The sequence below is a fragment of the Pituophis catenifer genome, unplaced genomic scaffold (assembly GCF_029215685.1).
Source record: "Pituophis catenifer annectens isolate HBS135680 unplaced genomic scaffold, rPitCat1.0.hap2 SCAF_15, whole genome shotgun sequence".
NCBI classification, from domain to species: Eukaryota; Metazoa; Chordata; class Lepidosauria; order Squamata; family Colubridae; genus Pituophis; species Pituophis catenifer.
The window spans coordinates 15,150,379-15,281,939 of NW_027256895.1; the positions used below are offsets into that span (position 1 = coordinate 15,150,379).

The 131,561-nt window shown below is 40.2% G+C and overlaps 5 protein-coding genes across 5 annotated transcripts; 4 read left to right on the forward strand and 1 right to left on the reverse strand.

The window, feature by feature from the left end:
- The first annotated feature begins 3,933 nt into the window (after positions 1–3,933).
- LOC139324409 (vomeronasal type-2 receptor 26-like) lies at positions 3,934–14,951 on the forward strand. The gene is made up of 4 exons (XM_070954121.1): positions 3,934–4,077; positions 5,077–5,409; positions 10,218–10,344; positions 14,047–14,951. Exons 1-4 carry the CDS (start codon positions 3,934–3,936, stop codon positions 14,949–14,951), a joined length of 1,509 nt encoding a protein of 502 aa, XP_070810222.1.
- Positions 14,952–19,370: 4,419 nt separating this feature from the next.
- Positions 19,371–25,216, forward strand: LOC139324410 (vomeronasal type-2 receptor 26-like). The gene is made up of 5 exons (XM_070954124.1): positions 19,371–19,514; positions 20,664–21,347; positions 22,161–22,388; positions 22,926–23,052; positions 24,315–25,216. Exons 1-5 carry the CDS (start codon positions 19,371–19,373, stop codon positions 25,214–25,216), a joined length of 2,085 nt encoding a protein of 694 aa, XP_070810225.1.
- Positions 25,217–48,980: 23,764 nt separating this feature from the next.
- Positions 48,981–91,473, forward strand: LOC139324411 (vomeronasal type-2 receptor 26-like). The gene is made up of 12 exons (XM_070954125.1): positions 48,981–49,023; positions 50,595–50,745; positions 51,168–51,459; positions 56,050–56,176; positions 57,873–58,034; positions 61,675–61,825; positions 62,253–62,544; positions 67,294–67,420; positions 71,979–72,238; positions 85,110–85,337; positions 86,499–86,625; positions 90,572–91,473. The coding sequence occupies exons 1-12, from the start codon at positions 48,981–48,983 to the stop codon at positions 91,471–91,473; spliced, it is 2,862 nt and encodes a 953-aa protein (XP_070810226.1).
- Positions 91,474–96,176: 4,703 nt separating this feature from the next.
- Positions 96,177–112,508, forward strand: LOC139324412 (vomeronasal type-2 receptor 26-like). Its single transcript, XM_070954126.1, has 4 exons — positions 96,177–96,599; positions 102,967–103,126; positions 107,306–107,392; positions 111,607–112,508. The coding sequence occupies exons 1-4, from the start codon at positions 96,177–96,179 to the stop codon at positions 112,506–112,508; spliced, it is 1,572 nt and encodes a 523-aa protein (XP_070810227.1).
- A 7,272-nt stretch (positions 112,509–119,780) lies between these two features.
- LOC139324413 (vomeronasal type-2 receptor 26-like) lies at positions 119,781–120,560 on the reverse strand. The gene has a single exon (XM_070954127.1). It carries the CDS (start codon positions 120,558–120,560, stop codon positions 119,781–119,783), a length of 780 nt encoding a protein of 259 aa, XP_070810228.1.
- Between the last annotated feature and the right edge of the window lie 11,001 nt (positions 120,561–131,561).

Genomic DNA, 131,561 nt, shown 5'->3' on the forward strand with positions numbered 1-131,561 from the left:
TTTACCTGGGAGGTGTGATTGTCATTAGTGACACTACAGTATTGGTATCCTTTATGACCACCTCCCCCTCTTCCACGGCCTCTTTTATTTTTACTGTGCTTAAGTCCAGCCGTGTTGGCCCTAGAGCGAGGGCACTCCCTTTTAAAGTGACCTTGTATGCCACAGTCAAAGCAGGTGGGAAGGGTATTAATCCTTTCACTTGTGTCCTGGCGCCTCCTCTGAGGCCTAGGCCTGTGATATGCCTCCTTCATTTCTTGTTGTTCCTCATCTCTGCGCCTTAAATCTTCCTCAATAAAGCGGCCAGAAAAGTATTCTATATTTCTTTGTTCCCTAGAAACCCCTTCTAGAGAAATAATAAAGGGACTCCAGGATTTGTCTAGGGAGTTCAACATCACACTAATTAAAGTGGATTCAGAAACAGGCTCCCCCCTCTGTATAAGCTCATCCCTCATGGCTTTAAGCGTTGCCAAATGTTCCCCCATTTTGACACCAGGTCTGAGTTTATAGTTGTGGAACATTCTTGACAATCTGCTGGTTGCAGCCATATTGTCACTATGGAACAAATTATATAGGGCAGTCCAAACTTCCTGAGCTGTGAGGCCATCTGAAAGACTGGCATACAGAGCTGTGTCTATAGAACTTAACAGGGTTGTGTAAGCTCTTTTATGCAGGAACTCAATTTCAGGGCTCCAAGGTAAAGGGGGTGGCCTTTTGATCATGTCCAGAGTATTTTCTCTTAAGAGAATTATCTGAATCTCTTTACACCATTTTTTAAAATTCTGACCACTTAAATGTAATTTTTCAAAATTATTTGGCAAAGTTACAAAATTATTGCCATTAAACTGCATGGGGAGTTGTTCAAATGGCTGAAAAGATCCTGATGTGAATGGCATTGGGATCCCTAATCCTGGGATCGATTGCTTAGGTCTGGCTCCTTTTTGTAGTCCTTCTGTAGTTTGAAGCAACTGGGCACGTGCAGGAAATGGAGCATGCTCCAAAGCCTTTTCTTGTTGGAGCTCCGATCTCCCTCTCTGAGCTCTGAAGTCAGGTCTGGCTGGAGCCTCAGAATAGGCCCGGACATCAGCGATGTGGTGGGGAAGCCTTGGAGGAGTGGGAAGAAGGCCTGGAGATCTTTCTGGAGACTGGAGGCCCATCAGATGAGGTCCATGGGCTGGGTAGGCCTGGAAATGTCTCTGGATCTCCTCTTCTCCATCAGAGGAGCAGGATTGCAGCTCCGGATCATCCCAGCAGGGCCGGAAAGGTGTGGGGGCCTCAGCCTGGGCCTCCCTGGAGCATTCAGTGAATGGTGAGCGCCTCTGCAGTGGGGAGTGGGAGGCTGCAGGTCCATCTGGGTTCCTCCGGGGGTGGGAGGTTGGGTTTGGGGCCCTCCTTGAGTGGGCAGCTGGGTCTGGGGCCTCGGGGGGGGCAGTGGGTGGTTGCTCCATAAGTTGCAGGGCAGCGACCAGGGCCTCTATGGCCTCTTTGATGTTTGCCATGGCAGGCGGGGCCTGGCAAGGGCCTTGTGGGCTCGGAGTGGTCCTCTGGGCCGCTGGAAGGCTGAACTGACTGGCTGGTGTTGTAGGCCTGGGCTGTGGAGCTGGGGAGGGCCTGGCTCGTGGTTCTGGCAAAGTGCCCAGGGGAGCAGCCATCTTGGAGGAAGTTGCCTCCGGAAGTGGCCTGGCGGCCATTTTGTTTGGCGGGAAACTGGGTGGGGGGGCAGTCTCTCTGGCGGCAGGCGCCATCTTGGAGAGATCAGGCAGGGGAGTCCTTACCGGGATGGCAGGCATCTCTGGTGCTGCCTCCTCAGGCCTCTTTCTGGCTGCTGCCCTTGTCTTCAGGAGGCAGGCGAGCGCTGCTCTGCACTCCTCTTCTGACATCTCAGCCACTTGCCTGTCCAGGCTTTCATCTGGTCCTTCTGCCCCCTCTTCGTCAGAGCTGAAGAAGCCTTCTCCAGCATCGCTTGGCTCGGCCCCTGGGATCTCTTGCTGCATCTGGGTGGCCTCTGGCTGCCAGGGTGTAGCAGGATGGAAACCCCCTTCAATGTTTTCCATCGTTGATTCAGTCTGGGGCTGCTGTGAAGTTCTCCTCCGTTGAAGGCCTCTGGTCACAACAGGGGAGCTTCTCTCACAGGTTATTTTGGAGGGCATCTCGCCTTTTCAACAGCTCCTGGAGTGGAGTTCTGCTACCATTCCCTCTGCTACCATTCTGTGGAAATTGGGATCGTAGAAAACACCCAGGAGCATAGAAGAGTCCAAAGGCAGATGCAAGAATAAAAGTGATAAATGTATTTATTCATATAACAAAACATATTAACTATATACAAAGGCTGTCTTAATATCCATTAGGGTAGGGGGCACACAGCGTGTGTGACCACCCCTATCAAAGATCATGTCTCATGGAGAACAAACGTAAAAGAGAGCAAGGTGGAAAGGTTAGAGGGGGTTTTATACTCAGTGTAAGCCCCTCCTCTCCACATAGGGGTGGGGGCACTTCCTGCCTCCACTGGTGTCTGTATGATATATGTGCCAATGGCTTGCAAATACTTGACAATTTCAATATCCCCTGTGATGGATACAAGGATGTTGTGTTCTATCAATTCAGGGGACAAATGTGTATTCTCTACTGCCTTGGTTTGCAACCAATACTTCCAAAATTCCAAGCTATTCTGTCATCTGTGGAAGAGATGGAAAATAGGTTTTGGAGAGGAAACAAATCAATTGTGATTGTAATATTTTGGATACTCATATTACATTTGCCTCTTAAGAATGTCTGCAACGTTTGTTTTGCAAAATGCAGTAAGAATGATGCAAGCATTATTTTTCACAAATATTACCAACCAGGAGAACTCATTATTGGTGCCATAGTTTCTCAGTTCATGGTTGTTTTTGAAGAGGCTGGATTCACAAGACATCCCTTTCACGATTTGATCTCTGATTTCATGTAAGGCACTGAAATTGCAAGCCATAGGATGATCCTAATTCTGATAAAAATTAGGAAGCATAGTTTTAGAAATTGGTAATGGAGTATGGGAACATCTACTTTCTACGGAATCTATATAGTTGTATCTATATCATCAATATCTATATTGCAAAAAAAGAGAGAGATGGATGAAAGGAAGGAAGGAAGGAAGGAAGGAAGGAAGGAAGGAAGGAAGGAAGGAAGGAAGGAAGGAAGGAAGGACCACAGTGGTTTATGGAGATTCTCAGTGATCCAGGTCATGGATATCCCAAAGGTGTTTCTTTTTCCAGAGGCAACTGGATTTTCTGGTTTTTCTTTGACGACACTGAAGAAGATTCTTGGATGAGAAGCAAAACGTCTTCAAGGAAAAACCAGAAAGTCTGATTACCTCTTGAAAAAAAAAGCATTTTTGAGACTACTGTGGTTTGTTTCCTATCCACATTATATATTTTCTGTATTCGAAAGGTGTCTAAACAGTGTTGGTAACCATGAGAATTATAACTGGTTTCTACTTTTTAACAATTTACAATGAAAGATAAATAGGAACTGTGCTTTTTCTGTCTCTGTTCCTTTCTGTTTTGTTTGTGTGTCTATCAGAAACAGATAGAGTGACACATAGAAGTGCGGGTAAATGTATTAGCTGCTAACATCCACACGACACTGTACAGTATATATTGTATTGGGTAAAGGCAAAAAAATCATTCTCCCTTGATGTCCTTCTTAATTCAGTATGAAGTTAGCAGACATATATTATATTGAAATGCAGCACCTATTTCTTCTGAAGCAACATGATAGTATCTTTTTCTGATTTTTGAATTTCACTTTAGTTCAGTGACTCAGGCTTACCAACATGTCATAGCCTTGGTGTTCGCTGTAAAGGAGATTAATGAAAATGCCCAGATCTTAACCAATGTCACTCTAGGCTTCAAGATCTATAACACTTATTATAATGCAAGATATACTTATGCAGCCACCATGGAACTGCTCTCTGCTCAAAGCAGGTTCATTCCTAACTATAAATGTAACCTCCAGAACAATTTGATGGCTGTTATTGGGGGACCAAACTATGATGAAATATTGTATGTGGCAAACATCCTAACCAGCTACAAAATTGCACAAGTAAGTGTTTAAAAATAAATAAAGTGTTTTAAAATAAAATGTAATAAATATTATATGATTTGTTAATTTATTATTTATCAAATCTTATTTTATTAATAACATTTAGTATCTTTCACCCTTAATGTTTAATAATTATATTTTTAACCAGAGAACATCAGCCAGAATAGTACAGTGAATTGGATATCGGTACTAGCAATAAAACTTAGATTTATATTTCACTTCATAGTGCTTTACAGACCTCCTTAAGTGGTTTACAATGTCAGCATATTGCTCAATTTCTCAATTTACTGACCTCAGAAGGATGGAAGGCTCAGTCAAACTTGAGCTGGTCAGGATCGAACTCCATGCTGTAAGCAGAGTTAGCCTGCAATATTACATTCTAACCTCTGTAAACCATATTGAATTGTACAAAGTTAACTTGACCTGGAAATGATTTTATGGGAGAGTGGGAATATTATTCCTCCTGGGTTTCCTTCAAATCTTTTAGCTTGGATATACCTCTGCTCCAGAGATGAATACCCAAGATACTGCCTTCCACTGGATGTTCCCAAATAAAATTCAACAGCACAGAGGGATTCTCCATCTTCTATTGCATTTTGGGTGGACATGGATTGGGGTGTTATACATTGATATTGGCAGTCTGACACAGATAGTACTGCAAAATGTGCTTCCCGTGTTTTCCAAAAGTGGTGTCTGTTTGATTTCATAAGAAAACTGTCTGATGGCCCTCTCACTGACATTGATAAACTAGCAAAAGGGATTCGTGCAACATTACATTTTCTCTTGACCCGTAGTTCTAATGTGGTGATTGTTCATGGTGAATTTCAAAGTATATTAACTTTAAGGAATTTCCTCAGAGTAGCTGAATTTGTGGAAATGCCAGTATATTCAAAAGTCTGGATTATGACATCAGATGTTGATTACGTATCTGTTCCCCAGCAAAGAGGTTGGGACTTAAATTTCCTTCATGGATCTTTATCCTTGGCAATTAATTTCAAGGATGTTTCTGGCTTCCATCAGTTTCTTCAAGCAAGGAACCCTGCTTTGGAGAAAGAAGATGGCTTCCTAAGAGAAACCTGGCAACAGGTATTTCATTGTGTCTTTCCTAGTTTTACTGATGACAATATGAGTGAGGACATTTGCACTGGAAAGGAGCAGCTAGGGACTCTCCCTATGTCGGTGCTTGAGATGAGGATGACTGCTCACAGTTACAGTGTCTACACGGCTGCATATTCCATTGCATATGCTTTGCATGCCATGTACTCTTCTATGGACAACCAAAAGGGAATTGCAAATGGATGGAGACAAAAAGTTCATCAACAGTCGTGGAAGGTAATCCTTTGCATGAACTACTAAAGGCATTTGCAGCATCCTTTACTTGCAGTCACAGAACCACAGAGTTGGAAATGACCTTAAAGGTCCTTCTTATCCAATTCCTGCTTCTTCCCTAATTTCTTTTCATAGAATAACTGTAATGTGGAATACTGAAACTATCTAGAAATGGTCAGATTCCAGCTTCTAAAAGTGGAGAGATACTTCTGATGGCAATATATTTCTAACTTTATCATAGTTTCTCGTTGTTTGTTTTGTGACCTCTGGTGGGTTTTTTTTCAAAAAATATATTTCACTTTATCATGATGGGATCATATTATCTATACTAGAGATCAGCAACCTTGGACACTCAAAGAGCCCTAACCGGAAGCCCCCGTTCAATTCTGGAGCCAACCAGAATTCCGGTTCCCCCCACCATAGTGTCTCCTCCTAGCGCAGTGTCCTTTTTCCTCTACCTATCCTAACTAAAAGCCCTATCAATTGTGGAGCTGACTGATGACAGGGAGCCACAGCAGAGGGATGAACGAGCCACAGGCAGCTCCAGAGCCACAGGTTGCCTACCCTTGATCTATACTATCTGGAAACTCCTTTGTGTTGGGGGTAAGAATTTATAAGGCTCTTGCTTTAAAAAAAATAATAATTTATGCTGCTTTGATTTTCATATGACCCTGTGTAGCTTGTTTGTGTGTTTGTTTCATTGCATACACAAAAAGCAATGTGGTATCAAACATCCAACCGAATTTTGTCATGAAATGGCTATGGAATTAATTAGTAACTAGTTAGCCATTAGGCTAACTGTTCTGTGAGTGTTTGCTGACCTTCTAAAATTCATTTTAAAGATTAAATCATGTGAAATAAATATGTTCAATTTGTTTTAGTTTTTAGAATGAAAGAGCAATTTTTTCAACATATATACTCCCTCTTTTCACTTGTATCATCAGGGAAATCATGGCATAGTCTGATGCTATTGCATCAATAAAGTTAAAAACTCTGCCTCCCCATCCTTAGGAGTCAATATGTATAGCATATGAATAGTATTAAAAATAAATTGCAATAAAAAGGAATATATTAAATGGTTCTTTTCTTACTCTCATTTAGATGCATCACTTTCTTAGGTATGTCTCATTTAATGACAGCAGTGGAAGAACTATTTCTTTTGACCAAAATGGAGAATTAGTAGCAGAGTTTGATATCATCAACTGGATCACATTCTCAAATCAGTCTTTTCTTAGAGTAAAAATTGGAAAGCTGGACCCACAAGCACCCTTAGACCAACTGTTGACTATTTCCGAAAAGGACATTGTCTGGCCAACCCAGTTTGGACAGGTAGAAATCATTTGAATATCACTTTTCTAAAGTTCAAAGCACTTTAATACTCAGCTTACAAAACTGAATAATTATTAGCAAACAAAACTGTCATATTTTCTATATCTTTCTATTAGAATTCTTTTCCACAAATATTATTCTTTTTTTTTTTGTATCTAAGTTTTAAGCAGCTTCAATGTTTAGATTAGAAGTTTCTATAGTTTCTATATCTGTCAATTAGACTTTATTTTCCAAATATTCTCCTGGTGTTCTTTTGTTAATTTCAATTCTGCAATATTTCATGAATGAACCTGTCATTACTGAATAGCTGAAGAATTCTTACTGCAACACTGATTGCTTTTTGAGGCTATTGACCAGTATTTCCATATCAATGAAGAACACAAATTGACTGATTCTTTCTTTACATAACTTATTGCTGTCTCTCATTCAGTAATACAAATTAGCAATTATGGAAAAAAATAGGGTTATGTTTTTCTCCAATAACTTTATTCTGATAGCAGAATTCTGACAACAACAGTGATTGTATTTCAGAGCTGTTGACCTTTATTTATTTATTTATTTATTTATTTATTTATTTATTAAATTTATATACCGCCCTATTCCTAAGGGACTCAGGGCGGTGAACAGCGAACGATAAAAATACATGTAATACAAACGTTAATAAAAAACCAATTAAAATATACTAAACACTCTGGTCCTAGATAATTCAAGACATCCCAGTTTAAAATAAAATCAAAAAGCAATATAAAGGGAAAGTTAGGCCAGGCCGGCCTGCTGAAACAGGAATGTTTTGAGGGCACGGCGGAAAGTGCGCAGATCCGGAATCTTCTGTATCTCTGGGGGGAGCTCGTTCCAGATGGTGGGTGCCCTCACAGAAAAGGCTCTCCCTCTGGTGGCCGCCAGTCGACACTGTTTGGCTGACGGCACCCTGAGAAGCCCCTCTCTATGGGAGCATACTGGGCGGTGAGAGGCTATTGGTGGCAGAAGGCGGTCTCGTAAGTACCCCGGTCCTAAGCCATGGAGCGCTCTAAAGGTGGTAACTAAGACCTTGAAGTGCACCCGGAAGACCACAGGGAGCCAGTGCAGCTCGCGCAGGAGGGGAGCCACAGGGGAGTGCCATGCTGCTCCCATAACTACCCGCGCGGCCGCATTCTGGACCAGCTGGAGCCTCTGGGTGCTCCTCAAGGGGAGCCCCATGTAGAGAGCATTACAGTAGTCCAGGCGTGAAGTGACGAGGGCATGAGTGACTGTATTTAATGAGTCCTGATCCAGAAAGGGACGCAACTGGTGAATCAGGCGAACCTGATAAAAAGACCTCCCGGCCACAGCCGTCAAGTGTTCTTCTAAAGACAGCCATGAGTCCAAGAGGATGCCTAAGTTGAGAACCCTCTCCGTGGGGGGGCAATGACTCATCCCCAATAGTCAGTGATGGCACCAACTGACTATATCGGGACGTCGGAAACCACAGCCACTCGGTCTTGGATGGGTTGAGCCTGAGTCTGTTCCCCCCCATCCAGTTCCGTACAGCCTCCAGGCACTGGGACATCACTTTAAGGGCATCATTGGGGTGGTCCGGGGTGGAGATATAAAGCTGAGTATCATCAGCATACTGATGATACTTCACCCCAAAACCACGGATGATCTCACCCAGCGGCTTCACATAAATGTTGAACAGAAGGGGTGAGAGAACCGACCCCTGTGGCACCCCACATACAAGGGGCCTTGGGGTTGACCTCTGCCCCCCTGTCAACACAGACTGCGACCGATCAGAGAGAAAGGAGGAGAACCACCGCAACACGGTGCCCCCCACCCCTAACTCTTCCAACCGGTGCAGCATGATACCATGGTCGATGGTATCAAAAGCTGCTGAGAGGTCTAATAGGACCAGGACAGAGGAACAACCCCTGTCCTGGGCCCTCCAGAGATCATTTACCAATGCGACCAATGCCTTTTCCGTGTTGTATCCAGGCCTGAAGCCCAACTGGAACGGATCTAGATAAGCCGATTCATCCAAGTACTGAGGAAGCTGTCACGCTACCACACTCTCAACAACCTTCGCAACGAAGCGAAGGTTGGAGAGACTGGACGGTAATTAGCCAACACTGCTGGGTCCAGGGAAGGCTTCTTGAGGAGAGGCCTCACCACCGCCTCCTTCAAGGCGGCAGGGAAGACACCTTCTCTCAAGGAAGCATTTATAATCCCCTGGAGCCAACCTCGTGTAACCTCCCGAGAGGCCAGCACCAGCCAGGAGGGACACGGGTCCAATAAACATGTGGCCGCGCTCAGTCTGCCCAGTATCTTGTCCACGTTTTCCGGAGTCACAGAATCAAACTCTTCCCAGGTAATATTCTCAAGACTTGCCTCCATCCTCCCTCCCGAATCTACCCAGTCAGAGTCCAAATTTTCCCGAATCTGAGCGATTTTGTCATACAGATATTGTACAAAGTCCTCGGCTCTACCCTCCAAGGGGTCCTCCCGCGCTTCCTGGTGGAGCAGGGAGCGGGTCACCCTAAACAGGGCGGCTGGGCGATTATCTGATGATGCAATAAGAGCGGAAAAATAGTTACACTTTGCCGCTTTTATTGCCACCAGGTAGGTCTTAATATGAGACCTTACCAGTGTTCGGTCAGATTCAGAACAGCTGGCCCTCCAACTGCTCTCCAGGCATCTTTTCCGGCGTTTCATAAAGAACAGAAATGGATTCTACCTGTCCAAATTGGGTTGGCCATAAATGTTTGTTTTGGAAATGGTCAACAGTTGGTCTAAGGCAGCTTGTGGGTCCAGCTTTCCAATTTTGACCCTAAGAAAAGACTGATTTGAGAATGTGATCCAGTTGATGATATCAAACCCTCCTACTAATTCTCCATTTTGGACAAAAGAAATAGTTCTTCCACTGCTGTCATTAAATGAGACATATCTGAGAAATTCACTGGGACATTTCTTCACTGGAACATTTCTATTTTTTCTCCACTCTTTACTTATAGTTGTATCTCATTCAATAATATAGCAAATGTACTAAAAGAATTTCAGCTGTATTCCTTTCCAATAGCAGTACATGTTACGGATGATTCATCCAAGATTATCTGTAAATTGTTTCAATATAACTGAGGTTTATAGAAGATAAATGGAAGTGTTCTTCTCCTGAAGTTCACCTTGTATTTTTCTATAGTCCTCACACTTGGTGAGATAGGAGCGAAGGTGGGGCTTCTTTCAATATCTTTCAATTGCAAGAATGTAAATTGCACACACAGATGCCAGTGAGAGGTATTAAATCTGCCTTATTCTAGTCTCCATTTTAGACCAAAAATAGACATATTTTCAGTTGTTAAAATGCAGGACTCAAATCCATTGATCTGTTCTCCTAGTAACTTATTGCTGCCTCTCATTCAGAAGTACAAATCTTTTTCAATTGTGATAATGCACAACTGAGCTTTTTCTTCATTTTTCACATTTAATCCAATGCTGCTTCCTTTCACGGACAGACACAGCCCATTTCATTGTGTAATGAGAAATGCCATTCAGATTATAGAAAAAGCACCAAAGATGGAGAACCCTTTTGCTGCTATGATTGTACTCCGTGTTCAGAAGGGAAGATCTCCAACCAGACAGGTAAAAGCCTCATCAGAATATGAGATATATTTCAACACTTGGACACCACATTCTATCTTTAGTATCATAAATAAAGTCCCCTTTCCATATACTTAAAAATTCAGACTATAGAAACATATATCCCATTTTACAACTATCAGAATTTGGATAGCTTTTAAAGACACCGGGATATTTATAATCATCCAAAATGCAAACTCAAGGAGAATTGTTAAAGATCTATGACCTTATATGCCTGATAATTACAAAATAAGTCAACACCAGACACATATTTCCTGTTGATATCAGGTTGTAAATAAATGTTCACTTGTATTTAAAACTGTCCCAGAAATTAGCATCAGCACTGGAAATGAAGGTTTCCATCTATGAAATCATGATTTCTATCCCTGAATCAAAGGGATGCAGTGTCTCCGTGCTAAGATGCTGAGCTTGTCGATCAAAAGATTGGCAGTTCAGCGCTTCAAATCCCTAGTGGCACGTAACGGGGTGAGCTCCTGTTACTTGTCCCACTTCTGCCAACCTAGCAGTTTGAAAGCACGTAAAAAATGCAACTAGAAAAATAGGGACCACCTTTGGTGGAAAGGTAATAGTATTCCATGTGCCTCTGGCATTTAGTCATGCCAGCCACATTACCATGAAGATGCCTTTGGACAGCACTGGCTCTTCAGCTTTGAAACGGAGATGAGCACCACCCCCTATAGTCGGGAACGACTAGCACATATATACAAGGGGAACCTTTACCTTTATCCCTGAATCTCTGAAATATTGAATTTATCAGATTTGGACATCCTAATTTTAGAAAGAAAGAAAAAAAACCCCAAAAATCAATCTCCTCTTCCCTACTTGGAACCAGCGGTGAAATCCCCCTTGTTCTATCCGGCTTGAAGAACCAGTAGTGCTGGTGGCGGGAGGCTCTGCCCAACCGCCAGGACAGCTGTCTATCTGGATCCGCTCCAGTCCGGCTTCCGGCCTGGGTACAGCACAGAAACGGCATTGGTCGCATTGGTGGATGATCTCTGGAGGGCTCAGGATAGGGGTTGCTCCTCTATCCTAGTCCTGTTAGATCTCTCAGCAGCTTTTGATACCATCGACCATGGTATCTTGCTGCACTGGTTGGAGGGGTTGGGAGTGGAGGGCACCATTTTGCGGTGGTTCTCCTCCTATCTCTCCGACCGGTCGTAGTCGGTGTTGACAGGGGGGCAGAGGTCAACCCCGAGGTGCCTCGTTGTGGGATGCTGCAAGGGTCGGTCCTCTCGCCCCTTCTGTTCAACATTTATGTGAAACCACTGGGTGAGATCATCCATGGCTTTGAGGTGGAGTTCCATCAGTACGCTAATGATACGCAGCTGTACATCTTCACCCCAGGCCATCCCAACGATGCCCTTGAAGTAATGTCCCGGTGCCTGGAGGCCATGGAGATCTGGATGGGGAATAACAGGCTTCGACTCAACCCTTCCAAGACCGAGTGGCTGTGGCTTCCGGTGTCCCGATATAGCCAGCTGGTGCCAATGCTGGCTATTGGGGATGAATCATTGGCCCCCACGGAGAGGGCTCGCAACTTGGGCATCCTCCTGGATACACGGCTGTCTTTGGAAGAGCATATGATGGCCGTGGCCAGGGGGGCTTTTCATCAGGTCTGCCTGATTCGCCAGTTGCGGCCCTTTCTGGATCAGGACTCCTTACGCACAGTTACTCAGGCACTCATCACTTCCCGCCTGGACTACTGCAATGCTCTCTACATGGGGCTCCCCTTGAGGAGCATCCGGAGGCTCCAACTGGTGCAGAATGCAGCCGCGCGGGGGATTATGGGAGCAAGAGGGCGCTCCCATGTGATGCCTCTCCTGTGCGAGCTGCATTGGCTTCCAGTGGTCTTCCAGGTGCGCTTCAAGGTGTTGGTCACCACCTTTAAAGCGCTCCATGGCATCGGACCTGGGTATTTGTGAGACCGGCTTCTGCCGCCGATAGCCTCCCACCGACCAGTATGCTCCCACAGAGAGGGACTCCTCAGGGTGCCGTCAGCCAGGCAATGTTGGCTGGCGACCCCCAGGGAGAAGGCCTTCTCCACCTGCCCTCTGGAACAATTTGCCCCCAGAGATACGAAGGATACCAGATCTCCAGGCCTTTCGCTGTGCCCTAAAAACTTTTCTTTTCCATCAAGCAGGGCTGGCGTGAACCCCCCCCCCCCTTTTAGCTCTTTTTTAACTCTTTTTAGCTTTTTAAGTGTAAATTGGGTTTTAATTGGATTGTTTTAAATTGTGGGCCAAAGCTGTATAATTCTTTTAATTGATTTTAAATTTTGTATTGGTATGCTTTTTATCCTTGGCCGTGCACCGCCTTGAGTCCAATAGGAGAAGGGCGGTATATAAATTGAATTAATAATAATAATAATAATAATAATAATAATAATAATAATAATAATAATAATAATAATGTCCTGTTTTTTACTCCCATTCCCAAACTGGTAGCGAAGGTAAGTGGATTTCACCACTGCTTGGAACTTCCTATATTTGGATCCTATCTTAATAATTTGTGGGTCCTTCTTTAAGACACAAGTTATTATGTTTCCATCAGTCTTAGACTGTGAATCTAAATGTAGATTGCCCATTTATCATCCTCCTCATCCTCATCATCCAGAACCAGGGAAATACTTTAATTATAGGAAAATCCAGTTGTTCAGGAAGGAAACACCACATTTTATCTTATCAACAGCCTCTATTGATCTCCCATAAAGAATTGGATTTTCACTACCAATATAATGCAAATAGAAGAGATGGAGACATTCATTTCATTTTTCCATTCTTGCGCGTATAGTATCCTAGCTGCAGTAGTGATGTGGAGGATCAAAAACCATTTTTCCTTAGTTATTTTGTCTGGTTTCATTCCTAATAAAAAAATCTCTGGTTTCAGCTCTATATTATATCCTGTAATTTCCACCATCCAGTTCCGAACCTTGGACCAATATTTGCCTGCTTTGGGGCACATCCACCATTGGTGGTAGTATGTCCCACAACCATTCCCACATTTCCAGCATGCCGGAGAAACTCCCGGGAAACTCCCAGGAATTAATACCCACAGAAAATAAATTGATTTGGAAAATTACAGAATGCGCAGAGGCAGACCGGTAAAGGAAACTACTTAGGAACAAAAAAGATTCTGATTATTAAAATGTTGGAATTTATGGTATAATTGGGTGAAAGAAAAGAGAGGGAAATGAAATGGATTGTATTAGTGGTATAGGTGCAGATTTGTGTACGTTAGTTGCAATAACCTTATATGTATATATGTAAAGTATTGTATTTTTAAAAATGAAAATAAACTTTATTTTTAAAAAAAGTGATGGAGACATTGATATATAAATTTGGGCTTGTTTTACCTTATGCCCTATAATCCTTATCAGATTCAGTTTTCATTGCAGATAGTAAGTTAATGATTGCATTTCACCAACTGCTTGATGATTAAAAAGAGTGAACGTCACCTGAATGTAATTCAATGCACTTTTCTCATTGGAAAAAAGTTTGATGCATTTTTCCTGCATGTGTTTATTTTACAAATATATCTGAGAATTATATGTTTTATTCTATTAAAATAGAGGGGGGGGGACTAATGGTAATACAGTTAACAGATTTTTTTTTATTATTCTTAAAGGGGGAAATATGCAGAAATATCAATAGTATCTAGATTAAACATACATTTTTGCTTTTTCAGACATGGATGATTGCTTTCAGTGCCCAGATGATCATTACCCAAAGAAAGACCATGATTCATGCATTCCCAAACCTATCAGTTACGTATCTTATGAAGATAATTTGGGGACCAGCTTGGCCGCAGTGGCTCTTCTGTTTTCTTTTACTACAATTTACATTCTAGGAATCTTTTTGAAGTATCACAACACTCCCATTGTCAAGGCCAACAACCGCAGCCTCTCCTACATCCTCCTCATCTCCCTTCTCCTCGCCTTCCTTTCTTCCCTGCTATTTATTGGTCGACCCACAAGTATGACTTGTCTCATTCGACAAACTGCTTTTGGCATCATCTTCTCAGTGGCGGTTTCTTGTATGTTGGCCAAAACAATCACAGTGATTCTTGCATTTATGGCCACCAAGCCAGGTGGCCATAAGATGAGGATGTGGATTGGAAATCGACTAGCCCTTTCGGTTGTTTTTTCCTGTTCTCTTGTACAAACACTTCTTTCTGTAGTCTGGCTTTCCACCTCTCCCCCTTTCCCAAATGTTGACATGAACTCTCTTAGCACTGAAATAATTCTGGAATGTAATGAAGGCTCTGTTGTGATGCTTTATTGTATATTGAGCTTCATGGGCCTTTTGGCTGTTGTCAGTTTTGTTGCAGCTTTCCTAGCCAGGAAATTACCAGACACTTTCCAAGAAACCAAATCCATCACTTTCAGCATGCTGATCTTTTGCAGTGTCTGGTTGTCCTTCATACCTGCCTACATGAGTACCAAAGGCAAATATATGGTGGCCGTGGAGATCTTTGCCATCTTGGCCTCCAGTGGGGGGCTCCTGGTTTGTATCTTTTCCCCAAAATGCTATATCATCATGTTGAGGCCGGACTGTAATAAAAAAGAGCATCTGATAAAAAGAATCCATTAAATGGCATTATTTATGGTTTCTTTTTTCATGAAATATGCTAATATTTTCCTTAACATCTTCAATGCAAATTTAAGGTGTATTTTTCTCTACATATATTCAATGTAGACATGTGCATTTCAAGTGTACAGGAGATAACTATTAGTAATAAAGAGGGTACTGGGCTCTCAAAAGAGATTTTAGAAACTCCCTGTGAGGTACTTTGATTGTGTATCCATGCTTGTATACAATAGAAAATTCAATAGGCTTTAAAGCAGGAAAGAGAGAGTTTTATTCATGGTTCAATATATCCCAACTAGATTGACCATAAAAAATTTTGGTAAAAGAATGTAAAAAGAAGCAAAAAATAAATACAAAGATGGCTTCTAAAGATATTCAAAATCTGTTCAATGGCATTCTTCATGTTTACTTTCTTTCATGAGACATGCTAATATTTTTCTTAACATGTTAAATAGATATTAAAGATACACCTTTCTCTACATATATTCAATGTTCATATGTGTTTCAAATCTGCAGGAAGTAAGTATAAATAACAAAGAGGCTACGGGGATCCTATAACAGATTTTAGAAAGTCCTTGGGATGCATTTTAATTATGTATCCATGGTCCTAAAAAAATAGAAAAATCAATAGGCTTCCTCATTTAGTAAAGTATTTGGTAATGTTGGCGAAGAGAGAACTTACTTACATTTGGAAATGGAGATGAGTGCAACCCCCTAGAGTCAGGAACGTGTGCGAGGGGAACCTTTACCTTTAATTTAAATAATTCTGTCTTATTATTGATTTGTATTTCATATTTCTTAAAAACCATCTCCCTCAGAGAGAGGCTCTGGACAGTGTACAATATAATGGACTGGGCTATGGCATGGACTGATGTGATGGGGCAAAGCAATTCCATAGGTAGCCTGGCCCTATGTCATGTCATGTAGGGCTTTATAGATTATTAGCAACACCTTAAATTGGACCTGGAAGCAAACAGGTACCCAGTGCAGCTTGTGGAGCAAGGGTGTTTATATATGCCCTTCTTTGTATAGCTTCTGGATACTTTTCAGTGCTAGTCCCATATAGAGTGCATTGCAATAGTTGAATTGGGAGGTGACCATGGATTGAGTGACCAAATTGAGATCCTCCTTGTCAGGAAAGGTCATAAGTGGCACATAAAACACCTAGTTAGGCAAAGGGTCTCCTGGCTACACCCCCAGCTGCTCTTTGACCAGGAGCTGTGAGTCCAAGAAAACAGCCAAGCTAATATATTGGGTCTGTCTTGTGGATTAGGAATCAAATAAGTTTGAATGATTGGTTTGAAAATTGGTAAAAAGGGACATGTTGAGGTGACAGAACCTCAGCAGGCCTTAGAGGCAATGGAAAGTTCCATAAGAAATCACAAGTCTGGGGGTTATTCCTGTGACTTTATCTGCTGTGTACCACAAAAGATGTATAGTTATAGTTATTAGTTATCTGTTGTTTCCCATCCACAGTCTCCATGTACAATGCAAAGGTGAGTACTGCACCACTCACTTCACCCAGGATGGAAATAGATAGACAGCTGGGTCTCATCAGCATTTTGACGATACCTCGTACAGTGGTGATGGATGAGAAAGGTTGGTTTTGCAAATTGCATTCAGCGAAATTGTATTTTTTTTTTTTATGGCCTAGGATTACAAGTAAAACAGGCAGTATGACTTGTTCAGCCGCACACAACACTCCTCCCAAGCAACAGGCAGGGTCAATTTAGATGACTGATGAATATAAAAATTAGGCTAAGGCAATGGTAGAGAAAACTTGAAACTGAGGGGGGATGTTTTTTCCAAGCACACAATTTCAGGTACAATTCTTAACATCTTATAGAAGGGTAGAAAGTATCCCATTCTTTAGGGTAAGAAATATTAGACCTTCCAATCTAATAGTAAATCATTATAGTCAATTATAAGGAATGTCTCTATGTTTCCTCAATACAAGCTGATATGATGATTACTGGAACATAATACACTGATAATTTTCCACAATAGCTTTAGTGTTCAAAAAAATAAAAAAAAAATCAAGACCTGGATATATTTCTTTATCATGGAACCATGAAGCTTGTTTTAATAAAGTACCTAACCAGCACTGACTAATTTTGAAGAGCTAAACAGGGATGAAACTTTTTAGAAGTAGAATCAGAGATCACTATAAAATCCTAGATCTATTGTCGAGTAGAATAGAGGGGTGGAAAATATCTCATATTTGACCTCTTGGCTGAATAGAACTTCTTTCTAATGAGAACAATTCTTTCCTAGCTACGAGCGTGCTGCTCCAAATAATCCAGTTGCCATTATTGCAGCCCATAGCTTCCCAATACAATCAGACAGAACTTTGAGCAGTCTGTAGTAATTTATTTTTCCCAAAACGTAAATTGTGCTTGCCTGGAAAAATCAATGTGTAGTATTTAAAAATTGTGATGCCCTATGCAAACTACCATGTGGCTTATGCTTATTTTCATTTACAGAGTTACTACAGGTAGTCCTTAACTTAAAAGGTAAAGTTAAAGGTTCCCCTTGTACATATGTGCTAGTCGTTCCTGACTCTAGGGGGTGAAGCTCATCTCCATTTGAAAGCCAAAGAGCTAGCACTATCCAAAAACATTTCTGTAGTCATGTGACCGGCACGAGTAAACGGCAAAGGCGCATGGAACTGTATTACATTCCCACCAAAGGTGATCCCTAGCTGGGACAAATAACAGGAGCTCACCCTGTTACATGGCACTAGGGATTAACATCAGTTAGTTAGTTAGTTAGTTAGTTAGTTAGTTAGTTAGTTAGTTAGTTAGTTAGTTAGGGATTACAACAGTTCAAAGTTATAATGGCACTGAAAAAAGTGAGTTATGACCATTTTTCACGCTTACGATCTTTGAAGCATCTCCATGATCATATGATCAAAATTTAGATCATATCTTGCTTGATCAATTGCTTGGAAACTGGTTCATAATTATGACCATTGCTGTGTCCCAAGGTCATGTGGTCATCTTTTGCAACCTTCTGATAAGCAAAGTCAATGGGGAAGCCAGATTCACTTAAAAACCGGGGAAGACAACAACCGGGTTTGCTAACTTATCAACTGCAGTGATTCACTTAACAACTCTGGCAAGAAAGGTCATAAAATGGGGCAAAACTCACTTAACAACTAACACACAACAACAGAAATGTTGGTCTCAATTGTAGTCGTAACTCAAGGATGACCTGTGTTGAGTTCAATAGAATATGACCTCATGGACCACATTACAACATTCTTCTTGGTCAGTGGGTATGAGACAAAAATAACAGCAGTGTAGTAAACACCACATGTTACAGGATTATTTGAATTAATTATTGTCTTAATAGAAAATTGTCATCCCTTCCCCAGGTCCCCAAAGGCTCTGTGGGTACTTGTGATTCTATGAAAATTAAAGTGTGGTTATTTAAATAACCCTGTTGATTGTCAAACCTGGAGTTACAATGCTAGGACTCAGTGGACCAATGTGCATTTTCCACTGTATTAGTTTGCAACTGATAATTAACTTTCAGACTTTGAGGCTATTCTGTGGAGGAGATGAAATATTATTTTTCAAAAGAATTTTCCAAGAAACAAAGAATCAAATCATTTGTGATGGTCACATTTTGGAGACTCATCTTATATTTGCTCCTTCAGAATATCTGCAGTGTTTGTTTTCCAAAGTGCAATAGCAATGATCCAAGCATCATTCTTCATAAATATTATCAACCAGGAGAACTCATTATTGGTGCTACAGTTTCTGAGTACATTGTTGCTTCTGTAGAGACCAAATTCACAAGACATCCCTTTCATGATATCATCCCCGAGTTCCTGTAAGTAGCTGAAATTTGCAAGCCATAGGGTGATAAAAATTGGGAGAAGTAGTATTAAGATTTAGTCATTGCTAATGTTTTGCTGCTATGAGGAAGGAGGGGAGGAGGGGAGGAGGGAAGGGTGGGAGGAAGCCAAGAAGGAAAGGAGAGGAGAGGAGAGGAGAGGAGAGGAAAGGAAAGGAAAGGAAAGGAAAGGAAAGGAAAGGAAAGGAAAGGAAAGGAAAGGAAAGGAAAGGAAAGGACATCACAATGGTTGGTTTGATATCCGCATTATATTTGTTCTGTTAATCTAAAGGAACCTGTACAGTTTGAGATTTCTACTTTTAAAGATTTGTTCAGCATGAAGTTAGCAGACATATATTGTATTGAAATGCAGCACATATTTCCTCAGAAACAACTTGACAGTGTATATTTCTAATTTTTGAATTTGACTCTAGTTCAGTGACTCAAGCCTACCAACATGTCGTAGCCTTGGTGTTTGCTGTAAAGGAGATTAATGAAAATGCCCAAATCTTAAACAATGTCACCATAGGCTTCAAGATCTATAACACATATTATAATGCAAAATATACTTATGCAGCCACAATGGAATTACTCTCTACACCAGGCAGGTTCATTCCTAACTATAAATGTGACGTCCAAAACAATCTGATAGCTGTTATTGGGGGTCCAAACTCTTATGAATTTCTGTACATGGCAAGCATCTTGACCAATTACAAAATTGCACAGGTAAGTGGCTGAAAGAATAATTGCTTTAAAATAATATTTAATAAATAGTATTTTATTAAATAATATTTAATATTGGTTAATAAAATAATATTCAGTTAGCTTTATTGATTAGCCTATAGGCCATATCAAAGCACAAGGTGGAAACACATATCACCATTAAAATCTTATACAAACAATTTAAAATAAAAGTAGGGTAAAATACAATAGTTATAGGATTAGATACAATATAATTTGATACATAAATATATAAAATAGAGTAAAATGACATAAAATTACATTTCGGTGTCACCCACACAATCTACCCCAATCTGTCCCACATATGCAGATCTCAACTGAAACATTTTGTTTAAGTACTGTGCTGTGTTAGATGTTATCTTCAGGTTCTGGCCACACATAAAGTAGGTTTTTTTGATATGGGGATCCGAATGGGTCATTCGCTTGGTATATGGACCATGGTACCTGTCTCTCACCCCCTTATACAAGTAACTAGGATGTGAGCCAGGTTTTCTACCTCTGCCGCTCCGCAAATGCAGAGACACTCATTGTAGGGTATAGAAAGGAATCTCCCATATCTGACCATTGTGTCAAGATGTTCGAATCTCGCTCACGTAATATACCCCTAAGATGTTTTGGCAGTTATAACGTCAAATAGCTGTCTACTTGAAAAGTATGTTTGTATTTGCTCAGCCATTTCAAGTTACCCACCTTACTAAGGATAGCTATATCATTTTGTGCTTCTATATCCTTAATTCTTTGGGCAGCTCTTTTTTTTGAATTGTTCTCCTGTTACGCAAGAGACTGGAAGGCCACAGCTTCTTACAAAATTTGTTAGATCATTTGTTACATAACAAAATCAGCTAGAGCAGTAATGTGAATTGGATTATACTGTACTGTACAAACATAACTTGACCTTGAAACGTTTTTAGGAGAGAGTGGGAATGAGTCACTTTTTTTCTTCTTGGTTTCCTTCAAAAAAAAAAAAAATAGCTTGGATATTGCTCTGCTCCAGAGATGAGTGCCCAAGATACTGCCTTCCACTGGATGTTCCCAAATAAAATTCAACAGCACAGGGGGATTCTCCATCTTCTATTGCATTTTGGATGGACATGGATTGGGGTGTTATATATTGATATTGGGAAACTGACACAGGTAGTACTACAAAATGTGCTTCCCGTATTTTTGAAAAATGGCATCTGCTTTGATTTCATAAGAAAACTGGGTGACGGCTACCTCAATGACTTTGACAAACTAGCAGAAGGGATTCATGAAACATCTCTTTTTCTCTTGACCCGTACTTCTAATACTGTGATTGTTGAAGGTGAATTTCAAAGTATAGTAACTTTAAGGCATTTCTTCAAAATAGCTGAATTTGTGGTAACGTCAGGATATTCAAAAGTCTTGATTATGACATCAGATGTTGATTATGTATCCATTCCCCTTCAAAGAGGTTGGGACTTAAATTTCCTTCATGGATCTTTATCCTTGGCAATTAATTTCAAGGATGTTTCTGGCTTCCATCAGTTTTTTCAAGCAAGAAACCCTGCTTTGGAGAAAGAAGATGGCTTCATAAGAGAAACCTGGCAACAGGTATTTAATTGTGTCTTCCCTAGTTTTACCGGAGACAATATGGGTGAGGACATTTGCACTGGCAAAGAGCAGCTAGGGACTCTCCCTATGTCGGTGCTTGAGATGAGGATGACTGCTCATAGTTACAGTGTCTACACAGCTGCATATTCCGTTGCTTATGCTTTGCATGCCATGTACTCTTCCAGGAACAACCAAAAGGGAATTGCAAATGGATGGAGACAGAAACTTCATCAACAGTCGTGGAAGGTAATCCTTTGCATGAACTACTAAAGGCATTTGCAGCACCCTTTCCTTGCAATCAAGAGTTGGAAATGACCTTAAAGGTCTTCTCATCCAGTTCCTTCTTCCCTAATTTCTTTTCATAGAAAAACTATAATATGGAATACTGAAAATATCTAGAGATGGTCAGATTCCTAAAGGTGGAGAGATACTTCTTCTGGTACAAAAATTGGTAATACATTTCTAACTTTATCATAGTTTCTAATTTGTTTTGTGATCTCTGATGGATTTTTTTTCCTAAAAATATCTTTAACCTTATGATGATGGTATGATATTATCTATCCTATCTTGAAAAACCCTTTGTGTTGGGGTATGGATTTATAAAGCTCTTGTTTCTTTTTATTATTTAACCCAAACCCTAACCTTCTGTGGCTAGTTTGTTTGTTTTGACGCATCACACAAAAGACAATGTGGTTTCCAACATGCAACCTAATTTTGACATGAATCAGCTGTGGAATTACTCAGTAACTAGTTAACAGGTTCATTGTTCTGTGAGTATTTGCTGGTCTTTGAAAATCTTTTTGAAAAATTAAACCATATGAAATAAATATGTTCCATTTCTTTTAGTCTTTCAGAATGAAAGACCTATTTTTCAATATATTTCCCTGTTTTTTTCACCAATATAATCAGGGAAATCATGTCATACTCTGATGTCATTGTACTCTGGAAATATCTACCTCTCCATACTTAGGAGTTAATATGTGTAGCATATGAATAGATTAAAAATAAATTTCAGTAAAAAGGAATATATTAAACATTTCTTTTCTTACTCTCATTTAGATGCATCACTTTCTTAGGTATGTCTCATTTAATGACAGCAATGGAAGAACTATTTCTTTTGACCAAAATGGAGAATTAGTAGGAGGGTTTGATATCATCAACTGGATCACATTCTCAAATCAGTCTTTTCTTAGAGTCAAAATTGGAAAGCTGGATCCAGGAGCACCCTTAGACCAACTTTTGACTATTTCCGAAAAGGACATTGTCTGGCCAACCCAGTTTGGACAGGTAAAATCCCTTTGAATATCACTTTTCTAAAGTTCAAAGAGCTTCATTACTTAGTTTACAAAACTGAATAATTATTTTTAACAAAAATTGTTGTAGTTTCTATATCTGTCAATTAGAATTCTCCCCCCCCCAAAAAAAAATATTATTCTTTTTTTTTTTCTTATCTAAGGTTTAAGGCTCAAAATGTTCAAGTTACAAGTCAACTATTTTTTATAAACAAAACGGTACATCTGCCAATTAGAATTTCTTTTCCAAATAGTCTCTTGATTTTTTTTTTTGTCAGTTCGACAATATTTCACGAATAAACCTGTCATCACTGAATAACTGAACAAATCTGACTGCAATACTGATTGCTTTTGGAATCCGTTGCCCTTTAATTAAAAAGAACACATATTTTTATTGATTGATCTGTTCTCCTAGTAACTTATTGGTATCTCTCATACAGTAGTACAAATCTTTTTCAGTTGTTATAATGCACGACTGAGCTTTTTCTTGGTTTTTCATATTTAATCCAATGCTTCTTCCTTTCATGGACAGACACAGCCCATTTCATTGTGTAATGAGAAATGCCATTCAGGTTATAGAAAGAGCACCAAAGAAGGAGAAGCCTTTTGCTGTTATGATTGTACTCCATGTTCAGAAGGGAAGATCTCCAACCAGACAGGTAAAAGCCTTATCAGAATATTAGATATATTTCAACATTTAGACACATACTATCTTTACTATCAAGGGACATGGTGGCTCAGTGGCTAAAATGCTAAGCTTGTCGATCGAAAGGTTGGCAGTTCAGCAGTTCAAATCCCTAGTATCGCTTAAGTCGTGGTCAGGACAGAAGGAGAAAGATCATCCGATACAGGAAATTCAGATGGTTCACTGAGGATCACATGTGGAGAGACCAATTCTGTTCGTTAGTTATCTGCCCCACCAGATACTTAATGCTGTTACCACTCCAATAGTTGCACCTTTCATACTGAGTGGAGTATGACCATGCATGAGTGGAGTAAAACCTACAATGTTCTTCTTTATTTTATGGACATTTAGAACCAGGTTACTTTTATTACACCAGTCCACCAGAGCCTTCACCTCTTCTCTATAAGCATCTTCATTGTCATCCCAGATAAGACCCACCACTGCCGTATCATCTCCATACTTCACAATATGATTTGTAGCAGATTTGGCACAGCAGTCATGGGTTATCAGTAGCGGACTCAAGACGTAGCCCCTTGGGGAACCTGTACTCAAGGAGATGGAGTTGGAAACCTTTCTTCCAACTCACACAAACTGGGGCCCATCAATAAGGATATCCAGTATCCAATTACATAAAGGAGTATTAAAAACTAACAGGACCAGTTTGTTCACCAAATGCTGAGGAACGATTGCATTGAATGCCAAACTAAAATAAAAAAATAGCATTCACACATGAGTATTCTTCTCCTCCATTTGTGCCAAGCTGGAGAGTGCATCATAACAATAGTAATAGCATTTAGACTTATATAGTGATTTACAGCCCTCTCTAAGCAGATTACAGAGTCAGTATACTATTTTAATGGGGGTATTGTGTTTTAGATGATTGGCCAAACTATCTAATAATTTTAAATTGTTTTTAACTTTTATATTGTTGCTTTTTATCTTGGTTGTACACCGCCCTGAGTTCCTTTGGGAGAAGGGCGGTATAAAAATTTGATAAATAAATAAATAAATAAATAAATAAATAAATAAATAAATAAATAAATAAATAAATAAATAAATATTGCCTCCAAAAATCTAAGTCCCCATTTTACTGGCTTTGGAAGGTTGGAAGGCAGAGTCAACTTGAGACGGTTAGGATTGAACTGCTAGCAGTTGGCCAAGTTAACTTTTTTAAGGGGGAAAATATAGAGAAATATTATAAATATCTTGATTTAATATACACTGTTGCTTTTTCAGACATGGATGATTGCATTCAGTGCCCAGATGATCATTACCCAAATAAAGACCATGATTCATGTGTTCCCAAACCTTTCAGTTACCTATCCTATGAAGACAATTTGGGAACCAGTTTGGCCACTGTGGCTCTTCTGTTTTCTTTTACTACAATTTACATTCTAGGAATCTTCTTGAAGTATCACAACACTCCCATTGTCAAGGCCAACAACCGCAGCCTCTCCTACATCCTCCTCATCTTCCTTCTTCTCGCCTTCCTTTCTTCCCTGTTATTTATTGGTCGACCCACAAGTATGACTTGTCTTCTTCGACAAACTGCTTTTGGCATCATCTTCTCAGTGGCAGTTTCTTGTATGTTGGCCAAAACAATCACAGTGGTTCTTGCATTTATGGCCACTAAACCAGGATCAAAGATGAGGATGTGGGTTGGGAATCGACTAGCCCTTTCAGTTGTTTTTTCCTGTTCTCTTGTACAAACACTTCTTTGTGTAGTCTGGCTTTTCACCTCTCCCCCTTTCCCAAATGTTGACATGAACTCTCTTAGCACTGAAATCGTTCTGGAATGTAATGAAGGCTCTGTTGTGATGCTTTATTGTATATTGAGCTTCATGGGTGTTTTAGCTATGGTCAGTTTTGTTGCAGCTTTCCTAGCCAGGAAATTACCAGACACTTTCCAAGAAACCAAATCCATCACTTTCAGCATGCTGATCTTTTGCAGTGTCTGGTTGTCCTTCATACCTGCCTACATGAGTACCAAAGGCAAATATATGGTGGCCGTGGAGATCTTTGCCATCTTGGCCTCCAGTGCGGGGCTACTGATTTGTATCTTTTCCCCCAAATGCTATATCATCGTGTTGAGACCTGACTTTAATAGAAAAGAGAATCTCATAAAAAGAATCCGTTAAATGACATTCTTCGTGGTTACTGTTTTTCATGAAACGTGCTAATATTTTCCCTAACATCTTCAATACATATTGAAGGTGTACTTTTCTATACATATATTCCAGATCACCCCAACGATGCCCTTGATGTGATGTCCCAGTGCCTGGAGGCTGTGCGGATCTGGATGGGGAGAAATAGGCTCAGGCTCAACCCATCCAAGACTGAGTGGCTGTGGTTTCCGACATCCCGATATAGTCAGTTGGCGCCATCACTGACTATTGGGGGCGAATCATTGGTCCCCACGGAGAGGGTTCGCAACTTGGGCATCCTCCTGGATTCATTGCTGTCTTTAGAAGAGCATTTGACGGCCGTGACCAGGAGGATTTTTCATCAGGTTTGCCTGATTCGCCAGTTGCATCCCTTTCTGGATCGGGACTCATTACGCATGGTCACTCATGCCCTCGTCACTTCCTGCCTGGACTATTGTAACGCTCTCTACATGGGGCTCCCCTTGAGGAGCACCCAGAGGCTCCAACTGGCACAGAGTGCGGCATTCACATGTAACACCTCTCCTGTGCGAGCTGCACTGGCTCCCAGTGGTCTTCCGGGTGCGCTTCTAGGTTTTGATTACCACCTTTAGAGCACTCCATGGCTTCGGACCCGGTTACCTATGGGACCGCCTACTACCAGCAATAGCCTCCCACTGGCCGGTACGCTCTCATAGAGAGGGGCTCCTCTGGATGCCGTCAGCCAAACAATGTCGACTGGCAGCCCCTAGGGGGAGGGCCTTCTCTGTGGGGGCACCTACTATCTGGAATGAGCTCCCCCCGGAGATATGGAGGATACAGGATCTGGGCACCTTCTGCCGCGCTTTGAAGACCTTTTTATTCCATCAGGCGGGCCTGGCCTAATCTTTTCCCTCTTTTCTTTTTAATATGCAAATTTTAATCTGTTTTTTAAATGATTGGGGTGTTTTAATTTGTCTGGGCCAAATTGTTTAATTTGATTTTATCCTGTTTTTAAATTTTGTATTTATGTATTTTACTGTTTGGCTGTTCACTGCCCTGAGTCCTTCGGGAGTAGGGCGGTATACAAATCAAATAAAGATAAAGAAGAAAGATATATTCAATATATACATGTGCATTTCAAGTGTAAATCTGGACTGAATTTTCAACTAATTTGGTGCATATAAAGGTGAAAAAGAAGAAGAAGAAGAAAAATTAAATAAGTAAAAATTGTTTAAAGCTGACAGCAAACAAAATGGATACTTTTCCAGCTTGTTGATTATAATAGTGGATTACAATTACAATTGCAGAAAGCCATCATCAGGAGAAAAAAAAATATTGCAACACTGAATCTTTGTTTTGGGAAAAAAAAACTTATTTCTTATTCAATTATTATTTATTTTTATTTCATCATTTGCGTACATTTTTATAATATCTCACTTTTTTCCCTTTTACCCCCCCTCCCCTTTTTCCTTTTACTTGGCATCATCTGGGTATCTATTTTTCTAATTGTTTTCTCCCATCTATTCTCTATTTTATCTCTATGTCCTTATTCATATTTCTTTTCTAACCAATCATAAAATTTATCCCATGTTTTGAAATACATCGACTCCTCTTTATCTTTTATTGTCAGTGTTAATCTATTCATTTCTGCACATTCTAAAATTTTCTTTATAATATCTCCTTCCAACAGAATTTTATCTGCTTTCCAGTTTTGTGCAAATATAATTCTAGCTGCTGGTATTATGTGAATAATCAAATATGTATCTTCTTTGCTATAATTCTCTGGTAAAATTTCCAATAAGAATATCTCTAGTTTTAACTCTATATGTTGCTGCAACATTCCCTCTAACCATATTTGTATTTTCACCCAATATTGTTTTGCTTTTTTACACAACCACCATATATGATAGTATGATCCCGGCAACTGATGACATTTCCAACACTTAGCTGATTTATTTATCTTTAAACATTTTAGCTAATCTTTCTGGTGGCATACGCAATCTATAAAACATCTTATACAGGTTTTCTTTATAGGCTGTTGCCATTGTTAATTTATAATTTCTTTCTCAAAGTTGTTGCCATTTGGGTTCTTTTTACCTTTACTACCGGTTCGCAACGGGAACTGCAGATCACCAAATAATGTGATGGGGTATTTGGTAACGTTAGCAAAGAGAGACACTTACTCACATTTGGGTAGATGCCGAGTAGATTGATCATTGGAATTTCTTATAGAGGAACAACACAGCAATATACTATTGCTGGATTGGTTTCTCATATTAACACCATTTCTAATGCTACCAAATACAATTCTGCCTCAAGGTAGTGCCATCAATGGCGGCCTCAGTGAAATGCTCTCTAGTAGTTTTGATTTTTCTACTTGTACGGCTGTTTCCTTTGGTACAACAATTAATCAGGACAGGCACAGAGTTCAACTGATAGTTAGGACTGCAGAGAAAACAATTGCAACCAGTCTGCATTGGGGACTTGCAAACTACATATAAATAAATGTAGGACATTTATTTATCCCAGTAGGACAGGGATGGTAGGCATGCTGGTGCGCTTATGCATGTCCCCTTAGGGACCTCTTAAAAAACATGAAAGGTCCACGGTAGACAGTTTAAGGTAAAAGGTATGGGGATTAGAGAGACTAACAACAGGATCAGGTAGAGTGTTCCAGACATTAACTACTCTATTGCAGAAGTCATATTTCCTACAATCAAGATTAGAGCGAATTACATTGAGTTTGAATCTTGTGTTATTGCGGCTGAAATTAAAGTACTCATTTACAGGTAGGACGTTTTGGTAAATAACCTTATCAACTAAGCTTAGGTCGGAACGTAGACAGTGTAGTTCGGGGCTATCGAGACCTAAAATTTCAAGCCTGGTGGTATCGGGAATTTTATTTCGAGCAGAGGATTTGAGTATTCTTCTAGTAAAATATCTCTGGACCCTCTCTAATGTAATGATGTCTGAAATACAGTGAGGGTTCCAGGCAGGTGAACAGTAATCAAGTATAGGTCAGGCAAAAGTTTTATATGCCCTAATTTGGAGTACAGCGTTACCAGAGACAAAACTTTGAAAAATAAGATTGACAGCTCTTAATGCCTTTTTTGCAATAATGTTACAGTGAGCTCTGGGGCTTAGATCTTTTGAAATGAATACTCCTAGGTCCTTAACAGAGTGTGGGTGAACATTTAGATCGTTTCCGGCCAGCAAATATTTAATGTTCTTACTTCTATTGCCACAAACTACATGAACCAGAAAGAGGGCTGAGAAAATATCTGCAGACCCCTCACATCCTGGACCTAAACTGCTTCACACTTGGCCAGTAAAGAATATTCTATTTTATTCTAACATCTTTTTAAATATCCTTACAATACTTGGTCAATGAATTAATGTAAGGGTTATTTAAAGAATTCTATCTTATTATTGATTTGTGTCATCTTCATTTCTTAACCATCCATCTCCCTCAGAAACAACTTTGGACAGTATAATGGACTGGGGCATAGCATGGGCTGATGTGATGGGGCAAAGCAATTCCATAGGTTGCCTGGCTCTATGTCATGACACGTAGGACTTTATAGCAGGGGTGAAATATATATATATTTTGCTACCGGGTCTGTGGGCGGGGCTTAACTAGTGGGCGGGGCTTTGTGGTAAGGTGACTGGGTGGGCGTGGCCAAGTCAATGTCACTTCTTTGTCCTTTTTTAGCCTACAAAACACAACAGAACACAACTGGCTCACCCACAATGTAAAAGCACCTGTGCTAGACCCAAAATGGCCCCTGCAACAAGCAGGAACCTCACACAGCCACAAAAAGCCCAAAAAAACAACTTTCACACTTTACACACACAAAATTCCACATACAGCTTTGTGAGATTTTGTGTGTTTGTGTAGTTAGAGTGAAACACTACAGAAACACACTAAATCTCAGAAAGCTGCACAAATATTATTTTAATTTATTTTTATTTTTATATAAAAACAGCTAAATTTAAAACTTCCTAAACTTTAAATGGCTAGGTCTAAAAAAAAAACAACTAAAAAAAAACCCCAATCAACTATTTTTTTTTAAAGCTCCCAAAGGGGAAAAAAATCTTACCCAATAGAACAGGAGTCTCCAACCTTGGCAACTTTAAGACTTGTGGACTTCAACTCCCAGAATTCCTCAGCCAGCTTTGCTGGGAGTTGAAGTCACAAGTCTTAAAGTTGCCAAGGCAGGAAGGCAGGCAGGCATATAGAGCTGCTCACTGATGAGCTTGATTGCAGGCAGGGAGATTCAGTTGCTTGTTGATGCAATGGATTGCAGGTATCACAGCAAGCGAAGCAAGGCAGGTGTTGCAACCAGCAGCTAAGGTAAGCAAGCTGGAGGCTGGGGAGGGGGAGAGCAATTTTTGCCGGTTAGCAGGCAACTCAGCTGGGATCGTCAGAGCTTGGCTCGTCAGAGCTTGGCTCGTCAGGGCCATTTAAAAGGAAAAAAAGGCTCTGAGGATCGTGCGGCTCAGCTGGGAATGGGGGGCGGTGGCAGGGATTTTTGCTACCGGTTCTCTGAACTGCCTGCCACCATCGCTACCTACTCGCCTGAGCCAGTCCGAACCGGGAACATTTCACCCTGCTTTATAGGTGATTACCAAAAGCAAACTGATACCCAGTGCAATTTGTGGAATAAGCATGTTTATATATGTCCTTCTTTGGGCACCCAGTATGGCACCTTCTATAGCTTCTGGGTGCTTTTCAAGGGTAGTCCCATGTAGAGCGCATTGCAATTGTCCAATTGGGAGATGACCATGGCATGAGTGACCAAATGCCAGTCCTCCATCAAGAAGAGTGGTAAGTGGCACATAACACCTAGTTCGGCAAAGTCTCTCCTGGTCATGCCTGCCAGCTGCTCTTTGACCAAGAGATGTGAGTCCAAGAAAACACCCAGTTAATGCATTGGGTCTGAATTGTTGGTCAGGAATCTAATATGTTTGAATGATTGGTTTGAAAATTGGTAAAAAAGGGACATGTTGAGATGACCGAATTAAAGCTCTTCGAGGCTGTGGAAAGTTCCATAAGAAACCTTAAGGATGGGGGTTATGCCTGGGACCTTATCTGCTGTCTACCAGCCTTATTCTGTGTTTGGGGATCTTCCAACTTGAGAAAGTACCTGCCTTTGTTCATCTGAATCAATGCATTTGGCTTATTAAAGGACACCAGGATTCCATCTCATTATTTTTACTGAGCAATATCCTGAACCTTGTTTAACAATCTGGGGTAGTGCAACCCTATCCAGGACCAAAAATGATCAACTCCTGGATGCAGAATGGCCTCTCCACAGCCAGTCTATCTTATTAGAAGTTTGTTGTTCCCTGTCCACAGTCTCTGGGTACAATGAAAAGATGACTACCTTTTCATTGACTACCTGTAGTCCTATGTTTTCCCAAAACATAAATTGTACTTGACCTGGAAAAACCAATCTGTAGTATTTAAAAATTGTGCTGCCCTTTGCAAACTAGCATGTGGCTTATGCTCATTTTTGTTTACAGAGTTACTACAGGTAGTCCTTGACTTACAACAATTCACTTAGTGACCGTTCAAAGTTACAATGGCACTAAAAACATAAGTTCTGACCATTTTTCACAGTTTCAGTTACTACTGAGCCATCTCCATGATCAAAATTTAGATTCTTGGCAACCGATTCATCCTTATGACCATTGCTCTGTCCCAAAGTCATGTGATCTTGGGGGATTGGGATTACCAGAATGGGAAATTTATCACCAAGCAGCGAGTCTAGCATGGTTAAAAGATTTGTTTATTATTTATTTCTTTATTAGTTCGATTTATATGCCGCCCTTCTCTGGAGACTCAGGGCAGCTTACAACGCATTAAGCAATAGCCTTCATACTTTTGTATATACCTGCTTAGTAGGGCTTCCCCCCCCCCCAGCAGTGTTCTTTTTTTTATATACAAAGTCAGCTTATTGCCCCCACAATCTGGGTCCTTGGATGGAGCTGAAAAATAAAAGTTGCACCCCTTTCTTGATCAGGATTCCATGTGCACAGTCACTCATGCCCTCGTCACCTCTCGCCTGGACTACTGCAACGCTCTCTACATGGGGCTCCCCTTGAGGAGCACCCGGAGACTCCAACTGGTCCAGAATGCAGCTGCGCGGGTAATTCCGGGAGCTGCATGACGCTCCCACATAACACCGCTCCTGCGTGAGCTGCACTGGCTCCCAGTGGTCTTCCGGGTGCGCTTCAAGGTGTTGGTTACCACCTTTAAAGTGCTCCATGGCATAGGACCTAGTTATCTCCGAGACCGCCTTCTGCCACCGACGACCTCCCATCGACCCGTGCAGTCCCACAGAGAGGGCCTCCTCGGGGTGCCATCAGCCAAGCAATGCAGGCTGGTGGCCCCCAGGCGGAGGGCCTTCTCTGTGGGGGCACCCACCCTCTGGAATCAGCTGCTCCAAGAGATAAGGAAAATCCAAGATCTCCGTGCCTTCCACCGTGCCCTTAAAACTTTCCTTTTCCAACAAGCCGGGATGGCCTAACAAATCCTTTTAAATGATTTTAAATTTGTATGTTTTTTAAATTCTTGGCCAAATTGAGATATTTCCTTTTAATCTGTTCTTAATGTTTATATTATGTGTTTTTATCTGGCTGTACACGGCCCTGAGTTCCCAGGAAGAAGGGCGGTATATAAATTTGAAGTAAAATAAATAAAAAAATAAAATAAAAGAGTGTTAACAATAGAAGGCCATGATTTGCAATATAAATCGCATAAATATTTTCAAACACACTTGATCAGGAATGCATTGCTACAGATTTGGAAAAGAACAAAACAAAAACACTACACTAGAATTCCAATGTGGTTATCACCAACAGAAGCATTGATATACCCAAACTTACTGGAAAAAAATAAGATAACTAGATATAAGGAATTGGTAAATGATCAGGATGATTTGAAAACATAAAAGGAACTGGAACAAGATATTGGTAGGATGATGGTTTGGTGGACATTCGCACAAGTTCAATCTAAATTTGTAAGAGATAAAAAGATGTATGAGATACTAAAGGAACTGCAAGAATTGGACAAAATTATTCATGGAATAGAAATAAAATTAATTAGTAATATGTACAAATATCTACTGAGGTATAAAATGGAAGAAGAGGTAGTTAAGGATACCATGATTTGATGGGCGAAAAATTTTGGCTACAATATAGAATTGGAGAAATGGGAAAAATTATGGGAAATAAACATTAAATTGAGTCCATCAATAACATTCAAGGAAAACCAGTTAAAAATGTTTTACAGATGGCATTTTACACCAGTACAGCTTGCTAAAATGTCTCCTAACAACTCTCCAAATTGTTGGAAATATAAAAATGTCCCCAAATATTTTACCATCTCTGGTGGACATGTCCATAGGCAAAAAAATATTGGGCTAAAATTAGAAATTGGATAGAAGAGATAATTAGTTATAATGTGGACTTGAAACCAAAGACATTTTTACTGGGGATATTGAACAGAACCTACAGTAAAGACATCAATGTGGACAGGTTTCAAGTCCATATTGATGTCGGGGTCAATGGGCAGAGCCTCTGCCGGTTTTACTACCAGTTCTATGGAACTGGTGCGAACCGGGGTTAACCCACCACTGGCACCGTCCTGGAAAAACAAAAAGGTACCAAGAGAGGAAGAAACAATTAAGAAAATCCTGGACTGTGTGGAGATGGATAAATTAACGAAAGAAATAAAAGAAAAGGAAGATACAAAATATTATCAAGTATGGACTAAGTGGTATGATTGGCTCGAGATTAGGGAAAGTAAAAGTGAATAAATGATGTGACAAATGTGTAAAATACTATAAATGAATAAAATTGGAAATAAAGGCACGATAAAGATAAAGATAAGGATGAGAAAAATGGGTAATGTAGAAAGTAGAAAGTAAGAGGAACGAAACTGATACGTAAAAAGAAACACATATTGTGTGTTTGTGTGTTGTATGTTGTGTTGTTGTTGTTGTAAAGTTAATAAAAATAAATAAATGGGGCGAAACTCACATAAAAACTAACTCACTTAACAACAGAAACTTTGGTCTCAATTGTAGTCATAAGTCGAGGACTACCTGTATTGAGTTCAATGGAATATGATCTCATGGACCACATTACAACATTCTTCCTGGCAAGTGAGTATGAGACAAAAATAACAGTAGTGTAGTAAACACCACATGTTACAGGATTGTTTGAATTAATTATTGTCTTAATAGAAAATTGTCAAGTCCCTTCCCCAGGTCCCGAAGGCTCTGTGGGTACTTGTGATTCTATGAAAATTAAAGTGTGGTTATTTAAATAACCCTGTTGATTGTCAAACCTGGAGTTACAATGCTATGACTCAGTGGAGCAATGTGCATTCTCCACTGTCTTAGTTTGCAACTGATACTTAACTTTCAGACTTTGAGGCCATACTGCGGAGGAGATGGAATATTGTTTTTCAAAAGAATTTTCCAAGAAACAAAGATTCCAATCATTTGTGATGGTCACATTTTGGGGACTCATCTTATATTTGCTCCTTAAGAATATCTGCAGTGTTTGTTTTCCAAAATGCAATAGCAATGATCCAAGTATCATTCTTCATAAATATTATCAACCAGGAGAACTCATTATTGGTGCTACAGTTTCTGAGTACATGGTTGCTTCTGAAGAGACCAAATTCACAAGACATCCCTTTCATGATATCATCCCGGAGTTCCTGTAAGCAGCTAAAATTTGCAAGCCATAGGGTGATCCTACCCTGATAAAAATTGGGAGAAGTAGTATTAAGATTTAGTAAGTGCTAATGTTTTGCTGCTATGAGGAAGGAAGGAAGGAAGGAAGGAAGGAAGGAAGGAAGGAAGGAAGGAAGGAAGGAAGGAAGGAAGGAGAGAAGGAGGGAAGGAGGGGAGGGTGGAAGGAAGCAAGGAAGGAAAGGAAATTAAAGGAAAGGAAAGGAAAGGAAAGGAAAGGAAAGGAAAGGAAAGGAAAGGAAAGGAAAGGAAAGGACATCAGAGTGGTTGGTTTGATATCCGCATTATATTTTGTCTGTTAATCTAAAGGAACCTGTACAGTTTGAGATTTCTACTTTTAAACATTTGTTCAGCATGAAGTTAGCAGACATATATTGTATTGAAATGCAGCACATATTTCCTCGGAAGCCACTTGACAGTGTATATTTCTAATTTTTGAATTTCACTCTAGTTCAGTGACTCAAGCCTACCAACATGTCGTAGCCTTGGTGTTTGCTGTAAAGGAGATTAATGAAAATGCCCAGTTCTTAAACAATGTCACCATAGGCTTCAAGATCTATAACACCTATTATAATGCAAGATATACTTATGCAGCCACCATGGAACTGCTCTCTACTCAAAGCAGGTTCATTCCTAACTATAAATGTGACCTCCAAAACAATCTGATTGCCGTTATTGGGGGTCCAAACTCTTATGAAGTTCTGTACATGGCAAGCATCTTGACCAATTACAAAATTCCACAGGTAACTGGTTTTCATGAAATAATAGTTGCTTTAAAATAATATTTAATAAATAGTATTTTATTAAATAATACTTAATATGGTTAATAAAATAATATTCAGTTAGCTTTATTGATTAGCCTATAGGCCATATCAAAGCACAAGGTGGAAACACATATCACCATTAAAATCTTATACAAACAATTTAAAATAAAAGCACGGTAAAATACAATAGTTATAGGATTAGATACAATATAATTTGATATATAAATATATAAAATAGAGTAAAATGACATAAAATTATATTTCAGTGTCACCCTTACAATCTACCCCAATCAGTCCCACATATGCAGATCTCAACGGAACCATTTTGTTTAAGTACTGTGCTGTGTTAAATGTTATCTTCAGGTTCTGGCCACACGTGAAGTAAGTTGTTTTCATATGGGGATCTCAATGGGTCATTCGTTTGGTATATGGACCAAGGTACCTGTCTCTCACCACCTTATACAAGCAACAATCAAATAGAATGTGAGCCATGTCTCCTACCTCTGCCGCTTCGCAAATGCAGAGACGCTCATTGTAGGGTATAGAAAGGAATCTCCCATATCTGACTATTGTGCCAAGATGTTCGAATCTCCATCGTGTAAATATTTTCCTAAGATGTTTTGGCAGTTGTAACTTCAAATAGCTGTCTACTTGAAAAGTTTGTTTGTATTTGCTCAGCCATTTCAAGTTACCCACCTTACTAATGATAGTTATATCATTTTGTGCTTCTATATCCTCAATTCTTTGGGCAGCTCTTTTTTTTGAATTGTTCTCCTGTTACGCAAGAGACAGGAAGGCCACAGCTTCTTACAAAATTTGTTAGTTTGGTGAATATTGTATAATGTTTAATTATCATTTGTTACATAACAACATCATCTAGAGCAGTAATGTGAATTGGATTATACTGTACTGTACAAACATAACTTGACCTTGAAATGTTTTTAGGAGAGGCTGGGACTGAGCCATTTTTTTTCTCCTTGGTTTCCTTAAAAATTTTTTTTAGCTTGGATATTGCTCTGCTCCAGAGTTGAGCACCCAAGATACTGCCTTCCACTGGATGTTTCCAAATAAAATTCAACAGCACAGGGGGATTCTCCATCTTCTATTGCATTTTGGATGGACATGGATTGGGGTGTTATATATTGATATTGGGAAACTGACACAGATATTACTACAAAATGTGCTTCCCGTGTTTTCGAAAAATGGCATCTGCTTTGATTTCATAAGAAAACTGGCTGATGGCTACCTCAATGACTTTGACGAAATCGTAGAAGGGATTCATGAAACATTACTTTTTCTCTTGACCCGTACTTGTAATGCGGTGATTGTTGAAGGTGAATTTCCAAGTATATTAACTTTAATGTATTACTTCAAAGTAGCTGAATTTGTTGTAACAACAGTATATTCAAAAGTCTTGATTATGACATCAGATGTTGATTACGTATCTGTTCCCCAGCAAAGAGGTTGGGATTTAAATTTCCTTCATGGATCTTTATCCTTGGCAATTAATTTCAAGGATGTTTCTGGCTTCCATCAGTTTCTTCAAGGAAGGAACCCTGCTTTGGAGAAAGAAGATAGCTTCCTAAGAGAAACCTGGCAACAGGTATTTCATTGTGTCTTCCCTAGTTTTACTGATGACAATATGAGTGAGGACATTTGCACTGGAAAGGAGCAGCTAGGGACTCTCCCTATGTCGGTGCTTGAGATGAGGATGACTGCTCACAGTTACAGTGTCTACACAGCTGCATATTCCATTGCATATGCTTTGCATGCCATGTACTCTTCTATGGACAACCAAAAAGGAATGACAAATGGATGGAGACAGAAAGTTCATCAACAGTCATGGAAGGTAATCCTTTACATGAACCACTAAAGGCATTTGCAGCATCCTTTCCTTGCAATTTACAGAACCACAGAGTTGGAAATAACCTTAAAGGTCTTCTCATCCAATTCTTGCCTCTTCCCTAATTTTTCTCTGTAGAATAACTGTAACTTGGAATATTTAAGAAATAATAATAATAATAATAATAATAATAATAATAATAATAATAATAATAATACAACTTTCTTCCATCCCATCGGTAGAGGGGACTGTCCATCATACCAGCCACCGTGAGAGGGTGGTTTTTGGTTTTTTGTGCCCCTCGAGCGGTGTCGGTATGGTATCATCTGCATTTCTCCAGCAGAGGGGATTGACCATCAGACCAACCACCGTGAGAGGGTGGTTGTGGACTATTAGACCAGCCACTGTGAGAGGGTGGCTATGGACTTTAACCCCTGCTGAACTGATATTGCAAAGGTTCACTACTTCCATCTCACTAGTAGAGGGGACTGACCATCAGACCAATCACCGTGAGAGGGTGGTTGGATTGTATCCCCCTTGAACTGTGTCGACTTGGCAAGAGATCCTTTCCACTGTGGTGAGGGGACAGTGGACTTTGGACCTCGGATTCTGGATGCCCCCACTTTATTTGCTCCCTTTTGGACCTCTTATTTTCCATCTGACCCTTGGGACATGGGCACTTATCCTCTGTATACGGCAAGATGTATACGGCAGCTGACCTTCTTGTTCTGCGAGACTCCCCCCTCTCGCAGGATTGGCCCTCCACTCTATCGAGGGCCTACCTCGATGACGGATTTTGGAATCCCGAGAGGTGGCATGCGGCGAAGAGGGGGTTGAGGGGTTTTTTAAAATTGTCATTTGCCAATCTTTTAAGGGGTTTTGGGAGGGGGGAGGGTTGTTTGGCAAAGGATAGGGAGGGTGATTTGTTGGGGAGGGGACCAGGCCCGGCACAGGGTCACGCTAGGGGAGGTGCGGAGCGGGGATCGGAGGGGGTTGGTGCTGGTAGGGAGGAGGGCGATGTCATCAGGACCGTAGGTGGGAGGGGCAGGTATGGTGGGAGCAGGGGGCCATATCATGTTGTGGGGGCACGTATCCGCTGTCTTCAAGCGGTGACATGCTCCGGCCCCCAGTGCTCTTCTCGTTCCCTGGGTTGTCCGGAGTCTCAGAGCCTGGGTCTTAGGCTGATGCTGTGCAATGCCAGGTCCGTGTCTAATAAAGCCCCCCTCATCTGTGAGCTGGTTCAGGAGGGGGGAGCGGACCTGGCGGGTATTACTGAGACCTGGTTGGGCCTGGAGGGGGGGGTCCCCCTCGTAGAATTGTGCCCACCGGGTTTCCGCGCATTCCATCAGCCAAGGGCCCAGGGTAGGGGTGGGGGGGTGGCGGTTATTGTAAAGGAAGGTCTTGATCCTAGGGAGGCCACTGTACCTCAGATAGCCGGTTGTGAGTCTCTCCTTGTGAAGTGGGGCCATGGGAGGCAGATGGGCCTGCTGGTTACGTACCTGGCTCCTTGCTGCGTGGCAGCGGCCCTGCCCGAGCTCCTCAATGTTATAGCCGGGGTGGTGGTTGATACCCCCAGGCTTTTAGTCATGGGGGATTTCAACCTGCCGTCCATCGGTGAAGCATCTGAGGCGGCTCGGGAGTTCATGGCTTCCATGACGGCCATGGACCTGACCCAGTTAATTCAGGGCCCCACTCACATAGGAGGAAACACGCTGGACTTGGTTTTCGTCTCTGGTCAGTGGTTGAATGGCTTAGATACAGGGGATATAGTTATTGAACCCTTGTCATGGTCAGACCATTCTCTCCTTAGACTTGACTTCCTGACCGCTATGCCCCACCGCAGGGAGGCGGAACCAATTAGGTGGTTCCGCCCCAGGCGCCTGATGGATCCTGATAGGTTCCGAATGGAGCTTGGGCCATTTCCTGAGACTCTGGCACGCGACTCGACTGAGGACCTGGTGACCGCCTGGGATAGGGCGGCCGCTGGTGCTTTAGATCGGGTCGTGCCTTTGCGGCCTCTGACCCGGCGCCGAATCTGCCCAGCTCCTTGGTTCTCCGAGGAGCTGAGGGGGATGAAACGCCGGAAAAGATGCCTAGAGAGTAGTTGGAGGGCCAGTCGCTCCGAATCTGACCGTACACTAGTGAGGTCTTATATCAAGACCTACTTAGTGGCGATAAAGGCGGCGAAGTGTAATTACTTTTCCGCTCTTATCGCGTCGGCAGAAAATCGCCCAGCTGCCTTGTTTAGGGTGACTCGCTCCCTTCTCCATCTGGGAGCGCGGGAAGACCCCTTGCAAGGTCGTGCTGAGGATTTTGCGCATTATCTGCACGATAAAGTCGCTCAGATTCGGGAAGGCTTGGACTCCGACTGGGTAGGTACGGGCGGGTTGTCCGAGGTCTGTCTTGAGACGGTTATCTGGGATGAGTTTGACCCTGTGACTCCCGAGGACGTGGACAGGATGCTGGGGAGGTTGAACGCAACCACATGTTTATTGGACCCGTGTCCCTCCTGGTTGGTGCTGGCTACCCGGGAGGTTACACGAGGCTGGCTCCAGAGGATTATAAACGCTTCCTTGAGTGAGGGGTTCTTGCCTCCCGCCTTGAAAGAGGCGGTGGTGAGGCCCCTCCTCAAGAAGCCCTCTCTGGACCCAGCTGTTTTAGCAAACTATCGTCCAGTTTCCAACCTTCGCTTTCTGGCGAAGGTTGTTGAGAGTGTGGTTGCGCGACAGCTCCCCCAGTACCTGGAGGAAACCGTCTATCTAGATCCGTTCCAGTCCGGCTTCAGGCCCGGGTACAGCACGGAAACGGCATTGGTCGCGTTGGTTGATGATCTCTGGAGGGCTCGGGACAGAGGTTGCTCCTCTGTTCTGGTCCTATTAGATCTCTCAGCGGCTTTTGATACCATCGACCATGGTATCATGCTGCGCCGGTTGGAGGGGTTGGGAGTGGGAGGCACTGTTTTACGGTGGTTCTCCTCCTATCTCTCCGACAGGTCGCAGTCTGTGTTGGCTGGAGGGCAGAGGTCGACCTCAAGGCACTTGGTTTGTGGGGTGCCACAAGGGTCGGTCCTCTCGCCTCTCCTGTTCAACATTTATGTGAAGCCGCTGGGCGAGATCATCTGTGGTTTTGGGGTGCAGTGCCATCTGTACGCTGATGACACCCAGCTGTACATCTCCACCCCAGACCACCCCAACGATGCCCTTGAAGTGATGTCCCGGTGCCTGGAGGCGGTGCGGGTCTGGATGGGGCGGAACAGGCTCCGACTCAATCCCTCCAAGACTGAGTGGCTGTGGCTGCCGGCGTCCCGATATAGTCAGCTGGTGCCATCGCTGACTATTGGGGGCGAGACATTGGCCCCCACGGAGAGGGTGCGTAACTTGGGTGTCCTCCTGGACGCACGGCTGTCCTTAGAAGAGCATTTGACGGCCGTGGCCAGGGGGGCTTTCTATCAGGTTCGCCTGATACGCCAGTTGCGCCCCTTTCTGGATCGGGACTCCCTATGCACGGTCACTCATGCCCTCGTTACTTCCCGCCTTGACTACTGTAATGCTCTCTACATGGGGCTCCCCTTGAGGAGCACTCGGAGGCTCCAACTGGTGCAGAATGCGGCCGCGCGGGTACTTATGGGGGCGGCATGGCGCTCCCACGTGACACCTCTCCTGCGCGAGCTGCATTGGCTTCCGGTGGTCTTCCGAGTGCGCTTCAAGGTGTTGGTTCTCATCTTCAAAGCGCTCCATGGCTTAGGACCCAGTTATTTACGAGACCACCTTCTGCCTCCGATAACCTCCCACCGGCCAACACGCTCCCACAGAGAGGGTCTCCTCAGGGTGCCGTCTGTCAGGCAATGTCGGCTGGCGACCCCCCGGGGAAGAGCCTTCTCTGTGGGGGCACCCGCCCTCTGGAATGAACTGCCCCCAGGGATACGACTAATCCCGGATCTCCGGACCTTCCGCCGGGCCCTGAAGACGTTTTTATTTCAGCAAGCCGGGCTGGGTTAAAAAAAAATTTTTTTAATTGGTGAATTTTATGGGTAATGGGGTTTTAAATTGGAGAAGCCTAAGATAATTTAATTCTGTTTTAATGTATTTTAATATTTGTATTGTGTGTTTTTAATTTTGGCTGTTCACCGCCCCGAGTCCTTCGGGAGAGGGGGCGGTATAAAAATTTAATAAATAAATAAATAAATAAATAAAACTTTATTGTCATTGTACATGTATACACAGTATACCCATACATCCAAATTGACTTAACACCCAAAGACCAAGTCCAACACACATCACAATCCCCAAAAACACTCATACCCACCACAATTCCACACCCCTAAACCACCCAAACATCCACACAATAGACCAAGTAATGCTGTCCAACAGCTCACTGATGGTGGCCCTTTAGTTCATTGGTAAGTGCAATTATAGCTCTGGGATAAAAACTATTCAGAAAACGTGTGGTCCAAGTTTTAATTGTTCTGTATCTTCTGCCAGAAGGCAACAGTCCAGAACGATTTTAAAAAGGATGGGAAGAGTTTCTGAGAACGTTATGCAACTTCCTCAAACAGTGAGATTTGTAGATGTCGATGTTCTGTTCCCCTTCCTCACACAGGCAAACGTAATACCAAGCATGCCTGCCAATATTTTATTAGGTAAACAGATTAGAATTCTTGGCAGACCGAGGTTTTGGCAGCAAACTGCCGAATGCCTGCCAAGACCGTTTTCACTCCCATAAAGCAGAAGAGGACTTATCTTCAGTCCATTCCAGGAGCAACATATTATCCATGAGACAAGAGTTTAGTCAATGTTTAGTCCAAAATATATCCAAGCTGAATTTCAGAGATCACGATGTGACTTTCAAGGTTTAACTTTGTCCGTCACAAAGCCTGAAGAGCAATCCCACCCTCTTTTATTCCTGGTGGGGCGTGGCTCTGTGACTCAGCTCAATCTCTGGCCGTCCCACACCTCTTCCGTTGCTGTGCACGCTTCTCCCTCCGACGCTGCCTGGGATCAAGCCAGGATTGATCATCCTCACTCTCTATCAATTGGTGCTCCGATATGCCTTCCTCCTGGCACATCCCAGGTGGTTCCACCTGGTCTTCAGATGGATTCTGAGGCATTGTCAGAAAGGAGGGTCCTGGAGAGGAAGGCCTTGTCAGTTCCTCCCCATCACCTTCCTGAGTCCTCTTCCTCTGTTAGGACAGGCTCGGGAGTCGGGGTCACAACATTCGTCCAGGGCTGGTAGCTGGAGTCCAATGATATTCTGGGCAGTTTTAATGATTCTCTGTAGAGTTTTTTTGTCTGCTACAGAGCTGCTCCCATACCATGCAAGAATGCAATGAATGCAAGAATGCAAGAATGGTCAGGATACTCTCAACGGTGCTGCGATAGTAGGACAGAAGTAGATGCTGAGATAGATTTATCTTCCTGAGCATTCTCAGGAAATACAGCCTCTTCTGTGCCTTCTAGACATGGTCAGATTCCCGTAGACTATCTAAAAATGGAGAGATACTTCTTCTGGTACAAAAATTGGCAATGTATTTCTCACTTTATCATAGTTTCTCATTGTTTTAAAAAACCTCTGTAGATCTTTTCTAAAAAGATCTTAAATCTTATGATAATGGTATGATATTATCTATACTACCTTGAAAAATCCTTTGTGTTGGGGTAAGAATTTAGAAAGCTCTTGTTTCTTTGTATTATTTATAATCCTCAGAATTTCAATTACCACTCTGTGGGCTAGTTTGTTTCCTTTGATGCATCACCCAAAAGGCAATGTAGGCAAACATCCAACCTAATTTTGCCAAGAATCAGATGTGGAATTAATTAGTAACTAGTTATTAGGTTAATTGTTCTGTGAATATTTGCTGGTCTTTGAAAATTCATTTTGAAAGATTAAACCATATGAAATAAATATGTTCAATTTCTTTTAGTCTTTCAGAATGAAAGACCTATTTTTTCAATATATTTTTCCTGGTTTTTTCTTTCACTTGTATCATCAGGGAAATCATGGCATATCCTGATGTCAACGTATTAGTAAAGTTAAGAATCCTGCCTCCTCATACTTAGGAGTTAATATGTATAGCATATGAATAGTATTAAAACAAATTGCAATAAAAGAAGGAATATATTAAATGGTTCTTTTCTGACTCTCATTTAGATGCATCACTTTCTTAGGTATGTCTCATTTAATGACAGCAATGGAAGAACTATTTCTTTTGACCAAAATGGAGAATTAGTAGGAGGGTTTGATATCATCAACTGGATCACATTCTCAAATCAGTCTTTTCTTAGAGTCAAAATTGGAAAGATGAATCCAAAAGGACCCTTAGACCAACTTTTGACTATTTCCGAAAAGGACATTGTCTGGCCAACCCAGTTTGGACAGGTAGAATCCCTTTGAATATCACTTTTCTAAAGTTCAAAGAGCTTCATTACTTAGTTTACAAAACTCAATAATTATTTTTTTAAAAAATTGTTGTAGTTTCTGTATTTGTCAATTACAATTATTTTCCCCAAATATTACTCTTTTTTTCTTATCCAAGGTTTCAGGCTCACAATGTTCAAGTTACAAAGTCAACTATTTTTAGTAAACAAAACTGCAGATTAGAATTTATTTCCCAAATATTCTCTTATTTATTTTATTTTTGTCAGTTGGACAATATTTCCCGAATAAACCTGTCATCACCGAATAAGTGAACAAATCTGACTGCAACACTGATTGCATTTTGAATCCATTGACCTTTATTTGCATATCAACAAAAAACACAAATTGATTGATCTGTTCTCTTAGAAACTTATTTGTGTCTCTCATTAAGTAGTACAAATCTTTTTCAGTTGTTATAATGCACAACTGAGCTTTTCCTTGGTTTTTCATATTTAATCCAACGCTTCTTCCTTTCATGGACAGACACAGCCCATTTCATTGTGTAATGAGAAATGCCATTCAGGTTATAGAAAGAGCACCAAAGAAGGAGAAGCCTTTTGCTGCTATGATTGTACTCCATGTTCAGAAGGGAAGATCTCCAACCAGACAGGTAAAAGCCTTATCAGAATATTAGATATATTTCAACATCTAGACACATACTATATTTAGTATCAAGGGACATGGTGGCTCAGTGGCTAAGATGCTAAGCTTGTCGATCGAAAGGTTGGCAGTTCAGCAGTTCAAATCCCTAGTATCGCTTAAGTCGTGGTCAGGACAGAAGGAGAAAGATGTGCTCTCCTCATCCGATACAGGAAATTCAGATGGTTCACTGAGGATCACATGTGGAGAGACCAATTCCCTTTGTTAGTTATCTGCCCCACCAGATACTTAATTCTGTTACCACTCCTATAGTTGCACCCTTGATACTTTTATTTTATTTATTTATTTATTTTATTGAATTTCTATACCGCCCTACTCCCGAAGGACTCAGGGCGGTGCACAGCCATGAAGTAAAACACATAAATATACAAAATTTAAAATCGAATAAAACGGATTAAATAAATTTGGCTGAATTAAGACCCATTTAAAAATACCCATATTTTAAAATCCATTAAAATTTAGAATTTACATTTAAAAGGGAGAAGATTTAGGCGAGGCCAGCTTGATGAAATAAAAGCGTCTTCAACTCGCGGCGGAAGGTGCGCAGATCCGGAATCCTCCGTATCTCTGGGGGGAGCTCATTCCAGATCGTCGGTGCCCCCACAGAGAAGGCTCTCCCCCTAGGGGCCGACAGCCGACATTGTTTGGCCGACGGCACCTGGAGGAGCCCCTCTCTGTGGGAGCGTACTGGTCGGTGGGAGGCTGATGATGGTAGTAGGCGGTCCCGTAAGTAACCAGGTCCCAAGCCATGGAGCGCTTTAAAGGTGGTAACCAGAACCTTGAAGCGCACCCGGAAGACCACCGGGAGCCAGTGCAGCTCGCGCAGGAGAGGTGTTACATGGGAGCTCCATGTTGCTCCCATAACCACCCGCGCGGCCGCACTCTGCGCCAGTTGGAGCCTCCGGGTGCACCTCAAGGGGAGCACCATGTAGAGAGCATTACAATAGTCCAGACGAGAGGTGACGAGGGCATGAGTGACTGTGCGTAACGAGTCCCGATCTAGAAAGGGACGCAACTGGCGAATCAGGCGAACCTGATGAAAAATCCTCCCGGTCACGGCCGTCAAGTGCTCTTCTAAAGACAGCCGTGAGTCCAGGAGGACGCCCAAGTTACGAGCCCTTTCCGTGGGGGCCAATGATTCGCCCCCAATAGCCAGCGATGGCACCAGCTGACTATATCGGGACGTCGGAAACCACAGCCACTCGGTCTTGGATGGGTTGAGCCTGAGCCCGTTTCTCCCCATCCAGATCCGTACGGCCTCCAGGCACTGGGACATCACTTCAAGGGCATCGTTGGGGTGGTCCGGGGTGGAGATGTACAGCTGGGTGTCAACAGCGTACAGATGGTACTTCACCCCGAAACCACGGATGATCTCGCCCAGCGGCTTTACATAAATGTTGAACAGAAGGGGCGAGAGAACCGATCCCTGCGGCCCCCACATATAAGGGGCCTCGGGGTCGATCTCTGCCCCCCTGTCAACACAGACTGCGACCGGTCAGAGAGAAAGGAGGAGAACCACCGTAAAACGGTGCCTCCCACCCCCAACCCTTCCAGCCGGTGCAGCATGATACCATGGTCGATGGTATCAAAAGCTGCTGAGAGGTCTAACAGGACCAGGACAGAGGAACAACCCCTGTCCCGAGCCCTCCAGAGATCATCAACCAACGCGACCAATGCCGTTTCCGTGCTGTACCCAGGCCTGAAGCCCGACTGGAACGGATCTAGATACTGAGTGGAGTAGGACCATGCCAGCTTTTTCTAAAACCTATGATGTTCTTCTTTATTTTATGGACATTTAGAACCAGGTTACTTTTATTGCACCAGTCCACCAGAGCCTTCAACTCTTCTCTATAAGCATCTTCATTGTCATCCCAGATAAGACCCACCACTGCTGTGTCATCTCCATATTTCACAATATGATTTGTAGCAGATGTGGCACAGCAGTCATGGGTTATCAGTAGCAGACTCAAGACATAGCCCCTTGGGGAACCTGTACTCAAGGAGATGGAGTTGGAAGCCTTTCTTCCAACTCACACAAACTAGGGCCCATCAATAAGGATATCCAGTATCCAATTACATAAAGGAGTATTAAAAACTAACAGGACCAGTTTGTTCACCAAATGCTGAGGAATGATTGCATTGAATGCCAAACTAAAATCAAAAAACAGCATTCATACATGAATATTCTCCTCCTCCATGTATACCAAGCTGGAGAGTGCATCATAGCAATAATAATAGCACTTAGATTTATATATCATTTCATAGTGCTTTACAGCCCTCTCTAAGCAGTTTACAGGGTCAGTATATTGCCTACAAAAATCTAAGTCCCCATTTTACTGACTTTGGAAGGGTGGAAGGGAGAGTCAACTTGAGACAGTTAGGATTGAACTGCTGGCAGTTGGCCAGGTTAACTTTTTAAAGGGGGAAATATAAAGAAGTGTTATAAATATCTTGACTTAATATACACTGTTGCTTTTTCAGACATGGATGATTGCATTCAGTGCCCAGATGATCATTACCCAAAGAAAGACCATGATTCATGCATTCCCAAACCTATCAGTTACCTATCTTATGAAGATAATTTGGGAACCAGTTTGGCCGCAGTGGCTCTTCTATTTTCTTTTACTACAATTTACATTCTAGGAATCTTCTTGAAGTATCACAACACTCCCATTGTCAAGGCCAACAACCGTAGCCTCTCCTACATCCTCCTCACCTCCCTTCTTCTCTCCTTCCTTTCTTCCTTGCTATTTATTGGTCGACCCACAAGTATGACTTGTCTTCTTCGACAAACTGCTTTTGGCATCATCTTCTCAGTGGCGGTTTCTTGTATGTTGGCCAAAACAATCACAGTGGTTCTTGCATTTATGGCCACTAAGCCAGGATCAAAGATGAGGATGTGGGTTGGGAATCGACTAGCCCTTTCAGTTGTTTTTTCCTGTTCTCTTGTACAAACACTTCTTTGTGTAATCTGGCTTTCCACCTCTCCCCCTTTCCCAAATGTTGACATGAACTCTCTTAGCACTGAAATCATTCTGGAATGTAATGAAGGCTCTGTTGTGATGCTTTATTGTATATTGAGCTTCATGGGTCTTTTGGCTGTTGTCAGTTTTGTTGCAGCTTTCCTAGCCAGGAAATTACCAGACACTTTCCAAGAAACCAAATCCATCACTTTCAGCATGCTGATCTTTTGCAGTGTCTGGTTGTCCTTCATACCTGCCTACATGAGTACCAAAGGCAAATATATGGTGGCCGTGGAGATCTTTGCCATCTTAGCCTCCAGTGCGGGGCTACTGATTTGTATCTTTTCCCCAAAATGCTATATCATCGTGTTGAGACCTGACTTTAATAGAAAAGAGAATCTGATAAAACGAATCCATTAAATGACATTCTTCGTGGTTACTGTTTTTCAGGAAACATGGTAATATTTTCCCTAACATCTTCAATACAAATTTAAGATGTACTTTTCTATACATATATTCAATATATACATGTGCATTTCAAGTGTACAGGAGATAACTATTAGTAATGAAGAGGATACAGGGCTCTCAAAAGAGATTCCTTAGAAATTCCTTGTGAGGTAATTTTATTGTACATCCATGCTTCTATACATAGAAAAATTAGGCTTCTTCATTGGCTAAAGCAGCAAAGAAAGAGTTTTTCTCATCGTTCAATAGATGCCAACTAGATTGACCAAAAACATTTCTGGTACAAAAATGTAAAAAAAGCAACAAATAAATACAAAGATAGTTTCTGAAGGTATTCAAAATCTGTTAAATGGCATTCTTCATGTTTACTTTCTTTCATGACACATGCTAATATTTTCCCCAAGATCTTAAATAGATACTGCATTAAAGATACACCTTTCTATACATATATTCAATTTTCATATGTGTTTCAAATCTGCTGGAACTAACTATAAATAACAAAGAGGTTATGGGGCTCCACAAACAGATGTTAGAAAGTGCTTGAGTGGCATTTTAATTGTGTATCCATGCTTCTAAAAAATAGAAAAATCAATAGGCTTCCTCATTTAGTAAAATATTTGTTAACGTTAGCAAAGAGAGACACTTGGTTACATTTTGGTAGATGCCAAGTAGATTGATTATTGGGATTTGCTATAGAAGAACAACACAGCAATATACGAATGCTGGATTGGTTTCTCATATTAACACCATTTCTAATGCAATCAAATGCAATTCTACCTCAAGATGATGCCACCAATGGCAACCTCGGTGAATTGCTCTCTAGCAGTTTTGATGTTTCTATCTGTATACCTGTCTGCTTTGGTACAGCAATTAAACAGGACAGGCACAGACTTCAACAGATAGTTAGGACTTCAGAGAAGACAACTGCAACCAGTCTTCCTTCCTTTGAGGGCCTGTGCACTGCATGAACGAGAAGAGGGCTGAGAAAATACCTATAGGCCACTCACATCCTGGACATAAACTGTTTCAGCTTCTCCTCTCAGGATGCCACTGCAGGGCATTGCATGCCAAAACAACATTTCCCTCCTGTGCTATTCAATCTGCAAAACACATAATTCTCAAAGTAATGCATGGATATGGATATCCTATGGATCCTATGGATATCTAATCATGTAGACTGCATTACCGTGTTTCCCTGAAAATAAGACCCCGACTTATATTTTTTTGAACCCACAAATAAGCGCTTAGCCTTATTGCCATGAGCTCTACAGCCTGCTTGGGCTTATTATAAGGGGATGTCTTATTTTGGGGAAAACAGGGTAGTATTATTCTTGTCATCTTTTCTATTATGTATTCCTATTGGTACCATATGCCTATCACTTTGTTGCTTGTATCTTATGATTTATGATTCATCACCTTGTTGCTTGTGTGTATACTAGGGCAGATTCCTTGTGTGTCCAATCACGCTTCACCAATAAAGAATATGCTATTCTATTGTCTTTTTGAAATATCCTTACCAAGACGTGGTTGGTGAATTAATGCAGGGGTAATTTAAATAATTCTGTCTTATTATTGATTTGTATTTCATATTTCTTAACAAACCATCTCCCTCAAAGAAAGACTCTGGGCAGTTTACAATATACCAGATTGGGATATGGAATGGTCTGATGTCATGGGGCAAAGCCAATTCCATAGGTATCCTGGCCCTACGTCATGTCATTTAGGGCTTTATAGATTATTACCAATCCTTGAATTAGAACCAAAAGCAAATTGATACCCAGTGAAGTTTGTGGAATAAGCATGTTTATATATGCCCTTCTTTGGGCACCAAGTATGGCACCTTCTATAGCTAACGGTAGTCCCATGTAGAGCACATTGCAATAGTCCAATTGGGAGATGACCATGGCACAAGTGACCAAATGCCAGTCCTGCATCAGGAAGAATGGTAAGTGGCACATAACACCGAGTTGGGCAAAGGCTCTCCTGGCAACACCTGCCAGCTGCTCTTTGACCAGGAACTGTGAGTCCAAGAAAACAATGCATTGGGTCTGAATTGTTGATCAGGAATCTAATAAGTTTGAATGATTGGTTTGAAAATTGGTATAAAAAAAAGTGGGGGACATATTGAGATGGCCGAATTAAAGCTCTTCAAGGCTGTGGAAAGTTCCATAAGAAACCACAAGGCTGAGGCTTATGCCTGTGACCTTATCTGCTATATATCAGCCTTACTCTGTGTTCAGTGACCTTCCAACTTGAGAAAGTACCCATCTTTGTTCAGCTGAATCAATGCATTTGGCTTATTAAAGGGCATCAGGATTCCATCTCATTATTTTTACTGAGCAATACCTGAACCTTGCTTAACAATCTGGATTAGAACAACCCTATCCAGGACCAAAGATGATCAACTCCTGGATGCAGAATGGCCTCTCCACAGCCAGTCTATTTTATTAGATGTTTGTTGTTGCCTGTCCACGGTCTTTGGGTACAATGAAAAGGTGACTACTACATCATTCACTTCACTCAGGATAGAGTGATAATAATTATTCAAGGTATTGCACCACATAGCTTCCCAATACAATCAGACAGAACTTTAAGCAGTCTGTAGTAATTTATTTTTCCCAAAACAGAAATCGTGTTTCTGTGGAAATATCAATGTATAGTATTTAAAACTTGTGATGCCCTTTGCAAACTAGCATGTGGCTTATGCTTATTTTCGTTTACAGAGTTACTACAGGTAGTCCCCGACTTACAACAGTTCACTTAGTGACAAAGTTACAACGGCCCTGAAAAAGTTACTTATGACCATTTTCACAGTTACAACCTTTGAAGCATCTCCATGATCATATGGCAAAGTCAATGGGGAAGCCCATTGATTCACTTAAGATTCACTTAACAACCGTGATTACTAACTTATCAACTGCAGTGATTCACTTAACAGTTGTGGCAAGAAAGGTTGTAAAAAGGGGCAAAACCCACTTAACAACTAACTCACTTAACAACAGAAATTTTAGGTTCAATTGTAGTCGTAAGTTGAGGACTACCTGTATTGAGTTCAATGGAATATGACCTCATGGACCACATTACAACATTCTTCCTGGCAAGTGAGTATGAGACAAAAATAACAGTAGTGTAGCAAACACCACATGTTACAGGAGTATTTGAGTTAATTATTATCTCAATAGAAAATTGTCAAGTCCCTTCCACAGATCCCCGAAGGCTCTGTGGGTACTTGTGATTCTATGAAAATTAAAGTGTGATTATTTAAATAACCCTGTTGATTGTCGAATCTGGAGTTACAATGCTATGACTCAGTGGAGCAATGTGCATTCTCCACTGTCTTAGTTTGCAACTGATACTTAACTTCCAGACGTTGAAGCTATTCTGTGGAGGAGATGGAATATTGTTTTTCAAAAGAATTTTCCAAGAAACAAAGAATCAAATCATTTGTGATGGTAACATTTCAGCTACTCATATTATATTTCCTCCTTCAGAATATCTGCAGTGTTTGTTTTGCAGAGTGCAGTAGCAATGATCCAAGCATCATTCTTCATAAATATTACCAACCAGGTGAACTCATTATTGGTGCTATAGTTTCTCAATACATGGTTGCTTCCGAAGAGGCCAAATTCACAAGACATCCCTTTCATGATATCATCCCTGAGTTCCTGTAAGTAGCTGAGCCTTGCAAGCCATAGGGTGATCCTACTCTGATAAAAATTGGGAAAAGTATTATTAAGATTTATTAATTGATAATGTTTTGCTGCTAAGAGGAAGGAAGGAAGGAGGGAATGAGGAAAGGAAAGGAAAGGAAAGGAAAGGAAAGGAAAGGAAAGGAAAGGAAAGGAAAGGAAAGGAAAGGAAAGGAAAGGAAAGGACATCAGAGTGGTTGGTTTGATATCCGCATTATATTTTGTCCATTAATCTAAAGGAACCTGTACAGTTTTGGTACTTCAGAATAAAAAGAGATTTCTACTTTTAAACATTTGTTCAGCATGAAGTTAGCAGACATATATTGTATTGAAATGCAGCACATATTTCCTCGGAAGCCACTTGACAGTGTATATTTCTAATTTTTGAATTTCACTCTAGTTCAGTGACTCAAGCCTACCAACATGTCGTAGCCTTGGTGTTTGCTGTAAAGGAGATTAATGAAAATGCCCAGATCTTAAACAATGTCACCATAGGCTTCAAGATCTATAACACCTATTATAATGCAAGATATACTTATGCAGCCACCATGGAACTGCTCTCTACTCAAAGCAGGTTCATTCCTAACTATAAATGTGACCTCCAAAACCATCTGATAGCCGTTATTGGAGGTCCAAATTCTTATGAAGTTCTGTACATGGCAAGCATCTTGACCAATTACAAAATTGCACAGGTAACTGGCTTTCATGAAAGAATAATTACTTTAAAACAATATTTAATAAAAAGGATTTTATTAAATAATATGTAATATTGGTTAATAAAATAATATTCAGTTAGCTTTATTGATTAGCCTATAGGCTGTATCAAAGCACAAGGTGCAAACACATATCACCATTAAAATCTTATACAAACAATTTAAAATAAAAGCAGGGTAAAATATAATAGTTAAAGGATTAGATACAATATAATTTGATGCATAAATGTATAAAATAGAGTAAAATGAGTACACAGTTCTTAACTGAACCATTTTGTTTAAGTACTGTGCTGTGTAAATGTTATTTTCAGGTTCTGGCCACACGTAAAGTAAGTTCTTTTGATATGGGGATCTCAATTGGTCATTCGTTTGGTGTATGGACCAAGGTACCTGTCTCTCACCCCGTTATACAAGCAATAGTCAAATAGGATGTGAGCCAGGTTTTCTACCTCTGCCGCTCCACAACTGCAGAGATGCTCATTGTAGGGTATAGAATGGAATCTCCTATATCTGACTATTGTGTCAAGATGTTCGAATCTCACTCACGTAAATATCTCCCTAAGATGTTTTGACAGTTGTAACTTCAAATAGCTGTCTACTTGAAAAGTATGTTTGTATTTGCTCAGCCATTTCAAATTACCCACCTTACTAAGGATAGCTATATCATTTAGTGCTTCTATATCCTTAGTTCTTTGGGCAGCTCCTTTTGTTGAATTGTTCTCCTGTTACGCAAGATACAGGAAGGCCACAGCTTGTTACAAAATTTGTTAGTTTGGTGAATACTGTATATTTATATGTTCCAATCTTAATGTTTAATGATCATTTGTTACATAACAACAACTAGAGCAGTAATGTGAATTGGATTATACTGTACTGTACAAACATAACTTGACCTTGAAACGTTTTTAGGCGAGGGTGGGACTGAGACATTTTTTTTCTTCTTGGTTTCCTTCAAAAAAATTTTTAGCTTGGATATTGCTCTGCTCCAGAGTTGAGTACCCAAGATACTGCCTTCCACTGGATGTTTCCAAATAAAATTCAACAGCACAGGGGGATTCTCCATCTTCTATTGCATTTTGGATGGACATGGATTGGGGTGTTATATATTGATATTGGGAAATTGACACAGATATTACTACAAAATGTGCTTCCCATGTTTTCGAAAAATGGCATCTGCTTTGATTTCATAAGAAAACTGGCTGACGGCTACCTCAATGACTTTGACGAAATAGTAGAAAGGATTCATGAAACATTACTTTTTCTCTTGACCCGTACTTGTAATGTGGTGATTGTTGAAGGTGAATTTCAAAGTATAGTAACTTTAAAGCATTTCTTCAAAATAGCTGAATTTGTGGTAACGCAAGGATATTCAAAAGTCTTGATTATGACATCAGATGTTGATTACGTATCTGTTACCCAGCAAAGGGGTTGGGGGTTAGATTTCCTTCATGGATCTTTATCCATGGCAATTAATTTCAAGGATGTTTCTGGCTTCCATCAGTTTCTTCAAGCAAGGAACCCTGCTTTGGAGAAAGAAGATGGCTTCCTAAGAGAAACCTGGCAACAGGTATTTCATTGTGTCTTTCCTAGTTTTACTGATGACAATATGAGTGAGGACATTTGCACTGGAAAGGAGCAGCTAGGGACTCTCCCTATGTCGGTGCTTGAGATGAGGATGACTGCTCACAGTTACAGTGTCTACACGGCTGCATATTCCATTGCATATGCTTTGCATGCCATGTACTCTTCTATGGACAACCAAAAAGGAATGACAAATGGATGGAGACAGAAAGTTCATCAACAGTCATGGAAGGTAATCCTTTACATGAACTACTAAAGGCATTTGCAGCATCCTTTCCTTGCAGTCACAGAACCACAGAGTTGGAAATAACCTTAAAGATCTCCTCATCCAATTCCTGCCTCTTCCCTAATTTCTTTCTGTAGAATAACTGTTACTGGAATACTGAAAATATATAACAACAACAACAACAACAACAACTTCATTGACATTGTACGTGTATACACAGTATACCCATAAAATGAAATTCACTTAACACCCAATGACCAGGTCCAACACACATAATCCCCAAACACACTCATACCCACCACAATTCCACACCCCTAAACCACCCAAACATCCACACAGTAGACCAAGTAATGCTGTCCAACAGCTCACTGATGGTGGCCCTTTAGTTCATTGGTAAGTGCAATTATAGCTCTGGGATAAAAACTATTCAGAAAACGTGTGGTCCAAGTTTTAATTGTTCTGTATCTTCTGCCAGAAGGCAACAGTCCAGAACGATTTTAAAAAGGATGGGAAGAGTTTCTGAGAACGTTATGCAACTTCCTCAAACAGTGAGATTCGTAGATGTCGATGTTCTGTTCCCCTTCCTCACACAGGCAAACGTAATACCAACCATGCCTGCCAATATTTTATTAGGTAAACAGATTAGAATTCTTGGCAGACCAAGGTTTTGGCAGCAAACTGCCGAATGCCTGCCAAGACTGTTTTCACTCCCATAAAGCAGAAGAGGACTTATCTTCAGTCCATTCCAGGAGCAACATATTATCCACGAGACAAGAGTTTAGTCAATGTTTAGTCCAAAATATATCCAAGCTGAATTTCAGAGATCACGATGTGACTTTCAGGGTTTAACTTTGTCCGTCACAAAGCCTGAAGAGCAATCCCACCCTCTTTTATTCCTGGTGGGGCGTGGCTCCATGACTCAGCTCAATCTCTGGCCGTCCCACACCTCTTCCGTTGCTGTGCACGCTTCTCCCTCCGATGCTGCCTGGGATCAAGCCAGGATTGATCATCCTCACTCTCTATCAATTGGTGTTCTGATATGCCTTCCTCCTGGCACATCCCAGGTTGTTCCACCTGGTCTTCGGATGGATTCTGAGGCATTGTCAGAAAGGAGGGTCCTGGAGAGGAAGGCCTTGTCAGTTCCTCCCCATCACCTTCCTGAGTCCTCTTCCTCTGTTAGGACAGGCTCGGGAGTCGGGGTCACAACATTCGTCCAGGGCTGGTAGCTGGAGTCCAATGATATTCTGGGCAGAAGTAGATGCTGAGATAGATTTATCTTCCTGAGCATTCTCAGGAAATACAGCCTCTTCTGTGCCTTCTAGACATGGTCAGATTCCTGTAGACTATCTAAAAATGGAGAGATACTTCTTCTGGTACAAAAATTGGCAATATATTTCTCACTTTATCATAGTTTCTCATTGTTTTAAAAAACCTCTGTAGATCTTTTCTAAAAAGATCTTAAATCTTATGATAATGGTATGATATTATCTATACTATCTTGAAAAACCCTTTGTGTTGGGGTAAGAATTTAGAAAGCTCTTGTTTCTTTGTATTATTTATAATCCTCAGAATTTCAATTGCCACTCTGTGGGCTAGTTTGTTTCCTTTGATGCATCACCCAAAAGGCAATGTAGGCAAACATCCAACCTAATTTTGCCAAGAATCAGATGTGGAATTAATTAGTAACTAGTTAACAGGTTAATTGTTCTGTGAGTATTTGCTGGTCTTTGAAAATTCATTTGAAAGATTAAACCATATGAAATAAATATGTTCAATTTCTTTTAGTCTTTCAGAATGAAAGACCTATTTTTTCAATATATTTTTCCTGGTTTTTTCTTTAACTTGTATCATCAGGGAAATCATGGCATATCCTGATGTCAATGTATTAGTAAAGTTAAGAACCCTGCCTTCTCATACTTAGGAGTTAATATGTATAGCATATGAATAGTATTAAAACAAATTGCAATAAAAGAAGGAATATATTAAATGGTTCTTTTCTGACTCTCATTGAGATGCATCACTTTCTTAGGTATATCTCATTTAATGACAGCAATGAAAGAACTATTTCTTTTGACCAAAATGGAGAGTTAGTAGGAGGGTTTGATATCATCAACTGGATCACATTCTCAAATCAGTCTTTTCTTAGAGTCAAAATTGGAAAGCTGGATCCAGGAGCACCCTTAGACCAACTTTTGACTATTTCCGAAAAGGACATTGTCTGGCCAACCCAGTTTGGACAGGTAAAATCCCTTTGATATATCACTTTTCTAAAGTACAAAGAGCTTCATTACTTAGTTTACAAAACTGAATAATTATTTTTTTAAAAAATTGTTGTAATTTGTATATTTGTCAATTACAATTATTTCCCCAAATGTTATTCCTTTTTTCTTATCCAAGGTTTCAGGCTCACAATGTTCAAGTTACAAAGTCAACTATTTTTAATAAACAAAACTGCAGATTAGAATTTATTTCCCAAATATTCTCTTATTTATTTTATTTTTGTCAGTTGGACAATATTTCCTGAATAAACCTGTCATCACTGAATAAGTGAACAAATCTGACTGCAACACTGATTGCATTTTGAATCCATTGACCTTTATTTGCATATCAATGAAAAACACAAATTGATTGATCTGTTCTCCTAGAAACTTATTTGTGTCTCTCATTAAGTAGTACAAATCTTTTTCAGTTGTTATAATGCACAACTGAGCTTTTCCTTGGTTTTTCATATTTAATCCAATGCTTCTTCCTTTCACGGACAGACACAGCCCATTTCATTGTGTAATGAGAAATGCCATTCAGGTTATAGAAAGAGCACCAAAGAAGGAGAAGCCTTTTGCTGCTATGATTGTACTCCATGTTCAGAAGGGAAGATCTCCAACCAGACAGGTAAAAGCCTTATCAGAATATTAGATATATTTCAACAGTTAGACACATAATATCTTTAGTATCAAGGGACATGGTGGCTCAGTGGCTAAGATGCTAGGCTTGTCGATCGAAAGGTTGGCAGTTCAGCAGTTCAAATCCCTAGTATCGCTTAAGTCGTGGTCAGGACAGAAGGAGAAAGATGTGCTCTCCTCATCTGATACAGGAAATTCAGATGGTTCACTGAGGATCACATGTGGAGAGACCAATTCCCTTTGTTAGTTATCTGCCCCACCAGATACTTAATGCTGTTACCACTCCTATAGTTGCACCCTTGATACTGAGTGGAGTATGACCATGCCAGCTTTTTCTAAAACCTATGATGTTCTTCTTTATTTTATGGACATTTAGAACCAGGTTACTTTTATTGCAGTCCACCAGAGCCTTCAACTCTTCTCTATAAGTATCTTCATTGTCATCCCAGATAAGACCCACCACTGCTGTGTCATCTCCATATTTCACAATATGATTTGTAGCAGATTTGGCACAGCAGTCATGGGTTATCAGTAGCGGACTCAAGACATAGCCCCTTGGAGAACCTGTACTCAAGGAGATGGAGTTGAAAACCTTTCTTTCAACTCACACAAACTGGGGCCCATCAATAAGGGTATCCAGTATCCAATTACATAAAGAAGTATTAAAAACTAACAGGACCAGTTTGTTCACCAAATGCTGAGGAATGATTGCACTGAATGCCAAACTAAAATCATAAAACAGTATTCACATATGAGTATTCTTCTCCTCCAGATGTGCCAAGCTGGAGAATGCATAATACCAATAGTAATAGCACTTAGACTTATACAGTGATTTACAGCCCCTTTTAAACAGATTACAGAGTCAGTACATTGCCTCCAAAAATCTAAGTCCCCATTTTACTGACTTTGGAAGGTTGGAAGGCAGAGTCAACTTGAGACGGATAGGATTGAACTGCTAGCAGTTGGCCAAGTTAACTTCCTTAAGGGGGAAAATATAGAGAAATGTTATAAATATCTTGATTTAATATACACTGTTGCTTTTTCAGACATGGATGATTGCTTTCAGTGCCCAGATGATCATTACCCAAATAAAGACCATGATTCATGTGTTCCCAAACCTTTCAGTTACCTATCTTATGAAGATAATTTGGGAACCAGTTTGGCCACAGTGGCTCTTCTGTTTTCTTTTACTACAATTTACATTCTAGGAATCTTCTTGAAGTATCACAACACTCCCATTGTCAAGGCCAACAACCGCAGCCTATCCTACATCCTCCTCATCTTCCTTCTCCTCGCCTTCCTTTCTTCCTTGCTATTTATTGGTCGACCCACAAGTATGACTTGTCTTCTTCGACAAACTGCTTTTGGCATCATCTTCTCAGTGGCAGTTTCTTGTATGTTGGCCAAAACAATCACAGTGGTTCTTGCATTTCTGGCCACTAAGCCAGGATCAAAGATGAGGATGTGGGTTGGAAATCGACTAGCCCTTTCCGTTGTTTTTTCCTGTTCTCTTGTACAAACACTTCTTTGTGTAATCTGGCTTTCCACCTCTCCCCCTTTCCCAAATGTTGACATGAACTCTCTTAGCACTGAAATCATTCTGGAATGTAATGAAGGCTCTGTTGTGATGCTTTATTGTATATTGAGCTTCATGGGTCTTTTGGCTGTTGTCAGTTTTGTTGCAGCTTTCCTAGCCAGGAAATTACCAGACACTTTCCAAGAAACCAAATCCATCACTTTCAGCATGCTGATCTTTTGCAGTGTCTGGTTGTCCTTCATACCTGCCTACATGAGTACCAAAGGCAAATATATGGTGGCCGTGGAGATCTTTGCCATCTTGGCCTCCAGTGCGGGGCTACTGATTTGTATCTTTTCCCCAAAATGCTATATCATCGTGTTGAGACCTGACTTTAATAGAAAAGAGAATCTGATAAAACGAATCCATTAAATGACATTCTTTGTGGTTACTGTTTTTCAGGAAACATGGTAATATTTTCCCTAACATCTTCAATACAAATTTAAGATGTACTTTTCTATACATATATTCAATATATACATGTGCATTTCAAGTGTACAGGAGATAACTATTAGTAATGAAGAGGATACAGGGCTCTCAAAAGAGATTCCTTAGAAATTCCTTGTGAGGTAATTTTATTGTACATCCATGCTTCTATACATAGAAAAATTAGGCTTCTTCATTGGCTAAAGCAGCAAAGAAAGAGTTTTTCTCATGGTTCAATAGATGCCAACTAGATTGAGCAAAAACATTTCTGGTACAAAAATGTAAAAAAAGCAACAAATAAATACAAAGATAGTTTCTGAAGGTATTCAAAATCTGTTAAATGGCATTCTTCATGTTTACTTTCTTTCATGACACATGCTAATATTTTCCCCAAGATCTTAAATAGATACTGCATTAAAGATACACCTTTCTATACATATATTCAATTTTCATATGTGTTTCAAATCTGCTGGAACTAACTATAAATAACAAAGAGGTTATGTGGCTCCACAAACAGATGTTAGAAAGTGCTTGGGTGGCATTTTAATTGTGTATCCATGCTTCTAAAAAATAGAAAAATCAATAGGCTTCCTCATTTAGTAAAATATTTGGTAACGTTAGCAAAGAGAGACACTTGGTTACATTTTGGTAGATGCCAAGTAGATTGATTATTGGGATTTGCTATAGAAGAACAACACAGCAATATACTAATGCTGGATTGGTTTCTTATATTAACACCATTTCTAATGCAATCAAATGCAATTCTACCTCAAGATGACGCCACCGATGGCAACCTCGGTGAATTGCTCTCTAGCAGTTTTGATGTTTCTATCTGTATACCTGTCTGCTTTGGTACAGCAATTAAACAGGACAGGCACAGACTTCAACAGATAGTTAGGACTTCAGAGAAGACAACTGCAATCAGTCTTTCTTCCTTTGAGGGCCTGTGCACTGCATGAACGAGAAGTGGGCTGAGAAAATACCTATAGGCCTCTCGCATCCTGGACATAAACTGTTTCAGCTTCTCCTCTCAGGATGCCACTGCAGGGCATTGCATGCCAAAACAACATTTCCCTCCCATGCTATCAATCTGCAAAACACATAATTCTCAAAGTAGTGCATGGATATGGATATCCTATGGATCCTATGGATATCTAATCATGTAGACTGCATTACCGTGTTTCCCTGAAAATAAGACTCCGACTTTTAGTTTTTTGAACCCAGAAATAAGTGCTTAGCCTTATTGCCATGAGCTCTACAGCCTGATTGGGCTCATTATAAGGGGATGTCTTATTTATCCTTGTCATCTTTTCTATTATGTATTCCTATTGGTACCATATGCCTATCACTTTGTTGCTTGTATCTTATGATTTATGATTCATCACCTTGTTGCTTGTGTGTATACTAGGGCAGATTCCTTGTGTGTCCAATCACGCTTCACCAATAAAGGATATGCTATTCTATTGTCTTTTTGAAATATCCTTACCAAGACGTGGTTGGTGAGTTAATGTAGGGGTAATTTAAATAATTCTGTCTTATTATTCATTTGTATTTCATGTTTCTTAACAAACCATCTCCCTCAAAGAAAGACTCTGGGCAGTTTACAATATACCAGATTGGGATATGGAATGGTCTGATGTCATGAGCCATAGCCAATTCCATAGGTATCCTGGCCCTACGTCATGTCATTTAAGGCTTTATAGATGATTACCAATCCTTGAATTAGAACCAAAAGCAAATTGATACCCAGTGAAGTTTGTGGAATAAGCATGTTTATATATGCCCTTCTTTGGGCACCAAGTATGGCACCTTCTATAGCTAACGGTAGTCCCATGTAGAGCACATTGCAATAGTCCAATTGGGAGATGACCATGGCACAAGTGACCAAATGCCAGTCCTGCATCAGGAAGAATGGTAAGTGGCACATAACACCGAGTTGGGCAAAGGCTCTCCTGGCAACACCTGCCAGCTGCTCTTTGACCAGGAACTGTGAGTCCAAGAAAACAATGCATTGGGTCTGAATTGTTGATCAGGAATCTAATATGTTTGAATGATTGGTTTGAAAATTGGTATAAAAAAAGGGGGAGACATGTTGAGATGGCCGAATTAAAGCTCTTCAAGGCTGTGGAAAGTTCCATAAGAAACCACAAGGCTGAGGCTTATGACTGTGACCTTATCTGCTGTATATCAGCCTTACTCTGTGTTCAGTGACGTTCCAACTTGAGAAAGTACCCGTCTTTGTTCAGCTGAATCAATGCATTTGGCTTATTAAAGGGCATCAGGATTCCATCTCATTATTTTTACTGAGCAATACCTGAACCTTGCTTAACAATCTGGGTTAGAACAACCCTATCCAGGACCAAAGATGATAAACTCCTGGATGCAGAATGGCCTCTCCACAGCCAGTCTATTTTATTAGATGTTTGTTGTTGCCTGTCCATGGTCTTTGGGTACAATGAAAAGGTGACTACTACATCATTCACTTCACTCAGGATAGAGTGATAATAATTATTCAAGGTATTGCACCACATAGCTTCCCAATACAATCAGACAGAACTTTAAGCAGTCTGTAGTAATTTATTTTTCCCAAAACAGAAACCGTGTTTCTGTGGAAATATCAATGTATAATATTTAAAACTTGTGATGCCCTTTGCAAACTAGCATGTGGCTTATGCTTATTTTCGTTTACAGAGTTACTACAGGTAGTCCCCGACTTACAACAGTTCACTTAGTGACAAAGTTACAACGGCCCTGAAAAAAATTACTTATGACCATTTTCACAGTTACAACCTTTGAAGCATCTCCATGATCATATGGCAAAGTCAATGGGGAAGCCCATTGATTCACTTAAGATTCACTTAACAACCGTGATTACTAACTTATCAACTGCAGTGATTCACTTAACAGCTGTGGCAAGAAAGGTTGTAAAAAGGGGCAAAACCCACTTAACAACTAACTCACTTAACAACAGAAATTTTGGGTTCAATTGTAGTCGTAAGTTGAGGACTACCTGTATTGAGTTCAATGGAATATGACCTCATGGACCACATTACAACATTCTTCCTGGCAAGTGAGTATGAGACAAAAATAACAGCAGTGTAGCAAACACCACATGTTACAGGAGTATTTGAGTTAATTATTATCTTAATAGAAAATTGTCAAGTCCCTTCCACAGATCTCCGAAGGCTCTGTGGGTACTTGTGATTCTATGAAAATTAAAGTGTGATTATTTTAATAACCCTGTTGATTGTCGAATCTGGAGTTACAATGCTATGACTCAGTGGAGCAATGTGCATTCTCCACTGTCTTAGTTTGCAACTGATACTTAACTTCCAGACGTTGAGGCTATTCTGTGGGAGAGATGGAATATTGTTTTTCAAAAGAATTTTCCAAGAAACAAAGAATCCAATCATTTGTGATGGTAACATTTCAGCTACTCATATTATATTTCCTCCTTCAGAATATCTGCAATGTTTGTTTTGCAGAGTGCAGTAGCAATGATCCAAGCATCATTCTTCATAAATATTACCAACCAGGTGAACTCATTATTGGTGCTATAGTTTCTCAATACATGGTTGCTTCCGAAGAGGCCAAATTCACAAGACATCCCTTTCATGATATCATCCCCGAGTTCCTGTAAGTAGCTGAGCCTTGCAAGCCATAGGGTGATCCTACTCTGATAAAAATTGGGACAAGTATTATTAAGATTTATTAATTGATAATGTTTTGCAGCTAAGAGGAAGGAAGGAAGGAGGGAATGAGGGAAGGAAAGGAAAGGAAAGGAAAGGAAAGGAAAGGAAAGGAAAGGAAAGGAAAGGAAAGGAAAGGAAAGGAAAGGAAAGGAAAGGACATCAGAGTGGTTGGTTTGATATCCGCATTATATTTTGTCAGTTAATCTAAAGGAACCTGTACAGTTTTGGTACTTCAGAATAAAAAGAGATTTCTACTTTTAAACATTTGTTCAGCATGAAGTTAGCAGACATATATTGTATTGAAATGCAGCACATATTTCCTCGGAAGCCACTTGAGAGTGTATATTTCTAATTTTTGAATTTCACTCTAGTTCAGTGACTCAAGCCTACCAACATGTCATAGCCTTGGTGTTTGCTGTAAAGGAGATTAATGAAAATGCTCACATCTTAACCAATGTTAGCCTAGGCTTCAAGATCTATAACACCTATTATAATGCAAGATATACTTATGCAGCCACCATGGAACTGCTCTCTACTCAAAGCAGGTTCATTCCAAACTATAAATGTGACCTCCAAAACCATCTGATAGCCGTTATTGGAGGTCCAAATTCTTATGAAGTTCTGTACATGGCAAGCATCTTGACCAATTACAAAATTGCACAGGTAACTGGCTTTCATGAAAGAATAATTACTTTAAAACAATATTTAATAAAAAGTATTTTATTAAATAATATGTAATATTGGTTAATAAAATAATATTCAGTTAGCTTTATTGATTAGCCTATAGGCCGTATCAAAGCACAAGGTGCAAACACATATCACCATTAAAATCTTATACAAACAATTTAAAATAAAAGCAGGGTAAAATATAATAGTTAAAGGATTAGATACAATATAATTTGATGCATAAATGTATAAAATAGAGTAAAATGAGTACACAGTTCTTAACTGAACCATTTTGTTTAAGTACTGTGCTGTGTAAATGTTATTTTCAGGTTCTGGCCACACGTAAAGTAAGTTCTTTTGATATGGGGATCTCAATGGGTCATTCGTTTGGTGTATGGACCAAGGTACCTGTCTCTCACCCCGTTATACAAGCAATAGTCAAATAGGATGTGAGCCAGGTTTTCTACCTCTGCCGCTCCACAACTGCAGAGATGCTCATTGTAGGGTCTAGAATGGAATCTCCTATATCTGACTATTGTGTCAAGATGTTCGAATCTCACTCACGTAAATATCTCCCTAAGATGTTTTGACAGTTGTAACTTCAAATAGCTGTCTACTTGAAAAGTATGTTTGTATTTGCTCAGCCATTTCAAATTACCCACCTTACTAAGGATAGCTATATCATTTAGTGCTTCTATATCCTCAATTCTTTGGGCAGCTCCTTTTGTTGAATTGTTCTCCTGTTACACAAGATACTGGAAGGCCACAGCTTGTTACAAAATTTGTTAGTTTGGTGAATACTGTATATTTATATGTTCCAATCTTAATGTTTAATGATCATTTGTTACATAACAACATCAACTAGAGCAGTAATGTGAATTGGATTATACTGTACTGTACAAACATAACTTGACCTTGAAACGTTTTTAGGCGAGGGTGGGACTGAGACACTTTTTTTCTTCTTGGTTTCCTTCAAAAACTTTTTAGCTTGGATATTGCTCTGCTCCAGAGTTGAGTACCCAAGATACTGCCTTCCACTGGATGTTTCCAAATAAAATTCAACAGCACAGGGGGATTCTCCATCTTCTATTGCATTTTGGATGGACATGGATTGGGGTGTTATATATTGATATTGGGAAACTGACACAGATATTACTACAAAATGTGCTTCCCATGTTTTCGAAAAATGGCATCTGCTTTGATTTCATAAGAAAACTGGCTGACGGCTACCTCAATGACTTTGACGAAATAGTAGAAAGGATTCATGAAACATTACTTTTTCTCTTGACCCGTACTTGTAATGTGGTGATTGTTGAAGGTGAATTTCAAAGTATAGTAACTTTAAAGCATTTCTTCAAAATAGCTGAATTTGTGGTAACGCAAGGATATTCAAAAGTCTTGATTATGACATCAGATGTTGATTACGTATCTGTTACCCAGCAAAGGGGTTGGGAGTTAGATTTCCTTCATGGATCTTTATCCTTGGCAATTAATTTCAAGGATGTTTCTGGCTTCCATCAGTTTCTTCAAGCAAGGAACCCTGCTTTGGAGAAAGAAGATGGCTTCCTAAGAGAAACCTGGCAACAGGTATTTAATTGTGTCTTCCCTAGTTTTACTGATGACAATATGAGTGAGGACATTTGCACTGGAAAGGAGCAGCTAGGGACTCTCCCTATGTCGGTGCTTGAGATGAGGATGACTGCTCACAGTTACAGTGTCTACACGGCTGCATATTCCATTGCATATGCTTTGCATGCCATGTACTCTTCTATGGACAACCAAAAAGGAATGACAAATGGATGGAGACAGAAAGTTCATCAACAGTCATGGAAGGTAATCCTTTACATGAACCACTAAAGGCATTTGCAGCATCCTTTCCTTGCAATTTACAGAACCACAGAGTTGGAAATAACCTTAAAGGTCTTCTCATCCAATTCTTGCCTCTTCCCTAATTTTTCTCTGTAGAATAACTGTAACTTGGAATATTTAAGAAATAATAATAATAATAATAATAATAATAATAATAATAATAATAATAATAATAATAATAATAATAATACAACTTTATTGTCATTGTACATGTATACACAGTATACCCATACATCCAAATTGACTTAACACCCAAAGACCAAGTCCAACACACATCACAATCCCCAAAAACACTCATACCCACCACAATTCCACACCCCTAAACCACCCAAACATCCACACAGTAGACCAAGTAATGCTGTCCAACAGCTCACTGATGGTGGCCCTTTAGTTCATTGGTAAGTGCAATTATAGCTCTGGGATAAAAACTATTCAGAAAATGTGTGGTCCAAGTTTTAATTGTTCTGTATCTTCTGCCAGAAGGCAACAGTCCAGAACGATTTTAAAAAGGATGGGAAGAGTTTCTGAGAACGTTATGCAACTTCCTCAAACAGTGAGATTCGTAGATGTCGATGTTCTGTTCCCCTTCCTCACACAGGCAAACGTAATACCAACCATGCCTGCCAATATTTTATTAGGTAAACAGATTAGAATTCTTGGCAGACCAAGGTTTTGGCAGCAAACTGCCGAATGCCTGCCAAGACTGTTTTCACTCCCATAAAGCAGAAGAGGACTTATCTTCAGTCCATTCCAGGAGCAACATATTATCCACGAGACAAGAGTTTAGTCAATGTTTAGTCCAAAATATATCCAAGCTGAATTTCAGAGATCACGATGTGACTTTCAGGGTTTAACTTTGTCCATCACAAAGCCTGAAGAGCAATCCCACCCTCTTTTATTCCTGGTGGGGCGTGGCTCCGTGACTCAGCTCAATCTCTGGCCGTCCCACACCTCTTCCGTTGCTGTGCACGCTTCTCCCTCCGATGCTGCCTGGGATCAAGCCAGGATTGATCATCCTCACTCTCTATCAATTGGTGCTCCGATATGCCTTCCTCCTGGCACATCCCAGGTTGTTCCACCTGGTCTTCGGATGGATTCTGAGGCATTGTCAGAAAGGAGGGTCCTGGAGAGGAAGGCCTTGTCAGTTCCTCCCCATCACCTTCCTGAGTCCTCTTCCTCTGTTAGGACAGGCTCGGGAGTCGGGGTCACAACAGTCGTCCAGGGCTGGTAGCTGGAGTCCGATGATATTCTGGGCAGTTTTAATGATTCTCTGTAGAGTTTTTTTGTCTGCTACAGAGCTGCTCCCATACCATGCAAGAATGCTGTATGTCAGGATACTCTCAATGGTGCTGCGATAGTAGGACAGAAGTAGATGCTGAGATAGATTTATCTTCCTGAGCATTGTCAGGAAATACAGCCTCTTCTGTGCCTTCTAGACATGGTCAGATTCCTGTACACTATCTAAAAGTGGAGAGATACTTCTTCTGGTACAAAAATTGGCAATATATTTCTCACTTTATCATAGTTTCTCACTGTTTTAAAAAACCTCTGTAGATCTTTTCTAAAAAGATCTTAAATCTTATGATAATGGTATGATATTATCTATACTACCTTGAAAAATCCTTTGTGTTGGGGTAAGAATTTAGAAAGCTCTTGTTTCATTCTATTATTTATAATCCTCAGAATTTCAATTGCCACTCTGTGGGCTAGTTTGTTTCCTTTGATGCATCACCCAAAAGGCAATGTAGGCAAACATCCAACCTAATTTTTCCAAGAATCAGATGTGGAATTAATTAGTAACTAGTTAACAGGTTAATTGTTCTGTGAGTATTTGCTGGTCTTTGAAAATTCATTTTGAAAGATTAAACCATATGAAATAAATATGTTCAATTTCTTTTAGTCTTTCAGAATGAAAGACCTATTTTTTCAATATATTTTTCCTGGTTTTTTCTTTCAGTTGTATCATCAGGGAAATCATGGCATATCCTGATGTCAACGTATTAGTAAAGTTAAGAATCCTGCCTCCTCATACTTAGGAGTTAATATGTATAGCATATGAATAGTATTAAAACAAATTGCAATAAAAGAAGGAATATATTAAATGGTTCTTTTCTGACTCTCATTTAGATGCATCACTTTCTTAGGTATGTCTCATTTAATGACAGCAATGGAAGAACTATTTCTTTTGACCAAAATGGAGAATTAGTAGGAGGGTTTGATATCATCAACTGGATCACATTCTCAAATCAGTCTTTTCTTAGAGTCAAAATTGGAAAGATGAATCCAAAAGGACCCTTAGACCAACTTTTGACTATTTCCGAAAAGGACATTGTCTGGCCAACCCAGTTTGGACAGGTAAAATCCCTTTGAATATCACTTTTCTAAAGTTCAAAGAGCTTCATTACTTAGTTTACAAAACTCAATAATTATTTTTTTAAAAAATTGTTGTAGTTTCTGTATTTGTCAATTACAATTATTTTCCCCAAATATTACTCTTTTTTTCTTATCCAAGGTTTCAGGCTCACAATGTTCAAGTTACAAAGTCAACTATTTTTAGTAAACAAAACTGCAGATTAGAATTTATTTCCCAAATATTCTCTTATTTATTTTATTTTTGTCAGTTGGACAATATTTCCCGAATAAACCTGTCATCACCGAATAAGTGAACAAATCTGACTGCAACACTGATTGCATTTTGAATCCATTGACCTTTATTTGCATATCAACAAAAAACACAAATTGATTGATCTGTTCTCTTAGAAACTTATTTGTGTCTCTCATTGAGTAGTACAAATCTTTTTCAGTTGTTATAATGCACAACTGAGCCTTTTCTTAGTTTATCATATTTAATCCAATGCTTCTTCCTTTCATGGACAGACACAGCCCATTTCATTGTGTAATGAGAAATGCCATTCAGGTTATAGAAAGAGCACCAAAGAAGGAGAAGCCTTTTGCTGCTATGATTGTACTTCATGTTCAGAAGGGAAGATCTCCAACCAGACAGGTAAAAGCCTTATCAGAATATTGGATATATTTCAACATTTAGACACATACTATATTTAGTATCAAGGGACATGGTGGCTCAGTGGCTAAGATGCTCAGCTTGTCGATCGAAAGGTTGGCAGTTCAGCAGTTCAAATCCCTAGTATCGCTTAAGTCGTGGTCAGGACAGAAGGAGAAAGATGTGCTCTCCTCATCCGATGCAGGAAATTCAGATGGTTCACTGAGGATCACATGTGGAGAGACCAATTCTGTTTGTTAGTTATCTGCCCCACCAGATACTTAATGCTTTTAACTCTCCTATAGTTGCACCCTTGATACTGAGTGGAGTATGACCATGCCAGCTTTTTCTAAAACCTACAATGTTCTTCTTTATTTTATGGACATTTAGAACTAGCTTACTTTTATTGCACCAGTCCACCAGAGCCTTCACCTCTTCTCTATAAGCATCTTCATTGTCATCCCAGATAAGACCCACCACTGCCATGTCATCTCCATACTTCACAATATGATTTGTAGCAGATTTGGCACAGCAGTCATGGGTTATCAGTAGCGGACTCAAGACATAGCCCCTTGGGGAACCTGTATTCAAGGAGATGGAGTTGGAAACCTTTCTTCCAACTCACACAAACTGGGGCCCATCAATAAGGATATCCAGTATCCAATTACATAAAGAAGTATTAAAAACTAACAGGACCAGTTTGTTCACCAAATGCTGAGGAATGATTGCACTGAATGCCAAACTAAAATCATAAAACAGTATTCACATATGAGTATTCTTCTCCTCCAGATGTGCCAAGCTGGAGAATGCATAATACCAATAGTAATAGCACTTAGACTTATATAGTGATTTACAGCCCCTTTTAAACAGATTACAGAGTCAGTACATTGCCTCCAAAAATCTAAGTCCCCATTTTACTGACTTTGGAAGGTTGGAAGGCAGAGTCAACTTGAGATGGATAGGATTGAACTGCTAGCAGTTGGCCAAGTTAACTTCCTTAAGGGGGAAAATATAGAGAAATGTTATAAATATCTTGATTTAATATACACTGTTGCTTTTTCAGACATGGATGATTGCTTTCAGTGCCCAGATGATCATTACCCAAATAAAGACCATGATTCATGTGTTCCCAAACCTTTCAGTTACCTATCTTATGAAGATAATTTGGGAACCAGTTTGGCCACAGTGGCTATTCTGTTTTCCTTTACTACAATTTACATTCTAGGAATCTTCTTGAAGTATCACAACACTCCCATTGTCAAGGCCAACAACCGCAGCCTATCCTACATCCTCCTCATCTTCCTTCTCCTCGCCTTCCTTTCTTCCCTGCTATTTATTGGTCGACCCACAAGTATGACTTGTCTTCTTCGACAAACTGCCTTTGGCATCATCTTCTCAGTGGCAGTTTCTTGTATGTTGGCCAAAACAATCACAGTGGTTCTTGCATTTTTGGCCACTAAGCCAGGATCAAAGATGAGGATGTGGGTTGGAAATCGACTAGCCCTTTCAGTGGTTTTTTCCTGTTCTCTTGTACAAACACTTATTTGTGTAATCTGGCTTTCCACCTCTCCCCCTTTCCCAAATGTTGACATGAACTCTCTTAGCACTGAAATAATTCTGGAATGTAATGAAGGCTCTGTTGTGATGCTTTATTGTATATTGAGCTTCATGGGTCTTTTGGCTATTGTCAGTTTTATTGCAGCTTTCTTAGCCAGGAAATTACCAGACACTTTCCAGGAAACCAAATCCATCACTTTCAGCATGATGATTTTTTGTAGTGTCTGGTTGTCTTTCATACCTGCGTACATGAGTACCAAAGGCAAATATATGGTGGCTGTGGAGATCTTTGCCATCTTGGCCTCCAGTGGGGGGCTCCTGGTTTGTATCTTTTCCCCAAAATGCTATATCATCATGTTGAGGCCTGACCTCAATAGAAAAGAGCATCTGATAAAAAGAATCCATTAAATGGGATTCTTCATGGTTACTTTTTTCATGAAACATGCTAATATTTTCCCTAACATCTTCAATACAAATTTAAGATGTACTTTTCTATACATATATTCAATATATACATGCACATTTCAAGTGTACAGATATAAAATCTGGGAGACATTGGGTAAAATCCATGAATTTTCATTCTTTTTTTTGCTAGCAAATACCAAATATCATTCCTGTTTCTACTACTAAAAATAAACATACTATTCTGATCAGCACCTTGTTTACTTCCCAATTCTTTGATGCTCACATTAGTGTTTAATTTACCAACAAAGAAATAATGGGAGACCAGTATCGCTATTTCTAGTCTCCCTTTATTTCTTTGTCAGTAAATTTAAATTTAACACAAAATAGTTTGTTACAGAAGTGACTGCCTGTGAAGGCTACTGGATTGGGGCTGAAAGGCGAACGTGGAAGTAGTATGCTCCATCAGAAATAGATCTATTTATTTATTTATTTATTTATTTATTTATTTATTTATTTATTTGTTTGTTTGTTTGTTTATTTATTTATTTATTTAAACTTGTATGCCGCCCTCTCTTCCAAAGGGCGGCTCACAACAATAAAAACACATAAAATTCAGTATTCAAATCTAAAAACCAATACAATCCTCTTTAAAACCCCTTCAGTCCAATCTGGCCAGGCCAAATAGCCATGCTTTGAGGTCACGGCGGAAAGAGCGAAGGTCAGGGGCCATCCGGAGCTCCAGGGGGAGCTGATTCCACGGAGTAGGCACGCCCACAGAGAAGGCCCGCTCCCTGGGAGTTGCCAGCCGACACTGTCTGGCTGACTGGACCCCAAGGAGGCCCTCCCTGTGAGAGCCCACTGGGCGATGGGGAGCTGTAGCTGGCTGCAGATGGTCTGCCAGGTACCCCAGGCCTAAGCCATGTAGGGCTTTATAGGTAATTACCAGCACCTTGAATCTCACCCGGAGGGCAACCGGCAGCCAATGCAGGTCCCGCAGGAGGGGTGTAACATGAGAGTGTCGGGACACTCCCATCACTACCCACGCAGCCACATTCTGCACCAGCTGAAGCCTCCAGGTGGTCTTCAAGGGCAGCCCCATGTAGAGAGCATTGCAGTAGTCGATCCGGGAGGTGACGAGCACATGAGTGACTGTGTGCAGGTCATCACGGTCCAGGTAGGGGCAAAACTGGCACACCAGATGAATCTGAGCAAATGCCCCCTGGTCACAGTCGTAACATGGTCATCCAAAGTCAACCGTGAGTCCAGGAGGACGCCTAAATTGTACGCCCTTTCTAGAGCGGGTAACACCTTACCCCCTATAGCCAACGATGGAATATTCTCCTGGGACCGCGATGCCGATATCCACAGCCACTCCATCTTGGCCGGGTTGAGCTGAAGCCTGGTCCTCCCCATCCAGAGCCGCACCAACCATATCATGACCCTCCACTGACCTGGACTGCTCAAAACCCATGGAAGCCCCCCCCTGCCACCCATTGGGTATCATAACCCCAACCCCTCCCCAATCCCCCTAAAAGCCTAATTTAAAAAGAATAGAAAGAGCTTTTAAAAATAGTAACACCCTCATGCCACCTCTCAGGATCCCAGGAGCCGACATTAAGGTACTTTTTAGCTAGGCCAATAGGCCACTTCCAGGAATGGGGGGCATTCCTCAAAGCGCATAAGTCCGCTCTCATGTATGTTTGAATAGCCATCATCTGCCATGGGTACCGGCGCGACAATGGTGAGCTGGGAACAGATCTACTAGGCCAAAGCTACCCCAACCATTGGGAGCCTCCTTCCGGGTGCCCTCTCACAACACCCGGGGGATACAGATGAACCAACATCGCCGCTCTCTCACCGCAGCGAGGTCCCGTAATCTGTTGGGTGATCCCCTGGGCGGGATTCTCAGCCAATTGCTGTTCTCTCACCCCGCATGGCTGCCTCCACCACCCTCTCATGATGGTGGGAGTCCATGTCCCAGAGCTTGGCCAAACCATGGTGGAGGAAAAAACCATGATCTCTTGGTTGTCCTAAATTGTCTCAAATCCACACATGCTGATCTTCCGATGAAAAGACCCCAGATATTCAACGTGGGGTGGGAGCCCGCACATTCATAGGAGGCAAGGAAGCAAGTTCAGGTCTTAAACACCTGGTAGACCTCCACGCGCTCTCTGGTGGCATTGGGTGCAAAACAGCCAGTCTACCACAGCTGGTCCAGGGGAGTCAACAACCACCAGCAGGGAGGGGAAGAGCAAATTGGTTGGCAACCCAGTCTGATATCATCAGCCACAGGGAGAGCGCCAGCATCCTCGGCACCACTGGAGCTAAGCAAAGCTGCCACCCTCCTTCTCCCCAGCTTCGCCACTCCAGCTCCTCCTCTACTCCGCAGCACAGTGTCTGTCCCTCCAACCCTCATGCTGACTGGTCTAAGGCCCCCCAGGCTCTCCAGGCAGCCTCTCCCAAGCCCCATGGGAGGGCCAGCATCCCCGATGTCACCAGACAGGCTCCAGCTGTTCCTTCACCTCCAGCTACTCCTTGGCTCCTTGGGACCTCGGCCGTTCCACTGCTCTGCCACTCTGCTGCCCCGATCTCCTCACAGCTCACAGCTCACAGCTCACAGCTCACAGCTCGCAGCTCGCAGCTCGCAACTCGCAACTCGCAGCTCACACTCCACTCGAGCAACACCGGCCGCAACTCCACATCCCACAGCTCACAGCTCACAACTCCGCAGCTCCACAGCCGAACGCCGAGCACCCCCATTGCCTCATCGCCTCCTTCACCGCGGCCGTCAGTCTCTCCACCCACCTGGGCTCTGCATGTGGGCTCACGAAGAGCACACAAAGACCATCTGGACCACCGGTAATCTCCCTCCAAACCACGTGGGGTTAGCATAGAATAGACCCCTGGTATTTCCTTATCTCACCAAACGCCACCAGCCCCTAAGCAGAGGCTTAGCACGTCGTGGCAGCCATCTTGGATTTTAGCTGTAGTCTAACTGGTTCATTCCAGTTTCCAGAAATTAGAACACTACTCCAAGCTACTGGAATGAAGAAATGCATTCAATTTGATCATTGTTTGTCTGGCAGTGATGCTTGAGGTATGCAGGTCCCTTTGAAAAAGCATCATTTCATTTTGGAATATGTGAGATTCAGCCTTTCTTCTCTACAGAATTCCTCTAAAAGCCATAGACTCTTTCTTTCATTTTTTTAAAAAAGTTTTTTATTTTTTATACAAATGTCAAATCAATGCGTGAACAGTGTGGCAGCTGGGCACCATACATTCCAAAACAAATGAAACTGATCAGATTAAACATTATTATTACATTAAATCAATTTATGTATTTATAATAACAATACACATCTATATTAGGTTATAGTCTATCATTATTCAATTATTCCATCTATTTCTCATTATTACTTACATTTTATCAAATAAAAATGTATACATTAATATTCCCTTTATTTCTATCATTTATTCTAGCTTTTAATCATGTCACCCTTTATTAAGAAGCTTTTTCTTTCTTTCCTGTCTAATTTCTAATCATGTCACCTGCCTAAAAAAATAGAGGAAAAAAGAATAGAGAGGGAGAGAGAGGGAGAGGGAAAAGCAATTCAGAGAAGCAACAAAAAAGATGAATCATCCATCCATCATCTCTTGCCCACTTCATACTTTAATTGCTATAGACGCTTTCTGAAGCCCAGCTAAAATTCAGAAAAGCATGGCCACATCATTACAATAATAAAACAGACCCAGCTGTTTATTGATAATATTAGAGAGCTGGAATTCTTCTTTGGTTCAGGGGGTGACTCTTCTTTAAAGAGTTAACATGTATCATCATTAGGTTCATGAGCTGGGTATTTTATTTGTCATGTTTTGGTAAAGTTAGGTGGAATATTCTTCTAGGTCAGTGATGGCTAACCTTTTCTGGACTGAGTGCCTAAAGCACATGAGCACGTGTGTGAAGGCATGTGTCCAGCCCCCCAAATGTAATGCACACACTCCCCCCATACATGTGCCCCACCCCCTGCACATGTGCATGTGCCTCCTGCATGCCCCTGCCACCCCATGCATGTGCATGCCCTCCGCATATGCCCACCTCATGCATGCATGCCTCCCCACATGCATCCCGCCCCTGCACATGTGCACACTTCCCCCTACACTTGCCTCACCCCCTGCACATCCCGCATGCATGCATGGCACATACTCAAAGACCAGCTGGCCGGCGGGAGGCACATACGCATGCATGGTGGAGCTGAACTGGGATGACAGCTCGCGTGCCCACAGAGAGGGTGCTACATGCCACCTCTGGCACATATGCCATAGGTTCGCCATCACTGTTCTAGGTGAAATTCTCCTGTTATGACTTCTGGAGTGTCTCACTTCAGCAGGGGTTTCTGTATCTCCCTCTACACTATATAAATAATGTACCATCATTTACAAAAAGAATGTTAAGCTTTCTGCTATATTTTGACTTAAATATAAACATTTGGTTTTCCAGATATGGATGATTGCTTCCAGTGCCCTGATGATCAGTATCCAAACAACGACCAGGATTTATGTGTGCCAAAGCATGTAACTTACCTATCCTTCAAAGAACTATTGGGAACCAGCTTAGCCACATCAGCTCTTGTGCTTTTTTTTTTCTCACAACACTGATGCTAGGAATCTTCTTGAAGTACCACAACACTCCCATCATCAAAGCCAACAACCGCAGCCTCTCCTATACCCTCCTCATTTCCCTCCTCCTCTCCTTTCTTTGTTCTCTGCTTTTCATTGAACAACCCATGAAGATGACATGTCTCCTTTGACAAACCGCTTTTGGAATCATCTTCTCAGTGGCTGTTTCTTGCATGTTGGCCAAAACCATCATTGTGGTTCTTGCTTTCATGGCCACCAAACCAGAATCAAGGATGAGGACATGGGTTGGGAATAGACTGGCCCTTTTCATTGTTCTTTCCTGTTCTCTTGTTCAAAGTACCTTTTGTACTGTATGGCTTGGAACTTCTCCCCCCTTCCCAGATGTTAATATGTGGTCCATAAGTAGTGAAATAATTATAGAATGTAATGAAGGATCTGTTGCAATGTTTTATTCTGTTTTAGGGTTTATGGGTTTCCTGGCTATAGTCAGTTTTATTGCAGCTTTCTTAGCTAGGAAGTTACCAGACACATTCCATGAAACCAAGTTGATTAATTTCAGCATGCTGGTGTTTTGCGGTGTCTGGTTGTTCTTTGTGCCTGCCTACATAAGCACCAAGGGAAAATACACAACAGCTGTGGAGATCTTTGCCATCTTGGCCTCTAGTGCTGGGCTCCTGGCATTAGAAGTAGTGTTTGCTGATATAATTGGACCTAAACAACCAAGTTTAGGTGGGGCCTGCTATATATTGAGCATTATTGATCATTTCTCTCATTATGGTTTCTGTTACTTGATGAAAACCAAATCAGAAATATTTCAGCGATAGTCAAACTGGCTGAAATTTGTTGAGAGAAAACAGAAACATAAGGTGGTTTGCTTGGTAACAGATAATGGTACTAAATTTACCAATATAAGATTAGAGAATATGTTGCAGTAGGCAGGTATTGAACATAAACATTCTGCCCATTCTGAGGACAAACACTGCAAGCTATGGCTAGATCAATGTTAACTGATTCTGGTTTGCCGGAAACACTTTGTAAGCAATAATGTGTGCTAACCATGTTTTGAATAATGTAGTTAATTCATCAATTAGTGAATTACCACTTACACTCTGGCATGGTAGAAAACCTGAATTAAGCTATCTGCATATGTTTGGTGCTCCTGCTTGGATTCATATACCATCGCAATTAAGGCAAAAGGAACAACAAAGAGCAAGGAAAATGTTTTTTGTTGGATATGAATCTAACCATAGATCATTTAGATTTTGATCACCAGGTACCACTAGCATTTATTGTAATGCTAGTGCTAAATTCCTGGAGCATATTGGTTGGGATAAGCTTGAGCAAGCTGGTTACAAAAGTGAGGATAGTATTATTATTGATAATCAAATGTTCAATAATACTCCTGAAGAAGAAATAGCTGATGTAGAACCTACTGTAAAGGAAGAAGAGGTTTTAGAGGAGGAATTAGTTGAAGCACCGGTTATGAGTCCTGTATTACCTAGAAGATCTACTTGGGTTAAACATCCACCTGACATGTGTCAAGCTAGTGCGGTTTGTCAGGTAAATATAGAACCTTCTAACTACAATTATATTAAATTGTATCCTGCAAAGGATCGAGTAGCTTGGAAGGAAGCTATGGCTGAAGAGCCATATAAGAGCCGAGGTGGCACAGTGGTTAGAGTGCTGTACTGCAGCTACTTCAGCTGACTGCAGATCAGCAGATCAAATCTCACTGGCTCAAGGTTGACTCAGCCTTCCATCCTTCCAAGGTGGGTAATATGAGGACGCAGATTGTTGGGGGCAATATGCTATTTAGTATACTGTCGATTGTTGTAAGCTGCCCAGAGTCCTCAGAGAGTGGGCGACATAGAAATATGAATAATAGCAGGACTTCCGGCACTGACATAGGTTGAGGCGACACGGGGGGAATCGCTCTGTTCCCAGTGCCAATTTTCGGGCGTTTTGGTGGCTCCTAAGGGGAGGATCGGTCCTGGTGGGATTGATAAGAAAGAGGGGAAGCTTCGGAGGAGGTGTGGAGAGGTGGGGTCTCCCACCACACCAAGAAGGACCCTCATTCCATATGCAGAAGAAGACGGCCGGCATGGCTGACCCTAGGACTTGACATCCTGATTGAGAACATCAGGAAGCAGAAAGTGAAAAAGGTAGAGAACTCGGCGGTGAGAGCAGAAAAGTAAAAGTTTTACGTTTTTGGATTATTTGAGAAAAGCAGTCCGGAGGAGCAGCGGATAGGAAAGAAAGGCTCCAAAAGTGAACAGGCAGCAAACGACGAGGAGAGCAAATGTGAAGAGGGCAAACCTTAGATCAGCAGAAGAACACCAGGGGGAGCAGAAAAGGAGACGATCAGAAGAAAAGTGAGTGTTCCAGAAGCTGGGAAAGAGAGACGAACTGAATAAGAGGTTCTGTGTTTATCCCCATAATTGCTGCTCTAACGGAAGTAGAAGTGCGGGCTGGCAAAAGTGAAGTATATTATTATACTTATATATAATTTACATATTGATATATTTATTTATTTATAGAGTAATTTTTATATTTATAAGTAATTAATAGTAATTGATTATTAACTATTTATTGTCTCTTTGACCCTGATCTTTTCTTTTCACTTTTTTCTCTTTCTCTTTTTTCTATCCCCTTCTTTGGATTAGTTTATTGAAGATACAAATATATGTATATGTATATGTATATGTGTGTGTGTGTGTGTGTGTGTGTGTGTGTGTGTGTCAATTTTCTTACTTCTTCATAGGGTTTATGTGTGTTTTTCTTCTAGCCAGAAATGGATCTATTTAGGTCTCCCACCTAGCAGTTAGAGCTTGCTAGGTGTTAGAAAGGAAAAAAGCCCAGAACCGAGTAGATGTGATTCTACTGAGCTGGAGCTACAAAAAAACCTTGGCTACGTAGGGAAAACCTGGCTAGAAGAAAAACACACATAAACCCTACGAAGAAGAAGTAAGAAAAATGATACTGTACCTTTACAGGGAGGATATGGGTGTGGCCTACTGATGACAGCTAACGAGCTAGAAATTGATCTATTTAGGTCTCCCACCTAGCAGTTAGAGCTTGCTAGGTGTTAGAAAGGAAAAAAGCCCAGAACCGAGTAGATGTGATTCTACTGAGCTGGAGCTACAAAAAAACCTTGACTACGTAGGGAAAACCTGGCTAGAAGAACACACACACACACACACACACACACACACACACACACACGTGTGTGTGTGTGTGTGTGTGTATTTCTCTTTAGCCAGGTTCTTCCTACATAAACCAAGATTTTTATGCAGCCCTAGTTCAGTGAAATCACAATCCACTAGTTTCTAGGCTTTTTTTCTGGCAGCCAGCAAACCCTCTGCTGCCCATTGGGAGACTAAGATAGATCTATTTCGGGTTTAAAAGCCCTCATCCCATGTATCCTCCCTGTAAAGGTACTGTACCTGTAAAGGTACAGTATTTGTTTTCTTTCTCCTTAGTCTCCCAATGGGCAGCAAAGGGTTTGCTAGCTGCCAGAAAAAAAGCCTAGAAACTAGTGGATTGTGATTTCACTGAACTAGGGCTGCATAAAAATCTTGGTTTACATAGGAAGAACCTGGCTAAAGAGAAATACACATAAAGACTACGAAAAGGAAAGAAAGCAAATACTGTACCTTTACAGGGAGGATACATGGGATAAGGGTGTGGCTAACTGATGAGGGCTTATAAGCCCAAAATAGATCTATCTTAGTCTCCTTAGTCCCTCAATGGGCAGCAAAAGGTCTGCCAGAAGAAAAAATGCTTAGAAACTAGTGGATTGTGATTTCACTGAACTAGGGCTGCATAAAATCTTGGTTTACGTAGGAAGAACCTGGCTAAAGAGAAATACATACATACATACATACATGTATATACACACATATATACATACATACATACATATACACACATAGTATCTAGTGTCCAACCACTCTACTACAGATCAATACTAGAAATTCTAAATAAATGGGATTTGTAAAGCCACACAGAGTTCAATAAATATCTCAATTTCTTTATTTTAATTACAGATTGCATCATTTATATGATACATTCACATAAGTTTCTGGATTTTGTGGCAGTTTCTGTAAAATTTATCCAGTTGAGAGTGCTGAAGAAAGGAGTCATTTTGGATTTCTAAGCTTATTTTTAATTTCTCATGAACATGCATGTTTCAACTTAGTGCAAATCTTATAAAAAAACATTATTCCAAAGTTGCTCATCTGTTGTGAACATTATTTTCCCCTGGCATCTCTTTGAATAGCCATTACAATACATGCCCTATAATTGCACCATGGGAATAAGCTGAAAAATAACTGTGCAACACCACAAGGAAAAAAATATATATTTCCTCACTGTTTTGAATCAGGAAGAGCTCTGGTGAGGTAATCATCTGCATTACTCTTATAATCTTGATTGACTCCTCCTTTATATTTGCCATTTCCCTGTAAAATACAACAGGGCATGACTAGCCTGGAACTTTAAGCCCATAAAACATTGTCTTTGGTGTTTGAAATAATGCATACAGAGGAGTTGTAGCTGAATAGCCTAAATTTTGTTGCCAGCAACTTTGGCTTCCCAACTGAATCCTGATTGTTCAATTGCACAATATTCCATCAGTCATGGGGGAAGCAAGTAGGTTTTTTACAGGAAGATTTGGATACCTTATCATTGGAATGTTGATATTAGGGCTGTTTCCTATTTGCAAAGTTTCTTTTTCAAAAGACACTAGGAGTGACCTCAGTCCATTTCTTCAGAAGTACCATGAACTGGGGGACTCCATACTTGGTGGTTTAATGTCTCACAGTTTTGTAATTTCAGAGAAGATCACGTTCCAAAGATATCCTTTTGAAGACTATTTTGTTGAATTCATGTAAGAAGTTGGATGCTGAAAAGATATATCTGTTGTATCTCTGTCCTGATGAAATCAGAAGTGATGACAATACAGTTTGCTTACTGTTTTGTGGGGAGGGAAAAGGAGATGGGTTTTTTGATGGCTGGATGGCTGGATGGATAGATAGATAGATAGATGATAGATAGATAGATAGATAGATAGATAGATAGATAGATAGATAGATAGATAGACAGACAGACAGACAGACAGATAGATAGAGATAGATGATGATGAATGAATATGAATATGAATATATCTGTCAATGACCTGATATAGAATAGAATAGAATAGAATAGAATAGAATAGAATAGAATAGAACAGAACAGAACAGAACAGAACAGAACAGAACAGAACAGAATAGAATAGAATAGAATAGAATAGAATAGAATTCTTTATTGGCCAAGTGTGATTGGACATATAAGGAATTTGTCTTAGGTGTATGTGCTCTCAGTGTACATAAGGCGAATAAAATACATTCATCAAGAATAAAAAAAAATACAATTTAGTGATAGTCAAGTTTACTAATAAGCTTTCAAATCGTACTAGGAAACAAATAAAAACAATACAAATTGAAAGTTACAAGCAACATGGTTATAGTAATAACTGGGAAGAGATAGGTGCTAGTAAGGAAGAGAATAATAATAATAATAATATAGTCTTAGTAAATTATTTGACAGTGTTGTGGAAATTAGTTGTTAAGCAGAGTGATGGCATTTGGGAAAAACTGTCCTTGTGTCTAGTTGTTCTGGTGTGCAGTGCTCTATAGCATCGTTTTGAGGGTAGAAGTTGAATAAAACAATACATTTATAATCTAATAACACCAAAAAGAATTTAAAAAGAATTTTCAAATTGGCAATTGTTTAACTCAAGGTAACCATTTCTGACTATCTTTGAAAATTATTTTTTTTTTATTTGATTTATATGCCGCCCTTCTCCGGAGACTCAGGGCGGCTTACAATGTGTTAAGCAATAGCCTTCATACTTTTGTATATTTATACAAAGTCAGCTTATTGCCCCCACAAACTGGGTCCTCATTTAACCTACCTTAGAAAGGATGGAAGGCTGAGTCAACCTTGAGCCTGGTAAGATTCGAACCTGCAGAAATTGCAGGCAGCTGTGTTAATAACAGGGTGCATTAAACCAAAAATCATATTTATTTTAGCTTAGAAAGACCAGAAGGGTTTGTCATCTATAGAACCTCATTCTTGGAGATACTGATACTTTCAAAGAAACTGCCCTCACGTTACATTTTTTATTTTGTTTTGTTTTTTGGGAGAAGGTTGAATATGATCCAGATTTCAAACTGGCCAGCATTAGTTCTACCATGGATTTGCAGAGAAAAATGTATAAGACAAATTTTATAGAAGTAGGATTAACGGTGAATTTATATTTCTAATATTTAGCTGTTACCATCCAAATTAATGGTAGTTAATATCTGCAAACATTTTATCCCATGTATTTTATAGGATCTCAGATAGTGATCATGTTCAGAATTATTAAAATTGCAACTGGGTCTCTCTTTAAACATATGCATTGAAGGTATTTATTATTTTTCAATTGTCTTGCAGATTACTAACTCAGACCTATCAACACATCCTGGCTCTGGTATTTGCTGTAAAAGAGATTAATGGAAATCCCCAGATCTTGACCAATATCACCCTGGGCTTCAACATTTATAACAACAATTTTAATCCAAAACCAACATATGCAGCAACAATGGAAATTCTCTCCACACCAGGCAGATTCATCCCAAACTATAAATGTGATTTCCAGAACAATCTGGTCGCAGTCATTGGAGGACCTAACACAAATGATTTTCTTGATGGAGCAACCATTCTGAGTCAATACAAGATTGCACAGGTAGTTCCTGTTTATGAAATAGCAGAAATATCCATCACAAGTCCCTTGCTTGTTGAATATGAAATCAGAGGTGGTATTCAGCCGGTTCGGATCAGTTCGGGCAAACCAGTAGTGGTGACCTGCAGGTGGGCCTGCCCCGCCCGCCCACCCGGGTGCAATCCCATCCTATATTGCTGTGTTTTTGACACCACATGCATGTGTGGACGGTGCAGACTAGCTAATTGCTGTGTTGTTTGATGTCTCATGCATGTACGGATGGCACGAGCACACATTCCCGGTGTTGGGTGAACCAGTTGCTACAGTATGTGAAATCCTCCTCTGTATGAAACACAAGATTTTGGGTTCCAGAATGTTAATTTGGCTACTAATGTGAATCCTAATTACATCAGGAGTGAAATGCTCCTGGATCGGACTGGATCGCCTGATCCGGTAGCGATTTTTCCCTGTGGTTTGGCGATCTGGTAGTGATTGCCGCCCGGGTGTCCTTACTTCCTAGTTTTAACCAGGATGTAATGTTTTTTTTTACTTTCTGCACATGCACAGAAGGTTTTGTGCATGCGCAGAAGGTGTGTGTGTACACAGCACGTGTGCTTCCGAACCGGTAAGGAAGGTAAATAGATTTCACCCCTGAATTACATACAATAAAAAGGGTAAACAAAAAATGGAACACAGTAAGAGAAGTATGTGAAATAAACCAAAATCTGGAAATCCAGGTTACCTTCTGTACTTCCACAGAACTATATTTTACCTTAATGAAATATTTTATTATTTTTTACTATTGGGAGGTTCATTAAAGCAGAAATTCCATTAGTATCGGACCACATGATTTTCATTTAAAAATAGGCAGTATACTGTAGTTCTAGAAATCTCAGCAGACTAAGGGTTTGCTGCAATAGCAAACAAGCAAAAAATGTAAATCAATTTCTGTCCAAGAAAAAAATCTTCTCCTATCCTGTTTTTTCCTTCTTTATTTATCTCTGCCTTCTCTTAGCTTGCCTATTCTTCTGCTCCAGAGATGAATGCACAAAACCAAGCCATTTCCTTCTATTGGATGTTCCCAAATGTTAATTATCAATATTATGGGATTCTTAAGCTCTTACTACATTTCAAGTGGACATGGATGGGCATATTTTATATTGGCATCGGCAGTCAGGCAGAATTATTGCTCCGGAAAGTATTACCTTTTTTTTCACAGCATGGCATCTGTTTTGATTTCATTGAAAAGATAGCTGGTGGGATAATCGATGAGTTCTCTGTGCTTCTGGAAGCATTCCGTGCTAACTTAAACTGTGCCTTGAGTAGCAGAGCTAATGTAGTAATATTTCATGGAGAATTTCACAGCATAGCAACCTTATGGGGTTTACTTGAAATGTCAGAATATTATGACACAGCAGGAAAAAAAGGAAAAGTCTGGATCATGACAGCAGAGGTGGATTTTACATCAATCATGATTCAAAAAAACTGGGACATAGATTTCCTGCATGGCACTATATCCCTGGCAATCCAATCTAAGGAAGTGTCAGGAATTCAGAAATTTGTTCAGATGAGAAACCCTCTTTTGCATAAAACAGATGGTTTCTTAAAAGAGGTATGGCAACAGCTTTTTAATTGTCTGATTCCAAGCTTTCCCACTGAGTCAGTGGAACAGAATATCTGCACTGGAGAGGAGAGGCTGGAGATTCTCCCTATAACCATTTTTGAAACAAGGATGACTGCCCACAGTTACTGTGTCTACAATGCTGTCTATGCTGTGGCACATGCTTTGAATGCCCTGTATTCATCCATAGACAAGCAAAGATCGAGGATGACATTGAAAATTCTTAAAGAACTGTCATGGAAGGTAAATCTCCTGATCAGATTAGTGCAGGATATTTCACCATATCTGTTGATGCCACAGTAACATTGTCAGTTTATTTTATTTCACTGATCGTTGTGAGATGATTGGGATCAGAGATCTTATTTGCATGAAGAAGAACCAATGTTATCTTCAAGTTGGGTGTTTATATGAAGATGTGTGATCCAAACGTATCGACAGAGAAAAAGATTGGGATGAGCTGCTCTATACTGTATTGAACATACATAGAATAACAGAGTTGGAAGGGATCTTTGAAGTCTTCTAGTTCACACCCTCAAGCAGGAGAGAGTCTTAAGACTCTCCTATTCCAGCAAGCCGGCCTGGCCTAATCTTCTCCCCTGTTTTAAAATTCTTTTAAATCAAAATTTTAATTTGTTTTAAATTATTGGGATTTTTAATTGTCTCAGGCTAAATTATTTAATCTGGTTTTAATTATGTTCTTAAATTTTGTATTTATGTATTTTATTTTGTGCCTGTTCACCGCCCTGAGTCCTTCGGGAGTAGGGCGGTATATAAATCTAATAAAAGAAAGAAAGAAAGAAAGAAAGAAAGAAAGAAAGAAAGAAAGAAAGAAAGAAAGAAAGAAAGAAAGAAAAGAGACACTATACCAGGGGCATCAAACTCAAGGCCCGGAGGCTTGATCTGGCCTGCAGAGTGCTTAGATCTGGCCTGTGGGGCCACCCTGGAAACAGCAAAGGACCAGCCCGCGGTGCCTCTGCCAGCGAAAACAGAGCTTGGGAGGACCACGTTCAGCCCTCCCAAACTCCGTTTTCACTGGCAGAGGGTTGCAAGAGGCCATTGCAAGTGAAAACAGAGCTCAGGAACCCATTTTTACTGGCAGAGTGATCGGGCCACCACAGGCACTCCTGACACGAGTGATGTTGAGCTGGCCATGCCCACCCTGGCCACACACATACCCCACCCCCGAGGTCACACAACCCAGATGCGGCCCTCAATGAAATTGAGTTTGATACCCCTGCACTATATCATTCTGGACAAGTGGCTGTCCAGTCTCTGTTTAAAAGCCGCCATTGATGGAGCACCCACAACATCTAAAGGCAAACCATTCCACTGGTTAATTGTTCTCACCATTAGGAAAACTCTCCTTAGTTCTCAATTAGTTTTCTCCTTGGTTTAATTTTCACCCATTGTTTCTTGTTTTCCCTTTGATGTTTTCGGTTAGCAATTTTGTTTTTATTTCTTCAATGGCCCTAGGTTCTGGCTCATCCAATGTGATGCCATTTCCACAAAAGTCTATTCCAAACTGGACGTGAATTATTTCCCTTTATTTGATCATTAGAACCTGTTCTTCCTATTGGATTGTCTCCATCATCCTTGTAAGAATTTTTTTTTTTTAATTTTATTTATATTCCGCCCTTCTCCGGAGACTCAGGGCGGCTTACAGTGCGTTAAGCAATAGCCTTCATACTTTTGTATATTTATACAAAGTCAGCTTATTGCCCCCACAAACTGGGTCCTCAATTTACCTACCTTAGAAAGGATGGAAGGCTGAGTTAACCTTGAGCCTGGCAAGATTCGAACTTACTTTAATTGCAGACAGCTGGTGTTAAATTACAGTGCTTTTAGTCTGCAGAGCTATCCAGGCTCTGGATAGCTCTGCAGACTTGATTGCAGACTTGATTGCAGAATTGATAACATTCACTGCAGATCTCTTTTTGCTTATGGTTTTGACATAATTTCCACCAAGAAGCATTTGCTTTAAGGTCTTCTAAGGTTTGGAGGCTTTCCGTATATTAAGTCAGACATTATATTTGTAGAAGATTGGCATATTTTTTCCCATAAGGAATAAAGATTTCATAATCTGTGGGAAATCTGCTCAAAGATTAAGCCTACAAAACCTTATTAATCATTTAGGATAAGAAGCTTTAAGGTTCCAGACAATGATGCAATCTGCTATTGTTATACTACTATATAGTACTATACTTTAATACTCTAGTACTCTAGTATTATGGGACGCGATGGCTCAGTGTCTAAGATGCTGAGCTTGTCGATTGAAAGGTTGGTAGTTCAGTTGTTTGAATCCCTAGTGCCACATAATGGGGTGAGCTCCCGTTACTTGTCCCAGCGTCTGCCAACCTAGCAGTTTGAAAGCACGTAAAAAAAGGAAGTAGAAAAATAGGGACCACCTTTGGTACGAAGGTAACAGCATTCTGTGCACCTTTGGCATTTAGTCATGCCGGCCACATGACCACGGAGATGTCTTCAGACAGTACTGGCTCTTCGGTTTTGAAATGGAGATGAGCACCGCCCCTTAGAACTGGGAACGACTATCACATATATGTGAGGGGAACCTTTACCTTTACTTTTATAGAACTATAATTGTGCTGAGTATCTGTTTTCTTATTTGATGGCATTCATCAGATTGATGACATTTTGCAAAGCATCTTCAATCAAACTTCATCCCATGCTTTTATCTCCTTTCCAACTTTTTCCTCCTTGCTGCCTAGCTTCATCATTTCCTGAGAGGAGTTTCGTTCAATAACAGTGCCGGAGACAAGATTTCCTTTGATGAAAATGGAGAATTTGTAGGAAGATTTGATATCATTAACTGGGTCACTTTCCCAAACCAATCCTTCCGTAGAGTTAAGGTGGGAACCATAGATCCAGACCCACTCTCACATCACCTGCTGACCATTAGAGAGGATGAAATCATCTGGCCCACCTGGTTTAATCAGGTAAAATCCATATCATGTCCACATTGATTGATCACTTTGACCAATCTTCCAAGAAGGTTCATGGAAATCTACCAGAATTGCATTCTTTTTTTCTCAATTATTTTGGTCATAGCAAAGAAAAATTGTCCAACAACTAAGCACATCAGACACATGAGAATATGTGTCTGATTTGCATATCCTTAAATGGCTATTCTGGTAAAATATCTATTTGGTTCAATCATGGGATTTGTTGGGGAATCTGAATCCTTCTAGGGCAGGGATCTGCAACCTTAAACACTCAAAAGAGCCATTTGGACCCGTTTCCCACAGAAAAGAAAACACCGGGAGCCACAAAACCCTTCCCATGCCTGACTATTTCTTGAGCGGCCACAAAACTAGCATATGTAGTTGAATTAAACATTTTGTTTTCTTCTGAAACTTTTCTTTTCTTGGATTTATTCATGGTTGGCCTGCCAGGAGTTGAAAAGCTCAATAAATCGCATGCCTGCCGGTGTCGCACATTGGCGGTTGTGATGCATATTTTGAGTGACGGAGCCGCAGAAGAGGGGTGAAAGAGCCACATGTGGCTCCAGAGCCGCAGGTTGCTGACCCCTGTTCTAGGGATAGGTTCAATATCCATGTAATATATGGGGGCAACAATAGGTAGATTGGTTGATAATTTTTGTAGAGGGACACAAACTGTACACTTTATGGGGATATTCTCAGCTGTGGCTCTGTTCTTTTTTTATCAAGTAAGTGGAGCAAACAATTAAAACAAAAGTAAAAGTGATTGCCAGAGGTGTGTGCCATTAGGAGACAGGGATTATCACCATAAATACTCCTGGATTCTATGCAAATATGACCTTATCTGGCCCAGTTGGTTTAATCAGGTAGACTCCACATCATGTCTGTATTGATTTATTACTTTGCCCAATATTCTAAGGAAGTTGACATAAAGTTACAAAATTTCATTATTTTCTATTGAGTATTTTTACCTACCATAAAGAATGTGGTCAGGCCTGATCAAAAGATTTCTATCCATCATGGGCCTGGAATTATTTATGGTGATGGGAAGATGATCTTTTGCATCGCAATCTCATAATGTTGAAATGTGGATATTTTTTCCATCTGAATATTTTTCCCCCCAATATCTGAACCTATTTTTATTTCCTTCATGGGCAGGTAACACCTCTCTCCATGTGTAATGATAAGTGCCCTCCAGGTTACAGAAAAGCCAAAATAGAAGGAAAACCATTTTGCTGCTATAACTGTGTTCCATGTCCTCAAGGAGAGATCACAAATCAGACAGGTAAGAGACGTTGTGATAGAGACTAGATGTGTTCCTTCATTTAAATAGGATAGGATAGGATAGGATAGGATAGGATAGGATAGGATAGGATAGGACAGGACAGGACAGGACAGGACAGGACAGGACAGAATAGAATAACAGAGTTGGAAGGGACCTTGGAGGTCTTCTAGTCCAATCCCCTGCTTAGGCAGGAAACCCTATACCATTTCAAACAATTGGTTCCAATCTCTTCTTATAAACTTCCAGTATTGGAGCATCTACAACTTCTGGAGGCAAGTTGTTCCTCTGATTAATTGTTCTAACTGTCAGGAAATTTCTCCTTAGTTGTAAGTTGCTTCTCTCCTTAGTTTCCACCCATTGCTTCTTGTTCTGCCCTCAGGTGCTTTGGAGAATAGCTTGACTCCCTCGTCTTTGTGGCAGCCCCTAGTGTTTCTTTTCATCAAACTAGACATACCCAATTCCAGCAACTGTTCTTGATATGTTTTAGCCTCCAGTCCCCTAATCATCTTTGTTGCTTTTCTCGGCACTCTTTATAGAGTCTCTGCACTCTTTCTAAAGATACCAAACTCAATTTCCTAAGCATGTATAACTTAGTTTTTATGATCTTCTTGCACAAGCTGAGTATACAATCTAATGTTTCTCCTGCTTCTTTGCACAATTTGCACTTTGAATCATTTGATTTAAAAAAAAAATACTTGGGCTTGATTGCATTAATTCAAATAGATTGCTCTTGCACAGGCAAAATCCAGCCTTCAGTTTCTTTTTTTAAATGTTCCAATTGTAAGCATTTGTCAGGTTTTATATTTATCCACTCTGCCCTCTTGATCTTTTGCAGAAATTCACCGTACAATGCTCTTCCTTGCCAGTATTCCGGTGATGTTTTTATTAAATTTTTTCGATCTTCATTTTTGTTTCCTGTAGTTTAGTAAGTTCCAATGTGTACATTTCTTGGCTGTCTTTTACATAATCAGCCCATGCAAGCTTTTCTTCTTCAAAAGTTTATTTGACCTGAAGTAAAAATCTGCCTCTATTTCTATGAGGCAAGTGTAATCTATCAACTTCACTATAGGGATGTACTACATAGTGAATAGTCATCAGTTTTCTTATTTTCAATTCAAACTCTCCAGTTCAGCTTTTCCGAGTTAAAAATTCCAGTAGTGGTATCATATCACATACTGTATATAGCCCCAGTATTGATGACTTTTGTCAGGGTACTGATGATTTAAAGCTGACCAGCCAATGTAAGGCTAATGCAACTGTAAAACTGATGAAATGTAAGGCTGATGCAATGAGAATGAATCAGCATTGGTGTAGCCTCTTTAAGACTCTGACAGGGTCCATCTGTGCTGAAAGTTCTTATAGTGTTTGTCAATGACTGAATTTCAGTTTCTGAGTTTTCATAAAGATTCAGATAATCTATCCATATAATATCAGATTTCATTAGCATTGTTTACGGTACTATAGCCAAGATTCATTTGCTTCAAAATCACTGAAATTGGGATCTTGACAAGGAGAAATAAGGATGATAATAAGGGTGATCATTACACTGGAAGATGCCTCCCCTAATATTGACAAGCCCATATTTTTCATTTCCAACCACCAATTCTATCTTCCATTGTCTTCATTATTTTTTCTATAAAATTCTAATTTTTTTACTGATAGCAGTGATTTCTAAATATTTTATCCAACTATGATAAGAAATAATTGTTTCCAAATATTTGATCATCAAGCACTTTTTTAAAATCAATCCAGACCATGTGTAAATTGTTGGCTTTGGCTTTTGCAATTCTCTAGTACAATTTCATCAATCAGAAGTTGTTATTTTGTACCTATGCTTTTCCTTTTCTTTCCTTTCCTTTCCTTTCTGTTCTATTAGAACAATGTTATTTTCTCCTAAATAATCTAAATAATACCTTTTGCCAGTTATTAACCAGTTGTTGATATCCCCTTCATATAATACTTCATTAAGCCATTCAACTATAACAAGATGTAAGCTAATTCCTTCAACACTGTCAAATTAGTTACTAAGTCTGCATTACTATTAATCTCTCATCATTCCTATCAACCATCTCCTCCCACTTATGACTGTATGACTGTAACCTTGTTGCTGGTATCCTTAAGATTTATATTGACTGTTTCCCTATGACTATCATTAAGTGTTGTATCTTATGATTCTTGATGAATGTATCTTTTCTTTTATGTACTCCGAGAGCGTATGCACCAAGACAAATTCCTTGTGTGTCCAATCACACTTGGTCAATAAAGAATTCTATTCTGTTCTGTTCTGTTCTGTTCTGTTCTGTTCTGGTCTGTTCTGGTCTAGTCTAATCTAGTCTAGTCAGATGTTGGCTAGTCAAATATTTCAGCCATAAGCCATGCAATTAATAATTTGTGGGAGATGTTCACTTTTAATCCTTTTCACTCTATTTTAAGCATTTTTACAGTTATTATTAGGTTTTCCATTGGATTTTTATTAAATTCATCTTCATATAATTTTATCCATCCAGTATTTTTATGACATATTTTGAGTTTCAACAGGTCTTTCTATATTTTTCTGTTTGGTTTTCCATTTTCAGAATGGAAATGTTGCCATTTACTGGTAGAATAAATGTCTTTTATATCAACATTAGGGGTGGGGGGCACTGCACTATGGTGGTTCTCCTCCTTTCTCTCCGACCGGTTGCAGTTTGTGTTGGCAGGGGGGCAGAGGTCGACCCCGAGGCCCCTCATATGAGGGGTGCCACAACGGTCGGTCCTCTCGCCCCTTCTGTTCAACATTTATGTAAAGCCGCTGGGCGAGATCATCCGTGGTTTCGGAGTGAAGTACCACCAGTACGCTGATGATACTCAGCTGTACATCTCCACCCCGGACCACCCCAACGATGCCCTTGAAGTGATGTCCCAGTGTCTGGAGGCCGTGAGGATCTGGATGGGGAGGAACAAGCTCAGGCTCAACCCATCCAAGACCGAGTGGCTGTGGTTTCCAACGTCCCGATATAGTCAGTTGATGCCATCATTGACTATTGGGGGTGAATCGCTGGCCCCCATGAAGAGGGTTCGCAACTTGGGCGTCCTCCTGGATTCACGGCTGTCTTTAGAAGAGCACTTGACGGCCATTACAGGGAGGATTTTTCATCAGGTTCACCTGATTCGCCAGTTGCGTCCCTTTCTGGATCGGGACTCCCTACACACAGTCACTCATGCCCTCGTCACCTCCCGCCTGGACTATTGTAATGCTCTCTACATGGGGCTCCCCTTGAGGAGCACCCGGAGGCTCCAACTGGCGCAGAGTGCAGCTGCGCGGGTGGTTATGGGAGCAACATGGCACTCCCGTGTGACAACTCTCCTGCGCGAGCTGCACAGGCTCCCGGTGGTCTTCTGGGTGCGCTTCAAGGTTTTGGTTACCACCTTTAGAGCGCTTCATGGCTTAGGACCTGGTTACTTATGGGACCGCCTACTACCACAAACAACCTCCCACTGGCCGGTATACTCTCACAGAGAGGGGCTCCTCCGGGTGCTGTCAGCCAAGCAGTGTGGGCTGGCAGCCCCCAGGGGAAGGGCCTTCTCTACGGGGGCACCCACTATCTGGAACGAGCTCCCCCCGGAGATACGGAGGATCCCGGATCTGCGCACTTTCCGCCGTGCTCTTAAGACCCTCATATTCCAGCAAGCCGGCCTGGCCTAATTTTCTCCCCTTTCTTTTTAATTTTTTAAACTGAAATTTTAATTTGTTTTAAATTATGGGGTTTTTTAATTGTCTTGGGCTAAATTATTGAATTTGGTTTTAAATTGTTTCTAACTTTTGTATTTATATATTTTATTCTGTGTCTGTTCACTGCCCTGAGTCCTTCGGGAGTAGGGCGGTATATAAATTTAATAAAACATAAACATAAAACAAACATTCTCAAACCAACACTTGACTTTCAATTTATATTTGTTTTTCCAGATATGGACAAATGCTTTCGCTGCCCAGAAGATCAGTATCCAAACAATAAGCAGGATTTCTGCCTTTTCAAGTATATAACATACCTCTTTTATGAGGAAACATTAGGAAGCAGCTTGGTAACAGTAGCCATTATCCTTTCTTTCATGACCATTTGGATACTAGGAGTATTTCTGAAGTACCACAACACACCTATCGTTAAGGCCAACAACCGCAGCCTCTCCTACACACTCCTCATCTCCCTTCTCCTCTCCTTCCTTTGTTCTCTGCTTTTTATTGGTGAACCCATGAAGATCACTTGTCTCCTTCGACAAACTGCTTTTGGGATCATCTTCTCAGTGGCTGTTTCTTGTATGCTGGCCAAAACCATTACCGTAGTTCTTGCTTTCATGGCCACTAAGCCTGGATCATGGATGAGGACATGGGTTGGGAAAAAATTAATCCTTTCTATTGTTCTTTCTTGTTCTTTTATTCAAAGTCTTCTTTGTATTGTGTGGCTTGGAATGTCTCCCCCTTTCCCAGACTTGGATAAGCACTCCTTCATTTCTGAAATTTTTGTGGAATGCAATGAGGGGTCAGTTGTCATGTTTTATAGTGTCTTGTCTTTTATGGGTTTCCTGGCTATTATCAGTTTTGTTGTAGCTTTCCTAGCTAGGAAGTTACCAGACACTTTCCAGGAAACCAAATCCATCACATTCAGCATGCTGGTTTTCTGCAGTGTGTGGTTATCATTTGTCCCTGCATACATTAGCACCAAAGGGAAATACACAGTGGCTGTGGAGATTTTCTCCATCTTGGCCTCCAGTGCTGGACTCCTGTCTTGTGTCTTTTTCCCCAAATGTTACATTATTATAGCGAGACCTGATCTTAACAAACGAGAGCAGTTAATAAAAAGAGGAAATTGACCAACCACTTGTCTGAAATGGTATAGGGTCTCATGCTTGAGAAGGGGGTTGGATACCAGGTTCATATTATTATATGTGGTGGACATCCTCAAAGGCGAAAAAATATTGGACTAAAATACATACTTGGTTAGAAAAAACAATAAAGCAACATTTAGATTTGAAACCAGAAATATTCTTGTTGAGTATATTATCAGAATAATATAACAAAGGGAAACTATACTTAATTTTACATGTATTAACAGTAGTAAGAATTGTGTTTGCACAACAATGGAAAAATGAAGAGATCGCTACAGATGAAAGTGTTATATAAAAAAGAAATTAGAATGTGCTGAGATGGATAGATTAACACTTAAAAGAAAAGAAAAGGAAGAAAGAGAATACTTTTCAACATGGGACTTGTTTTACCAATGGTTAATTAATAGAAACAGAAATTAGAATCTAAAAAGATTAAAAAAAATAATCAAAAATTTTCTATTGAAAATTTTGTAAGATGGATATACGAATTGTATTACTATTTTGCGACTATTACTGATATGTTAATTATGATTATTATTATGATTAATGTTGATTAATGTTCCATTTCTACTTAAAACTAATTGTGCCCAGACAACACGCTGTTCAGACAGATATAGAATTTTTATATGTATTAAAAAAAACATATATAGAGAGGGGGGGAGGGAGGGAGGGAGTTGGATTAGAAGATCTTTTAGGTCCCTTCCAGCTTTATTCTGAATTGAATGAGTACCATACTGCTGCAGACCGATAGGGCTAATACATGAGATTTGTAAAGCCCTACAAAATTCACTGAATATCTCAATATCTGTAATGAAGCAATACAGGTTGCATCATTTATAGCACATTAAAAAAGTTTCCAGATATTCTGGAAGTTCGTATAAAATTCATTCAATCAAAACTCCTCAAGAAAGGAGTCATCTTGGACTTCTAAGCTTATTTTTCCATATTTATTTTTAATATCTATTTTTAATATCTCTATCATTAAGATCAACAACTGCAGCCTCTCCCACACCCTCCTCATCTTTCTCCTCCTCCCCTTCCTTGGCTCTCTGCTTTTTATTGGTCAACCACTTGTCTCCTTTGACAGACTGCTTTTGGGATTATTTTCATGCACAGTTCATGAAATAATGCAAATTTTACGAAAAACGTAATGCAACTTTTATGGGGAAAAAAAAAAACATTCTTCAGGAGTTAATTGGCTGTTGTGATCACTGTTTTCCCCTGGCATCATTTGGAATAGTCATTGCAAACTATGGTCTAATTGCACCATGGGAATAAGCTGAAAAATCACTATGCAAGGCCGGGGGAGGGGGGGATTATTTCCTCACTTTTGAATCAGAAAGAACTCTGGTGAGGTAATCATCTGCTCTGTTCTTATAATCTTGTCTGACTTCTCCTTTTCATTTGACAACTCCCTGTAAAATACAACAGGACGTGGGCACCACTTTAAAAATAAAGGATATCTTCCCTTTGGTCTTTGAAACTTTGAGTACAGAGGACATTTAGCTCAAAAGCTGGTTTATTCTCAACTTGTTTAGCTTTCCAACTAAATCCTGACTGTTCCATTGGAGAATATTCCACCAGTTATGGGCGAAGTGAATAGATTTTCTGCAGGAATGTTTGGATATCTTATAGTTGGAATATTGGTTTTAGGGGTGTTTCCTATGAGCATTTGTAAAGTTTCTTTTTCAAAAGGCACCAGGGGTGACTCCAGTCCATTTTTTCATAGATACCATGAACCAGGAGACTCCATACTTGGTGGCATAATTTCTCACAGCTTTGTAGTTTCGGAGATGATTACATTCACAAGACATCCCTTTGAAGACCTCTCAGCTGCATTTATGTAAGGAGTTGGATACTTTACACATCTGTTGTATCTCTGTCCTGCTAATAGTAGAAGTGGTGATGGTACAGTTTGTTTACTTTTGTGTATGGGGGGGGAGATGGGGTGGATTTTGAATGGGAGAGAGAGAGAGAGAGAGAAAGAGAGAGAGATGATAGGTAGATAGAGCTAGCTAGCTAGCTTGCTAGCTAGAGATAGATAGATAGATAGATAGATAGATAGATAGATAGATAGATAGATAGAATATAGATAGATGATAGATGATAGATGATAGATGATAAACAGATGATATTTCTGTCAATGACCTGATAAAACAAAACATATATTGTTTTGTGGCGTTGAGGTGGCACAGTGGTTAGAGTGCAGCACTACAGGCTACTTCAGCTGACTGCTAGCTGCAATTCGGCAGTTCAAATCTAACTGGCTCAAGGTTGACTCAGTCTTCCATCCTTCCAAGGTTGGTAAAATGAGGACGCATATTGTTGGGGGCAATATTCTGACTCTGTAAACGCTTAGAGAGGGCTGTAAAAGCACTATGAAGTGGTATATAAGTCTAAATGCTATTGCTATATATAACCTAAGTAAGCATTTCTTCCTATTTCTGAAAAATCACTTTTTTTAGTTTAGGAAGACAGAAGAGCTTGTCATCTGTAGAACCTCATTCTTGAAGATACTGATATTTTCAGAGAAAGGACAACTGTCTTCACATTACATTTGGGGGGGGGTATATTGTATATGAACCAAATTTTAAAAGGGCAATCATTAGCTCCGCCATGGATTTGCAGAGAAAATTTATAAGACAAATTTTGTAGAAGCAGGATTAATTCTGGATTTTTTTTTTTTTAATATTTAGCTGTTACCATCCAAATTAATGGTAGTAAATATCTGGAGATATTTTCAACGTATTTGTATATGTTCATGTATTATATACAATGTATATGTATTCAGAGTTATTAAAATTGCAAGTGGGTCTCTCTATAAGCATATGCATTGAAAGTATTTATTATTTTTTAAATTGTATTGCAGATTACTAACTCAGACTTATCAGCACATCTTGGCTCTGGTATTTGCTGTAAAAGAGATTAATGGAAATCCCCAGATCTTGACCAATGTCACCCTGGGCTTCAACATCTATAATAACTATTTTAATCCAAAACTGACATATGAAGCAACAATGAAAATCCTCTCCACACCAGACAGGTTCATCCCAAACTATAAATGTGATTTCCAGAACAATCTGGTCGCAGTCATTGGAGGACCTAACTCAAACGATTTTTTTTACATAGCAACCATCCTGAGTCAATACAAGATTGCACAGGTAGTTTTTGTTCACAGAAGAGGAAAAAAAACCTGAAGAAATCCGTAACAATTCCTTTACTTGTTAAATATGAAACATAAGATGTTGGGTTCCAGAATGTTGATTTGGCTACTAATTTGAATTGTAATTTAGACAGAATGAAAAGGACAAACCAAAAATTGAAATCAGTCAGGGAAGAGTGTGAAATAAACCAAGATATGGAAATCCAGGTTACCAGTTAAATATGGAAATATTTACTTATTGAATTGATTTCTGAAATTCAGGTTACATTCAGTATTTACCGGTCCACAATAGAAAGTGTCCTCACTTATTGCATCACGGTATGGCATGCCAGCTTGACAGCTGCAGATAGAAAAAAACATTACAGAGGGTGGTGAGCACAGCACAAAACATTGTGTGCTGTCTCCTGATACCACTAGATGAGATCGCTCGGGCTCTCTGCCTTAGAAGAGTGAGGAAAATTCTCAGGGACGGCTCTCACCCTGCTCACCACTACTTTACCCTCCTACCCTCCTAGCCAGCCGCACAAACAGGCTGAAGAACAGTTTTTATCCGTGGACTGTCAGACTCCTGAATGCGAAATAACATCATAACTACGTAGTACGATGGACTTGCAGGGCGGGCGCAACGTGTAACATGTTCACACTGATTCAATAGGACTGGGTGTGTGTTAATATGATTTATTGGGTTAGGGGTTTTCTGTCTTCAATGTGAGTTGTATTGTGTTGGAGGGGATGCACTGAGGGAGCTCGACCAATCTCATTGTACGTATGTTGTGCAGTGACTATAAAGGTTACTATTAGTATTTCCACTCAAGTATATTTTGCCTTAATAGTTACTTTAATTAAATATTTTACTATTTTTTAAAAAATATTGGGAGGCTTCCATTTAAGAGATCATAAAAGGAATAATTCCCTTTCGTATCAGACCATATGATTTTAGTCAAAAGAAGGCAGTATAGTTTTAGAAACCACAACATCATGCAGGTTTTGCTGCAATAACAAACAAATAAACAAAAAAAAAATCTAAATTCCTTGTAAGACAAACCCTTCTATTCTGTTTTTCTCCTTCTTCTCTTCATTTTTTGCTACCTTCTCTTAGCTTGCCTATTCTTCTGCTCCAGAGATGAATACCCAGAATCAAGCAATTTCCTTCCATTGGATGTTCCCCAATGCAGATTATCAATATTATGGGATTCTCCAGCTGTTGCTTTATTTCAAGTGGACATGGATGGGCATATTTTATATTGGCATGGGCAATCAGACAGAATTATTGCTCCGAAGGATAGTACCTTTCCTTTCAAAGCATGGCATCTGTTTTGATTTCATTGAAACTTTAGCTGGGGGTCTGTTCAGTAATTTGGGTGCTCTTGTGGAAACATCCCGTGCTAAATTAAACCTCGCCTGGAACAGCAGAGCTAATGCGGTGATCTTTCATGGAGAATTTCACAGCATAACATCTTTATGGGGTTTGCTTGAACTTTCAGAATTTTATGATGAGGCAGGAAAAAAAGCAAAAGTCTGGATCATGACAGCAGATGTGGGCTTTACGTCCATCCTGTTTCAAAGAAACTGGAGCACAGATTTCCTCCATGGCGCTATATCCCTGGCAATCCAATCTAAGGAAGTGTCAGGATTTCAGGAATTTGTTCAGATGAGGAACCCTCTTTTGCATAAAGCAGATGGTTTCTTAAAAGAGATCTGGCTGCAACTATTTGATTGCCTGACTCCAAGCTCTTCATCTGAGTCCGTGGATCAGAATATCTGCACTGGGGAGGAGAAACTGGAGTCTCTTCCCATGACTGTTTTTGAAACAAGGATGACTGCCCACAGTTACTGTGTCTACAATGCTGTTTATGCTGTTGCACATGCCTTGCAGGCCCTGTATTCATCCATAAACAAGCAAAGGTCGAGGATGACGTTGAAAACTCTTAAAGAACAGCCATGGAAGGTAAATATCCTTCTCAAATTAGTGCAGAACATTTCACCATATCTGTTGATGCAACGGTAACACTATCAATTTATTCTATTTAACTGATCATTGTGAGATATTTGGGATCAGAGATCTTATTGCTATTAAGAATAGAATAGAATAGAATAGAATAGAATAGAACAGAACAGAACAGAACAGAACAGAACAGAACAGAACAGAACAGAACAGAACAGAATAGAATAGAATAGAATAGAATAGAATAGAATTCTTTCTTGGCCAAGTGTGATTGGACACACAAGGAATTTGTCTTTGGTGCATATGCTCTCAGTGTACATAAAAAGAACAGATACATTCATTAAGAATCATAAGGTACAACACTTAATGATAGTCATAGGTACAAATAAGCAATCGAACCATACTAGGAAACAGTCAATATAAATCATAGGGATACAGCAACAAAGTTACAGTCATGCAGTCCTAAGTGGGAGGAGATGGGTGATAGGAATGATGAGAAGATTAATAGTAATAGTAATGCAGACTTAATAAATAGTTTGACAGTGTTGAGGGAATTATTTGTTTAGCAGAGTGATGGCGTTTGGGGAAAAAAACTCTTCTTGTGTCTAGTTGTTCTGGTGTGCGTCGTTTTGAGGGTAGGAGTTTGAGGTAGGAGGTAGAAGTTTGAGGGTAGGAGGAGGAGGAGAACCAGTGGTGGGTTGCCCCCGGTTTGGACTGGTTTGCAAGAACTGGTAGTAAAACCGGCAGGAGGCTCTGCCCACTGACCCGGAAGTCATCAGGAAGCTTCTGCGTGGGCGGCCCCATTGTGAACCAGTAGTAAAGGTAAGTAAAACCCACCCCTGAGAAGAACCAATACTATCTTCAAGTTGGGTGTTTATATGAAGATGTGTGATCCAAAAGTATCAGCAGAGAAAAAGATTGGGACAAGTTGCTCTGAACTATATAGAATAATAGAGTTTGAAGGGACCTTGGAGGTCTTCTAGTTCACCCCCTGCTCAAGCAGTAGACCCTATACCATTCTGGACAAGCGGCTGTCCAGTCTCTTTTTAAAAGCCTCCAGTAACCAGGACCCGCAACTTCTGAAGGGCAGACCATTCCACTGGTTAATTGCTCTCACCATTAGGAAAATTCTCCTTAGTTCTAATTTACTTTTCTCCTTGGTTAGTTTCCATCCATTGTTTTTTGGTGCTTTCTGTGCATTTTTAATTAGCAATTTTCTTTTCATTTCTTCAACTGGTCTAGGTTCCAGTTCTCATCCGATGTGATGCCATTTCCACAAAAAGACTATTTCAAGCTGGAGGGGAATTATTTTCATTTATTTGATCATTAGAACTTGTTCTTCCTGTTGGACAGTCTCCATCATCCTTGTAAGATACCATTCATGGCAGATCTCTGTTTTCTCATGATTTTACACTATTTTCCATCAAGAAACATTTATGCAGAGGAAGAAATCTCTCATAATATTGTTGCAGGAAAACCCGCTTCCCAAAATCAGGAGACAAGACCACAAAAGTTGGAGAACACAGATTTATTTGCTAGCAAAGGTTCGGAGCATTCACATGTCAGATTCCGAACCCTGGGCTACGCCCAAGGTGTACCTTTTATACATTTTGCAATTCTAGCCACACCAGAGGCTTTACGCTTCTGACTCTATTTCTATATATGGGAATACCGTCTGTTATTTTCCATGCACACTTCTGGTAATATGTTTCTTAATATAAGTTTGTTACAGGGATGATATAGAACATAGGTCATTAAGCTCATCAGTATAGTAAAGGACCTTTATTCAGCCAAATTGGTATTCCTGTGGCATCCCTACTAAAACCTTTCTTGGTCCTTGTTGATATGCACTCAGACCATCCAGTATATGTGCAAATAAAAACTAACGTTGCACGATGTGGACCTGACCTTGGCATATCTGTAAAATCAATCATCAGGGTATCAAAAGGATAACTTCCTGTGGGTTGATGTCCTTGAGGCGGTTGGGGCCCTTGTCTGGGATTATTGGTTGCACAGATTTTACATCTCATACAGACATTGGCAACAATGCTTTGGATTTTATTGATGTATACTTCACATAGCAGGGCCTTGGCCAATGCAATCTTTCCCAAATGTAATTGCTGGTGGACTTGTTGTACAGCATCCCATGCCAGGTGCGCAGAGACAAAGACTCTGTAGTCAGGAAGGACCCACCAGCCCTCTTGTAGGGTTGCCTCAAATTCATTGGCTTGTTCAATTTCCTTTGAGAGTATTTGGGATGAAGGGTCTCGGGTGGGACCTATAAGGTAAGGCAATGAGCCTGAATCTTTAAAGGCTTCAAGGCAGCTCGGTGGGCTTCCAGATCAGCTTTATTATTACCTAATTGTGTGTCAGAAGCTGTTTTCTGATGGCCTCGACAGTGCATGATGGCCACTTTCCGGGGAGCCCAGACGCTGTCTAGCAGACGTAATATTTGAGGCCCATATTTGATTTTCTTTCCCCCTGCCGTAATAAGGCCTCTTTCCTTATACAGGGCCCCATGGACTTGCACTGTCAGAAAAGCGTACTTAGAGTCAGTGTAGATGTTGACACACTTGTCTTTGGCCAACTCTAAAGCTCAGGTTAATGCATGCAACTCTATCAGATGAGCACTTGTACTGGGAGGGAGGGGCTCAGCTTCCCATACATCTTCAAGAGTTACGAAGCATACCCAGTTTCCGTATTTCCTCCTGCACAAAACTGGTGCCTTCTGTGTATGGAGTAAAGTCGGGGTTGGAAAGCGGAACATCAGTCATATCTGGACGGCTGGCATAGGTTTCCTCAATAGTCTGAATACAATCGTGAGTTGCTTTTAAATCTGGTTCAGGCAGCAATGTAGTTGGATTCAATGTAGTAAATTGTATTAACTTGATCATGGGGTTGTGCGTAATTAAACCTGGGTATTTCAGCATGCAGGGGTTGGTCAGCTACAAATGTCCTTTGGTTTCTAAGATGGCTTTGAGGGCATGGGGGGTGTAGATATCCAATTCCTGGCCAAAAGTTGATTTACTAGCTTATTGTGTTAACAACGCCATGCCTGCCAGGGCTTTCACCCTCTTGCTACAATATTCAGCTGCTTCAACAGATAAGCAATGGGGTGATGCCAAGTTCCCATTTTCTGGGTGAGAACCCCCACTGCTATGTTCCGTTTAGTGTCGACAAACAGCTAAAATGGCTTGTCTAAGTCGGGTAGTCCTAAGCTGGGAGCTTGCATTAAAGCGTCTTTTAAAGTTGTGAAACTTTTCCTCTTTTTTCCATCACAGAGGTTCCTTATCACTTCCTCTTATAACTTCATACAGAGGTTTTGCAATTAAACTGAAATTGGGGGTCCAGATGTGGCAGAAGCCTGCAGCCCCCCCAAAAAACCCTCAGGTTTTTCCTATTCCTAGGTGCAGGGAGGTGATATACGGCCTCCTTTCTCTCATGGCCGAGTGTTCCATTACCTGGTTCAATGTCATATCCCAGATATTTGACTTTTTGTAAGACTAGTTATGCCTTTTTTCCTGGATGCCTTGTAGCCCAGCTCTTGCAAGAGATGGAGCAAGTCGTGGGTGTTTCACCAACAGTCGTTTTCCATCTGGCCTGTGACTAACAAATCATCTATGTATTGCAGCACAACATCTGGGTAGGGGATTTCCAGGGCCATCAAATCTTTCCCAGTGCAGCCCCAAAAAGAGTTGGGGAGTTCGTGACTCCTTGGGGTAACCGTGTCCAGGCATACTGTTGTTTTCTTCCCCATCACTCCTTGGATATTGGTGGGGAGTGGGGGGCTTGGCTCAGAGGCTGGGTTAGGACTGAACGAGTGATCCCAGTATCCACAAGGAAGGAGATAGGTTTGCCTCCTATTTTAAACTAACCACAGGTTCCAGGTGGTGGGCTGAACCCAGTTGGTCTCAGTCCCATTCCTCCACTTCTGCCAGGCCTATGAGGGGGGAGCTTTTGAAAATCCTTCTCTTCATCCTCTCCCTCCCTGGCTTCTCCCTAGGCCACCTCTATAGTTCTTCACAATCCTGCCTCTTCTTCCTTCTTGTCCTTCTTCCTTATCCTTTTCCAGGCACTCACCCTTCCAGTGCCCTACTTTCTTACATATGGCACACTGGTTACGTCCCAAACCCATTCCATACCCTTTACCTCTGCCACCTCCCCTTCCTCTTGGTACCTCCATCATAGCAGCGGCCAGCATTTCAGCTTTTCGTTGCACTTTTTTTTTGGTCCTGCTTCCTTTCCTTCACCTTGTCACTATTGACAAAAGTCTTCCTGGCGACTTTCATCAACTCACTCATAGGCTTTCCCAGGGCTCCCTCCAGTCTTTGTAACTTTTTACGTATATCTGGGGCACTTTGTGATATAAAGGTCATGGCAAGATTTGAGCATTTTCAGGCGCTGTTGGATCAATAGGAGTATACATCTGGTATGCTCCAGCAACCGAGTATAAAAAGCTTCCGGACTCTCAGTAGCTTCTTGCATCACCAGGGAAGGCTTGGACAGGTTAACGGCTGGTTTTCCTGCTGCACAGACTACCCACATCACCAAATGTTGATAGTCCTGAATTGCCCATAATTGGCCATTTGGACTCCACAAAGGATCCTTCGTAGGGAAGCGTTCCTCGACATATGCTTCAAGAGTGCGACCTTGGGGTAGATCAGGCTTCACTTATCTTTGATACTGCAATCCTAATCTTTTCCCTCTCGGGGTGGCAAGGTGCATGAGACTAGGAATCTACATTGTTCAATGTTGCATTTCTGTATCCAAGGGGGAAGTATTTGAAATAAGCCGAGCCACACATCAATGTAGGGGGCTTGGTCTAGGTGTCCTAATGTGGGGTGGAACACTTAACTGGAGTACCTTTAAAGCAATAGAGGGATCTAATGTTCCCTTATCAGGCCAGCCTACCTCACAGAAGACCCTCAACCTCTGTTTGCTCCACTTAATGCTGTAGTCTTGACTGACATAAGCAACCTTAAAATGTCTTAACATACACTCTAACGGAGTGAGGGGCGCACTTCCTCCCCCACCCATATTCCTCCCAGGGCACCAGACAAGACAAATAAGGAAAAGGGATGAGAGGAAGGTAAGGGGATAACACAGGGGAATTCACACACACTCAAATCCCACCCATGGAGCCGGACACTCATGGTCTCCAATGGGAACTGCAGACACCAAACGCTTTTCACTGGCCCAAGGCGCTGGACACTCGACAGTCACCATTGGGAACTGCAGTGGACGTGCACATCAACCACACTTGATAACCTTCCCACCTTTACCTTTAGAGAGAGGGTGATCAGGACTCTCCCACCGTGCCTGTTTACAGGGATGGATTATTCCCTTTTCCCCAATACTTGCCTGCAGGCTTGTTCTCCTGTCCTCTGGCCGGCTGTTAGTTAGTTTAGTTAGTTAGTTAGTTAGTTTATTTGATTTGTATACCGCCCTACTCCCGAAGGACTCAGGGCGGTGAACAGCTAAACAATAAAAAACATAGATACAAAAAATTTAAAAACCAGATAAAATCAAATTAAATCATTTTGGCCCAGACAGATTAAAACACCCCAATAATTTAAAAACAGATTAAAATTTACATATTTAAAAAAGGGAAGAGATTAGGCCAAGCCCGCCTGATGGAATAAAAAGGTCTTCACAGCGCGGCAGAAGGTGCGCAGATCCGGGATCCTCCGTATCTCCGGGGGGAGCTCATTCCAGATGGTAGGTGCCCCCACAGAGAAGGCTCTCCCCCTAGGGGCCGCCAGTCGACACTGTTTGGCTGACGGCACCCGGAGGAGTCCCTCTCTATGAGAGCGTACTGGCCGGTGGGAGGCTATTGGTGGTAGTAGGCGGTAGATAACCAGGTCCTAAGCCATGGAGCGCTTTAAAGGTGGTAACCAAAACTTTGAAGCGCACCCAGAAGACCACCGGGAGCCAGTGCAGCTCGCGCAGGAGAGGTGTTACATGGGAGCGCCATGTCGCTCCCATTACCACCCGTGTGGCCGCACTCTGCACCAGTTGGAGCCTCCGGGTGCTCCTCAAGGGGAGCCCCATGTAGAGAGCATTGCAATAGTCCAGGCAGGAGGTGACGAGGGCATGAGTGACCGTGCGTAACGAGTCCCGATCCAGAAAGGGACGCAACTGGCGAATCAGGTGAACCTGATGAAAAATCCTCCCGGTCACGGCCATCAAGTGCTCTTCTAAAGACAGCCGTGAATCCAGGAGGACACCCAAGTTGCGAGCCCTCTCCATGGGGGCCAATGATTCACCCCCAATAGTCAGTGATGGCGTCAACTGACTATATCGGGACGTCGGAAACCACAGCCACTCGGTCTTGGATGGGTTGAGCCTGAGCCTGTTCCTCCACATCCAGATCCGTACGGCCTCCAGGCACCGGGACATCACTGTAACTTGGCCTGGTCTCCGTTCTCTTTCCAAGTGGTTCTTCGAGGCATCAACTGCCACTGCAGGGGTCCTGCATCACTGGGAAGCCCCTCGGAACAAAGTGTCCGATGGTGCCTGGGAAGTTCCCTGTAACTAAACAAGGCCCCTGGCAGAGGGGTGACCCTCCAGAGAGTCCCAATGACCCGTTGTGTCCCATCTGGGGTGCCAGAAATGTTGCAAGAAAACCCGCTTCCCAAAATCAGGAGACAAGACCACAGATGGAGAACACAGATTTATTTGCTAGCAAAGATTCGGAGCATTCACATGTCAGATTCCGAACCCTGGGCTACGCCCAAGGTGTACCTTTTATACATTTCGCAATTCTAGCCGCACCAGAGGCATTACGCTTCTGACTCTATTTCCATATATGGGAATACTGTCTGTTACTTTCCATGCACACTTCTGGTAATATGTTTCTTAATATAAGTTCGTTAAAGGCATGATATAGAACATAGGTCCTTAAACTCATCAGTACATTTAACAAGTTCCTTATTTCTGTTCCATGTACTTTCCTGAGGTTTGCAACATAACTTCTACTCTCACGTCAACACTTCTGAGAGCAACATAATACTGTGAATAATACAATACATAGATTAATATGATTTATAGTATAAGACCCGTCTGTTACAATATTAAATCTAATCCTCTGGTGCCACTTTTTTTTTAGTTTTTCAAAATAAATCTCCATATAAAATCCCACCAAATAGATTTATGACTTTATGACTCTGCCAGATTTATTGGGATCCCGGCTCATTTCTACATATTTCTGTAGTTCAAAGGAGCTTTGTGGCAAAATCTTACTAATCATTTTCTTTAGAATAATAGCTTTAAGATACCAGGCAATGATGCAATCTTCCATTGCACGTACAATAACTGTGCTGAGAATGTGTTTTCTTATTTGATGGCATTCATCAGATTGGTGACATTTTGCAAAGCATCTACAATCAAACTTCATGCCATGCTTTTTTCTCCTTTTCAACTTTTTCCTCCTTGCTGTCTAGCTTCACCATTTCCTGAGAGGAGTTTCATTTAATAACAGTGCTGGAGACAAGATTTCCTTTGATGAAAATGGAGAATTTATAGGAAGATTTGATATCATAAACTGGATCACGTTCCCAAACCAGTCCTTCCGTAGAGTTAAGGTGGGAACCATAGATCCAGATCCACTCTCACATCACCTGCTGACCATTAGAGAGGATGATCTCATCTGGCCCACCTGGTTTAATCAGGTAAAATCTATATCATGTCCACATTGAATGATCACTTTGACCAATATTCCAAAAAGGTTCATTATAATCTAGCAAAATTATTTTGTCATAGAAAAATAAGAAAATAAAAAATCCATGAACTGAGCAAATCAGACACATGAGAATATGTACTTATCTAGTATATCCTTAAGTGGCTATTCTGGTAAAATGTGTATTCCTCTTTGCCTTACTTTGGTTCAATCATGGAAGTTGTTGGGGAATCTGAATTCTTCTAGGGATAGATTCAATATTGATGTAATACATCGGGGCAACTATAGCAGTGGTGGATTGCCCCCGGTTCATTCACAAGAACTGATAGTAAAACCAGCTGGAGGCCCTGCCCACTGCCCTGGATGTCATCATCGGTGATCTGTGCATGCACGATCCCGTTGCGAACCGGTAGTAAAGTTAAGTAGAACCTACCCCTGAACTATAGGTAGCTTAGTTGTTAATTCAAAGAAGATATTGTGAAACACTGTTTTGTTGCTTTCTCTTCCCCCGCCTTTGAATAGTTTTATGTAACTTATATTAAAAGCTAAACAAAAAGGATATTGGTAAATCATATTTTCAAGATTCCAAATATTCTTAGCATTCTCTGGATATTTTGGCTAAATTTCTGTTAAATGGTGAATTTTATTATGGCAAGAACTTCAGTCCTTCTCTGAAAAAAAAAATCTCAATGAAATTAGCTACCACCACATGTTGCCAAAATTGTAATGGGACAAGAATTCTGAGCACATATTGTTCTTGTTCTAATGTTGGTATTGCTGAAGTTCATCTATAGAAGGACACATCTTGCTGTTCCTTTCCAGGACAAACTATCCAAATTACAGAAAACAAATATAAGGAACAGCAAGTAAATTTGGATAAAAAAGATCAAGGGAAAATGTTCATTGTCTAATTTACTTTCACATATCTGATATTTAAAAAAATCTGATACCAATCAATAGTTTTAATACAGTTAAATATAGATGAAACTAAAAAAAATAGAATATTGTGCAAAAGTTCATTTATTTCAGTAACGCAACTTAAAAGGTGAAACTAATATATGAGATAGACTCATTACACGCAAAGCGAGATAGTTCAAGCCTTGATTTGTCATACTTTTGATGATTATGGCTTACAGCTCATGAAAACCCCAAATTCACAATCTCAGAAAATTAGAATATTGTGAAAAGGTTCAATATTCTAGGCTCAAAGTGTCCCATTCTAATCAGCTAATTAAGCCATAACACCTGCAAAGGGTTCCTGAGCCTTTAAAAGGTCTCTCAGTCTGGTTCAGTAGGAATCAAAATCATGGAAAAGACTGCTGACCTGACAGTTGTGCAGAAAACCATGATTGACACCCTCCATAAGGAGGGAAAGCCTCAAAAGGTAATTGCAAAAGAAGTTGGATGTTCCCAAAGTGCTGTATCAAAGCAAATTAATAGAAAGTTATGTGGAAGGGAAAAGTGTGGAAGAAAAAGGTGCACAAGCAGCAGCCTGGAGAGGATTGTCAGGAAAAGGCCATTCAAAAGTGTTGGGGACTTTCACAAAGAGTGGACTGAGGCTGGAGTCAGTGCATCAAGAGCCACCACACACAGAGGGATCCTGGACATGAGCTTCAAATGTCGTATTCTTCGTCAAGCTGCTCCTGAACAACAAACGACGTCAGAAATGTCTTACCTGGGCTAAAGAAAAAAAGAACTGGTCTGTTGCTCAGTGGTCCAAAGTCCTCTTTTCTGATGAGAGAAACTTTTGCATCTCATTTGGAAACCAAGGACCCAGAGTCTGGAGGAAGAATGGAGAGGCACACACTGCAAGATGCTTGAAGTCCAGTGTGAAGCTTCCACACTCTGGGTTGATTTGGGGAGCCATGTCATCTGCTGGTGTTGGTCCACTGTGCTTTATTAAGTCCAGATGGCAGCCATATACCAGGAGATTTTGGAGCACTTCATGCTTCCTTCCACAGATGAGCTTTATGGGGATGCTGACTTCATTTTCCAGCAGGACTTGGCACCTGCCCATACTGCCAAACGTACCAAAACCTGGTTCAATGACCATGGGATTACTGTGCTTGATTGGCCAGCAAACTCGCCTGACCTGAACCCTATAGAGAATCTATGGGGCATTGCCAAGAGAAAGATGAGAGACATGAGACCGAACAATGCAGAAGAGTTGAAGGCCACTATTGAAGTATCCTGGTCTTCCATAACCTCAGCAGTGCCACAGGCTGATAGCATCCATGCCGCGCCGCATTGAGGCAGTAATTGATGCAAAAGGGGCCCAAACCAAGTACTGAGTACATATGCATGCTTATACTTTTCAGATGTCCGATATTGTTCTATGTACAATCCTTGTTTTATTGATTTCATATAATATTCTAATTTTCTAAGATTGTGAATTTGGGGTTTTCATCAGCTGTAAGTCATAATCATCAAAATTATGACAAATCAAGGCTTGAGCTATTTCGCTTTGCATGTAATGAGTCTATCTCATATATTAGTTTTACCTTTTAAGTTGCATTACTGAAATAAATGAACTTTTGCACGATATTCTAATTTTTCGAGTTCCACCTGTATATTATTTTGTTTGCTCAGAGGTCTCTCACATGTGGCCCTTTTGATTACTTAGATTCAATTTTCTTCAGATCCAGAGGCAGCTACAGAATCCAGAAATCGACCCTTGCAACAATAAAAGCTTAAGAATTCATTATTCATTAAGTCACTTAAGTTAAGGTCACAATTTATGGGAACTAACAGGAGCACTGTATGCAACAGCTAAAGCAGCCAGTTGATGTGTGGAGTAAAAAGAAATCCACCTTCTTCTTGGTCTGATCTATGAATTATGGACTTTGAATAATTTGTTTCTGACTGCCATTTCAGTCAAGTCAGGAAGGATGGAAAGATGCTGTTCACCACCGTAACCTCAAAATGTTGCAATGACAATCTATAAAATTTCTTTTCAAAAACATTAACATATTTTATTTCCTTCATGGGCAGGTATCACCTGTCTCCCTGTGTAATGATAACTGCCCTTCAGGTTACAGAAAATCCAAAATAGAAGAAAAACCATTTTGCTGCTATGACTGCATTCCATGTCCACAGGGAGAGATCACAAATCAAATAGGTAAGAGATGTTATGAAAGACGCCAGATGTCCTTCATCATCATTTAGGTTTTGCACTCAGTTTCTCAACCATACATAACTTTTCCCACTTGTATACCCTATTTTTGTGAACCAGCAAGCACCAGCATTCATCTGTTCTCCGGCTCCTTTTTTTTCAAGTTCCCCACACTGATTTTTCTCCTAGGCCCCTCCTTTCTCAGTTACTGGCACCCAGCTTCCTCCTTTTCTGCTCAGCCACCAGGGGTGGGTTCCACTTACCTTTACTACCAGTTCACAATGGGGCCACGCGCATGTGCAGAAGCTTCCTGATGATGTGGGGGTCAGTGGGCGGAGCCTCCCACCGTTCCGAACCAGGGGCAACCCACCACTGCCAGCCACCACAGCCAAAGCAGAAGCACCTTTTCTGTCTTGCTTTTTGGACCCAGTTTATCTGGCAAACACATGGTACTTTCAGCCTTCTGTAAAGCTTCACTACCTTTATAAACAGAATAACAGAATAACACAATTGTTATTTTGTTACTCTGTTGGAAGGGACCTTGGAGGACTTCTAGTCCAAGTTCGCTGCTCAAGCAGGAAACCTTATATTATTTCAGACAAATGGCTGTCCAAATGCTTCTTAAAAACATCCAGCACCCACAGGTTTGGAGGCATATCGTTCTGCCGATTAATTATTCATTCATTAATTATTAATTCATTTTGAAAGTTAATGTCAGGGAATTTCTCCTTAGTTCTAGGTTGCTTCGTTCCTTGATTAGTTTCCATTCATTGCTTCTTGTCCTGCCTTCAGGTACTTTGGGGAATAGGTTGACTCCCTCTTCTTTGTGGCAACACCTTAGATTTTGGAACATGGCTATCGTGTCACCCCTACTCCTTCTTTTCATTAAACTACACCTAGAATAGAATAGAATTCTTTATTGGCCAAGTGTGATTGGACACACAAGGAATTTGTCTTTGGTGCATAAGCTCTCAGTGTACATAAAGATATAAGTGATAAATCATGGTCAACGTCATCATAAATACATTCATTGTGAATCATGAAATACAACACTTAGTGATAGTCATAGGATACTAAATAAGCAATCAACATAAATCATACTAGACACCCCTAGTCTTTCGGGGGGTGGGCTATGTGAGGATGCTTTTTGTAGATTTTAGCTCTGCATTTAACACAATACTTCCACATAGACTAATGGCTAAACATATGGATCTTGGAGTTTCTTATTCAATCTGCCTTTGGATTATATATTTCCTGTCTGGCCATTCTCAGAGGATCAGATTAGGTCATCATATCTCTTCAGCCCTTATTCTTAACACTGGTACACCACAGCGTTGCATGTTGAGTCCCTTATTCTATACTCTTTATGTGCATAACTGCATTCCTACTCACACTAGTCTTTGTCTTTATTTGTCTTTATTTGATTTATATACCGCCTTACTCCTGAAGGACTCAGGGCGGTGAACAGCCAAACAATAAAATACATAAATACAAAATTTAAAAAACAGAATAAAACCAAATTAAACAAATTTGGCCCAGACAGATTTAAAACACCCCAATCATTTAAAAACAGATTAAAATTTATATATTAAAAGAGAAAAAGGGGAAAAAGATTAGGCCAGGCCCGCCTGGTGGAATAAAAAGGTCTTGAGAGTGCGGCAGAAGGTGCGCAGATCCGGGATCCTCCGTATCTCCGGGGGGAGCTCATTCCAGATAGTAGGTGCCCCCACAGAGAAGGCTCTCCCTCTGGGGGCCGCCAGTTGACATTGTTTGGCCAATGGCACCCAGAGGAGCCCCTCTCTATGAGAGCGTACCGGCTGGTGGGAGGCTATTGGTGGTAGTAGGCGGTCCCGTAAGTAACCAGGTCCTAAGCCATGGAGTGCTCTAAAGGTGGTAACAAAATTTTGAATCGCACCCGGAAGACCACCAGGAGCCAGTGCAGCTCACACAGGAGAGGTGTTTCATGGGAATGCCATGTCGCTCCCATTACCATCCGCGTGGGCGCACTCTGCGCCAGTTGGAGCCTTAGGGTCCTCCTCAAGGGGAGCCCCATGTAGAGAGCGTTACAATAGTCCAGGCAGGAAGTGACAAGGGCATGAGTGACCGTGCATAAGGAGTCCCTATCCAGAAAGGGATGTAACTGGCGAATCAGGCGAACCTGGTGAAAAATCCTCCTGGACACGGCCATCAAGTGCTCTTCTAAAGACAGCCATGAATCCAGGAGGACGCCCAAGTTGCGAACCCTCTCCGTGGGGGCCAATGATTCACCCCCAATAGTCAGTGATGGCGCCAACTGACTATATTGGGACGTCGGAACCCACAGCCACTCGGTCTTGGATGGGTTGAGCCTGATCCTATTCCTCCCCATCCAGCACGGCCTCTAAGCACTGGGACATCACTTCAAGTGCATCGTTGGGGTGGTCCGGGGTGGAGATGTAAGCTGGGTGTCATCAGCGTACTGGTGGTACTTCACCCCGAAACCATGGATGATCTCGCCCAGCGGCTTTACATAAATGTTGAACAAGAGGGGCGAGAGGACCGACCCTTGCGGCACCCCACATATGAGTCTGCCTATTGAGATGAGATGGACCGGTTGCTTTCATGGTGTGGAGACAATAACTTTGTCCTTAACACCAATAAGACCAAGGAGCTTATAGTAGAAGGAATAGATCAGACATCCAGCCCTTGCTTATCAATGGAGTGGAACAAGTGGTCAGTTTTAAGTTTTTGGATGTTATCATAAAAGAGGACCTGACCTCGGGTGCTCACATTGCAGCACTGGTCAAAAGGGCCCAGCAGAAATTATATTACCTGAGACTTCTCAGAAAACACTGAATGAGAAACTGCTGGTGACCTTCTACCGCTGCACCATAGAGAGTATTTTAACTTACTGCACCCGTGTATGGTTTTCCAATTGCACAGTGACAGATAGGACAGCTCTCCAGAGGCTTAACATCATTGCTCAGAGGATCATTGGTTGCCCTCTCCCCTCTTTGGAAGAGCTTTATAGCTCCCATTGCCTTAAGAAAGTTCAAAAAATTCTTAAAGATCCATCTCATCCTGGGCACCCCCTTCTTTTTTTAACTATTACCATATGTCAGATGATACAGGATAAGAAAAACAAAGACAAATAGGCTGAAAAACGGCTTCTATCCCAGAGCAGTAATTATATTGAATTCTACTATATAGTGCACTATTATTGCAATATCAGGGGTTTTCAATTCAATTGTATAGAATGTGAAAGATGTGTATTTGTGTTTATTTTTTTTTATAGTTATAATGTACACTGAAGATGGCATTTAATTTTGAGGTGCAATGATAATAAAGTAAAGTAAAAGAAGGAGGGATAGGATTGGTGTCACTGAGCAATGCGGTCAGATGAAGTCTCCCTTTACAACCACATCACTTAGGGACTGAAATCTCAAAACGACCATCCAATTGTGCTCATACCTTTATAGCATAGTTCCCCAACCTTTCCACCTTTGCAGACTGGTGTGTGTGTGTGTGAGAGAGAGAGAGGGGATGGTTCTGCATGAATGGCCGGCAAGCGTACACATGCAGCTCATTTGTGCAAGCAGCATGCATGCACGCTCACCGCTTGTGCAAATTGAGCTGTGTGCATGTGCTTCCCCACTGCTTGCGTAAGTGGGAATGCAAATGAATGTGTGCCCTTTTGCTGCTTCCAGGGCCTGGTGCACTAGTGGGCTGTGTCTTATGGTTGGGGACCCCTAATAGCAATAGCACTTAGACTTATATACAGCTTTACAGTGCTTTACAGCCCTCTCTAAGCGGTTTACAGAGTCAGCATATTGTCCCCAAGAATCTGGGTCCTCATTTTACCCACCTCGGAAGAATGGAAGGCTGAGTCAACTTTGAGCCTGGTGGGATGTTGCAGGCAGCCGGCAGTCATCAGAAATAGCCTGCAGTACTAGATTCTAACCACTGTGCCAATGAGGTTTAAATATATATATTCAAATATAGAGAACTATCTATAAAATGGATCTTTGTCAATTATTTTCATCCAAGCAGAAACCCATATGAAGAGACTATGCCATTACTATTATTATGATTTGCATTTGTACACCACTCAACACTCTGTCTTCTCGTAACTTATTTGATTTAACATAAATTTCCAGGATACGTTATCTTATATTTTATATCCTGATTCTCAGATTAGTAGTCTCTAATCTCTTGATTTTTACTTCCCTTTGATTTAACAGATATGGAAATATGTTTACAATGTCCAGAAGGTAAGTATCCAAACAATAAGCAGAATTTCTGCCTTTCCAAGGAAATGACATACCTCTCTTATGAAGGAACATTAGGAAGCAGCTTGGTGACAGTGACCATTATCCTTTTTTTCATCACAATTTCTGTACTAGGAGTGTTCCTGAAGTACCACAACACTCCCATCGTTAAGGCCAACAACCGCAGTCTCTCCTACACCCTCCTCCTCTTTCTCCTCCTCTCCTTCCTTTGTCCTCTGCTTTTCATTGGCAGACCCATGACAGTGACTTGTCTCCTTCGACAGACTGCTTTTGGGATTATCTTCTCAGTGGCTGTTTCTTGTATATTGGCCAAAACCATCACAGTGGTTCTGGCTTTCATGGCCACCAAGCCAGGATCAAGGATGAGGACGTGGGTTGGGAAAAGTCTGGCCCTTTCCATTGTTCTCTTTTGTTCTTTTATTCAAATTCTTCTCTGTATTATATGGTTGGCAACTTCACCTCCTTTCCCAGACTTGGATATGCACTCCTTTAATTCTGAAATTGTGGTGGAATGCAATGAAGGGTCGGTTGTCATGTTTTATAGTCTCTTGTCTTTTATGGGTTTCCTGGCTATGGTCAGTTTTATTGTGGCTTTCCTGGCTAGGAAGTTACCAGATACTTTCCAGGAAACCAAATCTATCACATTCAGCATGCTGGTCTTTTGTAGTGTCTGGTTGTCCTTTGTTCCTGCCTATATGAGTACAAAAGGGAAATATACAGTGGCTGTGGAGATCTTCTCCCTCTTGTCCTCCAGTGCTGGACTTCTAGCTTTTGTCTTTTTCCCCAAATGCTACATCATCATAATGAGGCCTCATCTGAATAAAAGGGAGCATCTCATAAAGAGAATTATTTAAGCAATTGCCCCTTGTCTTTCTCCAACAGGAGATTAGTATTGTGTGGTGAATCTCTTGATGCATCAATTTGAGAGGTACTTTAAAAGTTAGATAATCAATTTTCATGGTCCTTGAAATAAGACTATTGTATTAGTTGAAGATAATAAACAAGATATTACAGGAATTTGTAATGACTGGCCCTATTGAGATAATATTCAGAATAAACCCAACAGCTGCATTCTCACACATAATATTTGTTTGGTGTTAAATTTAATAAATGTAGACGTGAACATGAAGAACAGAACAGAACAGAACAGAACAGAACAGAATAGAATTGGTCTCCGGTACATAAACTCTCAGTTTACATACAAGCAACAAAGTAACATATCATAAGATACCAATTGAAAAAGGTAGTAGAAAAGATTATATTTATGAAAACATTGTATACAATGTTTATAGTATTCCAGAATACCATAAATACTAAAATTAATCTAATAAAATACCTAATACAAAATCATTAATTCACATATAAAGGTACTTTTTGAATAAAACATTTAAATATTCTGAGTTACTAATATATTATGTGCTTGTATAGGTGCATGATAGATGGACAGACAAATAGAAAGAAAGTGAAGGATGATAGTTACCAGTGAGTAATGATATCTAATAGGAAATATGAAAATATAGAACAGCATACAAGGCACAGAAAATTTTTCATGGACGGATGGACACCTATGCAGACAGAAAAACAGACAAATAAACAAATAGGGAGATATCAGTGTCTAATAATATGTAATAAGAAGATAAAAGCATAGAGCAGGATAGAAGACCTAGAAAATATTTTATATGTGTGAGATTCTTAAGTGGGCACAATAATTTTATGTTAAGAAATGGTCACTCTAATAAATATATTGATTGTCATGGAAGTGTTAGATTCTGAACTGATAGTATAAAGCAAATCTTGCATGGTACTGGTAAACCTTTTATAATCATGCACCTTTATTAGAACAAGGTGTAAGCAGCTATAGAAAGATCTGGTAAGGCATATCTGCCCTAAGGAGTCAGGAGATAGAAACTGTTTCATTCTTCAAAATTGGGATTGTTACATTTTATGTCCAATACATTGTTTCCCTGAAAATAAGACCTATCCCGAAAATAAGACCAAGCTTGATTTTTACACATTCACCCAATATAAGCCCTACCACAAAAATAAGCCCTAGTTAAGACCCTGGCCACTTTGATTCACCTGGTTGCATGGGGTGGGGTGAGACACATGGGTAAAAATCAGTTGAGGGTGGGAGGGTGGAGCTGCTTACCTTTGGACAGTTGCAGCCAGGCCTTACACACCCTGATACCTGCCTCGCTTTGCTGGCCCTCTTCTTCGGTGGCCATTTGCCACTGCTTGCATACATCACCCCTGGCCTCTGTTTTGCTGACAGAGGCCTTCAGGAAAGGTCTCTGCAGCCAATAAAAGAGTTCTGGATTGACATGCACAGTGCCTCCTGGCCTCCGTTTCACCGTCAGAGGCCTTCAGGAAATTGACACATGCATCAATCCAGAGCTTGTTTCTTGGCTGCAGAGGTCTTTCTTGAAAGCTTCTGACAGTGAAACGAGGCTGGGGGGCACCACGCGCAACAATCCAGAGCCCATTTCTCAGCTTCAGAAACGTTTCCTGAAGGCCTCTGACAACAAAACAGAGTCCTGGGACAACATGCCCCAAGACGGCCTCAGAAGTGGGCTGGCAGTGGCCACATGGGCTCCTGCTGGGTGGGGCTGTTGGTGCCACCATCATGAGGTGAGACAGCCTCAGGAAATAAGACCTGGTGCCTCTTTTGGAGGCAAAAAAATTAAATAAAAATAAGACCAGGTCTTATTTTTGGGAAAACACAGGTAGTAGGAAAGTAGGACATCTCTACAGTGCCCTGGGTAAATAATATTGGTTGGTGTCAAGAGTTTTTACTTCATGTCCTGCCTAAATTTACATAATTTATCTTGCTCAACCTGAAGAGCTATGTCAAACCCCCATTGCTGGAATGTATTTCTAGGTCTTCATAGGTCCACAGCCTAAAAGCTTTGGAGGGGAGAGCAAGCAAAATGAAGAGATTCTGTATCATAATGCTCAATGAATGAAAGGATGTCTTAATTATTTCCTTATTTAAAAGGCCTTCAGTTGCATTTGTCTATAGTTGTATTCATCTATAAAATAAGTCTCAATAAACATATATCCCAATGTTTTAACATTAGTCTATTCCTTTCATATTGATGAGTGTGTCGTGTATGTGTGTATATGAATGTATATACATTCATGTGTGTACATGTCTGTGATATACAGGATGTATCAATGAGTTTCAGTAATGGAAGTTATATTTGTTGGTAAGCTGGACATTCCTCTGAACAAACTGGATTCTGAAAATTCAGATAATCCTTTCTGTCATACAAATGAACCATAAGGATTTTTTTCTTTCTTTCTTTTATGCAAGAAGGTAATTTATTTTTTCAAAAACTGACACAACTCTCTTTGAAATTAAGGGAATTAAAAAGGTGGACTTCCGGTTTGGTGCTGCGGTGAAACAGTCAGGGAAATTGCAGGTGAGTCCCGCAAAACACCTGGCTGCCGAATCACTGCCGATGGATCTTCGGACCAAACCCATCTTGCAGGGATGGGGGGGGAGAAGAGGGGTGCCTTGGATGACCGAGAGGAACAGGCAAGTTCCTCGGAGGTCAGAGGGAACCCTCTGTGAGTCTGCGGCAGGGGGCGGCAGCCATGGTGGCTGCCACGAAGCTGGGACAACCGGGCAAGAAAAGTGCTGGAGGAAAGCGGAGAAAAACAGAGCTCTTTGAATGCTGGGTGAGTGACAACAGCCCAGGCTTGTAACAACGTTTGGAGCATTATTAATAATTAAAAGACCCCTAGCCTAAAACAGCAGCTATGCAACAATGGGGCTTTGGAAAATTTCTAAAAAACTACAACTTTAAAAGGACAAAGACCTGAGAAACAACTAATTTTGGAACAGAACTAAGAAAACTAATCTGGAGATATGGTTAAAAGAGCAAACACTTTAAAAATTTGAATTGGATTTTAAAAAGAAAAAAGATTTGATACTTTTTTAATTAAAAGAAGAAGAAATAAATTGGATGGTTATATAATAATAAATAAAATGGAGTCTTGCATGACTAATGGAAAATGTGGATTATAGAGAGACACCATCTGGCATAAAGAGGAACTTTGTAACTTCCCTTTGTTATGGGAAACTCTGAACTTTACAGATAAAATTACTGATCTCTGTGGAGGAGGATTTTTTTTGTATGCAGGCGGTTTGATTATGGTGAAAAGAAAAGAAATTTACAATGGAACTCCTACAGTTGAAATAATAATAATTTAAATGCTGGCACAGGAGTAAAAGAAGGATTAAGCGCAGCCTCAAAAGAAAAATATTTGATATATCATATCCGGAATAAAAATAAGAAAAGATTCATGGAGAACAAAACTAAAAACTTGGAAAATGGAAGGAAATATAAGTTTGCAGATGAGGAAATGAAGATAATGTGATTAAAAATAAAATAAAGTAAAGATGGACTGTAATAATAAAAGGGAGGTTTTTATAGAATTTAAGAATGTTAAAAGAAATTAATTAATACATGTAAAGATATGCTTGATGCAAGAACAATGTTTTAATGTCAAAATGTTAAGGAAAAGAATAAGGATAAATATGATTAATTGAAAATGTTAAAAGGAATTTATAAATACACTTAAAGATATGTTTTAAGCAAGTACCGTGTCTCAATGTTAAAATGTCATGAATGTCATGAAAAAGGATGCAGAAAAATAAGATTATGTGAAAATGCAATGCATAGATGGATGGAAACAATAAAGAAAGGTTTAAGTAGAGACTGATAGTTAAACAACTATGAATATGCTGTGTTTAACAGCCAAAAACTTATAATATGCTGTGTTGAACAGCCAAACAAAATGATTATGCTGTGTAACAGCCAAAACAAACTGAATATGCCATGTAACGGCCAAAAAAAAAATGAATATGCTGTCTTTAACAGCCAAATAAGAAAGGGCATGCTGTGTAACAGCCCAAAAAAATAAAAAAGGATATGCTGTGTTCAACAGCCAAAACAAATGTATGCTGTGTTTAACAGTTAAGAAATGAAAATGATTGGTTTAACAACAAAGATAAAGACAATAACGCTGGGGTTCTTTTTTTTTTTTTTAAGGAAAATATAAAATGAGGTGGGATAATTAAAGTGAGGAGGTGTTTGTTGAGAGTGATAGTTAAGATAAATTGAATAAGTTAGGTTTAATAATAGAAATAAAGAGTACAAATTTTGAGTTTAATATAGAAATAAAATGGGTATGTTGAAATTAAATATTTTTGGAATATTTAATATAATTGTATGATTTATATTGTTAAAATATATCCATCTAAGTAAATGAAAGAGAAAAATGGATTGATAATTGGTTAGGATTTAAGATTTAACGGGTTTTTGGGGATAATGGCATAGTTACATAAACAGATTTAAGGGAAATACTTGTTTAAAATATTTAGCTGTGTTAATTGAAAAATAAGATTTGTTAATGATTTGCTTTAATATGTGACCAGAGCAAAAGCTTCATTTTGAAAAGATGTGTTTTATGTTTTTGTTTTAAAAATAATATATATATATATATAAAAAAAGGTAAAGGTTCCCCGCGCACCTATGTGCTAGTCATTCCCAACTCTAGGGGGCGGTGCTCATCTCTGTTTCAAAGCCGAAGAGCCAGCACTGTCTGAAAAACATCTCTGTAACGGGAGCTCACCCCATTATGTGGCACTAGGGATTCAAACCGCTGAATTGCTGACCTTTCAATCAACAAGCTCAGCGTTTTAGCCACTGAGCCACCATGTCCCCTAAAGAAAATAAATAAATAAATAAATAAATAATGATGTAACTTTTCAACTCTTTTAATTACCTGCCATTCATACATTGAAACTCTTATAGCTGTCTTATAGAGAGACAGTGTGGTTGTGTTGGGAAAGGATGTGTTGGCATGAAGTCCTGCAATAGCAGCAACTGAATTATTTGAAGCAGCATGCTTGTAGTGTGGAAAGAATTTTTTTTCCCATTAGAAAGAAGTTCTATAGAGGGAAGAGGATTCCAGGGTTCTTTAGAAGTAAAAACCAGGTCAAATATGAGATGTTTTCAACCTTCAATTCTATTCTACAGAACTGGGGTTTCTGATTCCAGTTCTAAAAACATTCATCCCTGTTTATCTCTTCAGTATTAGACAATGCTGGATTGGTATTTTATTGAAACAATTTTCATGGTTCCATGATAAAGAAATATAACCAGATCTTGACTTTTCTGAACTCTAAGCTAAGGTCTTATGGAAATATCAGTGTACTATGTTCCAGTCATTGTCATATCAGGTTTTATTGAGGGAATATATGAACATTTTTTATAATTGACTATAATAATTTACTACTAGATTGGAATGTCTAACATTTCTTATCTTAAATAATGGAATACTCCCCTACCCTTTTATAAGACGTTAAGAATTATATGTGAAATTGTGTGTTTGGAAACAATATCCCCCTGAATGTCAAGTTTGCTCTGCCATTGTTTCAGCCTACTTTTTATATCAATCAGTCATTTTAATTGACCCTGTTGCTTGCGAGGCTACCTGTGGATGAACAAATCATATTGCCTGTTTTACTTGTAACCCAGGACCATAAAATAACCTACAATTTGGCAGAATGCAATTTGCAAAACCAACCTTTCTAATCGGGGGATCATCCATCACCACAGGCTGAGGTATCACCAATATGCTGAGGATACCCAGCTATCTGTCTCCAGAATCCAATATGATTTAAAACATAGTTGCCCAACCTTTTGACTTGCCTGGGCCACATTGAGGGAAAAGGAATTCTCTAGGTCTGCATTTAAAATATTTATTTTTATTTATTTTATTTTATTGCAATTTATATGCCGCCCTTCTCCCGAAGGACTTAGGGCGGCTTACAAGATAAAAATTCAACAATATGCATTAAGTATAAATTAAAATCCAATTAAAATTAATTAAAATTATTACAACGTAAAACCCCCATCACGGATCAGTCCATTTGATGAAAAAGCCACGTCTTCAGTTCGCGGTGGAAGGAGAGGAGGTCGGGGGTTGTCCTAAGCTCGGTAGGCAAACCGTTCCAGAGAGTCGGCGCTCCCACAGAGAACGCTCTCCCCCTGGGGGCCACCAGCCAACATTGTTTGACTGATGGCACCCTGAGGAAGCCCGCTCTGTGAGAGCGCACGGGACAATGGGAGGATGGCAGAAGATGGTTCTGCAAGTACCCCGTGCCTAAGCCATGTAGGGCTTTATAGATTAGCACCATATATGTGTGTGTGTGTGTGTGTGTGTGTGTGTGTGTGTGTGTGTGTGTGTGTGTTTGTGTTTCCTCTAGCCAGGTTTTTCCTAAGTAAATCAAGATGTTTCTACAGCCATAGTTCAGTGAAATCTCATTCACTAATTTCTAGGCTTTATCAGACATCAAAGCAGCATTTTGCTGTCTGTTGTGAGACTTAAGGGAGACTAAGATAGATCTATTTCTGACTAGTTTGTCTTCTTCAGTTAGCCACACCCTCACCTCATGACTCCTCCCTGTAACAGTCAAATATTTATTTTATTCTCTTTTCGTAGGTTTTTATGTGTATTTTTCTCTCAGCCAGGTTTAAGTCTTAAACCTTAAGACCTTAAACTTAAACTAATCATAATTAACGTATCAGTAATAGTCACAAAATAGTAATACAATTTGTTTATCCATCTTACAAAATTTTCAATACATTTTTTTTGTTTATTTTTTTAGTCTTTTTAGATTCTAATTTCTATTTCTATTAATTAACCATTGGTAAAACAAGTTCCATGTTGAAAAGTATTCTGTTTCTTTTCTTTTCTTTTAAATGTTAATCTACCCATCTCATCACATTCTATTTTCTTTTTTTTTAATAACACTTTCATCTGTAGGGATCTCTTCATTTTTCCATTGTTGTGCAAACACAATTCTTGCTACTGTTAATACATGTAAAATTAAATATATTTTCCCTTTGTTATACTATTCTGATAATATACTCAACTAGAATATTTCTGGTTTCAAATCTATATGTTGCTTTATTGTTTTTTCTAACCAAGTATGTATTTTAGTCCAATATTTTTTCGCCTTTGAGCATGTCCACCACATATAATAATATGAACCTGGTATCCAACCCCCTTCTCAAGCATGAGACCCTATACCATTTCAGACAAGTGGTTGGTCAATTTCCTCTTTTTATTAACTGCTCTCGTTTGTTAAGATCAGGTCTCGCTATAATAATGTAACATTTGGGGAAAAAGACACAAGACAGGAGTCCAGCACTGGAGGCCAAGATGGAGAAAATCTCCACAGCCACTGTGTATTTCCCTTTGGTGCTAATGTACGCAGGGACAAATGATAACCACACACTGCAGAAAACCAGCATGCTGAATGTGATGGATTTGGTTTCCTGGAAAGTGTCTGGTAACTTCCTAGCTAAGAAAGCTACAACAAAACTGATAATAGCCAGGAAACCCATAAAAGACAAGACACTATAAAACATGACAACTGACCCCTCATTGCATTCCACAACAATTTCAGAAATGAAGGAGTGCTTATCCAAGTCTGGGAAAGGGGGAGAAATTCCAAGCCACACAACGCAAAGAAGAGTCTGAATAAAAGTACAACAAAGAACAATGGAAAAAGTTAATTTTTTCCCAACCCATGTCCTCATCCGTGACCCAGGCTTGGTGGCCATGAAAGCAAGAACTACGGTAATGGTTTTGGCCAGCATACAAGAAACAGCCACTGAGAAGATGATCCCAAAAGCAGTTTGTCGAAGGAGACAAGTGATCTTCATGGGTTGACCAATAAAAAGCAGAGAACAGAGGAAGGAGAGGAGGAGGGAGATGAGGAGTGTGTAGGAGAGGCTGCGGTTGTTGGCCTTAACGATAGGTGTGTTGTGGTACTTCAGGAATAATCCTAGTACAAAAATTGTGGTGAAAGAAAGGACAATGGCCATCGTCACCAAACTGCTTCCTAATGTTCCTTCATAAGAGAGGTATGTTATTTCCTTGGAAAGGCAGAAATCCTGCTTATTGTTTGGATACTGATCATCTGGACATTGGAAGCATGTGTGCATATCTGTTAAAACAGAAATAAGTAGGAAATCAAGAAATGAGAGGCCAGCAATCTGAGAATCAGGATATAAAAACATATATTGGAAATGTATGTTAAGTCAAATAAGTTGCAGGAAGGCAGAGAGTTGAGTGGCGTACAAATGTAAAACATAATGTCAGTAATAGCATAGTCTCTGTTTGTATTTCTGCTGACTAAACTCCATTTTATATACAGTAACTATGAGCACAAATGGATGGTTAGTTTATGACAACAGTTTATAAGATTTCAGTCTCTAAGTGAGGTGGTTGTAAAGTGAGACTTCATCTGAGCATTGCTCAGTGATCACAATTCTATCCCTGCATGTTGCAATTGTCAATTGAGAATCTTGGGTCATTAAGTGAGTATCCCATCCAAATGCAAATCCATTCACTCTGATCCAGAGGCCAACTCTCTCTGCCTATCCCCCACAGGTTTATAGAGAGATAGAGTCAAGGTCATGTGAAGTGTTAATACCACTATATAATGTCTTTTAAGACAACATTTGGAATATTGCATCCATGTTTGGTTGCCATGATATTAAAAAAAAAAAAGATGTTGAGTGCAGAAAGGAGCAAGAAAGGGTAAAACATATGAAGAGTGGTTGAGGAATTGGGTATGTGTAGTTTAATGAAAAGAAGGGTCCCATGATAGCAGTGTTCCAAAATGTAAGGAGTTGCCACAAAGAAGAAGGAATCAACCTATTCTCCAAAGCACCTGAAGGCAGGACAAGAAGCAATGAATGGAAACTAATCAAGAAGAAGATCTTAAACTAAGGAGAAATTTCCTAACAGTTACAATAATTAATCAGTGGAACCTGATTTGCCTCCAGAAGTTGTGGGTGCTCAAAAACTGGAAGCAATGGTGGGTTGCTCCCGGTTTGCACCGGTTCACAAGAACCAGTAGTAAAAATTTGTAGTAGTTCGGAGAACTGGTAATAACTTTGGCTGGCCACACCCTCGAACCAGTCCCCGGCCCGGTCGCCACTCTCTTACCCCACCTCATCAGAGGCTTTTTTTTTTACTTTTAAAAGCATTTTTTCTACAACCTCTTCGGCCAAAAAAATGCTTTTAAAAGTAAAAGAAAAAAAGAAAAAAAGCATCTGATGATCCCGCAGCTCAGCTGGGATCGGCTGAGGTTTTTCAAAGCATTTTTTCTGCAACCTCTTTGGCTGAAGAGGTGGTAAAAAAAATGCTTTGAAAAGCCTCAGCTGAGTTGCCTGATCGGTAGAGGCTTTTCAAAGCATTGTTTTCCGCAACCACTTAACGTTGTAGAAAAAAATTTATTTATTTATTTATTAATTTAATTTGTATACCGCCCTTCTCCCAGAAGGGACTCAGGGCGGTGAACAGCCAAAATTAAAAAACATACAAATGCAAAAGTTAAGATAATTAAAAGAATTAAATCATTGCTTTTAAAAGTAAAAAAAAAAAGTTGGCCATGCCCACCTAGTCACATTACCCCCACTGACCAAGCCACGCCCACAAAATAGCCACGCCCACAGAACCGGTAGTAAAAAAAATTAGAACCCACCCCTGACTGGAAGTTTTTGAGATGAGATTGGACAACTATTTTCAGAAATGGTGTACGTTTTCCTGCCTGAGCAGGGCATTGGACTAGAAGATCTTCAACAGAATAACAAAATAACAGTAGTATTATTCTGTTTATGAAAACAGTGCAGCTTTACAAAAGTCTCAGAGTGCCATGTGTTTGCTAGATAAGTTGGATCCAAAAAGCAAGACAGAAAAGGGAACCAGGTGCTTCTGCTCTGGCTGCGGTGGCTGGAAGTGATGGGTTGCCCCCGGTTTGGACTGGCAGGAGACTCTGTCTCCTGACCCCCATGTCGTCAGGAAGCTTCTGTGCATGTGCATGGCCCCATTGCGAACTGGTAGTAAAGGTAAGTAGAACCCACCCCTGGTGGCTGGGCAGGAAAGGAGAAAGCTGGGTGCCGGTAACTGAGAAAGGAGGGGCCTAGGAGAAACATCAGTGTGGGCAATTTGAAAAAAAAGGAACCAGAGAATAGATGAATGCTGGTGCTTGCTGGTTCACAAAAATAGGGTATACAAGTGGGAAAAGTTATGCATGCTTGAGAAATTGAGTGCAATAACTAAATGATGATGAAAGACATCTAGGTTTTTTTGTAACATCTCTTACCTGTTTGATTTGTGATCGCTCCCTGTGAACATGGAAGGCAGTCATAGCAGCAAAATGGTTTTCCTTCTATTTTGGCCTTTTGGTAACCTGAAGGGCAGTTATCATTACACAGGGAGACAGGTGATACCTACCCATGAAGAAAATAAAATATGTTAATGTTTTTGAAAAGAAATTTTATACATTGTCATTGCAACATTTTGAGGTTGCGATGGTGAACAGCATCTTTCTATCCTTCCTGACTTGACTGAAATGGCACTCAGAAACAAATTCTTAAGCTTTTATTGTTGCAAGGGTAGATTTCTGGATTCTGTGGTTGCCTCTGGTTCTGAAGAAAATTGAAGCTAAGAAATCAAAAGGGCCACATGTGAGAGACCTCTGACCAAAGCAAACAAAATAATATATTTAACCCTATTAAAACTGTTGCTTGGTAGGATAATTTTTTAATATCAGGTATGTGAAAGTAAATTTAACAATGAACTTTCCACCTTAATTTTTTTTTACCCCATTTACTTGCTGTTCCTTACTTTTTTTCTGTTTTCTGCAATTGGGATAGTTTGTCCTGGAAAAGATCAGCAAGATGTGTCCTTCTATAGGTGAACTTCAGCAATACTGACATTAGAAGAAGAACAATATGTGCTCAGAATTCTTGTCCCATTACAATTTTGGCGAAATGTGGTGGTAGCTAATTTCACTGATTTTTTTTTTTCAGAGAAGGACTGAAGTTCTTGCCATAAGAAAATTCACCATTTAACAGAAATTTAGCAGAAATATCCAGGGAATGCTGAGAATATTTGGAAAGGAATCTTGAAAATATGATTTACCAATATCCTTTCTGAAATCACTGTTTAGCTTTTAATATAAGTTGCATAAAACTATTCGAAGGTGGGGGAAGAAAAAGCAACAAAACAGTGTTATGTTAATTTGTTATGTTAATTTGTTAATTAACAAATATATCTGCAAGCAGAATGACTCTAGAATAGGGAAACATATTATAAGAACACAACAAAATATCTTGGATAATACTTGCATAGAATCCAGGAATATTTGTGGTGATAATCCCTGGCTCCCAATGGTACACACCTCTGGCAATCAAATCCTTACTTTTGTTTTAATTGTATGCTCTACTCACTTGATAAATGAGTACCTATAAGTGTACAGTTTGTGTCCTCTGTAGAATTTATCAACCAATCTATCTATAGTCGTCCCCATGTAGTACATGAATATTGAATCTATCCCTAGAAGAACTCAGATTACCTAACAACTCCCATGATTGAACATGGGAAAATACATATTCTCATGTCTGATTTGCCCAGTTCTTGGACATTTTTTTTTTTTTTTTGCTATGACAAAAATAATTAAGAAAAAATAATTGTATTCTGGTAGATTTCCATGAGCCTTCTTGGAATATTGGTGAATGGGATAAATCAATGTGGATAAGATATGGATTTTACCTGATTAAACCAGGTGGGCCAGATGATGTCATCCTCTCTAATGGTCAGCAGGTGATGTGAGAGAGGGTCTGGCTCTATGGTTCCCACCTTAACTCCAAGGAAGGACTGGTTTGGGAATGTGACCCAGTTTATGATATCAAATCTTCCTACAAATTCTCCATTTTCATCAAAGGAAATCTTGTCTCCAGCATTGTTATTGAATGAAACTCCTCTCAGGAAATGGTGAAGCTAGACAACAAGGAGGAAAAAGTTGGAAAAGAGTTAAAAGCATGGTGTGGAGGTTGATTGTAGATGCTTTGCAAAATGATGGCATTTGATGGCATTCATCATATTGGTGACGATATAATGAATGTCATCAAATAATAATGAAAAAAATCATTCTCAGCACAATTATAGAACTGTCAACGTAAGATTGCATCATTATCTGGAATCTTAAAGCTTCTTATTCTATAGTAAATGATTAGTAAGGTTTTGCAGGCTTAATCTTTAAGCAGATTTCCCAGAGATTATAAAAGATTTATTTCTTAGGGGGAAAATATAACAATCTTCTGTAAATTTAATACCTAACTTAATATATCGAAAACCTATAAATCTTGGAGGATATAAACAAATATTAAATCCATTTCTTTTTTTTACAATACCTTGAAAAATCTAATTGTAATAGTTTGGGATCAAAATGAATTTGGTATGATTTTCATCATCTTTGAAAATTAAAAAAGCATGAGAGAGTAATGTTATGCAATCTTATGTAGATATAGTGAGATATCATAATAGCTGGAAGCTATAACTAGTTTATCCACAAATTAGAACAATGTCGTGGTTAGAATGTAGTACTGCAGGCTACTTCTACTGATTGCTGGCTTCCAGCAGTTTCGCAGTTCGAGTCTCACCGGCACAAGATTGACTTAGCCTTCGATCCTTCTGAGGTCAGTAAAATGAGGACCCCGATTGTTGGGGGGCAATAAGCTGACTCTGTAAACTGCTTAGAGAGGTCTGTAAAGCACTGTGTATATAAGTCTAATTGTTATTGCTATGGAGAAATGGTTCCAATCATCAAATATAGGAAAATAATTCACATCCATTTTGGAATAGATTTTTATGGGAATGGCATCACATCAGATGAGAGCTGGAACCTGGGACAGTTATAGAAATGAAAACAAAATAGCTAAGTAAAAAGGCTCAAAACATACAATATGGGGCCGCTGCACTCAGCCTTTTTCTCTGCTAATATGCTTTGATCACAGATGTTCGTATAAGCATCCAATTTGTAGATAACATTGATTCTTTTTCATGGTAATAAAACCTCTGGTCCCAAACATCTCACAAGGATCAATTGAATAAAATAAATTGATGTTACTCTTGCATTGACAGAGAGGGGGAAAAAGTGAAATAGCCTGCACTGTAAGAGCCACAGTGGCACAGTGATTAGACTGCAGTACTGCAGTACTGACTGCCAGCTGACTGCAGTTTGGCAGTTCGAATCTCACCAGGCTCAAGGTTGACTCAGCCTTCCATCCTTCTGAGGTGGGTAAAATGAGGAGCCAGATTGTTGGGGACAAGATGCTGACTCTGTAAACCACTTAGAGAGGGCTGTAAAGCACTGTAAAGTGGTATATAAGTCTAAGTGCTGTTGCTATTCTCTGATAAGGAGACTTACCTTCCATGACTGTTGTTTAAGAATTTTCCATGTTACCCTTGATCTGTGCTTGTTTATGGATGAATACAGGGCATGCAAAGCATATGCAACAGCATAGACAGCGTTATAGACACAGTAACTGTGGGCGGTCATCCTTGTTTCAAAAATGGTTGCAGGGAGAATCTCCAGCCTCTCCTCTCCAGTGCAGATATTCTGTTCCACTGACTCAGTGGGAAAACTTGGAATCAGGCAATTAAAAAGCTGCTGCCAGATCTCTTTTAAGAAACCGTCTGCTTTATGCAAAATAGGGTTTCTCATCTGAACAAATTTCTGAAATCCTGACACTTCCTTAGATTGGATTGCCAAGGATATAGCGCCATGGAGGAAATCTATGCCCCAGTTTCTTTGAAACAGGTTGGATGTAAAGTCCACCTCTGCTGTCATGATCCAGACTTTTGCTTTTTTCCCCGCCGTGTCATAATATTCTGACATTTCGAGGAAACCCCATAAACAGCTTATACTGTGAAACTCTCCATGAAAGATCACTGCATTTGCTCTGCTGTTCCAGGCGAGGTTTAATTTAGCACGGGATGCTTCCACAATCATATCCAGATCATTGAACATACCACTAGGAAACTTTTCGATGAAATCAAAACAGATGCCATGCTGTGAAAAGAAAGGTAACACTTTCCGGAGCAATAATTCTGCCTGGATGCCAATGCCAATATAAAATATGCCCATCCATGTCCACTTGAAATAAAGCAACAGCTGAAGAATCCCATAATATTGATAATCTGCATTGGGAAACATCCAATGGAAGGAAATTGCTTGATTTTGTGTATTTATCTCTGGAGCAGAAGAATAGGCAAGCTAAGAGAATGAAGAGATAAATGAAGAAAGATAGAAAAAGGGTTTGTTGGAGAGGGAATAGTGATTTAGGCCTTTTTTTCTTTGTTATTGTAGCAAAACATTCAGTATGTTGTCATTTATAGAACAGTACTGCCTACCTTTGACTTAAAGTCCTGATAATAATATGATTTATGAACAGTTAAATGGAAGCCTCCCAATACTAAAAAAAAAAAAAAAAAGGTAGAATATTTAATTAAGTTAATTATTAAGGTGAAACAAAGTTCAATATAAGTTCTAAAGGTAACTGCAATTTCAAAAACAATTAAGTATATATTTCCATATTGGTTTATTTCAAATATTCAAATGTTCAGGTTTTTTTTAATCCTTTTAAAATTTTTGTTTAATTAGTGTTCAAACAAGAATTCTGGTAATGACACTCTTGCCTTTCATATCTGAGGAATTTTAGCAGGGGTGAAATGTAAAATTTGTTACTACCAGTTCTGTGGGCATGGCTTGGTGTGTGTGTGTGTGTGTGGGGGGGAGTAATGTGACTGGGTGGGCATGGCCAACTTTTTTTTTTTTAACTTTTCAAAGCATTTTTTCTGCAACTGCAAAAAAAAAATGCTTTGAAAAGCCTCTGCCGATCAGGAACACAGTTGGGATCATCAGAGCCTTTTCAAAGCATTTTTTAACCACCTCTTCCACTGAAGAGGTGGTTAAAAAAATGCTTCGAAAAGGCTCTGACGATCCCAGCTGTGTTGCCTGATCGTCAGAGCCTTTTGTTAAGGATATTGGTGTTCTGTTACCAACCAGCAGAGTAAATGCACAAGGAAACGTTGCTGAGAGTAATGAATAAGAGATATGCAAACTGGTTTATCAAAAGTTTACTTTACAGTGAAAAAACAATCTCATAGTCTTTAAATCAATCCAAGTCTTTGCCAGTTAAATCAGTCCAGTGATACAAAGATCTTCTTACCACACAAACAGTACTTGGTTAGAATAACAAACTCACTCTGGTTCACAAACTACAATGGTAGCAGATCCATTCAACGATAATAGCACAATGGATAGTAACTCCACACACTATGGTAGCTTATCATCAACTGAATAGTTACAGTACTTTTCTTAAATACATTCACAACTAATTACAGCATGACTCAGCATTACAATGAATCAGCAGTAAACCTTTAAAGTCACACAATACATATTCATATTAAAGTCACAGAACACATATATTGCCTGGACAACTTGTTAGGCTCAAACCATATCCTAACATTCTCCCCTTTGGACAGGTCAATATATACAGTCTAGATTCTAAATCCATAGCTTTCACAACACGTTTTATGTCTTATAGCACCTTGCACTTTGGTAAAATTATCAGCAATATTGTCTTCCGACATACAATATTCCAACTTAACCATGTTGCTTTGGATACACTGACGAACATTCAGATACCGAATGTCAGTATACTTAGATCTAGTTTTAACTGCTAAATTTGTTGCCATTTTTATAGCAGCTTGGTTGTCCTCATGTATTACAATTGGATAATCCATCTTTAAACCAATATCCATCATTAGTTGTTTGTAATAAATCAGATCAGTACAAACTAGTGACAAACATGAGAATTCTGCCTCCATAGTAGATAGATTAATATGTTTTTGATGAATTGATTTCCAGCCAATCAAACAATTGTCTAACATGATAGCTATACCCGATGTGGTCAAATCAGTAGAAAAACTGGCATCAGCATATGCGCTTAATATTAAATCATTGTTAGGTTCTAGATACAATGCATAATGCATCATCATTTTCAGATATCTTAATATACGCTTTGCGGCCTGCCAATGCCTATCAGTTGGCTCTGTATTATATCTCGCTAATTGGTTTACTCCAAATGAAATATCAGGTCTCGACCAATTGCTTATATAAGATAGACTACCTATAAGAGACTGGTAGATCTCCTTACTAAATTTAGGACTTTGGATTTCTCCTTGTTGAAAATCCTGTGCCATAGGCGTTTTAGCTGGCTTACATAGCTCCATGCCATAACGTTTCAACATTTGGCTTAGTTTGCTAAGCATTTAATCTTAAATTAATCTTAAATTTCTGTTTCCTTTCCACAAAACGTAGCCAGTTGTTAATATGCTGGAATGTTTCACTTTTGTTTTCATTAGATAACAGAATCCGTATCTTGAATAATGGTCTACTATGCTCAGAATATAGCAGGCACCTCCTATACTGGATTTTTTTGGTCCAATTAGGTCTACACTACCTCTAATGGATTTTTGGTTTTAAAACCATGAACACGGTTTGCTGGTGTTACTCTACTTTTTTGCTGACTACAGGCATTGCAATTCAGATATTTACTACATGCTTGTAGTTTTATCCTTTCAGATAATTGAACTGTTTCCTTTAACATTCTGAAATTTAAATGCCCAATTCTCCGGTGTAACAGATGAATACATTCATCATGTGGTTTAATATTCTTATAAACAGACTTAGATTTAGCCACCAATACTGGGTTATCCCTTAAAATAAATAAATCATTCTCTAAACTTGCAGTAACAATTTTGCCATCTTTCTCAATAAAACATTTATAATTTTTAAATGTTACTGTAAACCCAAATTTCAATAATGATTTAACAGATAATAAATTGAATTTTAACCCAGGAATATATAACATAGGCAATGGTTCATTAATAAATGACTAACAAGCAACACTCTCTCCAGCTACCTTAAACTTCCAACCATTTGCTAGTTTAACCTGTTGGTTACTCTTCTCCATTTTAACAAAAAAAAAATTATCTCTTAAAATTGATTGAGAAGCACCACTGTCAACAACACAACAATCCTGGTTAACATCAGTAGTTGAACTGGATATAGGTAAATTACAACCCTTCTTGGGTCTAGTATTGTCCCTAACAGACATTTTCTTATTCTTACAATACTTAGCTATATGCCCTTTAGCCCCACAAACAAAACAACGTTTTACAAAATAGGCAGTTGAGTACATTTTTTTCTTCTTTTGGTTGTTGCACTCTCAACTGATCCCTTTCTTGTCTTCTTTTGGATTCTTCCAATAACCTACCGGTTTTGCCAGCCAATGTCAGTTCATCTCTGGACAAAACCTCTAACGAAGAAACATAGTCATCATAACTATCGTCCAAAGAAGAAAGAATTATATAAACTTGTTGTAGTTCTGAGAAAACAAGTTCCTTTTCATGCAGCTCCTGGAAAATTCTGGTCATGGATTCCAAATGAGCCATCATATCTCCACCTTTAAGACGATGTTGTTTAAATAATCTCCATGTGAGATAAATATGAGCACCCACAGAGACACAAACATATAGTCTCTTCAACTTGGTCCAACACCTAGCAGCAGACTCTTCGCCACGAATATGGACAAGCTGCTGGTCACCCAGTGTTAGTCCAATAATGCAAAGAGCTCATTCATTGTCTCTGTTGTACTTGGCTATTTTCTTCGCATCTTCCTCATCAGCAGGATTCCATGCTGTTACATCCGATGGATTATTAACTATGTCCCACAGTCCTTCTCTACGCAGAAGTAGATTACATTTTGAGACCAGGATACATAGTTTGTTCCATCCAGCTGGGTTATCATGGAAAAATTTGCTGCTTGTTCTAGTGCCATCTTCACTTGGATTGTATATCACAAACACAGTTTGTACTATTCACATTAACTCTCAGTTTAGCTCCTAACAATCCTTGTTAGTTCTGGTTGGCTCTGGGCCCATAACCAATGTTAAGGATATTGGTGTTGTGTTACCAACCAGCAGAGTAAATGCACAAGGAAACGTTGCTGAGAGCAATGAATAAGAGATATGCAAACTGGTTTATCAAAAGTTTACTTTATAGTGAAAAAACAATCTCATAGTCTTTAAATCAATCCAAGTCTTTGCCAGTTAAATCAGTCTAGTGATACAAAAATCTTCTTACCACACAAACAGTACTTGGTTAGAATAACAAACTCACTCTGGTTCACAAACCACAATGGTAGCAGATCCATTCAACGATGATAGCACAATGGATAGTAACTCCACACACTATGGTAGCTTATCATCAACTGAATACGTTACAGTACTTTTCTTAAATATGTTCACAACTAATTACAGCATGACTCAGCATTACAATGAATCAGCAGTAAATCTTTAAAGTCACACAATACATATTCATATTAAAGTCACAGAACACATATATTGCCTGGACAACTTGTTAGGCTCAAACCATATCCTAACACCTTTTCAAAGCATTTTTTAACCACCTCTTCCTCAGAAGAGGTTACAGAAAGAAATGCTTTGAAAAGCCTCTGACATCCCAGCTGAGCTGCGTGATCATCAGAGGCTTTTTTTTTACTTTTAAAAGCATTTTTTTCGGTGGAAGAAGTTGTAGAAAAAATGCTTTTAAAAGTAAAAAAAAAAGCCTCTGATGATCGTGCAGCTCAGCTGGGCATGGTAGGGGAGGGGGTTGCAGGGATTTTTGCTACTGGTTCTCCAAACCACCCGCTGCCATCACTATCAGATCGGGTGATCCGGTCTGAACCAGGAGCATTTCACCCCGAATTATAGGAAATGGATGTTCTTTCATGAACAGAAACTACCTGTGCAATCTTGTATTGACTCAGGATGGTTGCTACGTGAAGGAAATCATTTGAGTTAGGTCCTCCAATGACCGCGACCAGATTGTTCTGGAAATCATATTTATAGTTTGGGATGAATCTGCCCGGTGTGGACAGAATTTCCATTGTTGCTGCATATGT

Coding starts and splice junctions, on each gene's coding strand:
- LOC139324410 (XM_070954124.1), top strand. CDS start 19,371: ATGGAATTACTCTCTACACCAGGCAGGTTCATTCCTAACTATAAATGT. Junction 21,348..22,160: donor TTCATCAACAGTCGTGGAAG/GTAATCCTTTGC, acceptor ACTCTCATTTAG/ATGCATCACTTTCTTAGGTA. Junction 23,053..24,314: donor GAAGATCTCCAACCAGACAG/GTAAAAGCCTTA, acceptor TTGCTTTTTCAG/ACATGGATGATTGCATTCAG.
- LOC139324409 (XM_070954121.1), top strand. CDS start 3,934: ATGGAACTGCTCTCTGCTCAAAGCAGGTTCATTCCTAACTATAAATGT. Junction 4,078..5,076: donor CCAGCTACAAAATTGCACAA/GTAAGTGTTTAA, acceptor ATTAATTTCAAG/GATGTTTCTGGCTTCCATCA. Junction 5,410..10,217: donor TTCATCAACAGTCGTGGAAG/GTAATCCTTTGC, acceptor TTTCACGGACAG/ACACAGCCCATTTCATTGTG.
- LOC139324411 (XM_070954125.1), top strand. CDS start 48,981: ATGGCACAAGTGACCAAATGCCAGTCCTGCATCAGGAAGAATG. Junction 61,826..62,252: donor GATATCATCCCCGAGTTCCT/GTAAGTAGCTGA, acceptor ATTTCACTCTAG/TTCAGTGACTCAAGCCTACC. Junction 62,545..67,293: donor CCAATTACAAAATTGCACAG/GTAACTGGCTTT, acceptor TTTCATGGACAG/ACACAGCCCATTTCATTGTG.
- LOC139324412 (XM_070954126.1), top strand. CDS start 96,177: ATGACAGCAGATGTGGGCTTTACGTCCATCCTGTTTCAAAGAAACTGG. Junction 96,600..102,966: donor TTAAAGAACAGCCATGGAAG/GTAAATATCCTT, acceptor CTCCACATCCAG/ATCCGTACGGCCTCCAGGCA. Junction 103,127..107,305: donor TGGTGCCTGGGAAGTTCCCT/GTAACTAAACAA, acceptor ACTGCCCTTCAG/GTTACAGAAAATCCAAAATA.
- LOC139324413 (XM_070954127.1), bottom strand. CDS start 120,560: ATGGCCATTGTCCTTTCTTTCACCACAATTTTTGTACTAGGATTATTC.